This window comes from Anguilla anguilla, chromosome 17 (genome assembly GCF_013347855.1).
Source record: "Anguilla anguilla isolate fAngAng1 chromosome 17, fAngAng1.pri, whole genome shotgun sequence".
Classification (NCBI taxonomy): Eukaryota; Metazoa; Chordata; class Actinopteri; order Anguilliformes; family Anguillidae; genus Anguilla; species Anguilla anguilla.
In genome coordinates, this window is record NC_049217.1 from 4,162,748 (window position 1) to 4,268,212 (window position 105,465).

Below are 105,465 nucleotides of genomic sequence, written 5' to 3' on the forward strand. Positions count from 1 at the left end.
ATTAAGGACCTTTTTGAACGTTAAACAGCAGCATTTTAACTGTGGCAACAGTAGCAACAATGTGATTGGCCAATATTATCTTAGTGCATTTACTGCGCCGCTTCAGGAGGAAAAACTGGCCGCATCAGACGGTTTCACCCAAGCCAGTCTACCCGAGGGCACTGCTGACCTTATTTCTCCTGTTATCTTGAACCAGCACAGAGTCTTTTGTGCTGGTTCTAAACCGAAGACATTGCTATTATGCGCGAGATGTGTCCATCAGGTTTGGTATACACACTGAGTCAAGAGAACGTGTTTCAAGGATCTATACTCCAAGAAGCCCCAGAAGGTTCTCTTGATGTGTTGGTGATAGAACTACTGACAGGTTTTTAGATGTATCAGTTGTTAAGAACAAGTGTTGCTCCCAGATTGAATTTAGCATTTAAAACTATAGTTTTTCTATATGGGGCAATACAAACTGTAAATCTGCAATACCAGAACACTCAAACCATAAATGTAAATAATGTCTCAGTCTCCATACAGAATAACAAAATCCAAATGATTTGCTTTAACTTGTATAAACCAGACTATCCCCTTCCTTCTTTGAAAAAGTCCTATAAAGAAATGTATATATTTCTGGTTTGAAATTTGCGCATTCATTTTAGTCTTCCTAACAAATCACTATTGCATAAAGTTTAAAAACAGTTATATGAGAAACATTGAACGCAAGTTTAAAAAAAAGTCAACTTCAGATGGGAGGCTAACTACACAACAGGACTGATTTCAAATATAAAATGTCTCTCACTGTGATATATGTGGCTATCTGAAAGAACAATTATTGGAACTATTGTCCTCTTTGCTTTCTCCGTTGAGGGGCATCTGGAGTCAGTGAGAAATGTCAATGGGAGAGCGAACCCTCTAGGTCTGTCTGTAGCCTCACTCCAGAAGCTTCTCCACTCGCAGGGGAACCTCACCCAGCTTGGAGTTTGAAAGAAGAGGTTCAGGAGCCCCTGAAGCGAGGCTGTAGGCAGGCCCCGTCTCAAGCGAACAGAAGGCCATTTCACAAACACGCTCCTTAGCGACGGCCCTCGTACGACGCGTCTGAGAACATGCCAGTGTTGAGCGTGTAAACGACGGCTTGAATCATGACACACGTTGCCATGGCAAAATGGAGCCTGACATGTTTGTAAGCAAGGCGGGATTTATGGGAATGACCGCATGCTTGTCATTGGAATCGCGTGAGACAACCGGCGCAATCTCCGTCCATCACCCCTCCCCCCCCTCCCCCAAACCCCCCTCAAATCTGTCTCCTGTCCGTCTCACTCTCAGCATGTTTCTGCTGTTGGATTCCTCCTAAACTTTAATGCGGATTTTAATTCTTAACATGGCAAAATCAGTGTTAGCACTCCATGTTATTCACTGACCACTGTCTACAGGGAGACAAACGTAGGGAGGTTAGTACAGTGTGCAGAAAGACACACTGCGAGGTCGGCAAAGCGGTAATTTACTGATCCGTGCTACGGTCTCTTAACACTAACTGTCTTCCGCAATGGAAGAAGCTAATGTGCCCCCTGAACTCTGAATTTGTCCCAAACGCATTGCCACTGCACAGCAGTAACGTTGCAGCAAAAGAATTACAGCTCTAAAGCGAATGTGTGGTGTGGTTCTGGAGAAGTCACGCTCTGAATACCAGAAGCAAGTTCCCACGTGTGCTGCTTACATGTTTAAACTAGATATAAACAAACTGTTTTTTTTTTTAAACATGAGCTACGTACAGAAATTTGCTCTGGTTAAAAAATAAATGTATCATAAATGTATTTCCTTACCGGAGCTGGCAATGGGATCAGCCTTTGGGTTCTGCATGCTGTATTAGGAGATGAGGCAAACCATCATGTCTTGCCAGAGAACCAATGAAAGAGGAATTTTCATCTGTCCTGCTTGTTGAAGTCGAGTTATTTTCAACCAGACTTCTACAAATAATGGTGGTGTTGGGAAGCAATCCCAAAAGGATTCACAAATAGGCTAGGAAAACTGAACATAACTTCATGCTCCGTATATACATTCAGCAAAACAACATATCGTACATTTCTAGAGAAAGAATCACTGTACATAATACCTCAAACCCAACAGCGAAATACCTACAAATGATGCAAATAAAGCATTAGACAAAGCGGTTCAGCACCAAAAGTACTATACTCTGTTTGTCATTGTGTATGGGCATACTGCATCAAAATTTAATCAACTTCAATCTCATCCCCATCTGTTTAGAAGCAAAACACTGGCTTGCAGGTTCTGTAATTTGCATTGTTGAAATTACGTCATTTTACATTTCTGAGAAATTGCTATCTTCGTTGCGCATAGCCTTCTACGGCAAGTGTATAACACCAGGGTAACACAAAGCCATACATTTGTGCCACGTGACCCCGCATATCCCGTATAAAATATTTATTCTGTGAGCCTTCACGTTTTATGAATGCATAAAAAGGTCACAACACCCTTTTATCGCGTACCCTTTCTGAGGAAAACTGGAATTGGTTTCCGCCTGGTTGCCTCCGGTGAGATAGCATCACACTCAGACATGAGAAGTCCCACACAGCTGAGCTACACCGGCACATTTTTTAATTTGGTTTCTGTGGATTTCAATTAAATGTACATGCTGTTGTTTACCCAAATACCACTGAGAGACATGGGGTTGTGGAGTATGGAAGGAACAGAGCAGAACATGATCCAGAAGTATCTGGAGATAGCGACTGAAGAACGAGCCAACATGGAACAAAAATGGGAAGAGAAATCTTACACTGTCAGACTTGCTCTTGAAAGCAGAATCTTTTCGCTCGGTTCAAGTCAATGATCGTCAGCTCATTGCAGCTCGGAGTCTTCTGGGGGCTGATTAGACCCCACTCTCCCACTAATGTCCACTAATTTCCATCCAAAAAATCCAACAAAACTATTCACCCTAAGCATTGGAATGGTTCACTTAGGTACACCAAGTATTTTTCTTGCACATATTTTTCTTCTGTAGTTGCTTTCTTGAAGGACTTTATCCATAACAATAATCAGTAATGAACCATCTTGAGGTAAATTATGACTTCAAGGGAAAGTCAAATTTGGGTCTTCCCCAGAGCGAAAAATGGGTCCTTTTTAGAATGACTCATTATTTTTTCATTAGGCTACATGGTGCTGACTACAGATGAATAGCAGGTTAATTAGCACTTCACTGAAAAAGAGCTGAAATTCACTGACGTTATATTCATGATTATCCTCAAACATCTCTTGGCTTTATGCTGTAAGCTGGTGCCATGGTATATATGGCATACACTATTTCATGCCTTCCTCTGTAGTTTTCAACCCCCAGCTTCCAGTTCCAAATGATTCATGTGTGCTGCAGTGAGAAATGGATCCGGTTAACCACAGTGCTTTCTTATGAGCCAACAAACATTCCGGCAGTATCAACTGAGGAAGTCAATTTGGTAAGTGGTAAATGGACTGCATTTATATAGCGCTTTTATCCAAGGCTCTTTACAATTGATGCCTCTCATTCGCCAGAACAGTTAAGGATTAGGTGTCTTGCTCAAGGACACTTCGACACACCCAGGGCGGGGTTTGAACCGGCAACCCTCCGACTGCCAGACAATCGGTCTTACCTCCTGAGCTATGTCGCCCCGATTTGAGGCCGTAAACATACGGATTTAAGTATCATGCATGCACAGCGTGTATTTCAATGCGCCAGTGCCTTCATCCTTCCAGCTTTACACTGGTGGTTATATCATGGCGAGGTATTGTAACCAAGTGTAAAAAGAACCTTCTGATAAAAACAGAATTATCGGTCAGGGCTGGCAGTGTGACCGGTGTGTGTGCGGCTCATTTTAAACCAGAAGGCTGCAGGTTTTCATTCTGTCATACCCGTCACAAGAAGCGCTTCAATTGACTTATATCAGTAGCCAGCCGTATAAACATTTATATTTTGATCGTCTTAATGTCTTAGCCCACACAGCATAACCTTGATAAAAAAATATCCGTCGAGAAAACGCATACATTTTTAATTGGCCCCTCTGTAAAAGAAAATAATAGCCGTGTCTATTCTGTCGTCTTTAAACGGCATTCAATATCCATCCGGTGCTCCAGGATTGTGAGTCCTGCCTCTGTTCGGTTCGATACCTTAGCTCGCTCAATACATTGGCAATGGCACAAAGACCACACGCGGTGTAATTATCTTAATTCATGCAATGAGCTCACTTGTGAGCTTTATGAAATTCTTTGGAACGCATAAGTGCACTGAATTAGAGAAACAGAAAAAAAAAAAATATATATATATATATGTGTGTGTGTGTGTGTGTGTGTGTGTGTGTATATATATATATATATATATATATATATATATATATGTGTGTGTGTGTGTGTGTGTGTGTGTGTGTGTATATATATATATATATATATATAATACAGGGGAGGAAAATAAATATATGTAGATGTGAGTCCCTACATGGTAAAACCAAACTGGAGTATAATGATCTTCGACTACACTTTCCACAGTGGCTGTATTGATTATGCATGCGTCCGCATTTGGATGCAAATAATGTACCAAAGGCCAGTACTGTCACAGATAAACCATGGCTGCCAGGAAGAGAATACAGGACATAGTATGGATATAGTATGAGGGATAATTGATGCCCACCAGGACAATTATGCCGCATAATCGCGCGCAAAAGAGCGACAAATACATTGTACCAGTATAAGAAAGGCTTTTAAACGTAGGCTACCACTATGCGGTAAATGAAATGCACCAATAGTGTGGTGGGTCAACATATGTGAAATGACATAGCCTTTGTGACGGTTATGAGAATGTTTTCCATCGGGAGATGCTAGTCACCAATACACGCAAATGCAATTAATTTTTCTTTGGGTACGGAGGCTGGAGGCAGCTACAGGAGCTCTTATTTCGCGCGATCCTTGAAGCGGGACTGATCTATATTTATCCCCGCGTCCCCCAGGTTTCTAGTCGGCTCGGCGGCGGGTTTGCGACTCCGCATGCTGTCCGTTGCCAGCCTTTTTAACTCCGCATTAGCAATGCAATTTATCACGGCGGAACCTTGCCAGCGCGAGCGCGGGTGAATTCTCAATCAATAGTCAGAATGGATTGCGGCTTTCTGCTGCCATCATTAACTGAAGTGGAATCTGTGTCCACATTGCTTAAAGGTCTGGTGAACCTCCGAATAGCAATACCGAATTGCAATGATGGGTGAGGGATCGTTTCCGAAACCATTTAAAGGTCACCACCAATGCTCTTCGGAGGCTTAGCTGCTCGTAGTTACGGTGCACTATTCACCGGTGGTTGAAATTCATTTTGCATTCATTTGTTTGGTTGACATCAATAGGCAGGTCTTGAAAGGGATCCTGAAAACATTAATTAGTCAGGTGTACCATGCACAGACCTAGTCGATGGCCATTTCAAGGCTGGAGCAGCAAATCTTACCAGACATTTTCTCTTGCTTTTATTTTCTCTTGTTCTTCTCTTTATTTTCTCACCCTACAGTTGTATACAGTGGATTCAGATGTATTGTGTACAGTATACAGTGTATTAATCACCTGACAATGGTTTTAATATGAAAGTATTTTTTTAAAGTCAGTGGGATATTCTATCTGCATATGGAATACAATATCCTTTTTCCCATAATTATATGCTTGCACTTGCAAATATACCCTCACCACAATTTCAGGGCAGGCATTGTTCGGATATCCACGGGACCTTGTTCCCAGGTGGATACTGATCACCTCTCTCACTGGAAAATAACAGTTTAAGTATTCATACTTTAGAGCTCTGGGATGGAAATAAACCAGCAGCTTAAGATTTCATTTCAGAGCTCAAAGGACATTCGCATACATTAGTCCCGTGCTATTTAATTGCTACAGTTGTTATTACTGCCGCTGCTTTTGGGATTGCAGTTGCCAATGTCATTTGTGATGTTTTGGGGATTGTGGTTGTTGTTTTTCTGTTTGTATTGTGCTTTTTCGGTTGTTGGCATTTACTGATGTTTTTCTGGGACTCTGGCGGTTAATGCTGTTTCTGGTGTTGTTGGGGCTGCTGTTATCAGTATTGTTTCTGGTGTTGGAGGGTTTGCCAGTGTTATTTGTGACGTTGCCCTTGGGGGTGCGGTTGTTATTTCTCTGTTGTTGGGATAGCGGTTGTTGTTTTACTGTCATTGGGGTTGTGGCTGTCGATGTTGTGTCTGGGTTTGTGGTTGATGCCACTGCAGGATAGCCAGAAGCAATGAAGCAGACTAAGTTTTCATGCAATCCAAATAGCATTCTTTGTTTTTTTTCTCTTTATTTAGCTTTTCCATTTACTTGATTTTAATGTGTTTTCCAATAGCTTTTTTTTTCCTCAGAGGCACTCTGGTTGTTACAGTGCTGGTGAGTGGGAGAGAGAGCTGTCCAGAGCATTATCCATTCAGCACCATCCTAATCCAAACTGTGATGAAGCATTATTCTCCCAGTCAAATACATGGGCTAAAATTGGCCTTTCACAAAACAGAGATTAAATATGCATCTAAGACAGTTTCAACAGTCACAATAGAGATTTCTCTTAGTCTTGTGCAGAACAGTTTGGACAGTGCCTAAACTTAAAGTCTGTTGTTTGTTTACAAAATCACAGAGGCAGATTACACTTTAGTGATGCACGGTCATGTAAAGAATTGCTCAACTAATTAATGTGACACAAATTGGCAGCAAGATTTTAAGACAATGAGCTGTAGATTTATTTCAGTGTTTACAAAAAACTGTATGACACATTTGGGTACTTATGAGATGTTAACAACCAGTACCAAATCAATGGACATTAAATAATCCATCCATCCATCCATTATCTATGCCCGCTTATCCTGGGCAGGGTCGTGGGGGGTGCTGGAGCCTATCCCAGCATGCATTGGGCGAGAGGCAGGAATTCTATGCATCAAATAATGAGTCTATTTGAAGAAATCATTACAATATTTTGTGTGTACACTTCAAGTATTTATTTGTTTGTCTGAATGTTTTTAACAATTAGTTAACCAGATCGGTCAACTGGGAACTCCTTTCTGTTTTTCAGTAAATGAATTAATGTGGGCATATGGAATGCGAAGAACTGTGCAGCAGCCTACCAGATACAGAGCATAATTAGGTTGCTAGATGTAAAGAGACAGTTTTGTGGGAATTTGACCAGGACGCTGGAGTTAACATCCCTACTTCAATTGCCATGGGGATCTTTAATGATCACAGTGTGTCAGTATCTCGGATGAGTGCCTCATCATAATGAAGGTGCCTTCTACAGCACACTGCCCTCATCACAAATGCGGGTTAACTGGATTTCTATTTGGCCCAGAAGGAAGAATAACCGCACTGGCCAAACACCACCGTAGTTTTCACTATTCTATGGAAAATCGCTCGGAGACGAGTGTAGCGCTAGATGCAGCTCTGCAAGAGTGCCGGGTCTCAGTTCCTGCTGACTCACACACGCTGTACAGGGCATCCAAAAGGTGACCTATTGAGTTTGTGTCAGGTCAACTGAATGGCCACTCTATCACATGCACGTTGTGTCTCATCAGGAAAGTCCAGCGGGCGGATTCCGCGTGCGGCCGCGCACCTTCACGCATAAACGCGAGGGGTTACTTTGTGCAGAGGAAGCCGCGGTGTGAAGCAACGTCCGCGTTACATGCCACGGCCAACGAGGTGCTAACGAACCGAACGGCCCCATCCAATCCACACTGTATTGCAGGGCGTACCTTTGCAAATCCACATCCAGGCCGGTCCATTTACATTTACATTACAGGCATTTAGCAGACGCTCTTATTCAGAGCGACTTACACAACTTTTTTTACATAGCACTTTACATTGTATCCATTTATACAGCTGGATAGATACTGAAGCAATGCAGGTTAAGTACCTTGCTCAAGGGTACAACGGCAGTGTCCTTACCCGGGAATCGAACCTGTGACCTTTCGGTTACAAGCGCAGTTCCTTACCCACTGTGCTACACTCCGGTCCACCTGAACAAGCCAATACGGATTGCAGGATTTCAGAATGCATTGTCGCTGAACACAACAGTGCCTCAGTCCATGTTTGGCAAGTTAAAGCTGGAATGTCTTTGTGTCAGGGACTTTTAGTCAGGGCAGGCGCGGTAGTCACAAGGGGTAGCTACCTCCGTTGGTTCACCACGCTTCACTCATCTCATCAGTGCACAGAAAATATAAACACATGTAAAATCTGATGCAAATATATAGACCTTCTTTGCCTTTTTAGGGGTGTGTACCTCGTGCCTTCCAAACCACATACTCTTATTCATAGTGCTGGTATTTATATGGCCAAAAATATTTTGCAATTCAGAACATGACTGTGAAAAGAAATGCTAACGAACAATCGTGCACTATTTATTGATTTTGTTTTTGCTGGATTTTCACAAGATAAGCGGTGTCTACATTGTGTCCAATCAGATCTTACTGCACTACCTCGGTATCACTATGGTGACCTGGCTAGCTCAGGCTCTGATCCTCAATTCTGATCTAGCCGTGTCGCTGTCCAGGTAACCCAGCAACAGTTTGGGATGCAGGAATACGAGGATGCTGGAGATTCATCAGGCAGACACACAGGTTTTGTCCGGAGGCCATATGCATACGGCTGTTTGTGTCCATTTCATCAGTCACAAGGTCCTCCCATGTCAACGCAGGTGGATGCACCTTTTTATTGAGTTATATAGACCATGCACTTCCTTGTATTTTGTACCCATTTGCACGCATGCAAATCATTCTGCCGCATATGCTCTAGTAAATGTCAGATGTGCTGAAAAGAAAAAACAAAAGACACGTTTTGATGTAAGTTTGGTCGCTTGTGTAAGCTGTGGCAAAATGAATCCTGTGCGATTAAATAAAAAAATTTTTTTATTACTGTTGCAGTTGTGCAGCAATAAAGTGCAATCTGTCTTAGAGTGAAAGGTCGGAGGTTTTAGCGTTGTGGAGAACTGGGTAAAGCTACCAGTTGGGTATCAACTACAGCCACTTTTACAGAAACAGTTTTGAGCCCCAACACTATCTTTAGTTTTCCCAAAAGTTTTACCTGTCGCGTTGCTAAAGACATCATCCTTCATTTTAGAAAAGTGCTGACAAGCAAGACTCCTCAGGCATCTACTGCAAATAGCAGAATGTAGCTGCTCCTTGTTTTTGCTCGGCGAGATTTCGCCAGCTGAGGTTCTGGTAATGGTGTCAGAGTGTGCCCATCGTGCAGCTGGGTCGCTGTTTTTGCTCAGCTGGCCAGTGAAGGCGCTTTTGTGCAGTGAGACAGGAGAACCCCCATTTACCGAGTCCTTTTCTCATTTGGTGACGCCGAAGGCACCAGTACACTCGAAAAGAAATTAAACTTTTTTGTTTGAAATGACGCGTCCCGAACAAGAGGCGAACGAAAAGATGTGGTGTTTTGAGTTTGATTTGAGTTTGTACGGCACGGCGTGCACAAGACCCAAGTGTAAACTGTTTTCAAGCAGTTCAGAAACAGCCCAGCCATTCTGCTGCTGCTAGCCAAACATCAAGCATTGTAGGCATTTAGCAGATGCTCTTATCCAGAGAGACTAATACAACGTTTTTTTTTTTTTACATTGCATCCATCTACACCGCTGGATATACACTGAAGCAATGCAGGTTAAGTACCTTGCTCAAGGGTACAACAGCAGTGTCCTACCAGGGAATCAAACCAGTGACGTTGAGGTTACAAGACCAGCTCCTAACCCATCTTACTACACTGCCGCCCGAAACTAGACCTGTCTCAGTCTTGACCTTGTGAAGTCCACCATGACGCACCAGATAATGTAATTTATAACAGGATAATCTTTCCCCATTAGGTGTGAGAAATAAGACAGGATTTCAGGCAACCCTCAGGCCCACTCTGCCCTAGTGGACAGGGACTTTTGGGGTGCCTTTGTCATTAATTGTGTCTGTCACTGAGAACTGAGGCAAAAGAGAGAACCACATCCACACCTCAGGCAGCCGACATACAAGGGATCATGTCGATATGTGATCAATATTACTGTCTGCCTTACCTTGAGAAAGGGAGGAAGAACCAACCCCTTCCACCCACCCACCCACCCAGAGCCACATTATATAGCTAGCTCCTGTATACAACAAAAAGCAGAATAATCTTTAGATCTATGAGCCATCTAGGCCAGGGGTGGCCGACCCAGAGGCCGACCCTGGAGAGCCGCAGAGCCTGCTGGTTCTGTCGTTACTTTGCACTTAATTGATCAATTAAAGCAGTTGATTGCACAGTAAACTCACCTGAGTTGATACCTTGGGTCCAAGTCAGAGGTGGGCAACGAGGGCCGTATCCATTTCTGGTTTTCATGCCAACTTCTGCCCTTAATTACTCAATTAGCTCTTAATTTTTACGTCATCTGACATAATAAGCACATGAACGACAAAGACTGTTTTTGTGTCCCTGAATGAAACGTTCTACGAGTGAACCAGTTGTATACAGCCAATTGGCTCATTTAGCCAGGGTAATTGGTGGAAACAAAAACATGCATGCACACCGGCCCTCCAGGAACAAAATTGCCCGCCCTTGGTCTAAGTGGTTGATTTGTTTACAGTGAAACCAAAACCAGCGGACCTTGCAGTTACCCAAGAACATGCTAGGCCACTGCTGACCTAGGCCTAAAATGGAATTAGTAATGATGATCCCTTTGATCTGGACAAAAAAACCTCTCAATCGCTCTTTACTAGTGGTGGGTGAGTTTTTTGCTTTTGGTCTGTCGCCGGAACAACGGAACATCCCTACGGAATGACACCCTCCCTCCCTTGACAACGCTACAGCCAATTCACAAGCTGACCTGCAGATCCGTTGGCTACCAGATCATGGGCAATTTCATGTCCGTGAGGCTTGCCTGGCAGCCATAAAACAAAATCGCTCAGCTTCAAATTCTTTAAAGCTGAGCATTTCATCTATTTAAGTAAATAAATAATTCACCTGCCGTTCAGAACTGAAAACAGCCACCGCTGAGTCATCTCGCATACGATGGGTTTTATCATTAATAATAAACCTATGTGGTTTATTATGCTCAGTCGTAATTGTCTGTGGTTAAACCACCTTTCACAAACACCAAAGAAGTCTACCCACAGGGAAGCAGAGTGGGTTGTCCTTCATGTTCTTTTATGATATGTTCAGGTTTTAATATTTGATCACAATGATTATTTTTATAAGCACTGATGAATTGTTTACAACGATTATTCCAGCACTGTTTATTCATGTGAATTTACACGCAGTGGTGCTACAACACTGTGCTATAGATCTTCCTAACCACTCCTTTCTTCCACTAATTTTACCACCATATCTGTTTGTCTGTTGCCGAGTGGCGGCTGGTGAGCTGAAAATTGGTGGGGTAGACCTGATTATCGGTCTCGACCTGTTTTCATTTATTTTCCTTGATTAACAAGTGTGCCAGTGATCTGAATAATCAATCAGTGGGTAAAAGCACAGCCTCTTCACATCATGTTAGGGAGATTAAACAATAAATTAAATTTAGATCAATCAGTTTTAATCACCAAGTAGGCCTACATTTTACGAAAAAAGATACACCATTCTCTTAACTACTGCGTTAGCTTTCAGCACAACCAACAATAAAGGCTATTTTAACAAAACCCGTGCTTCAAGATTGTTTAAAAGACAAAATATGTGTATTGCACATCTCTGTGATGAATATTCAACTAGTGCGCGAAGAATTATGAACAAGGAATAGCCTACGTGTCCACGCTTTAAAATAATGTTTTAAAAAATACGTGCAATTTTGCGTTGCTAAAATAAGAAATTTATTACTCATCTAATAGCATAATTGAGGACAGATGGCTATAACTGACGGTACTGACTTGAGTATTTTGTGAATTAATCACTGTATTGCTAATCAAGGAAAATAACTGAAAACGAGCTGAGACCAATAATTTTTAAAGTTTAAAGGAAAGTTTTTCGCCCCCACCAATTTTCAGCTCACCAAAAACCATTGCTGTTGGCATTTGCTCAGAAAGCATCAAACTCCATGCCAAAGCCCACTGCTCTGTTACCTTAAAACTGACTTGAATTTAATACAGTGCTAGCTGTCCTGGTCCAGAAGGGACGCGGAGAGATAGTTTTTTTTTTAAATCACTGTAGTTTCTTAGGCCTGCATTAATGCACAGCAGTAAAAAGGGGTCTTAGGATTATTATCAGCCCCAGAGGAGTCCTAAGAGAGAAGATAAACCAAATATGATGAGATGATTGCGCCTCTCTCAGAAGTTACACCTCGTTCCTGAGAAAGAAAAGTCAATTTACTGCCCGAAAGCTCATTTCCTGATGAACAGGTCTGCGATGAATTAACACTCTCTTGAGGTCCATGAAGTGCTTAACAATAGTAGTAAAATCTAAACAGTTGGCAGCTTCTTGTATTTTTCATTACATTAGCTTCACCGCAGAAGATTTCCCATAATGACATGTCTTGCGCCTAATCTTCTTCTTGCAGTGAAGAGTGGGAAAAAAGTGTGATAGCTACCTTAGCACTTGGTTGTGGAGTGGAGGTACAAAGTGTATCCTCTCTCCTTCGCCCCCTCCCTGAACAGATATGTTCTGTCATATCTGTTTGCACTGAATTAACTGTATTGTATTGGATGTTTTGTCGTGTCTATGTTTGAATGTTAGAGGACCACAATGCAAATAAGCCTGCTGTCTTTCTTGTGTTTCTATCCTCGACCATTTTTAAAGGATTTCTGTCTGCTATGCAGACATATGCATTTTGTATGCAGTCTTAGGAAAACTTGCTATTAAATTGTCAAATAAATTCATTCATTCATTCATTCATCCTTTCTTATTTTCTTCCCTCGTCCGTCACTCGTTCCTTTGACTCCAGTCTCACCTCAGCTTTGACTCAAGGACCAAAACCTTCAAAGAAGCTGTTTTAAGGGAAAGGACTATTCAATCTAAGACTATACAAAACCACATGCCAAATTAATTCACAACCACATAACCACAATATGACCTCAGATTTTAACCGAGCTACATGAAAGGGGTGAAGGCACTTTGTTAGAATGGTTTTGTTTCTTGAATGACACTTTACTGTAGGATGACGTAAATTAATTCAGGAAGGTTCTTTCTTTCAGAGACAAAGAGGTTGCATTCTTTTCTGCTTCATAGCCTCAGTTTGAAGCTAAAACCCCACCATTCTTGTAAAAACAAGCCAAGAGGCTGTGGGTGTTTTTGAAGATAAATAATCTTTGTTTTTGTTTATCTGACATTGTCAATAAATGTGACATTCGCTACACAAATCTCTTTATGACTGTACTGTTCCTGTGCCTGTAACCTTATCTTTCATCCTTTTCCAGCCCACCCCCTCTTGCAATGGTTGGCCAGTGTGAAGGCAAATTAAACGTCACCAACAGATTCTTATCGCAAACGGGTAGCGGGTCCCAACAGCGCTGCACCCTCTGCCTCCCTTCGGGCCTAAACGGCCACACAAGCAGATCAAGACTCGTATGCTTTAACAACAGGAATACGTGATGTCGTATCTTCTGTATCCTGGCATAGGGCGTCTTAATGTCAAGACCTGTTAACGACAGTCAGTGGTCCATTACAGCTGAGCAGGAGAGAGAACGGAAACATTTCTGCATTTTTAAATGTACTGTTTATACTCTCCACGGTTGCTGGGGTACAAATTTGACATTCCGTAGGACGAGAGTGAAGAGCGTGCTTCAAAAATCACGTGGGCACACAATCTACGAAAACATCCCCCCTTCCGACATGTTAGGACTTAGCCTGGCTTGGAACTGATTCATACTGGAATGCTGTGGCACTTATCGTGGCACAGAAAATGAAATTGAAAACAGAGAATATGGGCACTTCAGGCGCCGAGCGCTCGGGCCAGCGCATCTGCAATGAAGCTGCGCGGTTCTGATTTAGCTGCACAAGCAGAGGACTCTGGGAAGGTCACACGCTGCATCGGAGGTGCAAAACTCATTGGGAGCAGAAGGTTGTCATCATTCACACTATGCAGGTCCCTGATGGGCTATGCTTCAATAGAGAGTGCAACCAAGACACCGCCCAGCCCTATTAATCCATTTTAATAGTTCAGAGCCTTAATTATGGAATTTCCACGCAGCTGCAATTCCAACAACCCATTTATTCCCGGTGATTCTGGCCACTAGCTTTTACAATAATTACATCGTTCTAAGGCCGCATTTAGATAACGTATTATTGTACCACAGTACATAGTCTAATGCTATGATTAGCTGAGGACCAATGTTGAGTTGGTCCTATGTAAATTTGTGTAACTGAGCATAACATAGTGCTCAGTTACAATTATATTCTAAATTTTGCCGTGTGTGCGTAAGGGGGAGGGGTTGGGGAGGGGGGTGAGTGCCAAGCACCTTGTGTTCGCTGAGTATGGAAACTGCAGAAAATAATTAAATTCAAAGGCTTTTTAATCATGGAAAAACGTAAAGCATAAATCATAAAGAAGATGAAATTTTGCAGCGAGGCATCAATTTGGGAACAAATTGCTTGAAGACAGGAGCACTTGTCCTGCGTTGAAGCCCTCTTTTTGAAGTTCACTGCCAGCCCAAGTTGCGAAAGCATTGTTCCATCTTAATTACAGTCTTCATTTTTAATGCTATCTGCTTTTAATAACTAATGAAATGCCCTACAGGCATTGACCTCTCCCTCACCCGCCCAGACCTTATCTCCGGCCAGTGCTTGCTTTTCATACATTGTAATGAGTCCATTACATCACCTCTGCCAACTTCTGCTTTTTTTCAGCTCATGACTGATGCAAAACACAAATGGGACTGACAGTCTAGACTTATATCCAAAGTCTTATATCCAAAACCGGACGCTGCCTACTACATTTTTTTCTTCAAGCTAATACTAAGAACCAGGGACAAGTACAGAATTTTCAAAGCAAAAATAATTTCCAAATGTATCATGCCTGAGAGAAGCCTGGAGGTTTTGGCTAATTAATGTGTTTTGAAGCATTTGAGCCAACAGTGTTGGTTTTGATAGACATGGTTCAGTGCCCACAAACCACACCATTATCCTGAAATACATTATTGCTGCACTACAAACCACTATCTCAGTCAAAGACTAAGATAGCTTACTAACACATCAGTTTGTTTGGATTTGTGTGCAGCTAGTTTATAAGTAGCAAAATAACCACCAAATTTGATCAAAATCATGAAGTAATCTTAAATCATACATGATAAAATGATTAAATTAATCATAGACCAATCCAGATAGATTATTACAACAAAGTAACAAATTACAACAAACTCTCCTTTAAGATGACATGGCAGTTTGGACTAAAACCATATTTTTTGTTCCAGTTGAAAAAAGGTACTGGCTTCCAGAATAACAACAGAAAATAGTTATCAATGCTAAAGGTAATGGATACATCATGAGATCAGTTTCACAAACAATGACATACCCAGAGGTAAAATATACCAGAAGCAGACAAAGAAAGAAAGAAAGAAAATAAAGAACTTGCTAGTACATTTTAAAACACTGGACCTTAGTCGCCATTAGCATGTCTGATATTAATCTCCTGCTGGGGATTGGAAATTATTGAGGAGGATGAAAGCGGCTTCTTGCTTCTCCATTCCCCAGAGTCATTAAAAATAAGCACATGTGCGGATTATTCAGAATAAGAGCGCGAGAAAGCTGTGAAAATGCTGATGTCATCACTAGATGATAAGTTTTGTGAAGTATGTAAATTTAACTTCAAGTTAAAGCAATTAGTTCTTGTCAGAGCATATTGAGAGATTAGGTGGGTGGATACAGCAAGCATCGGTTCAGCATGCACACTGTTCATTTATAATTCATTTATGCGTTTGTAATTAGTAAAGCAGTTGTGTAGAGGCGATCAATGCTGCATGAACACATTTGTCATTTATAAACCAATTGTGGTGAATAAGAAGGTACTGCATTAGCTACAAGTTGTTGCTCCATTAGCTTGCCTTCAAGACTCTCTTTAAAATATCAGTTATTAAAAGAATGAACAATTTGATTTAGCAAAACACAAGAGACATTGACTGTTACGGCCGGCTCAAAGGGCCGCAACTCATACTACAGGGCTTATATTGGGCCACACGCAGGTGGAGGCAATCAAGCAATTAAGCAATTAGGTATTACCTCCACCTGCACTACCCAGGCAAGCAGAGGCTGGGGACGTAACATTGACATTGATAATAATATTAGGAATTACTATTGCTGTTTCATAACTTTTTTTATTTAATCTTTACATATGATTGCAAAGCCCCATGTTCAGCAGCTAGTACTCCAATAAACAGATGGCACACTGTTACCTCATCCTTAAGTGTACCTGCTAATGTGCTAATTTGGTACTAGAGAAAGCACTCCCATTATATTGAGCGCAATTAAAAACAATTGTGCTGTTTAATTAAGCCTAAAAATATATTTATTTCGGTTGATACAGTATGTAGTACACAGGCATTTCTACAGTTCAGTTTTGGTTTAAAAAAATGGCCAAAAAAAAGAGCTCAATGCCTCAAGTTTTCAGCTGGCAGCTTCATTGAACAGTACTCGCCAAACATCAGTTTCATCTTCAACAGTGCAGGGATGAAGTTTCAAATAAAAAGCCACTTCTGAAACTGGCAAACACAAAGAAAAGGTTCAAATGAGCATTAGAACACAAAGACTGGACTGTAGATAATTGGAAAAGGGTATTATGAATGGCATCCTGGAGTCATCTATGGGGATGAAACTGATGTTTGGCGAGTACTATTCAATGAAGCGTCCAGCTGAGGACCTGTGAGGCGTCTGTTTCTCAAACTAGAGACTCCAATGCACTTGTCATCTTGTGCAGTTGTGCATCTGGGCCTCTCTTTCTGTCCAGGTTAGATCTAGTCTGCTCTCTTCTTTCAAAACAGTAATGCACACCTTTGTATGAAATCTTCAGTTTCTTGGAAATCTCATGCATGAAATAGTCTTCACCTCTCAAAACAACAATTGACTGACAAGTTTATAGAGAAAGCTATTTTTATACTTTTAAATCAAAATTGAACTTCAGTAGATACTGTGGCAACAGAAAGAAATATATTTTGTAGCTTAATTAAATAGCACAATTGTTTTCAGCTGCAGTTAATATAATGGGAGTGCTTTATCTAGTAGGCTACTATATTAGCACAAATACTTAAGGATGAGGTAACGCACTGTGCTCTGGAGCAATGGCTTCTGAAAATGGAGCTTTGCAATCAACAGTTATTTCAAATAGTAATTTGTAACATTGTCTTGGCTGCATTTTTGGATCGATTTAATGCTACCTTGGTGAATAAAAGTATCAATTTCTTTCGAAAACATAAAAAAATTCTCAGTGATGCCAAACTTTTTAATGGTAGTGTTTGTATGTCTGTATGTATGTATGTAAGCTATTTACAGTCTAGTGTATAAACAGACTCTGTCCATGAATTACATTCTGGGAGTATCAAAAAAAAAAAAAAAAAAAAAAATGAAAACATGAAATTATCTGCAAATCACAATTAGTTATCTTTACCATACACATGAAGGCCTATCTCAGGAAATCTTCGTTTGGCAACTTCTCGTTGATCATGTTCACAGACTGACGGTGATGATTCCCGCTCACAGTCAATGCCAACCAAATGTTTTGCACCTAAGTTCCTGTTATCCCACTGGAATGCATTTTATATATTTTACCATTTTATTTTGGAAAGGTATCTGCAAAACGTTTCTCTTCTCCCACAATGCACTCGTCTTATTTCCTCTCCCATGATTCAAAGCGGTCTGAATGGTCGAGCATTAGGCAAGATGGCGGACAGACCAGGTAAGGTTTTAAGCTAGTTGAGCATAGTGAATGGATTGAATAGGTTAAATGTGTCTTTTTATAGTAATTTTTTATTTGTTGTATACTACCAGTTACTCTTTCACTGACATTCGCCATTTAAGCTGGTTTTATTTTGTGCTTAGTTTAATGTAAATGATTGTTAGGAGGCCGCATCGGAGACCTTTCCTTGCGAGTCAGGTCAAGGACTTTGCTGTCATTGTCAGTCAACATAGCTATGTGTAGCTAACGTTAACAAATACAACTATAAACGATTCTGCTAAATATATTGGAAAAACTATTGACGCAGTCCTGTGATATGGTTGATTCCAACTGCGTACTGTTAAGCTGGCTAACTAATATTAGCCACTTTGCTTTATTAACAGCATAGCTAGCTTCCAACTTGGCTAGCTAATATTAACTACTTGGCTACTTCCTTGCGCCGTAAGTGTGCTACCTAACGCAAAAGTTTGCGATGTTATAATTATAGAAAAGCTTAACAGATGGCCAGTTTCCATTCCCTCAATGCACATGATATGCAGTAAGATCACTGGTCTTATTTGTCTGGTGGCTGTTGCGCTAGTTCCCTTTGCTCCACGCACTTGCTATGTAGCTGAAATGCACTCTAGCTAGTGTTTGTTTTGCAAGATGTTATTAATTCAACCCACCTCGTCGAGAGCTCGCTAGATGTCTTGGTAGTGAGCGAGATATTGGATACTATATGATGCTGGTACGGTGCATAACGGACACAAATCAGGTATCGGCACTGTTGACATTGGACAACCTTTGTGCAATAATTCTGCTATTGATCTGGTTGTGTTTTGATAGTCTCTAGTGATGATAGTCAGTTTGATAGTCTGTAATTACACGATTTCATTTTTGCGACTTAACGGTCATTTAGAAAGCATTTTGCAGCGCGTTGCAAAAAGTGCAAACCATATAGGGATCTAGTCTTCTTAAGGTTGGTTATCTAATATTTAATGAAGCTCGCTCCGCCCTCCGCTCTACAGCATGTCACATTCTTATCCTTTATCAACTTACCGTTTAACCATCCCAATGTATTGTGACTCAAACCTGTTTTGCAGTGCCCGTGACCGAGAAGAGGCTGCTTGATGTCAAGATGGGAGAGCTCCCATCCTGGGTCTTTTCAAGGGACTTCACGCCCAACGGAATCCTTTCCTCTATCCGCAGAGGTGAGCCTGGGAACTCTAATGCGAGCTTTAAACTAAAAGTTCAACTTGTTTTACGTTGTGGCTGTAGAGACATCTAAAACCCGTCAAAGCACCATAATCAAAGATTGTTCGTTGAATACCTACAGGGCACGACAGATATTACAATAAGTACATCAACGTGAAGAAGGGTGGAATCGGCGGCGTTGCCATGTTACTAGCTGGTTATGTAGCCTTGAGCTACCTCTGGGAGTACGACCACATAAGTGAGTGTTTGCCGTTTCACGGGTCTTCCTTTGCGTATTGATGCTCCACCATATGTTTGTAATACAGATGACATTAGATCAAAACAAAATTCTGCTTCCTCAAATTTTAGGACAAAGTGTGTTGTGTTTAGATCGAGACTTTAACTATATTGTTTGTTTTGTTTTTTTTAAGAGCATGACCGTTGGAGGAAGTACCATTGAACCCCACCCACTCTGCTGACAGTGACCTCAGGTTCTCTTGCCGCACCTGTATGCTTTCTGCTTTGTGTGAAGTATACCTGTGACCAATAAAATTTAATCACCCCAGTGACATGGTTATTTGGTTGTTTCCATTAGCAACAGTTTATCTTCTCTTAAATTGTAGGCTTTTTTTTCATGCTTTCACATGAATATGACTAATGGAGATTGTTAACAAATCAAGAGGCAGATGGGTTGTCAGTTACAAATCTGTCCACAATCAATTTAATGGAAAGACCTCAATATTAACAAGTGGGGGGGAAAGCTTAAACACCGTTTTGACCTGAGGTACCATGTTTGAAATGTTTGCACAAGAACCTTTGCGTGAGAGTTTTTAACTTTGGAATTGCTAAAAACAATTAAGTGGACATTGAAGCACACCACTAGAAGATAAATGGGCTGGCTACGTTAACTCTGCCTGTTAAATTAAGTCTTTACCCAGAGTAAAACGCATATGCATATTATGAACAGGTTTTTATTCGGCCAAGTGTACAATTCGCTCGGGCAATGCACACCAGTATGAAAATAAGCCCACCACACCATTAAAAAAAAACCTTTGCCCCAGTACACGACCATCTGCTTAAAAACATCCCCGTGTATTGTATGTCAGTTCCTCTTTATGGTCCAAAGTGAACGTGGCAATGGGGATGCACAGCATATTCACAAGAGGGGCTTTAACCAAGTCATGCAGTTTCAAAGCTCCACAGCTGCAGAAATAATTGGTTGGTGTCCAGTTGTACTGGGCAATTGTGCTAGAAATAGCAAGCCAAGTTGTATAGGTATGAGCACCATTGGCCACATTCTAGTAAAGACAGAATTAAAGAGGAAAGACTGCATGTGCTAATCGTATCAGGCACTCCTATAAACGCCAAAACAGTTGGTTGCTACTAATGAACTTTAACTAGTTCCATTTCATGAGTTATATTTTCCAGAAATCATGGCTGCCATGAACCAGTCAGATTGCAGTAATCTATATACACATTAAACAATGGCTACAGAAATTAAATTTGGCACGTTTCAGTAGTGAAAATTTTTAAGTACGTATCCATCTTTCATTTTATGTGATGAAAAAATTTCATAGCATGTTTACCTTCTTGACTCTGCTGTGTTGGACGTGTAGGTCCAAGTTGATGCGTAAAAATGAATGTGCAATTAAAAAGCAGGTGTTAAAATACCAACCCTAATTGGCGGTATGACTGCCTGGCTCCCATTAACCAATGGGATTATTGGTATTATCTTGAATTATTTTTTTAACCAGATAACATCTACAAAATCCTTTCAATTTTCCATCCCATTTTTGTAGTAAATATCTAAGCATGTACAAGAAATTTAACTACCGTCCAGTAAAGCAATTAAATTGCTAGTTTTTATTTTTGAAATTACAAGATACAAATTGACTGTAATAGTACTTCATTGCTGGAAAGCACTAGAGCTGCCAACAAAATGTGTCCTGTACTTGAAAACGTTGTCTTATGCAAGTTATAACCCTGCAATAGCGGAGAGACAAAGAACAGCCGGTAGCTTGAGATGACGATACAATTACTTCTTTCATCACAGACAAAAAAAAAATTACAATAAAAAAGATTCTGAAATGGTTCAGGGTTCCGGAACCCAAAATAGTTACAAATTCACTCATTGGCTGCGAGCGGTTTCTGTTCGCACCTTCGCCCAGGGGGCTGTTTCACCGTTCTGCAGCAACGAGAATCACCAAATCCTCGGACTTCCGCCGCCATTTCCGTTTTCAATGCTTACTGGACTGGGGGCCGGCGCACCCAGACGTTTCGCCAGTGCTGCTCATGGGGGTCCCGGTCCCCGGGTCGCTCGGGGGGGGAGGGGGGAGGGGGGGCGAAAGCTTGTCCGGTGAGCCGACGGGTGCTACTGCCCGCTCAGGAAAGCCAGGTGTCCCTTTGTACATTTGTTGGCGTAGTGTCCCTTCTCGCCACACTGAGGAGATCAAACAAACAGAAGGAGCGTCAGCGCTAAAAGCAGCAAGCGTAGCCTCGCAAAGGAACTTACGCAAAACGCCGGATTTCTGCCGTTACAATGCACCGAAGGTGATTAGTGAATATAAACTTTAATAATGAAAATGTAATGCTAAATATATAAGAAATCCAATTCAATCCTTTTCAAATTTTATATAGATGTTTTTTTTTTTTTTTAAAGGAAGGTATGATGCATAGATATACATTTTTTAAAAGAAGGATGGTATGATCCATTGATATACATATACATTTTTTAAAAGATGGATGGTATGATCCATAGATTTATACATTTTTTAAAAGACAGATGGATACTGATGCTGGATACCTTATAGCAGGTGACTTGGTCCAGTGGACGGGGCCCTCTGTTGCCCATGTTATTGTGGGAGTGCATTGCCCCGAAGGTATGCTGTGGCCTCTGGTGGTTGGAGTTCATGTTGGGGCTGGTTAGCTGGATGAGCGATAATGAAGACCTGTTCAAGGGCTGGATGTTCTGCAATGGAAAGAAAATTAAAAGGAAAAAATTGAGGATAAAGACTTTATAAGTAGAAACTTTCTTTTTTTTTAAACCGTTGTGCTGAATAGGTGCTCAACCCAAGATGATTTTATTTTTTGGCCATTAGACATTGCATTGTACACGAGAAGAACAGGACAGTTCCTCTTCATCCTGAGCCTGATGTGGCGGCTACATTCGTTATCATTGGCCGTAGTCAGTTTTCAAACAAGAAGACCTTTATTTAGACATGAATGCAATGTGTGATGTTAAGAGGCTGTTGGAGCAAGCCAACAGACACACAGGTGCCTGCACCAACTACGGGAAAAATCAAAAAACTTCAAGACACTGTACCTTTTGAGCCTGTGGCTGCTGCGGCAGAGGCGGTTGTTCTGTTGCACCCAGAGGAAGCTCAAAGCGTGGGCTAAAGGAATGACATCAATTTAACAATTTAACAGCCAATCCGTATTCCACTCTCTCAGAACACAGAGACACGTTCACATCTAGCTGTACCGGTAACCACAAATCAGAATCATCGTTTCGAAAATGCAGCAGTCCTGCACATCTTAACGCAAAAGGGGGAACGAGGGGAAAATGCGAGAAGGAAACGATCTGAACTCACTGCATGAATTTACAAGAGCGGCCTTCCGGACAGAAGCCGACCAGGTAGTTGACGCAGATGACCCTCCGCGTGTGCCTGTGCCGGCAGTCAGGACCTGAGGAAGAGGAGGAGCAAATGAGAACAGGACTCGTAACCAAGCAACCTCCAGGCAGCCGTCCTCGAAGGCAGGATGATGAACAAGCAGTCTGGAAGAATTTTCAGGGCACAGTTGGAGCAATTTAAAAAGGGACTCTCCACTTGGCAGGGGTTAACTAAAATACAGAGAATGGTAAATTAAGAATCTCGTAATTTCCTGTTTGTGATTTTGTTTTGAAATGCACCTGCCATTGATAAAAATTTTGAAGTGCATCTGTCCATATCATATAGTATGATAGGATTTGTACATCAATGTAGAAAGCTAACTTGTCTTGGACACGGTTTGTGTGTTTTGCCATGTTTTTTTTCTATAGGTATTGTTACAAACACATTTTGTAGAAAATTTTTACTTCATCATTTAACATCAAGCCTCTTTAATGTCAAGTTTGAAGGAAAATGAAGGAGACCAGGAAATGGTTTAAAAATCTAAAAGAGGAGTCATGCATATATATTGCTAAATTTATTACATAATAGCATGCAAATGTGCATAAGGGAGAATGAACATACATTTTTGTGTAGGCTAATACAATTCATTGTAGTTAAGAACTGTATATGCCCAGTTCTACGGTTAACTGTATAATTGTAGTACCTGTTGTTAATGGCACCCACAAGCAGATATTTGTGACAAAAAAGGTTGATCTCTTATTCATCATCAAATTTAGACAATATATTCATGACCCCATCTTTGAGATCATAAGACTGATCAAAAATATACCCTGACATACCTTGAGCTGTTTTTACTCAATATTTGTCTCTTTACAATACGTTTGGTTTTCACGATAACTTACCGTGTTTACAGAATCCTCTGTCATACCATGGACAATCTTTGATCTTCGACTCAGGGTCAATGTGTAAGAACGGGCATTCTTTGTTACTGCACTCTCCTACAAAGGAAGAACGAGTTGGAATTATGGTGGGAAGGCCAAAAATAAAACGGGCAGGAAAACTGCATTTGCTATTATCCGACAGAGTCAAGATTCAGATTTAGATTTAGATTCAACTTTATTGTCATTGCACAGAGTACACGTACTGAGACAACGAAATGCAGTTAGCATCTACCCAGAAGTGCAAGAGAAGCAGTAAAGTCCAGTAAGGTGTATGTACATAAGTGAATAAATATGAATACAATATTGATAAATATGAATACAATACAATGTGATATAAACAGTGTAGACAGTTATAAACAATATAGACAGTGGATCGGTATAAATATGATAAATATATTATTAGCAAGGTGCCACAGTGCAAGGTTCGTCAAGCTCACAGACCGAATTTGGAGTAGAAATAGCACTCGGGCATCTTGGTCATGTCGTACTCGTGCAGAAACTCGCACTGGTCCCCCTTCTTGCAGAGTCCCCTCAGCCAGTGTTTGCACACCACAGTTTTCTCTCCACTGATGTGACGGAAGGGACACATCCCTCCTTCAGAAAGCAATAAAAAGCAAATCGGGAAAAACAACCCGATTGTTATGCACTGGAGATTTTGTTACCGCTGTTAGTCTGTGCAATAGGGCCATCCTCTACAAAGTATATACTTTTAAGTCAGTAAAATTCCTTTATTGTATGGACTTCATAGTCCATACAATAGTGGAATAGGAAATGAATTAAAAAACATGAATTCGATATTTACCAAGCAGCATAAACTAATTTAATATTACAAATATTTTATTTTTATTTAAAAAAAAATTTCTAAATAATTTTAGTTTGTGTATGATTTTTCATACACAAACTAAAATTATAAAAATAAAAAAGCAAAGTTCTTGTTTCCAATACTGTCAAATTCAATACTGTAGTTCTGGCTGCATTGTTCAGTGAAAAATCGGTAAAATTATAATTAGGAATTAGGGATTTAGGGATCTTCAATCATATTCTTAAGATGTAACAGTCAATTAAGGGTGAATTATAAAAATAGTTTAAAAGCATGACGGTATAAAAGGTACACAAAAAATGTCCTTACTTACACACGTGGTCTTATACGTGGTTTAATATTTCAAATGCCACACAGATGACGAGATAGCTAGTAAATGCATCTCATTAACGCTCTTAAGAAGTAACTCTAACACGTACCTTTTAAACACGTACCTTTTAAACAGGTAGCTTTCAGAAAGAACTCACACACCGCCGCTCCTGATTCTGAAAAGCATTTAGGAATGTTAAAAAATATTCATATGGCGAAATTGACAGTAAGTGCAAGCAGCAATTGAAGCTGCATCTCAGATATGTGATTTTGTCTTCACTTCAACTTGCTACCAGGAGCGCTGCAGATAGGCTATTTTTAATCACCATCAACTACCATCTCAGCTAACGTGAACTTCAGGTTTGGCGAAGTTACGTAGCTTTGTAATATTACTGTCAAACACAATATAGGGCAGCCCAATTGCAAACCACCACCACAAACATTATGAAAGTTAGGTCGCCAACAACTGTTATACATCAACTGCCGCTAGCTGATACTGGCTGTATACTTGTTGCAGACTAGCTGGCTACATAGTTAGCAAAGTGAAAACTAGATAAAGGAGTCAGTGTTGATGCAAGGTAATGCTTGCGAATTTACTGAACTCGTTACCAACTTGTAAGCTGAGTCAATGTTATGTGCTGGCGCGTAGGGCTTGTTGAAATCATATTTTAAGCAGAATTAGCCAGCACTAATGCTTTTAGCTACGATATTTATAACGTCACTTACTGTCCATTCCAGGGAATGGCAGAGGCTGGGCTCCTAACTGCTGTTCCACAGCAATCTCCAGATCAAATTTTATATGATCCACTGAAGAGATCAATTCCTGCATTTTCGATCAGTGATGATAGCTAACCAATCAGACAGAAATCATAGGACATATGCGAACTGAAAGCTACGAGAATAGCCAAGACGAACGAGTTAGCACCAGTTAGCAAATTGTAGCTTGCTACTTTCCGCTCACTCTCGCTCAACACTTCCGATTCGAACTCTGGCCTCTGAACTTCCACTTTCTACGTAGACCGAAAAACACGCCCTCTGCCCAAAAGTTAATTGGCTTTTCCCCTGGCGATAAAGTACATTGCTCTGGCCATAAACATGACCAGATAATAACAATACATGAAAGTACGCCTCTGCCCCACACAACTTGATATATCTCGATGCTTGAAAGCAGAAATGTGAAGGTAGCAGCTAATATAAAAAAGAAAGTAACTTCCGGTAAGCGCGAGAGCTGAAATTTTCAAAATAAAAGTTTGATTTCACGCTTTCCTGTGATTATTTTTTCGTAGTATTGAACGCAAAAACACCATCCATTTACATTTTGTTTAAATTAAAATAATTTCGTAATTTGTAGCACACTGCTTGACTGTGTTCTATTGTATTTACACATGAATTATTTATCTGTCTATAAATATATTAAATCTCCACTCTGCAGTCAAAATTATGTTTTCTATTCTGCAATTGTATATGTACAATCAAATTATAATTCAAGTGTTAATTGAGTGTATAAATTATAAATAATAGTAAAGAGGTTTAGAATTACAGACACTGTGTTTGTTATGATTTATGTAAATCCATAGTAAACCAATGAATGCATTTTGGGGTAGAAATAGCACAGGTGGGTAACATAATGACACTGCAGCAACCCCTGTGGTTAATTCAAATATTGTTTACATCCGTCCCCCAAGAAGCCATTGCAAGGTGAAACAGTTTCTTGTTTTTGGTAGGAGCTGTAAAGAAGTAGCTGCCATGTGCCAAGTGGAGAGTGGCTAGTTTAGCTAGTTATTGCATCCACTGTGATAGCAACTGAACAAAATTTGCCAATATGTCAAAACAATTGTTTATTGACTTCTTGAACATTCTCAATGCAAACTGAATGTATTTGTAGCACTCCTTGCTATATTTTTTCCTTAGATTTAGATGGCATGCAGTCACAGCCAATATACTAGTAAAAACTGTCTCAGACATCCCCTTTTGGGCTCACACTGATAATACAAGAATATAAACTTGATTGTTTTGAGGAAGATACTGTCTCAGCATTATGGAAAAATAGATTTTTATGTTTTTGTAACCTCAGATGTGTGCCGCTGTCTTTTTTTGTGACCTCATATGCTTTACTATCGGAGTGCTCCAACTGTTCCCTGAAAACTTACCAACTAGCAGGCGGTGGTTCACAAATACCAGGGACAAGCAACAATAACTTTTAAAGAGAAACAAGCAACTTGCCAACATCCTACAGATTCAACACTAATATAAAAAAATATTAATTTAATTCAATTTAATTCTTGGAACCGATCCTCCCCGAAAAAGTACATTGGACTTTTTTTCGCCAGATCAATAGACCTCCAGACTTGTGGACTATCCCTCCCCTTTGAGATTGCTCCTGGCAGAGCTCAGTGTCTCAATATAGCTGTGAGTCATACCACACTGCACGGTTTATTGATTAATATCTTAATCCACCATCTTAAAAACATCATTTTTCCATCAAAGATACTGACCATTCTTTGATCAGATTCACTCTGTTACCTTTTGTATTTATTCAAAATAGATGGCTTATAAACCAGTACTGACAATTCTGCAGGACTGAGGACAGATGAAAGCACAGTTCATGAACATCCTGAACATATACACGTCCCATCTTGCAGTTACTAGAAATCATTTGGACCAGAAAAAGTTGTCCCAATGGGATTTAATGGAAGAGAAGGGTAATACAATTGTTTTTCATTAGTTGATAGTACCCTCTTTTGATGAAATACAGGTAAATAGCTACCCCCAGGCTAATACTGGAAGTCTGTATATGTCTAGGGAATAAATTGTGTGAGTCACTGTTTTCTCTTTGTCTCAACTTTTTATTTCTTTTTTTACTGGTGTGTATAACTGCTGGAATCCGTAACATAGTGATGCATCTTTTTCCCCAATATTAGCATACACATTTCTGACAGCTCTTATACTCTATACATCAGAGAACATATATATTTATATATATTTATAATTTAATTTAAAAAATTCTAATATTTCTGCCTTAAAAAAAAAAAAAAAAAGGTCTTGTTTAATTTATTAGATTGTTGCTGGGCTGATTCTTGGGATGGACTCTTGATTTTTCTAACGCTGTGTAATATGCATGCTTGCCACTGGGGGGCGGGCTTGGAATGTGTTATATCCTTTCACCAAACATTGCCATTATGAATAAATCCTTACATCCACTGGTGGGGCTGCAGTTGATTCATCACCACATTGAATATTCCTCCCCTCCCCCCTTAACCATAAGTATCATTTTATACATTACTCCTTCCTTAAAAGAACCTCAACCCTCAACCCATTACCCTAGTTCAATATCCTAATTACCCATAAAATCATAGCCTGTGCAGGAATAGAAACTTGATAAATTTCCAATTGGAAAAAAGAACTATGGTGAATGTCATGCTTGTGAATATAATTATGGTAAATATACAATAGAAACAGTTTAAATTGTGATAATCATGGTGAATATCCCATGTAGAAAAAGAACTATGGCACATATCCTGTTTGGGAAGAATAATTGCAATTATGTGTGGGGAAAGGATCATGGTAAGTTTGCTTTTACAGTTTGGAAATGTATGCAGTGTGGGGTGATAATGGTAAATATAATTATGGTAGATCAGGGTAAATCAGTAAATTTGGTAATCATGCAAATGTCCTGTAATTGAACAGAATTATGATATATATGCTGTTTCGGAAGAGGAGTCTTGGTAAATATGCTGTGTGGGATTTTAGTATGGTAAATATGATCTGTGGTAATGATACTGGCAAAGGGTAAATTTCACACAGACATTAGGAAATATTTTTCACACAGAGAGTGGTCACTGTATGGAATAGCTTGCCTGGACATGTAGTGGAGGCAGAAACACTGGGGGTATTCAAGGCCCGGCTTGATACAGTGTTAGATACTATCTAGCTTTTAGGTAAACTAAGCATTAAGTACAGTTTAGTGGTAGGTGAGATGAGCAGTGTTGGGCTGAATGGCCTGTTCTCGTTTTACGTTATGTTATGTTATGTTATATAATCAGGGTAAGCCATGGTAAATCATGGTAATAATGATAAATATCCAGTTTGGGAACAGAATCATGGTAAATATGCTTAGCGGAAATATGATGAATGCAAATCATAATAAAACATGGTAAGTGTGGAAATATTCCATATGCAAGTATACTCAGGGTAAATATCCAGTTTGAGAAGAGGTCCCCATCAACATATGCAGTGTGGGACAATAATAATGGAAAATATCATAGCATCATAGTAAATCAGGGTAAATATAAATTAAAGTCTGTGTGTAATATAACCATACCTTGTAGGATTAAAATAATGGTAAATATACTTTGAGTCAACAGAAACTCTGTTGCATCAAGATAGAACATGGTTATCAAAGTAAGTATTTCATGTAGGAATAGATTCATAGTAAATAAGATGATTTGGAATAAGGCTATTGAAATACACAGAGTGAGATTATAATCATGGCAGATACACTTAAAATGGAATCATGGTGAGTTATGATAAATCAGGGAAAATCATGACAATCGTGATAAGCATCCTGTTTGGGAACCGAATTGTGGTAAAATATGCAGTGTGGGAGGAGGGTACAGGGTGAATATGCAGTGTGGGAGGAGGGTACAGGGTGAATATGCAGTGTGGGAGGAGGGTACAGGGTGAATATGCAGTGTGGGAGGAGGGTACAGGGTGAATATGCAGTGTGGGAGGAGGGTACAGGGTGAATATACAGTGTGGGAGGAGGGTACAGGGTGAATATACAGTGTGATTAAAATCATGAAAAAATATACAGTTTGTGAAGAATGCTCGGTTGAAATATGCCGTTTGGAATGAAAATGATGGTTGATATCCTTTGTGGAAATATAATAATCATAAACCATGATAAATATCCCATTTGGGAACAGAATGTTGATACATATCCAGTGTGGGGAGGGGAGCCAAATGAAATAGTGTAGGACTACAATTTTGGCAACTAGGCAGCAAGACATATTTATTGGCGTCAATTGCACAGATAGAGCCTGGATGTATAGAACCACATCAGCTCAACTGCTTCCACATTTACCAGTAGAGGGTGATGGAGATCCTAGGTGTGAAAATAACCTCACAGATATTTTGAGGTTGACATTCAAACTCTCAGCATCCATGAAGAAGGGCACCTGGATTGATGGACAGGCAAATTCCTTAAGGAGGCTAATCAAGCCAGACAGAAAAAAGGAAGAAAGCAGGACGTTACTTCTTTATCCAAACCCACATTTTATTGAATGTCCTTGCTGTTACAGTTCTTCAGCTGGCTAGCTAATCCCCCAGGGTCAGACCAGACAATGTAGCAATCTCCATATCTATTCAGTGAGAACAGCAACGAGCATTTATCATAACACATGTTAAAAACGAAAGGGACTGAGTTGTCACCGTGTGGGATTCTAAACAATAGAATGACTTAGAAATCCACAAGCACTCATAAATTTTATTTCTATTTTACCTGCTATGGATGTAAACACCCTCAACTTAAAGCTGAAAGTCAGCTCAAGTTACTGTTTTATTTCAAATCCAATGTGCTCGAGTACCAAGCCAAATAATAAAAAATTAAAAAAAACGTCTGGCACTGTCCAAATACTTACACACTGCACTGTATGTACAGTGTGCACACTATCTCCATCAGCTTCATGAATGACAGTTTTCTCTCTGCCAAAATCCACCACCCATTTGATTTATTGTGTCTTCTATGCAATCTGAGATGTTGCACTGGCCCGAGACTCTTATTCACCTATAGAGGACAGAAACAAGATGGCGTCCTAAGATGGCAGTTTAGATATGATTTCCAAAATAAATCTTCACCTCACTCCCCCGAGTCCTCCTGCAAGCACATAGCCCCGGTTAGCAGCAGCTGCCTTCGTTGTTGTCAGGTTATATTTCATAGGTTATAAGGGTGCTGCGATGGAAACTTACTGTGAGGTGCTGACTGTTGCCTTGGAGCCAGACACGTGTTCTGCTAACACAGACAAGCACCTACTGGGTTTGCAAATGCATTTGCACAGGTAAGTACATACAGAGTCTAATAAATCCAGTTAAAAGAATTATCCTAAAATGTGGTCAGAAATAATTAATTCTTTCATAAAAAGTTAAGTTCAATACCAAGTACTCCCAGTCCTACACATGCACATTGCTGGTTTACATTCTGTAGGTTTACATTCTCTAGAACTGAACAGGTAGCAGCAAAATTGAATCTCTCCATCAGAGAGATGAGCCCATAGATGCGGAAATGAAGGACTACGTATACTATATTCCTTTAGGCAATGGTCCACGGAGTTCCATTCACGTCTATCTCTTGGCATGTCAGCCTTTTTGTATCTAGTTCTGTCTCTTGGGAGAATTATTCATTGCCATTGTTAATTGACAGATGCCTTTATCCAGCACAACTTACATTGGGAAAATTTTGCATTTACACAAAAACGTCCTGTACAAGTGAACCAATTCAAATGACATTTGTCCGTGTATCCAATTTTGGCGCATGGGCGCGTGTTTTTGCGCATGTGTGCGTCTGGTGCGCCAACAGGGTTTTGAAGTCAACTGCTGATTACAACTTCTTAACTGCCACCTCTTATGGATTAACACGAAGCAATCACAGTAAAATGAGCCCGGAATGTTCGGAGTATTTTACCGTCATTGGATTTTTATAGCCAAGCTGTCTAACCATCTCTGACTTAATTACATTAGTGCGTGCATATTATTTACAGCTTATATCCTTCTCAGGAGATTTTGGAACTAGGCCCTGTCAACATTGCTGCATTAACAGGCTGATTAGCATGCTGTGCACAGAATTTCAATGAGCAACAAGTCCCGCGGAAACCTGGGAAAATCAAAGTAGCGACATAATCAGATCGTAGCCTACCTGTGTGGATATCTTTATTGTTGTGTTATTGGCCTCTCAACTTCCTGAAGTGTCGAGCTGACAGCACGTCCTACTGTTATACAACGTTAAAAACAAGTATCAGGTGCATTGCGGTGAGTGTTTATAGCCAAAGGCTAATTTTCCAACACATGTTCCCAGGTGTGCTAAGAAAACACACGCGAATCCACTTTAAAAATAAAAATATGAACTAATAAGACAGTGTGTGTCTGGGCAGTAGTGAAACAGCTGTGTACATGCGCAGCATTTGTCGTGCGCTAATTCTCCGTTCTTCCCTGCTGAGCAGGCTACCAGAAGTTCTCTCACCTTCGGGTCTTTACGCTGACAGCCGCTGGATTCCCATTACTGCCCAGGAGACTTCGAGCTCTTAATGTCCTTTGTCAACTCCTCATTAGCCTTATTAAACAATCAATCATACAGAATGAGCCTTTCCATAGACGCGCGCTCTCCCCTCCAGCGCTTGAAGCTTGAGTGTAAATGTTATGATTAGTAATTACTGATCATCGCACCTTTGCTAGCTCAAGAGTACTCTTCATGTGATCCCTCTTCCGTCTCTCCTAACCCCTCTTCTCCCTTGGCAAAAGTGTGGACCGTGAGCATTCGTGTTCGGCAAGGCCTCTCATTAATTTAACTAGTTGATAGCCTATTAAACACTTTCACTTTGCTATTCAGCTAACAGCACGCCCTTGCTTTGTCCTTTCCGCAGAAGCCCCCAGCCTTGCATCAGCTGGGCCTTAAACCTTAGCAATGTTCAACCAAATTTAATCAGAATTTATTCATAAAAGACTTCTTTTTTTTTTTTTACAGAGACTGGTACCAAGATCCTTTACAAGAAAATATGAAAACTGCAAAACAGGAAAATGAGAAAAGATAGGAAGTACCAGGCCTGAGCCACCAAAAAGCTAGCATGTGGGGGTTTAACAATGATCCACCAGTCAGTATAAACCCTGTGAGAAACCCAGCAAACAGGGAGCCTGTTCTGCCATGGCTGGGCAGGTGTTAGGCTGCATTCAGACCAGATCAGGCAATGCGGGAAAAACGGCAGTCCTCCCATTCATTTGAATGGGGGTAGTGTGTTTAGGCTGCGGCAGTAGGGACTGCATGGGGTGCAGAAAAAACTGCAACGGCTGTGCGGGAAGAAGTAGAACCAGAATCAACTTCTGATGTCACGCTGCGGTGGGCAATCATGTAAGCGGAAGGCGCCCACGGGAAGAAGAGCCTTGTTTAAATTACCATGTAGCATTCCACTGTTTACCGAGCAACTGTGAAGATATGGAAGAGAGACTGAAATATAGCTGAAACCGGGTGCTATCCAGGCGGAGTTCATGGACCAAACGATGATACTCTCCCAGTTAGGCATGTCAGAAGAGCAGGGCGATGCATCTTCACCACCATGTTCCATTATGACATGACATAACTGTTATGACTCTCAAGGTGTCTAGGGGTAGGAGGGAGTACGTAACATATTTAGTGAAATAAAGTGACCGGGTGAAAAGGTGTTGAGCACGTTTAGTGGAAATAATCAGGTCAGACAAGGTTGCAGGTGCTATTAAACGTGTTATATTATAAGAGTGCAAGTGAAGTGCTATTTACATTCGTACACATTTTTACACAAAACAAAGACACAACTAGGTCACAAGGCCAAGAGACAGATGTAGCCAAAGAAATGAAATAAACAAAACCAAACAGAGCTAGAACAAAAGATAATCTGCCTAACTAACAAAGAACAACAAAAGACTGCCTATCTAACTACTCTTACAAAAAAGATACACGGTTGGCAACCACCCCTTTTCTAATGTGTCTGTACAAGTTTCCTCCTGCGTGTAGCACCGGTGTATAGAGGCCTCTGTCTTACCTGCTGCAGGGCCTGAACCACACACAGACAACCACACATACACACAAGCAAGGGAACATTTACACACACACAAGTCTCTAAATCTCTACATGGGCATACACAAACACACAGCGAAAACGAACAGCGATCAATGACAGAGAGACAACGAGTGGCAGCAGCCACACAGCTTTTATCTTCCAGAGGAGGGATGTGATTGGTGGAGGCGGGACCAGAATAACGATGATTGACAGTGGGGACAGCGAATGGGATGATGAATGGCCCTCCTGCAACATTAGAGGGAGAAACACACAGCGACATGGAACGTAACAATAACATAATTGTGGCGTGGGCAGGAACCAAGAGAGTGTTTGGACTGGAATGGTCTGTTAAATCAGGCTGAGAGAGAGGGCCAGACACCCCCAGGAAGGAGAACATAAGTAGAGATGGAAGTATGGAAATAGTATGTTAATCACGGCACACATATAGGCCTAAGCATAATATGGAAAGGCCCCAGTGTGCTATGAGAAGATGAGATGAAAGAGGTGTACGCAACCATGAGGGGTCCTGGACTGATAGCACCAGTACAGCACAGAACAGCCAATCAGAGCATTCACATGGAGTGGCAGCACTGGCTGCTCAGCTCACCTGGCAGATCTGTGGTCCTGATCCACTGCCCCTGCACTAACCTATAGGATTAACTGAAGATGTAAGTGCTGGACCTGCTTTTGTATGTAAATGTGCTGGGTCTGTAGTCTGAACATGTATAAGGAGATAAGAGTAAGAGTGGACCTCTGTAGGAGGTTATTCACAGAACTTTCAGATAACCAGCACCTTGTGAATGGAGCAATAATTGTGGAGAGTAAAGCAGTTTACAAAGATATTCTGGAGAGTGACCATTTAAACCCTTTAATGCAAAACAACATTTAGCTCATTTAACACATCAAGGCCTAACTGATTAATTCACTCTGTGTGGCTGGCCATGATAATCACTGTGCAGAGATATCAGCTGCGAAAGGTGCAAATTTTTGTAGAGGCATATGTCATAATGACGTACAGCTCTACCCTTCCTCATTTTGAAGAACTACGGTGGGCAAGTAATATGAATTTGGAGATACCTCTGACATAGGTGCAGGGGGTGATGACTGAACTCACGTCAAGGAGAGATTTGGGGCAGTTTGCTGTTTCAGCTGTACAGTATTAGCTTGTGAGTTAGCTAGCGTAGTGGACTTGCCCTTATGTGCTCTCTGTGGCCATTTAACAACAAGGATCTTCTGTCCTTGTCCGAGGTGGGGAACACAGACGGTGTCCAAAGTACAGATACGGGAGCGGTGAAATCACAGATCACTGGAAAATTTGTACTATTGTTAATCACATTGCTAGCTAGCGAGCTTCCTCATTTTCCTCAAACACGGTCAAGCTGGCTAACATTAGCTTACTGCTGTTTTGTTACTGCTGCAATCTGTCATGCTAGGTAATCATATGAAAATAGCATGTCATTGCTATGTTCCAGCATCATATCACTACCACTGCTCCATCTACCATACGCACATTATATTGCCACAAGTAGACTACTGTCAACAAATACATAATATACTGTATTTATTACTGGCAGTAATGTGTTACAGGTAAAGTGCATGTTTGAGTCTTTTGCAGTGGGTTAATTATGCAAATCAATGGAGCTGAAGTCATGAAGTATTAACATTAATTACATTTGATAAATACTTAAAAATCTCACCCAAAGACATGCAACATGCAAGGGAAATTTAGTTCTGCAAAGGACAGCATGATCCAGCGATTTCAGCAAATAAAATGTTCATTCAACTGCACTGACAATAAACATTGAGCTATTTAGCTGGGCTTGGTTGTGATGGCTAAAGTTACACAAGCTTCAGAAGCAGGTGTTCTAAAAAGGACAACACAGAGACTTGAAAAGTGTTCACCGAACACATTTATGTCCATGCTTGCAGAGGAATGACAGTGTGAATGGAGGTAACTGACCCAAACCTTGTAAACAGTAATTACACGTGAAGTGGCTAAAAACCCAACATTGAAAACATTTCTTTTTGAAGTGGCAGTAGTAATGGCAATACTGCAAATTGATTTCTTAAACCAACACAGGGTACTTCTCTCTTTATTCCACTAAAAGTCAAATCAAAATCAAGCAGGTTGTTTCGCTGTTGATGCATCCTTTAGAAAAGCAACAAATTACGGAAAAGAACAGCAGACAAGTGCGATATTTTAGTCAGATAACTTATCGAAATGCGTGGACGTGGAGAACACCCTTATCAGCTCTCGTGCGAGGGAGTGTCAACAAATGTCAGCCATACATTTCTCCTTGCCTGGCTTAAAGCCTTTGTCTCCTCTCCCATAGTTCTCTCTCACCAGTGGTATTCTATTGAAACTACAGGTAGAGAGCTTAGGGAGAACTCATTGTAATCAGGGAGACTGCTTCTATTCTACAAGTTAAAAGTTAATTCTACTGTGGTAATTAATTCCCCTTTAAGGTACGAGAAGAAGTAGTCAATTCTCAAAAATGTGGTCAATCAATGAAGAGATGTGAGCACTGGACTGGTATGTTCGCCTTTCTTAGTCCTTGAAAGTACCTTAGAAGTTGCATTCTGTTACATTTAGAAACTTTTTTCAAGGACGATTTATTGAACCAGCTCGCAAAACATTGCAGTAGTCCATGTGAAAGGCTATAAATACATGAACCATTTCTTCATCATCATGTAGGAACAATATCTTCCTCACTTTAGATATATTACTAAGGTGAAGTAAGGACATTACTGCAGTATTATTAATGTGAGCCTGAAAGTAGGGATATGAATAGTCACATTAACGTTTTTAACAACCCAATGTGCTATGGCAGTGAAGCCATCTAAATTTAAAGCAAAATATGAGAACTCATGTTTCAGCGACCTTGGGCCTACTGCCAATATCTATTTTAACCAAATTCAATAGGCCTATATGAGCATTGTGGGTCATCAATGTCTTTATATCCTTAAAACAGGCTTCTTGTTTGGAAAGCTGGACATATTTACATGGTTTAACTGCTATATAAAGTTGTGTGTCATCTTTGAAACGGTGGTAGTTAACCATAGAATTTCACCAGCAGTGAGCTTGGTATAGATGTAATCTGTAATCTAATTTATTCTGTATTTGTGCTCTTCTTGGTTAGTACTGCATTATTATCATGCATTGATGCTTTTGTGAGGATCTCACTGATCTAGGAATGTTGTAGACCAGGTTTTGTACTATTACTCAAATAATTGAAGTGAATGCACGTATTTTCTCCAATATTTTGAGTTACTCCGGATAAGAGACTGCTAAATGAACATCAGTAATGCTTTTCTAAAAAAAGTTTCTCTGAAAATCGTCTGTGAATGGATGAGTCCCACAGCCTTGGATGGAATCTGAACTGTGCCCGCGCCGACTGTGGCTGGTTGCTCCATAGGGCAACATGCAATCAGCCATTGCTTCACCCGGGGTATATGGGAGTGTTCTGTCAGTTTCCACGTTTCATCGCTAGTGAAGACTCATCTCTTCAGACTATACCTGGACTAACTACCACCACTCTGTATATTTCACTCTAAATCCCCCCCCCCCCCCCCCCCCCACCTTCATGACACTCGTTACATGTTCCCCCATCCCAGCACTTTTTGGTAATTTGTATTTGTCCTAATACTGTAGCTTGTTCTTCTGCCTAGTTGGCTTTGCAGGAGGTTAGGTCAGAATAGTGTTCACTGTGTGAACTAAACTGTGTTCTTGGCTAGAAATAGCTGTACAAAAAAGGTATTGTATCTTATTGAACCTGTGTTTTGTAGTTGTCCATGATCATGAAATGCACTTTTTGTACGTCGCTTTGGATAAAAGCGTCTGCCAAATAAATGTAATCTAATGTAATGTGGTGCCCCCAGCTGGTCAATCGGGTGCCCGTGGACCGCATGTTAAAGCCGCATATGAAAGGTCCTCCTCCGACTCCACCCTGTGCAAGCTTAGCTGTTGTCTGCTGTGTGAAAAGAAGCAGCTGTTGACACCACGGGTTTCGAAGGAGAACTGCGACAGTCCACCCGGTCCCGAAGAAGAAGTGGGGTTTACATATGACTGTCACTGCGGCTGCAGATAATTGCCCATTCCAATTTAGGCAGGGAACTGCATATACTCAGCCCCGCATTGGGTGCCAAATTATTATTTTTTAATCTGTGAGGTGATGTAGAATGTTACACTTGGTTTAATTTGTTGCTTGGAACGATGCAGTGTGGTGGATAGATTGACTCCCCTGAAATCCCCTGACACCCCCCCAAGGCTGCCTCAATCTGGGAAGATTTCAACTTCATGAAGCCTTTGTGTCTCACTGTATTTGTAGCTATAAAATCCAGACCATGGTTGAGTTTCCGCTGAATAAACCACAGGTAAATCTCTGTCAGACTGTCTGTCATTCTCCTGTCCTCCAGCCGCTGGTGCATCCTTACACATACACCGACTGGTTTTCTAACTTAATACTCCATTCTGGTCGGTTGAAATCTATATGTTTTCAACCGACTGCATCGAGTCTTAAAATATGCTCAACGCTGTGTATGTTGTTTGTTTTTCTGCTGGAGCATGATACTTAGATGCTGATACATTTCAGAATCAAGTCAGCAACGGTAAAATATGAATTTCGGAGATATGCGATATGAACTTCAGAGTTGTGACTGGTCAACCCAATAGGTAGGAAACTGTAAGTGGCTTAAACAATTATGCATAATTATCATGCAATTATGCAACAGTGTTTGATAGGAAAATAACTGTTCACAATAGAAGTCAAGGACAACAGGTCATTTAACAGGTTTATCACTGGGAAAAAATACACAAATGTCCTATTCAGTCCAAAATTACTCATTTGATTATATATTCATTTAAATGACAATTTGTAGCAAGAAAATAAGAGTAATCAAGTAAAAAAGGAGGCTGCATAAATTTAGAAACTACAGTATGTTCTCTGTCTCAGACTCTCCTGTGAAGATGTTCATGCTTTCTCAGCTTATTTTTCCAATTCAGTTTGGAAAGTATTTACCCTGCATCATCATACATCCTACATCAAGAATTAAAAAAAAATTGTTCAATTTCTCATTCAGTTTTGCAATTTAGAAGCTGAGTCTACATCACTTAAATGCTCTTGCACATTATTAAGGTCAATTTATCTTCAAGTTCAAAGTCCACCAGTTGGAAGAGGCAGCCTTTATTGACTAAAATACTTGGAGTGATTGCTCTGTGATGACTTTCCCACAGGCTGTAGCCATGTGTTAAGCCTCTGCATAAAATTTATCTTCCCTTTGCTAGCATGTGATACGTGCAGAACTCCCAAGAAGATGATGGCGGTTCTCCTCCTAATCCTCGCTGCTAATTCCACAAATTTGCCCTGCAGGACCTCAATTCTACCTTTACCAACATCATTGGCTCCAGCATGGACCCAGGCCAATCTATCCAACCACACCCTGTCCACATCTGAGACTCCTTGTCTTTTGAACACACTGTACTGTCCGCAGCTATACCTCTAATAATAGAGTCCTCTTCTGTCACTAAGTCCCTTTTCGTGGAGGATGTGGCCTCCTCGTTTACCCTGGGAATCATCAATCCTCCCACTCTCAGTGTCATAGGCCAACTCCAATCCCTGCGAAGGCTGGTATTGGCCGGACGGCACAACCTCTGGAGATTCAGCCCCTGTTTGGTATGCAGACCCTTTTCTCTGGCACATGACCTACTGTCACCCCGCTCTCCTCACCTGCTCTGCAGGCTCCCTCCTCCCTTCCTTCTGCATGCGCACTGCCTCTCTAAAGAGACGTGCTAATCAGCTCCTGAAGCTCTACCTATCCAGAACTGTAGAGTCCAGCGCGTTTATCGTCGAGATCAGGAATCGTGAGACACTTAATGAGACAAACTCATCCCAAACACTTTCATCCAGAAATTCATTCTGCAACTTGTGCTACCTTAGCCTTATTTTTTATCTGTGATATATTGTTACCTCACCCTGTTTACTTTACTGCTGAGGCAGAGAAAACAAGCCTATTGTGCAAACTGCACCAACATGGCTCCAAACAGCCAGAGAGAAAAACGAGGAAGCCCTGCATATTACTAATTAGTTGTTCTGCTAGTAGTAAAATACATGCAGCACCCAAAATGAAATTAGATTGCACTGATGTTCACTTAAGGGCAGTAAAGCTCACGAGGAAGCATCTTACAAAACCGCAAAAACTCTTTTCAGCTAAGCCAGCATGCCAAATGTACTAGATTAATTGGCAAGGTAGCAGACTAGCTAAAAAAGCTAAAAGCTCCACTGTCCACAAACAACAACAGCTGCTTTAACTCTAAGAGCAAATCAAGCTTTGCTTCTTATACAGGTATGTCTCAGCTAAAATATCAGAACTAATATTAATTTAGCATAAGAAACACACAGCACCCAGATGAAGTCTGGCTTACAAATAGTAACAGCAAACATCTGGGTGAAGCAATCAGTCAAGTCACAGTGATGATTTTACATTTTTAAAATTTGAAATCTGACAATGCTTTTTAGTCTTTTTGTCATGATTTCTATGCAGAGGGTGTGGACAGCTACATTAGAGAAGTATACTGTATGTGCAGCAACTGTAGGAGTACAACTGCAGAGAATCATGAGCAGGTGTGGGTACTACTGCAGTAAATCATGTGCAGGTGGGGTACTACTACAGATAAATCATGATTTCAAATTAGAGAGAACAATTGAGAAATAAACAACAAAAAAACAAAAAAGATAAGCAAAAATAAAAAAAATTGAAAAAAAGAAAAATAATTGATATGTACTGTATGCAGTGGTGCTGGAAGTTGGAAAATTAATTACATTTCATTTTTACTACTGTTAATCACTGAGTATTTTCATTTCCCAGAAGAGTTTATGGATGATTCATCAAATTCTTGTTTATTTTAGACAATTGCATCCTCCATTGCACACCAATTACACACCTCATTACACACTTATTGCACCAATATTATACATCCTATTATACCCCATTACACTGTCTAGTACATGTCTATTTCACTCCTATTTCAATCCTATTACACCCCAATTACACACACCCCATATTATTCACTCTATTACACCCATATTATACATCCTATTATACCCCATTACACCGTCTAATACATGTTTATTTCACTCCTATTACACTCCGATTACACCCCTATTACACACATATTATACACTATATTACACCCCTATTACAACACATATTATACACTATATTACACCCCTATTACAGCCATACTATACATCCTATTATACCCCATTACACCGTCTATTACGTCTATTACACTCCTATTACACCCCGATTACACCCATATTATACACTCTATTACACGTTTATTGCACACATATTATGCACCCTATTATACCCCATTACATCCCCTGTTACATCCCCAATTACACCCTCTCCATAATACCCCTTCAGTAATTCCCCTGCCATCTCCTAATGCCCCATGAAGGCTTTCAAGAGGCCTGCAACTACGCACACACATGCATATTCAACTATACACAGATATGTGTTTTTGTGTGTGAGTGTGTTTATATGTGTGTGCCTCTGTGTGTGTTTATATGTGTGTGTGTGTGTGTGGGGCGTGTGTGTGCATGAGTGTGCGTGTGTCTGTGTGTGTGAGTGTGTGTGTATGTGTGAGTGAGTATGTTCATGTGTGTGTATGTGTGTGTGCCAGAGAAAGACACAGAAAGATTAACATCATTTCCAGCTGGGAGCCAGCATGGAAGCTGCAGTCTGGCATTTCTCAGCCCCTTTCTCAAACCACGCTCCCCATCCATCCCCGTGCCTGAGAGGAGAGCTGCAGCCTGCGGGGCCACGCCCCCTCCGCCTCCCATTGGCCCAGACGCGCCGCCTCCCTCCCCTCCCCTGCCTCATTGGCATTCAGGCAGCGCAGCGTGTGTGGAGGGCAGAGGAGAGCGCGAGTGCTTCAGCGGCTGCCTGCCTGCCTGCCTGCCTCTCCCGCACTGCCACCGCTACTGTCGCTGCCACCGCTACTGTCGCTAACGTCGCTACTATCGCTAACGTCGCTACTGTCGCTAACAAAGCTACTGTCGCTAACGCCGCGCTGCTGCTCGTCTGCAGGTCCCCCGCGCCGTGAGGGAGAGAATGAGGGGGCTCCTCTGACCCGCCAGCCAGCCCGCCATCGGCACTCGCCTGGGACCCAGCTGCCAGGGAGCCTCCTGGGGATTTTTTTTTGGCCGCGCGCCCCCTGGCTGACCCTCCCCCCTCCCCCCCCCCGCCGCCGTGGTCCCTCTGAAATCCCTGGCCGGTATATGGATAGGAGCTCTTTGTTTCAGCTCATACAGGAGCAGGTAAGGGGCGGCTGTTTGTTTCTATGGTTACCGTCTTCGTAGCGTCTCTCTCTCTCTCTCTCTCGCTTTCTTTCTGGAGTTAATTCCGGGGCGTGCGAGACCGCCGCGGCTTGGGGGGGCCGGGGGGGTGGGGGGTGGGGGGGGGGGGGGCTCGGTGAACTCCGCTCCAGCCAAAGTTGGAGACGGAGCGCTGGGGGGTGAAATAGCACGTCGCCGTGGTTACCCCGTACGCTCACCCTGCGCCTCCCCGGCCACGCGTCGGACCTCCTGTTCGGCTGCTGACGATGCCCAGGGAGCGGTCGCCGGAGCTGGCTGATCAGCTGGACAGACGGCCCATTGGTCACCCCAGGACGCTGCGCTGCTAGCTCCGTCTGTGGACCAGTAGTTTTAAACGTCCCCTTGTTGGTGTTTTAACACTTCGGATTCGGTCATTACTGTCTGTTGCTTTCTTTGGCTCCGTGTCTATTGCATTCGCTGCCGCAGGGCCGATCTGAAGAGTGTGTTTGCCCGGCCCCTACGCTGGTCTGTGATTACAGGCTCCTGGCCATCCTTCAGCGGCGCGCAGCTCTTTAGCCGCGCGCGGGTTTTCGGACAGCCGCGGCGGTTACTCACCGAAGCCTGTGCTGAGGGGCTGAGGATTAACCGCGCTCGCGGGACGCCTGAATATTCAGCGCCTCCTGTAGGTTTCCTGTGTGCGGCTGGGACGCCTGAATATTCAGCGCCTCCCGTAGGTTTCCTGTGTGCGGTTCGGGCGCCGTTACTCAGCTGGCTCAGAGCTGCCTGTGGTTAGACTGTCCCTGACCCTGAAGTCACCCTACCCCCCCCCCCCCCCCCCCCCACCCCCCTTTCCAGGTCATTCCAAATGCTACCCATTGTCTGCCTTCATGAGGCTCATTATTATAAAGAGACAGAGGGGGTAATGGCCTTGTGATATACAGTGCTGGAGCCCTGTGTGTGTGTGTGGGGGGGGGGGGGGGGGGGGGTGGTTACTCTGCCAGTTCATGATTATGCTTCCTTACAAATATCAGAAAGAGCTCTAATTCGTTGAGGCAAAATCTTGCTTTGTCGTTCTTTAACCTATGTGGGGGAAAAAATGTGCGAATATGTATGTGTGCATAGAGAGATGTGGGTATCAAGAGAGGCGTAAGTGTGTATAGAGAGCCAAAGGAGTGTATGAATGCACAGAGAGACATAGAGAGAGATGTGACAGTACATAGAGAGGTGGAGAAACGTGTTTTAGCTGCAGAATGCATACATTTGTTTTTCGGATCTTACCAGTCTGCTAAACGAAAACCTGTCATGAGGGGCAAAACAGCTCTAGAACAATGATTAGCCAATTGATGGGCAGATGGGACTACCTCTCTATAGACAGGAAAGAATTGATTACCTGCTATGACTCAAGAGTCATACAGGAGCCATTATTGAAATACTGTCAAGAAACGAACTGAATTATGAGCAAAAGTTATTTTATGTACGTTTTATTGTGGAGAAAAACTATTCATTCCTAGATGTGACTTCTTTTACAGAAATTATTTATTTTTTGAGCAGCTAGGTAAGCCAACTCACACCTACTGTACAGCCAGTCTGCTAGATGTCAGTACTGAAATGTGATTCCTGAAAAGAACATGTTACAGTTTTTTATGGAATGTTTACACGCGTTTCCTGAATTAATGTTCCCAAAACTATAAACACGAAACTCAAAAGAATCAAACATTTTGGCAAAATTTATCAAGCCTGATGAACTGTAGATTGAACATTTCTCAAGCCAGGATGAAACATAGCATTCAAAATTATGTTATCTATCCTCAGAACTAGACCTTTCAACCGAAACGACACAAACGTGATGAAATGAATAGGTTCCAGTGAGGGCCAGTTACACACTGGTGTGATAAATGAAAAGCACCGCTATGAAACGCTTTACCTACTGTGAGCTTAACTAATGCATTTTCAGTGTTAACATTGTTACTGTATGCACTTGGGCATAAACAATGTACTCAGATACAGTACTAACAAAAATATGTTTTTCTCCAAATTACAGTTTTGCACTGTACATTTCAGTTGATTGAGTGGTGAAAAACAGTGCAAGAGGGCACAGTAGACCTGCACAGGAAGACCGTTTATGTGAAAAACAAAAAAATGAGAAAACTATGTCTTTTTCCTTATCTCAGTCAGGCCAGAGACTTTTGTCCACGTCACCAGCCCTCTGTCTTCTCTGTGTTCTCCCTGGCAAAGGCGGACGCATACGCGCGGATGACGTACCAACCCCCGAAAAGGCTCGGCTGGTCTACGCCCCCCATTGCTGCCTGGCGACGGGGGGGTGCGAGCTCAGGCTGCGAACCTTCCACCACCATGCCGCAAAAAACCCCTCAGTATGACTGAGAAAAGGGGTGTGGGGGGTGGAAGAGACAGCACAGAGGGCTGCTGTTGAACCATTTGCAGACCAAGCTAACGCTGCCCTAAATGCTAGCGCTCGTGGACTGCTCTGGGCCCTCTGGCTCCCTCTGCTCCTGGCCCTCTGGCTCCCTCTGCTCTGGGCCCTCTGGCTCCCTCTGCTCTGGGCCCTCCGGCTCCCTCTGCTCTGGTAGGATGAGAGCGTTGTGGAGCGTCTGGAGGAACATGAGCGGTAGGGCTGAGCCGCACTGGCATTTCCCCTCTGTGGGCCGGGGCTATCCATGATGGCACAGTGACCAGCAAGCTCCGATATGCTACCTTTTATCTGCGCTAATGCGCTAATTACTATCTAGGCAAGCATTGTCTGCTCCTGTGAGGACTGAGCATGAGCAATTGCTCAATGAAGTTCAGCTTGTAGAATTGCAGTGCATTCCATATCAATGCAGTGCTTTTATTTATAAAAATCCAGCTGATATAAACGAGGAGAATTGTGTTTAGTGTTTTGTGAAGGGGTAATTTGGGACTGAAATTTCGGTGGAAACAGTGTGCTTATAGTTTTGCGGAATGTGTACTTGTCGTTAACGCAGAGGCTTTGAGCTTTGATCATTGTGTCCACAGTACTATTTTTTGAATATGAACAGTTGAAAAGAACTTTAACTTCATGCTAGATATTGCTGACATGTCCGCCCTGCCTCACAGTGCACTGATGGAGAAGGGGTACTTGAGGCACTGTCTTTATACGGAAGAAAAGGTTGGGCTCAGTTCTGTTTCAACTGGGTCAGTTTAGGAAATGTATTTTTCAACGAGATTCATTTTTCAATGTTCTGCTAAACTGCCTAAATTTAAATAGGATCAGACAGAACCCTGGGTGTAGGCAAGTTTTTTTTCCAACTGGGGTGGAATGCTGATGGGCGATTTCGTCCAGATATTTGGCTGACCTGCGCAAATCGTCAAGCTTTGAGAAAAAAGGCCATTTTTAGACAAAGCTGAGAGCTCTATAGGGGCCTCTTCACCAAAGATGGCAGTTGTGCAAAAATATTCTACAGAAATCAAGTTCACTCTGTGATGTGGGCATATACTGTATCTGTGCTTTCTTTTGATGACTAGGTATTTTTGGGGACTTGGGTTCCTCGATTAATTTGCACGTTGGATGCTGTCTTGAAAAGTTTGCACATAGCCATCACCTTCAGAAACGGAAGTCTCCAATCATACGCATTTCTGGTAAAACTGCAGATTAAGAATATCCCCTGATTTCACATGCATATTCCAGGCCTCTTTAAGTACCCAGGACCGTGGGAGGGGTGTGTTTGGAGACCGAAGGATCTGGGAAGGACCCTTAGTAGTATAATGATGAGAATGTTCCTTTAAAAGATGCTGCTACAGTGCAAAGCCTTTGGGTTAGGTTCCTAATGGATTAGGGTTAAGGTATCTTATCGTGAAGAATAAGATTTATTGTTAGGGTTATGTTGCTTGTCAAAAAGGTCTCTGATTTCATCCTGCATAACACTGTAAAAGCACCTTCTTTTTCTTTGAAATCCCTTCCCGTCCTCTGTACTTCGTACCGTTTCTGTTTTGCAGGGTTGGCATGGTAACATTTCCAACTTGTCACCTGTTCATTAGAGCACCTGTTCACCAGTGAGCTTTAGTTTACATGGATGTCGAATCGCCTCTCACGTATCGTCTTGAAAAATGTTTTGTGCAGCAGGAAGATCTTTGGGAGCCCAGTTCTTGCACCCCTGTGTCAATGTCTCCGTAACTGATCTAATATTGAAAAGCTGGCAGCAACACAAAGAAATATCTAATAAAATAAAATAAAATAATGACCAGACAGAGAGAGAGACAGAGAGAGAGAGACAGAGAGCGAGAGAGAGAGAGAGAGAGAGAGAGAGAGAGAGAGAGAGTTAGCTCCATGGGCTGGTTTATTAACCTTTGTGAGAGTCGGTGCTAGCACATTAATCTTTGTGTGCAGGAGGGCACGGTGTTGAGCTCAGTCACGGTGTTAAGCTCAGCCTATTTCTGGTACGTTGCTGAGCACTCACACGCGGAGCCTTTTCACTAACGCACACGTCGGGGCGCCGCGACATTTGTGCTGCATCGCCACGGCTCACTCCGCACTCTGCTGCAACGGCTCAGCTTAGCGTACTCCGCGACACTGCGCAGTTGTTATTAATGGCTACAAATTCTGCGTGGGAAGGGGACCATCTGTACGCATTAAACTGTTGTGGTGGAGTCCATCTGCAGTTTTGTGCTCCTCCAGACACAGAGCGATAAAATAATTTACTGGGCTTCCATTAGCGATAAAGCTTAACTATTTGTGGCTAGCTGCTGAAACTGGAATTCATTTGAAAGTCATCAAGGATGAGTTTGATTGGTGTGAGCTATGATATGGCCACACCCTCTCTGGACCTCCAGAGTTCACCTGCTTTGCATGTCCTGCTTTAGTGTTCCCCTATTGGCCCATTGACCTTTACTGTCCTGTGGATGCAGGGGTAAAGCCAGGGAAGGCTGCATATGCACAAGGATACAAAATGAAGGCAAAACAGTAAGACGTGTGGCGCAGCCTGGAGGGTGGCCAGCTCTCAAGTCATTTACAAATCCTTCCTTGTACTTGGTCTGCTGCCATGGCACTGTGGTGTGATCCCTTCTCTCTCCCTCATGTGCTTCAGCTGTGCCTCTCCCACCTCTCTGTCCAACCTACCTCAGCTGTGCCTCTCCCACCTCTCTGTCCAACCTACCTCAGCTGTGCCTCTCCCACCTCTCTGTCCAACCTACCTCAGCTGTGCCTCTCCCACCTGTTTGTCCAATCTGCCTCAGCCGTGCCTCTCCCACCTCTCTGTCCAATCTGCCTCAGCTGTGCCTCTCCCACCTCTCTGTCCAACCTGCCTCAGCTGTGCCTCTCCCACTTCTCTCTCCAATCTGCTTCAGCTGTGCCTCTAATCTCTCTCTCTCCAATCTGCTTCAGCTGTGCCTCTAATCTCTCTCTCTCCAATCTGCTTCAGCTGTGCCTCTAAACACTCTCTCTTCTGTCTGCTTCAGCTGTGTCTCTCACCTCTCTCACTTCTCTGCCTTAGAATACACCTTCTGGTATACAGTCAGAGCATACCTCCTTGTACAGGATGAGAGAATAGCGCTATGCATATTGTTCCAATATGATGTATTTCAGTACTCCTTATAGTAACTATTTTTATTTGTATATTTTGAAATGTCCTACAGGAAATTGTTTGTAAAAAAACATAGTGTATCTCCCTCATACAGAATGTACATCTCTGACACTCAGCATCTGACTCACACTTAGTGCTTCTGACTCACATACACACTATCTCCCCAGCATGACCTCCCTGCAGCTCCATAGTAAAGCTTTACTCTATCATTCATCCTTTATCAATGTCTGCAGGGAGCAGTGTGCCTCAGTGCTTTTTTTTTTTAATTGACAGCTATGTAATTATTGAATTGAAAAGATCTGACTTTTCTTGGGTTCAGAATTCATAGCATAGTATATACATATAGAATGTTTAGAAATGTCTGTGGAATGTTTTCATTTCCCATTGATTATTTCTCAATTTACAGTGTTGCAACCTCAAAGATTTTTAAATGGGATATTACAATATCAAAATGAAATCTTTTAAATGACTTGGTTAATAGGTATTCACCCCATTTGTATTTACAACCTAAATTGGGGGCAGGTGTATTTATTCCACATTAAATAGCGAGGTCCACCTGTGTTGATTTGCACAACTGCAAGATAAACATTGCCAACATTGTAAGGTCTCACAGCTGAAGATGCCAATCAGATTAGTCATGCTGTCACAAAGACCGAAGAACTGTCCATGGAATGTCAATGTTGAAGTGATGTTATTGGGAAGCAGAAAGCGTGAGAAGGCTATAAAAAGATTGGCAAAGCTTTGAACGTTCCTATGAGCACTGTTAAATTATTGGTGAAGGTGAGGGTAAAATTCTAGGGTGTAACAGGACAAAATGTGAAGTAGTCAAAGGGGGCGAGTGCTTTCTGAAGGCACTGTACAGCTTGGACTGCATTGGATGGACTGCGTTAATGTAGCGCTTTTATCCAAAGCGCTTTACAATTGATGCCTCTCATTCACCCATTCACACACACGCTCACACACACACACCAACGGTGAAAGGCAACCATGCGAGGTACCAATCAGCTCGTTGGGAGCAATTAGGGGTTAGGTGTCTTGCTCAGGGACACTTCGACACGCCCAGGGCGGGGGATCCAACCGGCAACCCTCCGACTGTGTAGCCCCAGCTATGTAGCTATGTAGCTATGAGCTATGAGCTATGAGCTATGAGCTATGAGCTATGTAGCTTGGCTTCTACATTCAGAGCCCGACACAGCCTATCGGTCTCTGCTTGCTGTGGGTCTCTTGGTCCTTCCCCAAGTAAAGGACTAAGTCTGGCGCCCGTTCGCTGACGCCCTCTAAACGGTCTGTCTGTTCCCATCCGAGCATCCAGCGGCTCAATTAGCCGGCCGGCACCTACAAGCAGATCCCGCCCACGCTCGCTGTCGACCGCCGGGGCGTCGGACGGCTCGCGCCTCCCCGATCCTCCGCCGCGGTGCGAAAGGGAGCGCGTGTCGCGGGCCAGTGAACCGGCGCGGACGGGCGGAACGTGGATTAGGCGGAAGCAGATCAAAGCGCGGGGAGAAGCTTCTCCTCGTTCTCGTGGGGAGCAGCTTCCGGTGGTTTCCGCGCGAGGCCAGGCTGTGGCTCCGGCGAGCTTCTCCGGCCCGCGCGGCGCCGGGGGAGAGGGCCGGAGCGTCGGCACGGGGCGGTGCGCGCGAGGGCGGCCGTGAGAGACCTTCGTCGTCGCTCTCCAGGGACCCTCTCTATCTCTCTCTGTCTCTATCTCTCTCTCTCTCTCTCTCTTTCTCAATTTTCAATTTCAATTCAATTTAAGTTGCTTTATTGGCATGAAATACAGACATACTTATTGCCAAAGCATACATATATAAAATGTAAAATAATAATAATATTAAAATAATAATGGTAAATGTAACAATATATACAAATAACAGCATTGACAGCAACAGAAGTAAATCAATAGATATGTACAATGTTTATATGGGGTGGGTGATCACTTTCTCTCTGTCTCTCTCTTTCTCTCTTACTCTGTCTCTCTCTCTCTCTTGTTCTCTCTCTCTCTCACACCCCCTTTCTTTCTCTCTCTCTCTCCCCCTCTCTCTCTCTGTCTCTCTTTCATTGCTCTCTCTCTCTCTCTTTGTTTTCTCTCTCACCCCCTTTTTTCTCTCTCTCTCTGTCTCTCTCTTCCCCCCCTCTCTCTCTCTCTCTCTCTCTCTCTCTATCCCTCAACCTCACTTCTTCATTTCCGCCCCTCAGTCGTTCAGTGTTAATGTCTTTGGCAGCTCCGCGTAGAGGAGGTGGAGTTTGGCGCTTTTGATTTCGTGTGCGTTTCGGCATCGTTTGACAGAACTTGAAGCCGGTGTGCAATGGAGAATGAGATAATGAACCCACTCGGTTGTCACTTGCGAGGGTCATCGTTTGCCTGTGGATTGATGCGCTGTTCTTTGATAGGTGCACGTCACACTGATGCAGTCAAGGTCAGGGCTTGAATGACTGCTGTACATCTTTGCGCCGTACATATTTACAACATTACATTACAGGCATTTAGCAGACACCCTCATCCAGACTTACACAACTTTGACATTGCATCCATTTATACAGCTGGATATACAGTATAACGCAGCATTGCAGGTTGAGTACCTTGTAACATTTTATGGTGCATCAGCCTGTTACAGCTACAGGTTTTGTAATCCATAGAATAGCAGTATTTGTAGAAATACCTGCTGGAATTAAGTGTATGCAAAAAAATTGTGATTACATTTTATACCAATGCTGCCAGTGCATTATGAATCAGAGTGGCAGCGAATATATATCATTATAATTACATGATAATTAATACTATTTGAGCTTGTTTTGCAGGCATTGCCATTTATAAGGTTTTTATTCAGAAACTCATTACTCTTTACGGTAACAAGTTGCATTTAAATACGGTAGCTCTGGCTTATGAACCTGACGCTAAATCACGGGTTTAATGCAGGTTGTTCTCCACTGGGCTCCGGCTGCAGCTCCGTGCCTTGGCTTCACGCACCTGTACAAACGCGCTGTGCAGTCAGCGCGGCGTTAAAAAAACGGGAATGTCAAATTCCTTTGGGTCAGACCATTCGCAGAAATAAATAAATAAATAAATAAATAAATAAATAAATAAGTGATTATTTCCTGGGCCTAATTGCAATCGCTTCATCGGCGTAATTGCTTCATTTCGTGCGCTCTCTTTATCTCTGTTTTTCGTCCGTTTATTTTGGAGAAGAGGCTCTTGATGATGATTACGCCCATTATTCTCCACATAAAGCGACGTTCGCTTTTTGTCTCGCCGGAGTCGGTAATAAGGAGCGGCAGGACTCCCGGCCGTGACGGGACTGTTGATCGATGCGTAGCGCAGACTCTTCGGCGGCTGCTCGTCCAGCGCTGGCGGTCTTTATCGCAGGGCACCTGCCTACTCCACTGAGCGACTGAACCAGCCGTCGTTCCTACGCCTGATATCAGCTACAGCGTTGACAATCCTCACCAAGCGCTGTCGCTATGCCTGATATCAGCTACGGTGTTGACAATCCTCACCAAGCGCTGTCGCTATGCCTGATATCAGCTACGGTGTTGACAATCCTCACCAAGCGCTGTCGCTATGCCTGATATCAGCTACAGCGTTGACAATCCTCACCAAGCGCTGTCGCTATGCCTGATATCAGTTACAGCGTTGACAATCGTCACCAAGCACTGTCGCTATGCCTGATATCAGCTACAGCGTTGACAATCCTCACCAAGCGCTGTCGCTATGCCTGATATCAGCTACAGCGTCGACAATCCTCACCAAGCGCTGTCGCTACGCCTGATATCAGTTACAGCGTTGACAATCGTCACCAAGCGCTGTCGCTATGCCTGATATCAGTTACAGCATTGACAATCGTCACCAAGCGCTGTTGCTACGCCTGATATCAGCTACAGCTTGACAATCCTCACCCACCGCTGTCGCTATGCCTGATATCAGTTACAGCGTTGACAATCCTCACCAAGCACTGTCGCTATGCCTGATATCAGTTACAGCGTTGACAATCCTCACCAAGCGCTGTCGCTATGCCTGATATCAGCTACAGAGTTGACAATCCTCACCAAGCGCTGTCGCTATGCCTGATATCAGTTACAGCGTTGACAATCGTCACCAAGCGCTGTCGCTATGCCTGATATCAGCTACAGCGTTGACAATCCTCACCAAGCGCTGTCGCTATGCCTGATATCAGTTACAGCGTTGACAATCGTCACCAAGCACTGTCGCTATGCCTGATATCAGCTACAGCGTTGACAATCCTCACCAAGCGCTGTCGCTATGCCTGATATCAGTTACAGCGTTGACAATCGTCACCAAGCACTGTCGCTATGCCTGATATCAGCTACAGCGTTGACAATCGTCACCAAGCGCTGTCGCTATGCCTGATATCAGCTACAGCGTTGACAATCCTCACCAAGCGCTGTCGCTATGCCTGATATCAGTTACAGCGTTGACAATCGTCACCAAGCACTGTCGCTATGCCTGATATCAGCTACAGCGTTGACAATCCTCACCAAGCGCTGTCGCTATGCCTGATATCAGTTACAGCGTTGACAATCGTCACCAAGCGCTGTCGCTATGCCTGATATCAGTTACAGCGTTGACAATCGTCACCAAGCGCTGTCGCTATGCCTGATATCAGTTACAGCGTTGACAATCGTCACCAAGCGCTGTCGCTATGCCTGATAACCGTTAAGTGGCTCTGCTTTTGCAGTTGACGTTGTGTTGAGCCGACCCACTGCCACCTCATGACCTTTGACCTGGTCGTTTGTATTCCAGGGAGGGAGTCAGTGGACATTTTCCCTCAGGACACTGTGCCGCCTGCCAGCTGCTTGGTGCACATGCGGAATGTAGAGATGGTCATAGTTCTGTAGAGGACAGAGACACTGCTAAGATTGTCATAGTTCTGGAGAGGATAGAAACACAGCTAAGATTGTCATAGTTCTGGAGAGGATAGAAACACAGCTAAGATTGTCATAGTTCTGGAGAGGATAGAAACACAGCTAAGATTGTCATAGTTCTGGAGAGGATAGAGACACAGCTAAGATTGTCATAGTTCTGGAGAGGATAGAAACACAGCTAAGATTGTCATAGTTCTGGAGAGGATAGAAACACAGCTAAGATTGTCATAGTTCTGGAGAGAATAGAAACACAGCTAAGATTGTCATAGTTCTGTAGAGGATAGAAACACAGCTAAGATTGTCAAAGTTCTGGAGAGGATAGAAACACAGCTAAGATTGTCATAGTTCTGGAGAGGATAGAAACAAAGCTAAGATGCTCATATTACTGCTGTGGGTGACAGAGATCACAGCTAAGGAGCTGGCCACTACTGTTACTGTATTCCAGTAGATACATGGATTAAGAAATAAGCAGACAGATAAATAAATAATGAGGAGACCTGGGGAGTCCGAGAAGAAGATTAAACTAGCATTAAGACGCCGCTTGTTCTCAATTAAACAGATTTAAATGCATCTGTCCAGGGCCAGAGAAAAAGCAGAGCAGCTTTACTGCTAACCAGAGCCATGCTGTCCCACAGAGACAAAATAAGTATTGTCTGTTACAGAACCTGTGTTTAGTAGTTGTCTATGACCATGAAATGCACTTTTTGTACGTCGCTTTGGATAAAAGCGTCTGCCAAATAAATGTAATGTAATGTAATGTAATGAGACTGATCTCTCTCTGTCTCTCTCTCATTCTCTCTCTCTCTCCCCCCTCTCTTTCTCTCCCTCTCTCCCCCTCTCTTTCTCTCCCTCTCTCAGTCTCTTTCTCTCTCTCCAACTTGTGCCTAATATGCATTCAGTTAATTCAATATATAGCATTGTTCAAGGTTTTTCTAAAGTCAAGGTTAAGAATAAAACATTGATCAAATAGAACTTAATCATCTCCGTTTCCCCGTGCACCATCTCTGTGCGCCTGTGCTCCGCCCCCTGTTGCCTGTGGTGCTGCGCTGAGGCTGCTGTGTTGCTGTGCTTTTTTGGCAGCTGGACCCAGAGAACACCGGTTTCATTCCAGTGGAGAACTTCGCCAGCCTGGTGGAGCACCATGAGCTGCGGCTGGACCCCTCCAAGCTGGAGATGCTGTTCGCGCTGGTCCACAGCAACGAGGAGGGGCAGGTGTGCTACCGCGAGCTCATCGAGCTGGTGAGTTCCTGCAGCGGGGCTGGGCGGGGCTGGGCGGGGCTGGGTGGGGCAGGGCAGGGCAGAGTGGATGGGTGGGTCCAGTGCCATTTATGTCCCATGAATGCTAAATGTTTTTATTTGCATTCATTTTATCGGTATTTCTTCCAATACTTACATTCAACACATTATTAAGATGTCTATTGCATGTAGCCACTATAAGGTTTATCAAAACTCAGTGATAACCACCAGGGATTGTTTGACATTACGTTTGTGACAACTGAAGTGTTTCACGTGATGTTGGCAGTCCTTGTTTGTAATGATAACTGGTTTCTAAAACTGTTTGGGCAACATTCTTGTCTTGACATGGTCTCACAACAAAAAAGGAAACTAACCAGAATGTTCTTCAACATCTTGAAATATTTAGTTTCAGCTTACAAGTTTAAAAAAAAAAAATGGAAACACCACTGAGATCGGGGGTATAATCGCTGAACATCTTCACCTGGTGGACATGCTCTCAAATCGAAGACATGCCTTTGAAGTATAGCAGTAAAAAAAAATGGAAAAATGTCCTGAGTGAACTTCTCATTCTGGAGTGAAACTCTCTGAAGTGCTGTAGCTTTTGAATGCGTATCCCTATCTCTGATTGGGAGGGGGAGTGGCAGGGGCCCTTGATCACAAAGAGCTGCATCTGTAATGAAGGTATTATGAAAGAGTGAGAGAAAGCCATTGATTTTTTTTATGATTGGCTCATTTTTCACAACAGAGTTCCAATTTGCAAAACTTCATGCAAAATGCTACACTGCTCATTTCGAGCTCAAAATCCAATATTGAACGCAAAATGAAAATAACTTTGTGAAATAAGACAGATACATCATGCAGAAGTACACTATACACAGCACTGCGGCAGTTATTTTTCACATTGAAATGAAATAATTTAAAATAAAATAACCATCATCATATTATGTGGTCCTACACAAAATCATTCAAACCAAAACACAGAATTTAAGGTACCAACTGTCATATTTAGATGATCCAAATTTCGATGAACTTTTATGTGTTAGTCGGAAAGAATGGAAAGAATCTTTGGAAAACTCCTGTTCAACCCAGACATGGTATTGTGGCCAATGGTGTATTTTCCCCTTAGAATTCACCAGAAACGTTCATTTCACGGCTGTTCTTAAAATATATATATTTTGCCGGCTCCACAGTGTCACAAACTGCACCTTTTATGCGGTGGTGACTGTCAGTTGTGGCGCAAAGCATTTTCACTTAAGCAAAGTAACTGAGAGAGATTAAACAATTACAATCACATTAGGTGACATACGATTGTGCTATCAAGCATTTGAAAATTGTTGTAATACGTGGTGGGAAAGTGACTTTTGCATTTTGCATTAACACGTTTATTACCTTCAAGTAATTCCGCACGTCAGTTTTTAACATGAAGAGTTTTACACATAGGAGCTTCGTTGACTTCCGGGTCAGTCGAGGACCAAGGAGACGACGACGGATAAAATAAGCGATTGGAGTGAGCCCCAAGACTTAGCAACAAAGGAAGGAACAGGGACAACGTAAATAGACTGACAAATGAGAAACAGGTGACGACAATAATTACATCAGTGATTTCGTAATCAGTTCAAGACACATCTTTTGCTGCCCCCTGGTGGTAAGCAGGGGCCACGACCCTGTTAGCATTTTAAAATATTATTTAAACATTATAAACAGCCAAAGCTGAATATTTATTGGGTCAGTTTTTTGGTTGAAAGCTGTGTTCAAGCTAACAGCAGCAGCGCCGCAGCTATGGTTAAAAAATTTGAGCTCGCGGTTAGAAGTCCGAGACATTAGGCCTCGTTGCCACCTACTGTGCATAATGCAATTGGCTTTGTCATTGTGCTGCGACAGGCTGTATGAAAAGGCCAGGCTGATGGCTTCATCCTTGTGCCGGTGGAAGCTCTGGAGCGGCACTCTGTTGCTGGTGTTGCGGCCATTAGCCGGCTAGCGTTCGCTACTGCACCCCAGTCAGAGGAAACTCCCTCAGCATCCGGATCAGGAGGGAGACCTCCAAGCCCATGAGAGTGTGTTCATCATACAGGGGATTGCTTTTTCCCCAGCGTTTATGCAGAGGATTGTATATAACAGAACCTTTACATCACTATGTTTTGACATGTTTTTTTGTGATTGGTTTCTTCTCCAGTGTAGGTAGATTTTTTTAAAATATAGGAATAAGAAATTATAACCGAAGTTATGACTCCTCTCTTGACGGTGACATTTGCCATAAACTGTGTAGAATTCAGTTTGGCTGTATACTTCAGATCCGGCCAGCATTGCATTATGAAATCTATCTAAGAAGATTTTGAAACCCTCGTTGTAAGGGATCTGTAAGTTCTGCTACGGAGGCTCTGTGTACGCTGGGCTCTGCAGCTGTGGGAGCAGATAGAGGTTCTGCCCTCGATGGGATGCACTCTTTGAATCCCTCTGATAACACCACACCGTATCCATGAACCCACCCGGAGCCTAGTACTATAGCCCAGTGCAGTCGAAGAGCTAATATGAGTGTGTGTGTGAGTGTGTGTGGGTGTGGGTGTGTGTGTGTGAGTATGTGTGCGTGCATGTGTGTGTGTGAATATATGTGTGTGTGTGTGTGTGAGTATATATGTGTGTGTGTGTGTGTTTGTGCACGCATGTGTGTGTGTGAGCGTACGTGTGTGTGTGTGTTTGTTTGTGTGTGCGCCTGTGTGTCAAAGTCTACAGGGTAATGATGCACACCGTAGGTTTAACTGAGCTGTTAGCCTGCAGCGTCAGTAAAGGGATTCGACAGATTCTACTTTGTTCCTCAAGCTTGATCTCAGCCAGAGAGTTCTGCCAGCCTTGCCTTCTGGTGTGAATAATAAACGTCAACCAGATTCATGCTCCGCGGTCTCCGCATCGCCACTGAAGTGTACACAGTAATGTTTAATAACAGCAACACAACAGGATAAAACGAACTGTATTTGTGTTGAGATCAAAGTAGTTTCTGACAGCTACCAGGCAGGCTGGGCTGTGTGTGGTTTTTGAGGACACACGCACACTGCAAGCTTGGGTCGTTCCATTGTAAATTACTGAAACCTGAGAGTGAACTAGCCATACTCTTCGAAAAAGCACGTGTTTCATTTCATGGAGTAACTTGAATGAATCATGCCAAAGACGTCAATTATTTAGAGCTCGAGTGGAACTCGAAGAAGCTCGGCGGAGCTAGAAACAATGGGCCAAACCGATAAAGAAAAATAGTGAGTAAAGGCTAAATTTGGTTTGTGCCTTGAAATTGGCAACGGTGCGACTTTCCTTTTGAAGCGCATAACCTCTGCTAGCACCCCTTCCAGGAGCTCCATTCTGCCCAGTCAGCTGTGGACAGGAGAGGTCTGGGCGCTATAAACCTTTGTCCTCAGATCTGGCTCATGATCAATACAATTTTTCTTCCTTTAGAAACAGATTTTGTTCATCAACTTGCCAACCAATGTGCAAAGAAAGAAATATGCTTACATTTAATTCTAGGTTCAGATTCAGGACCTGATTATTGAATCCAGGCCAGCGTCTTCACTGTTGGGGGGGGCGGGGGCGGAAGGGGGGGGGGGGGGGGGCACATGCAAGACAGCCACTGACCTCCTTCCAGGGGCAGGGCTCCCGACGTTGTCACTGTGGCAGTTAGCGCAGATAAAATCAATATTGCACTGCACCACAGGGGTTGGACGAGGCTTGTAATTATGCGTTATTATAATATTAATGAAATAAAGGATAATTTATCTGTGTGACAGGCACATTCTGTCCTGGACCGGATCCCCAGTTCTTCACCCTCAGTACTGGATAATAGCCTGCAGTTGTTCCTTAAATAATATTTATTATGAAGGTAGTAATGCATCATCAAAATCCTAACTGTTTAACAAGATTTAAAAACAAATCTATTGGCAACATGAGAAGTAAAAATCCAATTCTTTTTTTACAATGTTTATTCAGCAGATGTCTTTTAAGAACTTGCTAATGAATTGCCTTGTTATAAACAGAATCTCTGAATGATCATTCCTCTATTAATGGCCTACCTGTGGTGATGTTTTAAACTTCTATTTGTGAGGCTTCCAACAGGAAGTACTATACATGGCTAATGAAGCAGTAATGGTTAATTACTGTAGTTTTGGGAGACTGGACTATTCCATGAAGAATGTTCATGCTGGGAGATGTGTGGTGTCCCTCCCACAGTGATTCAGTGTGAAGCAGTGTGAAGCAATGTGACGCAGTGTGAAGCAGTGTGAAGCAGTGTGACACAGTGTGAAGCAATGTGAAGCAATGTGATGCAGTGTGAAGCAGTGTGAAGCAGTGTGAAGCAATGTGACGCAGTGTGAAGCAGTGTGACACAGTGTGACGCAGTGTGAAGCAGTGTGAAGCAGTGTGACACAGTGTGAAGCAGTGTGAAGCAGTGTGACACAGTGTGAAGCAGTGTGAAGCAGTGTGAAGCAGTGTGAAGCAGTGTGACACAGTGTGAAGCAGTGTGAAGCAGTGTGAAGCAATGTGAAGCAGTGTGAAGCAGTGTGACACAGTGTGAAGCAGTGTGATGCAGTGTGAAGCAGTGTGAAGCAATGTGACGCAGTGTGAAGCAGTGTGAAGCAATGTGACACAGTGTGCAGCAGTGTGACACAGTGTGAAGCAGTGTGAAGCAGTGTGATGCAGTGTGAAGCAATGTGAAGCAATGTGACGCAGTGTGAAGCAGTGTGAAGCAGTGTGAAGCAGTGTTTACTGAAGCTTCTTCTTCCTCCAGGCTGCTCACTCTCCTGCCTGGGTGTTGCACTGCAGGCCCAAATGAAGGGAAGAGAAGGCTTATGTGTGACTGTTTTACACAGAACAGCTGCTAATATAGCCGACACAAACCCTGCGGCTACACTTAGAAAACACTAGGAAGGATTCCAACACATTTCCCTATTGGCTGAGAAGGCTATGCCATCTACACTAATCTAACCATATGGCCGTGTTTCTCCCTTCCTATTAAAGGAGGGAGTAAATTAATTAAAAGGCCCTGTGCTTCTAATGGATCACACGGCACTGGTCAGACTGCTCAGCAAGGGTGTAGTCTTAAGTGCTGATGTGCCTGTGCGGGGATCTAGGGTTTGCCTTTCTTCTAGCTGTGGGTTCGGGCTCCCCAGTGCAGGCGGGATCTATATTATGTTCCTCTTCTCATTGGATCCCTGAGCTGTCAGTCATGAGAAGGCCAACCACAGCCGGTCCTAGGATTTGGGTGATACTTAGTAAAAATGAATGGGCCTATGCAATAAAAAGAGGAACATGCTGTGTTCCAAACAAAGACCCAAGAAGCCAGGTGAGGTGAGTTAACTGGGTAATTAGCTGCTTTAATTGATCAAGTAAGTGTTGAGTAACAACAAAAACCAGGAGACCCTGAGACTTTCTAGGACATGGACTGGCTTGGATATAGTGTTTATGCTAGTGGCTGGTTCTACGGCCTAAAGCCAGCCCCCCCCCCCCCCCCCCCCACAGCCCCCAACATACATACACACACACACACACAGGGCACACTGCCCACAACAGTTCCAGCCATAGGCTTCCTCTCTACGTGAATAAAGGACCAGAGAAGATGGCCTCCATTTGAACCTGAGCGTATTTGTGCAGTTGCTTGGTTTTTTGGTTGGTTGCCAGCGCACAAACGAGCCAGGACGGTCAGCGCAAAGTTTCCCGGATCCGTTACTGGTAAATGGCATGAAGGCACACACAGCTGGTTGGCAGGGAGTAGAGAACCATCCCGTTACAAACTGCCCTGTCATTTTGGCCACGTTTCTCAGAGCTGTTGGTTCTGCGGGTAATTCCTTTTGTCTCCTCCAGCTGTGGGTCTGCACTATCGTTTGACGCACATTTCCTCAGTTGGGCATTTCTCCTGGAAATATCACGCGGGCTGACAGTTCCTTGTTGGCTTTTTTAAATTGGCTTGGTTGTCACTGGGCAATAGCGAATTTCCCTCTCTTTGGGAGACGGCGGTGTTGTTTTATAGTCCTCCTCAGACTCAGCGAGTGCTGAGTCGGTTTGAATGCCATGTCTGTCGTTATAAGTATTATAAGTAAGACTCCAGTAAGCCACTTGTGTTGTCAAGCCTTTTAAAATATTTTCTTCCCGTCGCATCCAGCCTTGTCTCTTACGCAAGACACAGATAATTATGCGGAATAGATCCACCTTCCAATCACAGCTAACAACAGTATCTTTATTACCTTGGCCTTTTTTTGTGTGTGTGGCATACGTCTGTTCTCCGGAGCCAGGAGCTGCATTCGGCTTTTCTTTCTCTTTCTCTCCTCCTCCTCCTAACGCGTGAGTAATTGCCCTCCCCGGACGTAATTCTCATGCTAAAATATGCGGGTCCTCAGCAGCCGGTCGCCGCGGCGCCCGCGAGCCTCATCACCGCCTCGCGGCGGAGCTGCGAGCCGGAGCCCGGGTTATCGCCGCTCAGCAGGCTCGGAGCCGTCATTGTTCGGCGCGACGCCGAACTCGCCCGCCGACGCGCTCCTCCGCGCGTCTCTCCACGCTCTCTGTTAATAAACGCGGCTCGAGCCGCGAGCCGCCGTAAGCGTCGAGGAGGAGAGACGCCACGCCAAATTCGTCAGGAGAAGCAGACAATAGCCAGGTGGCGTCGTGTGACAGCGCTGTGTCGGACTGGACTCGGCTGGTGTCGTGACAGGTAGCGCAGTGGCTAAAAACGCATCAAAAGTCGGCAGCTGCAGGTTAATTTGAGGCTGCTTCCTTTTGTCCTCTACCAATATGTTGTTATCATACTGTAGCCAACGAAAGCTATATTATACTAGACTACGCACACCAGGACTAGAAAGACCGCTTTTTGAAATGCTGTGGGTAAGCAGTCTGCTTAGAAATTTTGGCAAAAAACGCCACATTAATTCAGTACAACTAAATTTTATTTGTATAGAGCTTTTTACAGAGACACTGTTGCAAGGACACTTTACAGAGGAAACAGAAAGGAAAATTTCTAAACCCCCAAAACTGAGGTAAGAAAAAAACTCTACAGTTGGAAGAAAAGCACTCAAACGGTGCAAGAAAAAACCACCCAGTGGGAAGAAATCTTGGGAGGAACCCAACTGAAGAGGGAAACCCCTCCTCCAGTGGCCAGCCCGGTTTAATACTAAAGACAGAATGAGTGGTAACAGAATGTAATGAGAGATCTATCAGAAATCAGAAAAGGTTGGGCATCTTACAGTGCTAGGTATTAAACCAGCTGGTGAAACAGACAGTCCAAGTGAAGAAGTGTATATTAATATGCAGTTCAGAGGGGCCATCCAGGCCTCCAGGTTATGTCATGGCGTGGGCTTCAATCAGGAGAGAGCTGGAGAGGTCGGTGAATTCAGGGAGGGGGAATGGCCCCAGGGAAGAAAATAGAAAAAGAGAAGGTTGGGCAGCATATAATTATGAGATTAGCTGTTGCATATGTATAGACCTAAGCGTGCATAATATGAAAAAGCCACAGGGTGCTATGCAATGGGTGTACACAGCCGTGAGAGCGATCCTGGACTGACAGCGCCCCAAACAAGGCACAGAACAGCAAATATGAGCATTCACAAGCTGGTGACAGGCACCAGCGCAGTCAGCTCAGCTCAGATAGTAGCTCCGCGAAACCTTGATTTACCATTCCCAGACATCCTAAAGGAAACGATCGACTAAAGTGGTACGTTTTGAGCCTCCACTTCAAGACAGAGAACTGAAGCCCGAACATACAAAGGGAGATTATTCTTAAAGGCAGGAGCTCTGTAAGAGAGGTCTTTACCTCCCGTTGTCATTTTAGATATACTTGGAATTTTCAAATAGCCAGCACCTTTCGAGTGAAGCAGTCTTGAAGGAGACTCAAGGATAAGTTGCTCTCTATGATATTCTGAAGCCAAACCATTTAAAGCTTTATACGTCAGGACTAGAAGCTTATTGTCAACCCTACGCTTAACAGGCAACCACTGAAGAGATGAGCGCGCCAGACTTATACGCTCACATTTCTTGTGTGTACCCTAGCAGCCTCATTCTGCATAATTCGGATGTTTCAAGGCTGAATTGCAGTGCAGCCAGACAATAAAGCACAGCAGTACTCCAACCTGGAGGTTACAAAGGCATGAACCATTTTTTCATCATCCTGCAGGGACAATATCTTCCTAAATGTTGATATGTTCCTCAGGTGAAAAAAGGCTACTTTTGTGATATTTATTACTGTGGGCCTGAAAGGGGAAATCTGAATCAATATGAGCGACTTATGAGTGAAAAATATTGTACAGGAAAGACAGGGACTCTGCACCAGGTGGAGATTGGTTCTGAGAAGCAGTGTTACTGCACCAGATGGAGATTGGTTCTGAGAATCAAAGTTGATGCACCAGATGGAGATTGTTTCTTAGAATCAAAATTGATGAACCAGGAGGAGATTGATTCTGAGAAGTAGTGTTGATGCACCAGGTGAAGATTGGTTCTGAGAGTCAGTGTCGATGCGCCAGGTGGAGTTTGGTTCTGAAGTGACAAATGCACTGGCTGGGAATGCAGTTTAAAGAACATCAGAACACGCTTGCTGACGAGAATCGTTATCAGCACTCTTCACCCTCCGCTAACCTCTTGGAGGGAGAGCAGGTAGCACACGTCACCTCAGCTCCTCTCCAGAAATTCACCCCAGGCTTGGTGGGATTGGCGTGGTCGAGGCAATATCAACATCTCACAGCTTAAATTCAACACCAGCAACATTGTTGATAAAAGTAGCAGTTTTTTAGCATCGAGGCCAAAGCGCACCCAGTAAATCTGCAGGATCGGGCCCTGTGGGAAAACTGCAAGCCTCTGAGGACGGAAAGATTACAATGCATAATTTATTAGCTTAGCAGATGCTATTATGCTGTGTAGTTTACAGTGCATATAGCTCACGGTTGTACAGCTACGCGTTTGCTGATGTAACTAATGCCAAACTTCGTGCTCAAGGCTGCAGCTGTATTTTCCCACCTGGGAAATGGTGTTCCAGCCCAGATCCTTAGCCTGAACCCGAGCCAGAAAATAGCTGGCATCGTGCAAGATTGTATTTCTCCACCTGAGATTTTGATCAACTGTCTAGTACCTGATACTTCCCTGTTGTCAAATTTGGCAAAAACAACTTGACTAACCTCATGAATTGCCCCTTGGGAAGAGTCAGTGGAGCAGGTTTGGAAAGAGAATGGAGCTGTGATACCCCAGGGGATTCTGGGAAATGCTCAGTGCATTTTTCAGCTACTCAAACTGAAGACAAAGTACATTGTGGGTACATTTAAACTGGGCCTGTATTTGGCAGTGTGGTCCAGTGTTATTACATCCATCCCAGAGATTGCCAGTAACAGCCATTTTATCATGACACCATAAAAAGTCCAGGGTTCAGTTCAGCAAGTGAGGATTAAGGAAGACTTGTTGGCGAACAGCCAGGGGTATTTAGGATAAGGTCAAAGCGGGTCACTTGTTTCTCAAGGGGTGTTCCTCTTCTTGAATGATTTACTCTAACTGGGCTGAAATCATAAAAAGCTATAAAATTTTGTAGGAAATATTGATACTCTGCAAGCGATGAAATTGAAACGTGACGGTTGGCGAATCTAAGACATGCTAAACGTGCTGAAACGTATTTAATCCTAATGCTCTTATAATTCGATGAAACACAGGAGCACCAAGAGCTGTATTGATCTCTCTCTGCATTCTGCAGCCCCCCCCCCACCCCCCTACTCACACGACTCTGCAGTAATTACACCCTCATTCCTGTCCGTGCTGTTTGGTGCAGTGGGGCATTAAAATGCAGATCTTACTCCCCAGATATTCATTCAGCCATGTTCAAGACAGAGAGTGCAATTTCCTCCATAGGACATTTTGTCAATATAATAGCTTTATTGTGTTTGCTTTTTGTTTTGTTTCGTTTTCTTCTTAGAAAATTAGCTCGGTATGAGGAGCTGATGTATTTCTTTCGGGGCGAAATAAAACACGGACGATAGAACACTGCTTTTATTTTCCCCAGTGGAGATTGGCAGAGGCATGTAGATTCATTCGAACAGGGTTTCCGTGGTTCTTGTAATTAAAATAGATAAGGAATAAGAGAGAAAACAGATCTCATTTGAAAGGTAGGACAGCTTTAGTGGAAAAAGCCATTAGTGCTGCGTAGGACTTGCCTCACAGAATTGAGATTTCTGGCGAGAAGTGTACAATATCAGTGATATTTAAAAAATCTTTTTCATTACAAAGACACACCTGCGTGTTATGTAATTCTGAATCTGTGGTGCTGAGAATCTTTTAGTGATTATTATTAATAATAAACAGTACTTAATAACAAGCATTCTCCTTTAGCATTGACTACGTCTTTAAAAACAGTGCTATCCACATGTTTTATAACACCTTTCTACTTCTCAAACCCCCCAAAACAAAGCCTTTTTAAGAGGTTGTGCACACAAATGACCAATAAATAGTGGCTCACTTTCAATTCAAATAAAATAAACACCCATAAAATGGCCATTATCCCTTGACTGCTTTTTTTTTCCTTTTCATTTCTGTTTTTATTACTCTCTGGCCAAGCCAAAAACAAAACTCAGGCCACCCCCTCAAATAAAAAATTAAGAAAATGCTTTATTGGCATTGAATAATATTACTACTATCTATGCATCAGCTTATTCGGTTAGGGTCAGAGGGGGGCTGGAGCCAATCACAGAATGCACAGAATACATCCTGGCCAATTTGCCAATCCATCGCAGAGCCCACAAACCATTCACTCACACATTCATATCTTCTTAGTGTCCAATTTTTAGTGTCCAATTTGCTTACTGCATGTCTTTGGCAACCAGAATACCCAGTACCCATGTGGACATGAAGAGAACATGCAAAGGCCACGCAGAAAGGCCCTTAGTTGGGATTCAAACTCAGTAGCTTCTTGCTGTGCTATTCATGGCACAACAGTGGCACTACTACTACTACCACTACAACAATAATATACTACTACAGTAATGTACAACTGCTAATTGTACTACTGCTAGAACTACAACAATAATATACTACTACAAATACTGCAGTAATGTACTACTACTATTACTACTACTATTAGCACTACAATCACTACAACAATATTATTCTACTACTAATACTACAGTAATGTACTAGTACTATAATAATAATAATAATAATAATAATAATAATAATAGACAATTCCTGCAGATATTGTGAAGTGTGGTTGCCGCCAATGCAAAGTTGACTTTGTGCTGAACAGAGTGAACAGTGTCTGTAGTATGAGCAGAAACAGAGTATTGTGTATGTGCTATAATATCACGACAACAAGGCAATTTGCGACACATAGGTGGTTGATATGGAGATCTAGGCAGTTGCTAGGGTGTTGCTAGGAGGTAGCTAAGGTGTTGTATGCGGTTGCTAGGGTGTTCTAGGAGGCTAGGGTTACGGTTACAGCTAGGGTTAGGGTTTGGGTTATGGCTAGGGATAGGGATAGGTTTACAGCTAGGGTTAAGGTTAGGTTTACAGATACCATTAGGGTTAGGGTTAGAGTTAGGGTTACAGCTAGGGTTAGCGTTACAGCTAGAGTTAGGGTTAGGGTTACTGTTAGGATTAGGGTTAGGCTTAGGGTTAGAGCTAGGGTTAGGGTTAGGGATACAGGTAGGGTTAGGGTTAAGCTTAGAGTTACAGTTAGGGTTAGGGTTACAGCTAGGATTAGGGTTACAGCGAGGGTTAGGGTTAGGGTAACAGATAGGGTTAGGGTTACATCTAGGGTTTGGGATAAGGTTAGGGTTACAGCCAGGTTTAGGGTTAGAGTTATGGCTAGATTTTGGGTTAGGGTTAGTGTTAGCGTTACAGCTAGAGTAAGGGTAAGGGTTACAGCTAGGGTTAGGGTTAGGGTTAGTTAGGGTTACAGCTAGGTTTAGGGTTAGGTTTACAGCTAGGGTTAGGGTTACAACTAGGGTTAAGGTGAACGTTATAGCTTGGGTTAGGGTTAGTGTTACAGCTAGGTTAGGGTTAGGGTTAGGGTTAAAGCTAGGGTTAGGGTTAGGGTTCTGGCTAGGATTAGGGTTAGGGTTAGGGTTAGGGTTACAGCTAGGGTTAAGTTTAGGGTTGCAGCTAGGGTTAGGGTTAGGGTTATAGCTAGGGTTAGGGTTAGGGTTACAGCTAGGGTTAGGGTTGGGGTTTACAGCTAGGGTTAGGTTTAGGGTTACAGCTAGGTTAGGGTTTGGGTTACAGCTGGGGTTAGGGTTGGGGTTATAGCTAGTGTTCGGGTTAGGGTTACAGCTAGCGTTAGGGTTAGGGTTGCCAAAGGCAATCACACTAATTAATGATGATAATAATAATATAATAATATAAATAGTAGTAATATTATTAATAATAATAATAATAATAAGACTATTGCTCTCTCTCCTCAGATGAGCAGTAAGCGCTCCAGCAGTTTTCGGCGGGCCATAGCCAGTGGGCGGCGTTCGCTGCACAGGGACATTCTGCTGGACGAAGCCGGCCTGGGCGTGTACAAGCGCTTCGTGCGCTACGTGGCCTATGAGATCTTACCCTGCGAGTCCCACCGCCGCTGGTACTTCCACCAGAACCACCTGTGCCCGCCGCCCGTCTTCATGGCCGTGATTACTGTCATTCAGGTAAACCTCTCTTCATTACCGCCAACACCGTCATTCAGGTAAACCTCTCTTCATTACCGCCAACACCGTCATTCAGGTAAACCTCTCTTCATTACCGCCAACACCGTCATTCAGGTAAACCTCTCTTCATTACCGCCAACACCGTCATTCAGGTAAACCTCTCTTCATTACCGCCAACACCGTCATTCAGGCGAGGGAATCAACAGCGGCTGTAAGTAAAACATCTATTATTAGAAATCCTAATGAGAACAGTTTTTTTTTTTTTAAACTGACAATTATGTAACCATGGCAGCTTTAAATCTGTTGGTCATTGGTTCCTCTTCGTCGTTCGCTTTGATTTTCGTGTGGGGAGGGGTGTCAGCGTCTTAATCCGACCGGACAGAAGTCCTTCTGCTTTCTGTGCACGCTCGCCGATCCCCACCCACTGAGGCGGGAGACTTATATGAAATCAATGTTTCAGAAAAGGGGAGCACGGTACGAATAACCCCGGAGCGCTCGCGCTGCATTAAAAATAACTTCGGCAGAACAATCCCTCCGGCTCCACTAATTACCAGACTCCGGCGAGGCTCCCCGAGCGATTACGGAGGGAAATTGAGTGAAGTCGAAGATAATGGCGGCGACTTTGGCCAACGAAAGCTGTCTGGGAGGGAGGATGACCCTAACCCGGATGGGCGTGGACCCGCGTGGGGGGCGGGGGGGGGGGGGCGGCCCTTTGCTAAAATACCGCAAACGCCTTCAGTGTTCTGTGATAAGGACGGCACCCGCTCGGCCTTCGTGTTGTTGACTCAGAGGAAAACGCGCGCTTGTCTTCTTCCTCAAATTTATGTGAAACGCGGGAGAAGGGTGCTGATTGCTGAACTTGTAAAGAGACTGCTGAGCTGTCGTTGTGAAGGGAAAAAAAAAACCAATGCACGCATTTATTTGTAAGTCAAACCGAAAGACAAACTTGGACTGACTCCAGGCCCACCGTATAGTCGTACCCCTTGTACAGCGCAATAGTCGTACTCCTCGTACAGCGCAATAGTCGTACTCCTCGTACAGCGCAATAGTCGTACCCCTCGTACAGCACTACAGTCGTACCCCTCGTACAGCACTATAGTCGTACCCCTCGTACAGCACTATAGTCGTACCCCTCGTACAGCACTATAGTCGTACCCCTCGTACAGCGCTATAGTCGTACCCCTCGTACAGCGCTATAGTCGTACCCCTCGTACAGCACAATAGTCGTACCCCTCGTACAGCACTATAGTCGTACCCCTCGTACAGCACTACAGTCGTACCCCTCGTACAGCGCTATAGTCGTACCCCTCGTACAGCACAATAGTCGTACCCCTCGTACAGCACTATAGTCGTACCCCTCGTACAGTGCAATAGTCGTACAGCACTATAGTCGTACCCCTCGTACAGCACTATAGTCGTACCCCTCGTACAGCACTACAGTCGTACCCCTCGTACAGTGCAATAGTCGTACCCCTCGTACAGCGCTATAGTCGTACCCCTCGTACAGCGCAATAGTCGTACCCCTCGTACAGCGCTAAAGTCGTACAGCGCTATAGTCGTACCCCTCGTACAGCGCTATAGTCGTACCCCTCGTACAGCACTATAGTCGTACCCCTCGTACAGCACTACAGTCGTACCCCTCGTACAGCACTATAGTCGTACCCCTCGTACAGCACTATAGTCGTACCCCTCGTACAGCACTATAGTCGTACCCCTCGTACAGCACTATAGTCGTACCCCTCGTACAGCACTACAGTCGTACCCCTCGTACAGTGCAATAGTCGTACCCCTCGTACAGCGCTATAGTCGTACCCCTCGTACAGCGCAATAGTCGTACCCCTCGTACAGCGCTATAGTCGTACAGCGCTATAGTCGTACCCCTCGTACAGCGCAATAGTCGTACCCCTCGTACAGCACTATAGTCGTACCCCTCGTACAGCGCAATAGTCGTACCCCTCGTACAGCACTATAGTCGTACCCCTCGTACAGCACTATAGTCGTACCCCTCGTACAGCACTATAGTCGTACCCCTCGTACAGCACTACAGTCGTACCCCTCGTACAGTGCAATAGTCGTACCCCTCGTACAGCACTATAGTCGTACAGCACTACAGTCGTACCCCTCGTACAGCGCTATAGTCGTACCCCTCGTACAGCGCAATAGTCGTACCCCTCGTACAGCACTATAGTCGTACCCCTCGTACAGTGCAATAGTCGTACCCCTCGTACAGCGCAATAGTCGTACCCCTCGTACAGCACTATAGTCGTACCCCTCGTACAGCACTACAGTCGTACCCTTCGTACAGTGCAATAGTCGTACCCCTCGTACAGCACTATAGTCGTACAGCACTACAGTCGTACCCCTCGTACAGCGCTATAGTCGTACCCCTCGTACAGTGCAATAGTCGTACCCCTCGTACAGCGCTATAGTCGTACCCCTCGTACAGCACTATAGTCGTACCCCTCGTACAGCACTACAGTCGTACCCCTCGTACAGTGCAATAGTCGTACCCCTCGTACAGCACTATAGTCGTACAGCACTACAGTCGTACCCCTCGTACAGCGCTATAGTCGTACCCCTCGTACAGTGCAATAGTCGTACCCCTCGTACAGCACTATAGTCGTACCCCTCGTACAGTGCAATAGTCGTACCCCTCGTACAGCGCAATAGTCGTACCCCTCGTACAGCGCAATAGTCGTACCCCTCGTACAGCGCTATAGTCGTACAGCGCTATAGTCGTACCCCTCGTACAGCGCAATAGTCGTACCCCTCGTACAGCGCAATAGTCGTACCCCTCGTACAGTGCAATAGTCGTACCCCTCGTACAGCGCAATAGTCGTACCCCTCGTACAGCGCAATAGTCGTACCCCTCGTACAGCGCAATAGTCGTACCCCTCGTACAGTGCAATAGTCGTACCCCTCGTACAGCGCAATAGTCGTACCCCTCGTACAGCGCAATAGTCGTACCCCTCGTACAGCGCTATAGTCGTACCCCTCGTACAGCGCTATAGTCGTACCCCTCATACAGCGCTATAGTCGTACCCCTCGTACAGCGCAATAGTCGTACCCCTCGTACAGCACTATAGTCGTACAGCGCTATAGTCGTACCCCTCGTACAGCGCTATAGTCGTACAGCGCTATAGTCGTACCCCTCGTACAGCGCTATAGTCGTACCCCTCGTACAGCGCAATAGTCGTACTCCTCGTACAGCGCAATAGTCGTACCCCTCGTACAGCGCACGGTTCTGTGGTCACGGTCCCGTTTTTGACCCTGCGTCTCTTCCCTCCAGATCATCGTGTTCCTCTGCTATGGCGTCATGCTGAACAAGTGGGTGCTGCAGACCTACCAGCCGGAGTTCATGAAGAGCCCCCTTGTGTATCACCCTGGCCATCGCGCCCAGGTGTGGCGCTTCTTCAGCTACATGTTCATGCATGTCGGGTAAGAGACCACGCCCTCAGAGAAGGCCACGCCCTCAGAGAAAGCCACGCCCTCAAACTTGACCACACCCTCAAACTCACTCTGCATGATGTTTGCAAGATTATAACAAGCATTTGTAAGCTTATAATCTTATTTGTACAGGGAGTATTTCCTTAGCTAGTCTAATAAATTCAGGCTTACTTGAAGAATAGTCAGTAACATTCTTGTTTCATGACAAGTAAAGTTAATATGATCAGCTGACTGAAGCCACTTGTTCACTTGAGCAAACATGCATATTGCTTCTTTAAATCTGTGCAAGATAATCATTGATTGGTGAAATATAACAGAAAAGCTGCCCTCAAGTCAGCAAAATACTTAATTGAAGTTTGAGAAAACTATGAGGGCTACCTGGCAGGATGAAGAAGACTTATAATGTGAAACTATATAATAGTATAATAAACTATATGAATCAATAATAATTGTGTATCATAATGAGCATATATGTCCTATTAACTACTTCTACAATTGCAGGGATTTACACTTATTGGGCCTCATTCACAAAAATGTTCTTAAATTATTCTTACTTTAGTTCTTAAAAATGTTCCTATGAAAACCAATATGAGATTCATGACACATGTGCAGACCTTTGTTTTTGTGCATATTCCAGGTATATGAGACGATGAATGCTGGCTGTTTGTTAATTTTATGCGGAATCCTGTTCATAGGATTAGAATAAGGAAACAGCCATGAACAAATATAGATTTAAAAAAATGATGAATGCAGACATGTTCTCGGAAACGTTCTTATACGCAGTTTACGATCAAATGAGATCGTATACATGTGTCGTGAATGAGGTTCATTGCTAGTCTATTCCATCTAAATGTGGACAGGAATCAGGATAACACAGTTAAATTATATTTATAAAACTGTGCAGTCACAGTGAAAGTCCTCTGTTGAGGATATGTTTCTACTGTAAATTACTTTTAAATGGATTTATACACACGTTTATAGGATTATTCCATCCCAGGAATTCACATATCCACTTACATTCATTTAGAAAGCATTAACTTTGAATACTACTTAAATCCTCTCTACCCTATAGCCACAGTGCCAGTGACAATGCAGTTTCTATCAAAGTGGCATCGATTTTATAAGAATCGAGATGTGATTTTCTTAGTCAGGGTGGCTCCATTTTTAACTGTCTGCCACAAAGACTTGGAGTTGGAGGCTGTTATATTACAGATATAAGATCCCAGATGTGTTACCACAAAAACAAACATGACTACTCGTAAGATCTGTTTCAGCTGGAGAGCCAGCGTTGTTCTGCAACATTTATCATAGTCAACAGCCCAAATCATTAATCACGCCCAAACTCTTCAATCTTGCATTGTGAAACACACCCTGGTTTAAATGCACAAATTGTATGACATCACACAATCCATCTTTTTGTTTTAAGTAATTAATTAAAACACATACACAATTTACACATAGAGCACTTTCATTTTAAAGCTGACTGAAGGAACTCGTACAGTAGATTGTTGGCAGATGCAAGACGGAACTCAATAGTACTGAAGAACTTTAATGCCATGCTTATAAAACCAGATCTAACGTGAGCCAAATAATGTATAAATGCACAGTTAATGCTGTCCCTGCTACAAATATTTCCCGTGCAGGTGTAAATGAGATGAATGCTGTTCAGTGGCCTGAGACGTTTGTTTTTAGTGCCCCCTGCAGGTTTGGATGACTTGAGTGTTTTCCAGTGGCCTGAGACGTTTGTTTTTAGCTCCCCCTGCAGGTTTGGATGACTTGATTGTTTTCCAGTGGCCTGAGACGTTTGTTTTTAGCGCCCCCTGCAGGTTTGGATGACTTGAGTGTTGTCCAGTAGCCTGAGACGTTCATTTTTAGCGCCCCCTGCAGGCGTGGATGACTTGCATGTTGTTGAGTGGCCTGAGCTGTTCGCTTTTAGCGCCGCCTGCAGGTGTGGATGACTTTGAGTGTTGTTGATTGGCCTGAGATTTGTTTGTTTGTGCTCCTCCCGCCGCAGGCTGGAGCAGCTGGGCTTCAATGCGCTGCTGCAGCTGATGATCGGGGTCCCCCTGGAGATGGTGCACGGGATCCTGCGCATCAGCCTGCTCTACATGGCCGGGGTGGTGGCAGGTGAGTCCCGCCCCCGGGCCGCCTGGGGAACATTTAACCTCACACACACCCCTCTGGAGCTTCTCCTGGTCCTGTGGCCGAGGGGTCCTGCTGTGCTTCATGCGGGTTTGGAGGGAGGCGATGGGGGTTGTGGGTTAGCAATGAAAGCCATTTGTGAATGGGCCAAAATACACATAGATGTACCGTACATAGAATTAAAAATACTGTCGGAAAAACTGGAGGTTACCGTGGCTCAGAGGTATAAACCATGCAAAACGGAGGCAGGCATGCCACATTGCGTATGAAATGCACACGAGCAAATACACATTTCAAATGTGTGTGCGTGTGAAACACTGCCCATTCCAGGGCTCAATGTACTGATCTTTTTTTGGGTGAAATCCACATCTGGCTCACTGTCAAATACAACCCTGTTGGCCCCTACTCAATCCACTGGGTGTAGCAGCTGCATTTACTCAATGAAGGATGTGTGAGACCAATTTTTTGGATACATTTTTTGGATACATTTTTCAAGTTTTTTAGACATTTAAATTTCAGATAATTTTTTGATTAAAAAAAATATTTAGATATTTACATTTGACGTTCCTGATGACCTGGCAACTTTGCATTGGCTGGGATAATAACATTTGGCTTATAAGAGTACTGCAGGTGGGCCAGCAAATCTGTCCCAGAAAGGAGACAGAAACTTTATTTAATAATAGTTTGAATTCATTAGGGAAAGTGAGCCTATGGCAACTTGAGAGTTAACCTATAGCAGCCATTGAAAAGCAAGCAGGTCATAAGAAGTCTCTGTAAATACATAAAATGGGCTTCACTGGCACTGTCTGGCCCAAACAAAAACACACTGTAAAGCTGAAATGGTACTTCAAAAAATCCCAAGAACTATAACTTTTAACAACAAAATCAGCCTTCTGCTTTCCATATCAACACGCCCTGTGGTTAGGGATTTTTTTAGGAAATCATTTTCTATAAGCCACTTTTTTCAGTTGTTTTTTGTTTTGTTTGGCTGGCTCAAATCATCCATCCAAAGGAAAGCAAACGTCCTTACTTACACACAGTATGGAAGTGATTTAACATTACATGCTATCCTCATACTTATTTTTGATTTATATATTCCGTGATGCAATTAATAAATAAATAAAACGCTCGTTGAGAGTGATGGAGCAACAGATTTTAAGTCTGTGTGTTTACGGATCTATAGTTCATACCCGCTCATCCTGATCATGATCACAGGGGGTGCTGTCCCAGCGTGCATTGGGTGAGAGGCAGGAATACACCCTGTCCAGGTCACCAATCTATCACAGGACACACCACTGACTCACACACTCATACCTAGGGGCAATTTAGAGTCTCCAATTAGCCTTGCTGCATGTCTTTGGACTGGAGAAAACCGGATTACCCAGAGGAACACAGGGAGAGCATGCAAACTCCACACAGAAGGCCAGGATTCAAGCCGTCTTGATGTGAGGTGGCAATGCATCCCACTGCACCCCGCGCCCACAGTACATCTTTCAAAAACTTTTTATTTCCCCAGTGTGTTCTGTTCTGATTTCTTTTCTTTTTGCATGTTTCTCTGTTTGTTTAAAGGAAGGGTAAAGTCAGAACCTAGATCAGCGCTCCATATGTGCTTAGTGGCCGTGATATGCTTGATATGTTAAATATATTTAAGCTTGTGCCCTCTCGGTGCATAAGAAGCGCACAAGTTGAGGACTGCAGTGTTTAAACTGAGATGCAGACATTCAACCTGGGAAGGTGCTGAATGAAATCGGGACTGTGCAGCAGCCTGGAGAAGCTCAGTATGACAGCATTCGGGGAATGGGTTTATTTAAATCGGAGCTCTTTGTGTGGATCATCCTCCCTGTCATTATTACGGGGCCATTATGAAATGTGACAGAAGTGTCACTCACTGAGACCACGATTAGGACAAACCTACTCACAGTGAAGTTAAACTACATCCTTTACCCTGACATTATCGCAAAGATAAATGTCACTGGCACTAGATACATGAGTGATTTTTGTGGCGATCATTTGACTTTTCTTTTGAAGCTGAATAACCTCTTGATACCGTTAAACCCGTCTTTAAAGAGGACTAGTTAAACGGGCGGCATGACATCAGCACCTGCAAATAACTGTGTCCTCCGAGAGTTTTACTCCTCTTGAACTGCTGTTCTGTCGGAGCCAAGGCTAACGGCGTTAATGGAACTGCCAGTGTGAGGAGAGAAAGAGAGATGATGAGGAGAGATAGAGCACTCTCTTCCCCTCGTGGAAATACCAGCTACCAGCCTAAGATGGATTCCAGCTGGAACCGGCTTCTGCTCTAGCTGCGTACCATCTGGAATTTGGTGAAGGCCGGTTTTCGGTACCAAGCTGGCCCGCCAGCTGGGCATGGCCTTGCCAGCACGTTTGCTCTCTTGACCATCTTGTTTGCCAGCTTGACCATCTCCAAACCATGTTTGAAAACCATCTGGACCAGCTTAAAGCCAGCCTTGAACCAAGCTGGAATTTCCACCAGGATTCATTACATTACATTACAGGCATTTAGCAGACTCTCTTATCCAGAGCGACTCGCCCAACTTTTTACATAGCATTTACATTATATCTATTTATACAGCTGGATATATACTGAAGCAATGCAGGTGAAGTACCTTGCTCAAGGGTACAACGACAGTGTCCTACCCGGGAATCGAACCTGTGACCTTTAGGTTACAAGCCCAGTTCCTTACCCACTGCTACACTCCCGGTCCAGCTCTCCTGTCTGTTCTACGTAGAAGATGGACGAGTGCTGTTCAGAGGAAGTTCTGAGCTCCTGCATACTCGAATGCTTTCTGAGACCAGTCTGCTGGCTCCTGCATACTCGAATGCTTTCTGAGACCAGTCTGCTGGCTCCTGCATACTCGAGTGCTTTCTGAGACCAGTCTGCTGGCTCCTGCATACTCGAATGCTTTCTGAGACCAGTCTGCTGGCTCCTGCATACTCGAATGCTTTCTGAGACCAGTCTGCTGGCTCCTGCATACTCGAGTGCTTTCTGAGACCAGTCTGCTGGCTACGGGCCTCCTCCGTGCTCCAGTAGCAGGTTATTCATCTTCCTCATCCTCACTTGCGTATGCAGTGGCAGTGACTCAAATCTTGCCTGGGGCATTGATTGCACTACCATGTGAATGCGCTGGAGGTAAGAGTCAAGTAAATCACCCTCTTCTGCTCCCAGTTTCAGGCATGTTGGTGGGGGAGAGGGAGAGCTGCAGAGAGGTATAGGCTGCACGGTGGCCGTAGCCTTGCGTAATTAAGACAGATTTCACAGCAGTGTCACGTGAGCCTCTGGGAAGGCCCGTGGAGTTAATGAGTCGTGATCACGAGCTTTGCCAGAGCTGGTGCCAGGAAAAGGCCCACCTGCCCTGGGAAGGAGTTTCCCACCCCCACCTGGCCCAAACAGACACGGGACACTCGCAACATTCAGGGAGCCCCTCTTTACGAAGTCAGGAGTGATACAAATGGGGGTGCCCGTCTTGGACCCTGCCCGGTCCGTGCGATGAAAGCGTCATTGCGGCAGAACACTCAACGCCTCTTTGAATTCTGTTGGGGGATCTGCAGTGAGACAGTGCAGTAGTATCAATCAGGGACGCACCCAATGGCTGTGCTGTTAATACGTACGCACTCAGTGCTGTGCACTATTAATGTGCAAAAACCAATGCCCTGTGCTGTTAATAATTACAGACAAATGCCCCATGCTGTTAATGCATACTCACCCAATATCTTGTCCTATTAATATACTATGTACACACCCAGTGCCGTGATCTATCACTATATACACACTCAATATACACTGCGCTATTAATAAATGCACGTCTAATGTCTTGCTCTATTAATAAATACACTCAATGCTGTGCAATATTAATAAATGTACACCTAATGTCTTGGCTGTTATCATACACACACCCAATGCCCTGTGCTATCAATATATACACGCACGATGCCCTGCTCTATTAATGAATGCACGCTCAATGGCGTACGCTATTAATAAATGCGCGCCTAATGTCTTGGCAGCTATTATACACACACGCAAAGCCCTGTGCTATTAATATTTACACACCCACTGCCTGCACTGTTTAAGTAAACACAACCAGTGCCCGGTACTGTTAACAGAGAAGTCCCTGATGTGTTTCAATGTCTCTCAGTGTCAGAGTGGAACTTCACTATGAATTAGCTCAGCACTTGCGTACGGTGCGATCTGCTTTTGTATTCAGGTGAAAAGCTGGTCTTTTTATAGCACGCGACGATTGCAAGGGTGAGACTGTATGCAAACAGAAGGGTTTATCGCCCCCGAATCAAAACATTAGTCAAAGGGACGTGGCTTCCCTTTCACCGCGAAAGACCGTTTCTCTCAGCAACGGTACAGTCACTCAATCTGCACGCATTACCGTTGTGGGGGTAGTGCCATGAGCTCACACATTATAATAAACCGTTATGGAAATAGTTTCATAGAGCATTGAGGAATGGTTATATTTTCAGATTCTGTAATAAATTGCCAGTGCATTTATGAATTTAACTAGCCAGGGTTTTTTTCTCTCATCTTCTGAAGGCTTCCAGGTTCACTACCACCGTTTTTGGTTTTTTTTATGGTACCCATTAGCTCCATTTGCCTTGCAAGCTGGCAAACATACTGTATCGTCTGAGAAGTATAATTCTGTGCGAAATGGAATCACTTTTAATGTAGAGGGACGGTATAAGGCCTGGGCGTCCACAAAGGTACTGTAGGGGGTGCGCAATTATACTCTCAGCATACCCCCGACCACCTATGGTTCACGTACTCTGTAAAAACTTTATACCTATTCTTTAAATATATCCCTTTAAACTCTTGACCTTGTGATGGGGGTCCCCAGGAGGCCTTCAAGCCGGGTTTGGGGGTCCCTGGTGTGAAGTGTCAGCTCCGGGTAATGAAACCTGAGCCGGAGTCTGTAGACCTTCAGCTCTGTTTGGATGGCTGTAATATTCACACAATCCTCCTGTGGCCCAAACCTGCACATATTCATAATAAAGTGATGGAGAGGATCCAGGATTCTTTCGCAGAGCTATTCTGGGACTTCCAGTTTTATTATCATTTTTCGGGAACGTTCTGCCTGAATCGTGAACTCGATTAAGTTTAATAGGTTCTTACCGCAAAATCACCTGCACCAATCCGAGCACCTTGTCCCAAGATGACCGAAAGAAACAAAAAGAAAATTAACACCGCACCCACCCGCTCACCCACCCACCCACACGCTCAGACTGCCAAACTGCACCTGTCAAATTTGCACAAAAAAAAAGGAAATCAAGAAGGAAGCGGAATTATATTCTTGAGAGGAGCTCGTCGGAGTGATTGAAATTCCACGCAGTCAAACTGCTCCCGCAGCCTCCACAGTTTAACCGAGCGATGGTGGGAGGCAGTCTCTGGGGACTCAGGATCAGGAAGCACAAGACACCGTCATATGAGGGGTTATTTTTAGAGCGCCCCCTTTTAAAACACTCGGTGGGTGTTTTCCCCTCGAGGCATTTACATTTATACAAACTGCATTTTTTTTTTTACTGCTTGAACAATATTTTGAAAAAAAATTTTCTATTTTTTTTTTAAGTTGTTCTGAAATATTCCTGCCCGTTTTTGCAGTAGGTGAAGCTGAGGTGTAGCACGGCGCATTTCTCACTCGCAGTCATTAATCTTTCTGAAGTCGCTCCCGGGTTCCAATCCACAGAAACCCTCCCTTACTCCACATACTTACGAAATACATCCCCTCTGGCCTCGCGCACGCTTACGCTATATTTATCAATAAATCAATCCGTCGATTAATCAGTTCGCGCTTACGTACAAGTCGTCCAACTGAGATTCACTGCCGGCCTGGGGACTGTGGTAATTCTCGAATCTAAGTTTGTGGAATAACGTGACTGAAGCAGCGGATAGATTTGCTTTGCAGGGGCTTGCTGTTGAATGAGTGGTTTCACTCTCCTGCTAAAGCATTTCAGTGCTTGGGAGCAGGGCCCGATTCTAGGCATGGGCGACAAGCGCGGGCACCAAGGGCGCCATCTGTTTGGGGGGGGGGGGGGGTTGGGGGGGCGAACAAAGGGAAAAAAATTTATTCGCGCCTTGCGTCCATGATAGTCGGCAGCCGGCCACCCACCTATCCCAGTACGCACTCCCATATGACAAGCTCAAAAAGATTAACCAACCTTCGGGGGGGGGGGGGGGGGGAAATAATTCTGCGAATTGTGATTGTCAGTTCTCTCCCTGGCTATTCGCTGATACTGCTGAAAGTGATGTAATTGTATTGAATGTAAAACAGTAGGGTACGATGCCATTGAATGCATGCGGGGGAAGCATATTTAAGTCAGCCTGTTGTAGACTGTGGGTGTTAGCTGGCTAACACTGCTAATTTAGCTTTTTTGTAGCACTGCTTCATTGTTTGGCGGATAGTACCATTATTTTTGTCTTTTCTTTTTTTTTTTATTTAATCATATTTATTGTTTCACTGTGAATATCCGTCATGTGCACTCTCCTGTATAATAAACATTTTTTGGGGATGGGGGGGGCGGAGTATGGGCTGGATCCAGTTTCCTGTGCCAGCCTACCACCTCTCTTTTGATTGTGAATCCCGTTGCCATAAATCACAATTTCCTATGCTTTGGAGCACTGGGTGCTGCATTTGGACCAGCTTAAAGGTGGACAAAATATGATTTTGACACAATTTCATCAAATATAATTAGATTAAGTGCTGCACTTGCCTCACCTTGAAGCTGGAAAGCATGCCACAAATTAGCATGTGCATAATTTTGAAATAATGTGTTCACTTGGCAGTATTTCTGAGATGGAAGAATATTTTAACATATTCATGGGACAGATTTGGGTCAAGCTTTTCTCCTCCTGCAGAGAGGTGTGTTTTTCAAGACTGAGCATAAATAATTAACCAGTGGTTTTTAGGAGCATGGCACTGATATCATCTATAGGCCATGCCCTTCTCAGTCACCAGACCTGAACCCAGTCAGGCTCTGGTGGAATATTCTACACTAACACGCAAGGCGACTTTTCCAACGGAAGAATGGCATCCGTAATATTCCTCCTGCAGAATTCCAGACTCCGGTAGACTATGCCATGGAACGTACAGGACATGACAGCCGTAGGTGGCAGCCCAACACTCTATTACGTGATCTTATTCAATGTCTGTACATATGTGCACCCAACCTGTGGACCCATGCTTACCTGTGCCTCTTCACCCTTCTACCAGACTCTCTGGCTCCTCCCCTTTCCTCCTGTACTTCCTGTTCTGCACGCGCATCTCCCAAACCTGTGCACCCATGCTTACCTGTGCACTCTCCACCCTTCTGCCAGACTCTCTGGCTCCTCCCTTTTCCTCCCGTACTTCCTGTTCTGCACGCGCATCTCCCAAACCTGTGCACCCATGCTTACCTGTGCACTCTCCACCCTTCTGCCAGACTCTCTGGCTCCTCCCCTTTCCTCCCGTACTTCCTGTTCTGCACGCGCATCTCCCAAACCTGTGCACCCATGCTTACCTGTGCACTCTCCACCCTTCTGCCAGACTCTCTGGCTCCTCCCTTTTCCTCCCGTACTTCCTGTTCTGCACGCGCATCTCCCAAACCTGTGCACCCATGCTTACCTGTGCACTCTCCACCCTTCTGCCAGACTCTCTGGCTCCTCCCTTTTCCTCCCGTACTTCCTGTTCTGCACGCGCATCTCCCAAACCTGTGCACACATGCTTACCTGTCCACTCTCCACCCTTCTGCCAGACTCTCTGGCTCCTCCCCTTTCCTCCCGTACGTCCTGTTCTGCACGCGCATCTCCCGCCCCCCTCTCCCATCCTTCCCCTCGCCAAAGCCTTCGCAGGCCTGTGGAGCGGCCCTTTTATTTCACAGCTGGGGCGAAGAGCCGCGGCGGCTACAGAAAATCGATAACGCCGCGGTGCGGGGAGAGAGTTACCGGTCCTGCAAGGGACAGGCCCAGCTCACCGCCCCAGAAGGAGAACCCTCCGTGAATCATTGTAAGAGGCCGAAGTATCGAATTCTGCGGAATAAGGAGAGACCGAAAACAAGAGAGGGGTTGTCAGCGGTGTTCAATATGTTGAATGGATTATATTCATGCTCGGTTCAGTTATAAATAAATAAAAGAAGCAACGAATGTTTCCTAGCAGCACGTGGATATTTTATCAGCGAATACCATGGGAATACACGTTTCCATCCGAATTATGCATTCGTACATGAATCTTTTTGGGGCTAATGTTTGTGCTTTGTTTCGGACTTCAGTATCTGATAGTGAGCGCAGTTATGACTGAAAGGGCTCTGAGACACAGGACAATGTGGTGAATATGGGCTGGAATTTAATCTTCTAACCAGTGACATGTGTCCAGTGGAGTGCACCAGAATTCCTGAAGTTTGGCTCCACTTAAACCCAGGAGACTGCCATGGATGGGACTCCAAACTGGAGTGTGGGGGTGGGATATGTCTGAGCCAGAACCACCCCCCACCCCCCCAAACCAGGCCTGCCAATCACAGCCCTTCTCATCAGGGTTGGATAGGGGAGAGTAAATAGAGGAATCTATCATAACAAGCCTCTAGATCAGGGCCCCCCTCAAACCCTCGCACAGTGCTCTAATCTAACTGTGCCTGGATAGCACAGAGCTCTAATCTAACTGTGCCTAGATAGCACAGAGCTCTAATCTAACTGTGCCTGGATAGCACAGAGCTCGAATCTAACTGTGCCTGGATAGCACAGAGCTCTAACCTAACTGTGCCTGAATAGCACAGAGCTCTAATCTAACTGTGCCTGAATAGCACAGAGCTATAATCTAACTGTGCCTGGAAAGCACAGAGCTCAAATCTAACTGTGCCTGGAAAGCACAGAGCTCGAATCTAACTGTGCCTGGATAGCACAGAGCTCTAATCTAACTGTGCCTGGATAGCACAGAGCTCTAATCTAACTGTGCCTGGAAAGCACAGAGCTCGAATCTAACTGTGCCTGGATAGCACAGAGCTCGAATCTAACTGTGCCTGGATAGCACAGAGCTCTAATCTAACTGTGCCTGGATAGCACAGAGCTCTAATCTAACTGTGCCTGGAAAGCACAGAGCTCGAATCTAACTGTGCCTGGATAGCACAGAGCTCAAATCTAACTGTGCCTGGATAGCACAGAGCTCTAATCTAACTGTGCCTGGATAGCACAGAGCTCTAATCTAACTGTGCCTGGAAAGCACAGAGCTCGAATCTAACTGTGCCTGGATAGCACAGAGCTCTAATCTAACTGTGCCTGGAGAGCACATAGCTCTGATATTTCTCCGGATTGCACAGAGCTCTAAGGAGTGTAGATTGAGGAGAGTATGTATAGTGAGAGAATCTGCTCATTACATTACACTTCCTCTTCGGGAGTCTGCACAACAGCATGCCTGTGCACTTGTGTGAGTGCTTTCGAAAATTGCTGTGGTTGCTTGTGAGGAGACGTTTGATGGAATCGCAATTATGAAATCGGCATTTCTCTCTTTATCTCTCTCTCTCTCTCTCTCACACACACACACACACAGATAAGCACACAATTTACCTCAGATTAGCTGCCCGCCTCTTTCTTCCTCCCTGCAATTATATCTGATCTCACCACTATTTAAATTCTGCACAGCAGCAGAGAATCAACAGCAAGCTTTCCCCAGGCAGGCCGCCGTCAGTGGAGACTGCAGTGGAGTAGGTGAACTCAGGTCTCCCCAGCAAACATCAGAGCGCTGGTGAAGACGGAATTATTCACTAGCGTGATTCAAGCGGATCCCATTCTGTTTGTGCCGGGCTGGGTTCAGTACTAGGGTCTGTACTGAGGTCTGTGCCGGGGTCTATGCTCGAGTCTGCTGCAGTGGGGTCCGTGCCGGGGTCTGTACTAGGGTCAGTACTATGGTCTGTGCTTGGGTCTGCTTTGGTGGGGTCTGTGCTGGGGTCTGTACTGCGGTCTGTGCTGGAGTCTCTGCTGGAGTCTGTGTAGGAGTCTGCATTGGGGTCTGTATTGGGTTCTGTACTGCAATGTGTACTGTGGTCCATGCTGGGGACTGTACTGTGGTCTGTACTGTGGTCTGTGCTGGGGTCTGTGCTGGGGTCTGTACTGCGGTCTGTACTGCGGTCTGTACTGCGGTCTGTGCTGGGGTCTGTACTGCGGTCTGTACTGTGGTCTCTGCTGGGGTCTGTGCTGGAGTCTGTACTGCGGTTAGTACTGTGGTCTGTGTAGGGGTCTGCATTGGGGGCTGTACCGGGGTCTGTTGGCTATGCAGAAAGAAGCTTATTGATTTTTTTCCTATCACTGCATTGCACCCAGGAAACATAAATATTATCACATTTCCTCTCAGTTGGGAAGCAGGGCATTATTTTATGAAGACAGTCCCTGCCAGGAGCAAGGTTGGGCAGAAGATTTAGGCGTCCGCGTGAGCAGATCACCGCTGTGGTGTTCTGCGGCCCCCTCTTCAAACGGTGACAAGTATGACAATGAACTGCTTTTCAGTCACAAGCTGATCCCACAGCCACCTGTGATGGACAGAGATGTTTATAGTCCATAGAAGCGATTATATCACATGGTAGTAATATAATGTGATAATTTCATGGTAATAACAGAAGGTGCAGCAGGTACGTGGGGTGTCAGGGTCGTACATTTCCTGCCTCGGCAGCTCCCCCTGCTGGTGGAGACGGTAGTTAACCAAACAGCCTGGGAGGAAGGTCCTGCGCACAGGAGTTGCCTGTTGCTCCGGATCTCCTCGCTCCCCAAACAGGGAGATCTCATTACCTTCCCACCATCTGTCCGTTCTCCTCCGCTCCACCTCTCTCCGGAACGCGCCGGTCACACGGCGCCTGCCAAGGCGACGGAAACAGGTGACGTGGGATTCGCAACTCCCCGTGCAACAGCCTGTAAAACCTGTCGCTGGTAATTTCCAGTTTGGTTGAGCAGGGAATGCTCAACTGTTGGTCTATATCTCCTCGATTCAATTACGGTATTTGCCATTAAAGCACAAGAAATTGCGTGAAATCTATTACTGAGATTTAAATTGGAATCACCCCCCGCCATTCTGAAAGAGAAGGTTGGTATACCTGTCTGTGGATGGCATATAGTTTAGCCTGCTGTGTTTTCTTAGTGGTCAGTGTCCATGACAACAGGCTTGAAAAAAACTAGAGGTAGATATTTAGCAAAATGACCAATGCCGTCTTATTTCAATGCTCATTGGCATGTGCTCTTACAGAGTTTCCCTATGCTCACATTTAGCTTCAAATGTGTTTTAATTATTTTGCTTAAAGGAACCAAAATGAATAAAATGGTACCTAAATTGCTGAACACTTAGCTCATGATTAAGCATTTGTTTTCCAACTATTGCTGTTGCAGAGTGTTTACATTCATATTGAGCAATTCACACGGCTAATGTTTTTTTAAACACTGAACACTTGTGTGAAGATGCACAAATTTTCATATTAGGGTTTTCAAGGAATTATTTCATTGAAAATAAACCTTCTCCCTTCTCTCCTGCGGTGCTATGGGAGGTGTTTAATATTAACAACTAGTTGACATAGCGCCCTCTCGATAGTATTCGGCGAATGAAGCCTCTTTTTTAAAATCTCTGCATCAGCATTTAGCCCATTAATTCAATTAAAATATAACCGAGCTGCAAGGACCCCTTTCTCATTCCTTGGGTCACAGGAAGGTCTGAATTCATCCTCCTGCCAACGGGTCGAAAGAGATATATGAGGCACTGATTGCACCGGGCTATCTGAGGGAAATAAATTGTATTGGGAGAAAAATCAAAGGGAGTTCATTGCTGCTCTAAATCTCCACAGATACCGCGCACAGATGGAACTGGAGGGGAATTTCTCCTTAAAGTCCCAACCAGCTGCAACCAGATTGCTTCGGTGGCTGCTGGTATGCTGGGCGTGTGTGATTGTGTGCGGGCAGGCCAGGACTGAAATGAGCTTTATAACCTTTGCTGTAGGCAATGTGGCAGATGCATGCACTGTGACCTCTGACCCTTTGCCATTGGATGCTTTTTTTGCGGGGGTGGGGGTGGGGGATCTGGGCCATGAAGCAATAAAATGTAATAAATAATAAGGGTTCCCCATACTTCTCCATGGAGGCCGTAGTAGTCCTCCACGCAGCCTAGAATGGCTACTGAGGGTGATGTCACGCCGACTCACTGTTCTTTCTGTTTCGGGATGAAGGGGAACTTTGGCCAGGGATGTTCTGATAGGCTGAACTGAGATTTCATTGCAGGTTGTCCACCAATCCTGTTCTTGAAAACACCATAGGATTTGGGCACAAATGGGGTGGGCATGAACTTTTGAATGTAGGGTTTAATATTAGAACTTGGCATTCGCCATCTTGGCAGGATGTTGACTGCATTGTGCCCATGAAATTAGCAGTCATAAGACTGAAAACCATAGACAGGAAACCATGGTAACACATAGCTGTCAAGGTAATCATGATAAATATCCTATGTGGGAAGAAGAATAATGGTGAATGTGCAGTGTGGAATCATATTCAACGCAACTACATTTTGTGAAATTTGAATTATGATAAACTACGGTGAAACATGATAAATAATAGTAAATATCCTTTGTGAGCAAATATTCATGGTAAATAGGCTGTGGAATCATAATTAGTGGGAATTTTTTTTTTTTTTAAGTTGAATCATGGTATAATAATGTAAATGTCCTGCCTGGTATTGGACCTTTGGTATATAAACAACAACTTTCTTTCAAACCACATTACTAATTTAACAAAAAAAGCTTGAACCTAAACTTGGCTTCCTTTATAGGACTAAGTCTTCCCTTTTTATGGATAGCAGAAAAAGATTGTGCAGGCTACAATACTGCCAGTTTGTGACTATGGAGATGTCCTATATATGCACACCACAATCTCTGTTTTAAAACCACTGGATGTAATTTATGATACATGGTGCACTTTATGTTCAATCAAGGCTAACGTGTAAATATCCTGTCTGGAATTGGATCCACGGTACACATCCTCCTTTGGAAGAAGAATCTTGCCACATATGCTGCATGGGATTATTATCAGTATAATTTGGCTTGTGGAACTAAAATTTGGGGAAAATTTGGATTTTATACATTCCTTGTATGTGTGGTAAATATCCTCTATGGGAATATAATAAAGGTATGTGCTGTGTCTTGTTCTGGAAAAACATCATTCCCTTCAAATACAATAATCATTTAATTCAAAAGTTTCGGAAGAAGAATCATTTAATTCGAACCTTGTTCTGTCTGAACTCTAGCTCTTACGGGCCCCCTGTTTAGTGCCACTAACTCCTATCCAGCCAAAGCCTCTGTACAAAGATAAAAGCTTTGTAGGGGGAGCTCATCCCCGTAAAGAAGCACTGTGTCCACAACAAGAACATAAGATGTGCTGCCAAAATAACTGCGACAACACTGCAGCTACAGGAGAGGCCTACAAATACAACCGGCCATTAGTATTAAGTGAAAAAGGGAAAAAAACTCAGAAATTAATATGTATAAAAAAACATTCTCTGCTGATATTCTCGGCCGTCACGCACTGGCCAGTTTAATCTGCGAGGACAAACTACTGGAACGCCGTTTTTAAAAACAGTCAGATAAAGCACATTTTTTCCCGCAGCAAGCCAGCCCGAGAGACTGCTGACAAAAGCACATAACTGTGCAAGAAAAGCAGTTTTTCTGTATCATTCCGTGAAATTACATTACGTTTGCCGGACAGAGCTTTCTGAAGTCGGTGTTCTGTCGCCCAGACGCTCTAAACCGTTCGCGGCTTACGATGGCGAAAGATGCATGAGACAAGGTGGGGGAAAGCTGGGACCACAATGAAAGATCTGGAGAATTTCAAGTGAAAGGAGATTAAATAATTTGAAATTTGAGAATTTCATTATTAGCCTTCTACTTGCCAGGATTCCAGAAAATCATAGTTTCCAAACCATTTTTGTATTGTGGAAAAAAAACGTATTTGTATTTGTCATGCGATTTGTATTCTTCAAATATTAGAACATATTGTACTGAAGGTACTTCCTCAAACAGTAATATGCATTCCCCATAAGTTTTATATGACAAATACATTTGAAATATATTTCATTTATGTTTTTCTGCATTCTCTACAATTGTATGTGCTGCTCTGCCCAAGAATCAGCCTGATGTCTGTTAGGTCAGGTTTTTCTCAGAAAGACTTGGCATGAATGCATGTTTGTGCGCATGCATGTACCAGAGCTCATACTGTCACGGTTGAGGAGGGTGGGACGCAATTGCGGCCCGAGGGGATCTAAAAGTTAACCCTGAGGGGTAACCACAAAATCGCCGAGCGATAGAAAGGGAAGGGGAAAAACCAAATAATAAAGAGCCAAGTAATCGCTCCCTCCACTCACTGAAACTTCTGTCAGCGGGCTCAGAAAACTAAAAGAAATGAAACACTGCCGCAGCGTAGCTACCCAGAAAGAAAACCCCCACTAGAAAAACAGAGTGGAGTAACTTACAAAAGAAAATGGACACTCGCAGCCTGGCGGGTATAAAACAAAAGGAAAACTAAAGAGACGAGGGCAAAACGTCCTCCACAGCGCAAAGAGATAAACTAAGAAACTAAATGGTGATCAAATCTGGCAGATAGGATCAACATGGTAACTTCTGCCGATTCTCACACCCCTACACACCAAGAGTCTGACAAACAATGAGTCTGCGCTGAACCCCAGAAATCAGGGGCTAGATATAGGCCTCCCACACCTGACCCTCATCAGGGACAATTAGCTCAGAGCAAATGCCTGTGAGGTGCCATCACCTCACCATAGCACTCACACACCTGCCCCTCGTCAGGGTCAATTAACCCGCAGAAATCAGAGTGAGAGTTGCCACCACCTCACACATACATGTACAGGTATATGGAACACAAGCTATGTCTAGCCACAGCTTAATGAGGAATCAGTGGCTAACTGAAATAGCATTAACTAAATAAGGTACTTCTCTATGCTGTCTGGGCGGGTTGCTTCGCGTCTTGTGAAATGATGTGGGATTGTGAGAGCAGGGCATTTTCTTTATCCTGCCCTCCTTATTGGCTGCAGTATGGCAGGTCGTATGTAGCAACTGTGTGGCTAACGGGCTTCATTCGTCTTGACTCGACTTAAAGATTCACAGCTTCACTCAGCTCTATGCTTCATGCGAGACCCTTAGAGAAATTTGCATCTTTTTTTTTATTATTAGACATATTCTGAATTTTTATTACCCATAGCTCACCGCAAGTAGAATTTTAAGAATCCAATTTATTCCACTGAATTATATCAGCTACTTCTATAAAAAGACTGAGAAATTATTGTATATATAAGGTCTGATGGATTGAGGACTGTTAAAGGTTATACGGTTTAAGGTCATCTCAAAAAAACTGATGCAAAAGGTTAATGAAAACTTCCTGAGAAATAATACCTTGCTTCTAGGGATTTTTTGCACCTAATTTGTTGAACGCTCAACATCTTGCTTTCAGCTGACGAAAGGTTTTTCTTATTATTCAAAAATAAGTAAATGATCGTATAACTCATACCTGGCATGTTGCAGGGCTATGAGTTATACATTTAAACTGTGCAGCAATTATACTAGGATCCCAAAACCCATGATGATTGAAGTGCTAAACGTAACAAAAAAACGAATCTATGCTTAACAAATTTGGTGGGATTACTATGTGGATGATCAGTGTTTGTAATGGATATAACATTGAAAGCTATTGTCTAATGTTTTTGTTTTTGTTGTTGATCATAATACATTTTACGGTAGAAAGAGTGGCCCATTTCACACAATAGATTCTATGGATTTCATAGTGGTTAATAGTGTGATTCTGTGCCCTTCCTCAATGGAAGCTGGCGGCAGGGGGCCGGGGGGGGCTTAAGAATAATTAACACTAAGAGATTTATAGTGCACCCCCATGACAAGCTCGGTAGGAAACAGGCAGTAGGAAGCACCAAAGGGTATTACTGGAATACTATGGAATATCTGCCAATGTCATGTAAATAGAGTGTTCATGTCATGTTTTATGTACCTCATTAACTGTGGCCCCACCCCCTTTTTTCAACGAAGGATCAATTGCTAATTACTACTCACGCTCAATCTATCATAGTGTGAGAAGTAGGACTCATCCCATGCCTTACAGACACTAGGGCTGTGCTCACTATAACAATGTGGCAATATGTTTTAACTTACCACGTCCACGTATTGACACATGATTGCTATATCAATACATTTATAATTTCTTAAACTCATTTCCATAAACCATCTGTATTTGTGTTACAAGTGCCGTTTTAAGTTCACTTCAAGTGAACTTTAGTGGCTTTAGTATATTATTTTGGCTGGCATTGTATTTCTTAAAGTTTGTCGTTTTTTTATGTTTATAACAAATAACCTCAATGATATATTACAAGGTTTTAATTTTTTTCCCATTCATATTCCCTCATGTATTGGGACATGTATTTTTTTTTGTGACCCATGCATTGGGATATGTACTGCATTGTGACCCCTGTATCTAGGTATTTAGTGTCACCAGTCAACTGAAAATACCCAGTCCTAAAAGGTATCCTGGGCCTGTCAGTGTCCAGTGTCTGCATCTGCTCCACAAACTGAGCCCCTGAGTCGATACCAAAAATCACCATACCACCCGAAATAGGAAGAACCTCATACAAGGACAATGACAGCCATCATGATAACACACTTGTGGAGTGGCCATTTCTAGAATGGCACTTATTCAGTAAGCTGCGATTTAATCCTGCGTTTGTTGACAGAATAAGGGCTTATTGTAGGCCCCCACCAGTTACTGCTGAAACGGCTTCTTCAGGCCACAGGTTGCCTGGAGGAACCCCAGCAACCCTGGGGAGATGTCCAGAAGGCCAGCCGCCAACGCACAAGCCCTTTCCCCTCAAACCCAGGTCCAGTCAGCCGGAGAGGAACTCAAGCATCGTTTGTAGCTTTCAGTCTACCTGTGGCTGGTGTGTCCTTCCTCTCTGATGCTGTCGCTGTCTGTGTGATTTTTTTTCTCCTCCGTGAGCCTGAGAAAAGCTTCTTTTTTTTCTTCCTCGTCTCAGCCCAACAGTCCCCCCCTCTCCTCCCCTCCCCTCCCCTCCCCTCGCCTCCCGCTCTTCCACGTTCCCGGGTCAGTGTCGTCATGGAAACAGTTTGGCGGAGAGGGTTTAGCGGTTTTCATTAAGCAAATATACAAGCGCAGACACGCGGGCCTTCAAACGATGCATTCTCTGCTGCAGGCACCTCGTGGCACATTAAATACAACTGCGTTTCCACCTGAATATCTCTCTCTCTCTCTCTCTCTCTCGCTCTCTCTCTCTCTCTCTCTCTCTCTCCCCCCCCACCCCCACCCCCACCATACATTATTTAACAAGCAGAAATGCAATCCCCCCGTATATTACCTTTGAAAATCAGGCCCTCAGAAGGAGCGCTTATAAAGACATATAAAACGGGGCCTTTTTTCGTCCCCGGAGAGGCCCGCCAGAATTAAATTGCTGAATAAATTCTCGCCTCTTCTGCCAAACGGGTATGCGCATTTTCGCCAGACCTGGGTAAAACAACCAATGACAGAGAGAGATCTGTGCTTGCGCTGTCCTAACAGACCTGGGGAAAACCAACCAATGAGAGAGAGAGATCTGTGCTTGCGCTGTCCTAACAGACCTGGGTAAACCAACCAATGCTAAGAGAGAGAGATCTGTGCTTGCGCTGTCCTAACAGACCAGGGTAAGACCACTCTGCTCCAGAGAAACACCAGCGCTAAGAAAGAGAGATTTGTGCTTGCACTAACTCAAAATACCAGGGGGATGTTTTTTTACGAAACAGGGTTACCGAGAACTGCACTGAATAAAACCTGGAATAGCTCTTTTTATACTTCAAGCCATGTTCCAGATTTGGAGGGTTCTGGGTTTTACTCAGCGCAGCTATCCAGGTAACTTGGTAATCCTGCTTTGTGAAACAGGGGCCAGGATATGACCACTCCATTCCAGAGAAACACCAGTGCTAAAACAGGTAGATTCACTCCTATCAGGTCTAGCGCCCTCTGCCTGCCTTTTCGCCATTCTGCAGCATGCGTTACATTTCACCATTTACAAGAAGCTCTTACCCAGAGCAACTTAGATTACATTTTCTTTTTTTTTTTTACATAAATCTTTAGTCACTTCCATTTATAGAGCCTGATCTTTTACTGAAGTAAATCAGGTCAGGCACCTACCCACAGCCTTTGAGTTATAAGTCCATTTTTCTAATCATTTATGCTGTACTGCCACCCAGCACGACAGGAAATCCTGCAGCCAGAGCCACACGTCCTCTGTCCCAAACGCACTGGGCAATGAGCGGCAGAGCTCCTGCCAGCTTTCATCAGTCCGCACAAACAGCCAATAGGAAAGCTTTTCTAGATACTTCCAAATACTTTTTTAATCCTACTTTTAACTGTGGACCCTGTTCTTCTCTTTTCATTCTGGCTGAGTGTTTAGACTATTGTGTTTGAGAGATCAGGGTGTGAAAAAAGCATGTGGAAGTTTGGTTGAGAGTCTAAAGGTCCAGGGCCTGGGGTAAAACCCGGAACCTTCCCAAAATTTGGAACATGGACTGAAGTAAAAGAGCTGTTGCGGGTTTTACTCAGCACAGTTATTCAGCTAACTCAGTAATCCTGTTTGGTGAAACAGGGCCCAGGTCACTGTCTGTGTGCCACTTTAATCACTGAAGTGTTTGTGGTGGCTGGAGGAGGATCTGCAGAGGACACGTATCCCAGCAGGCAGCAGGTCTCGTTAGGCAAGTGCCCTTCAGAGCTGGCCTGAGCTCTGTGTTGCTCTTGTTGCCAGCACTACAGTGGTATGGTTTCCAGGGTCATTATGACTTCCTGAGGCTGATCCCTATTTGAGGCAGAGGGGAAGAGCATGCACAAGCTCTCTAGTCCCAGAGTCAACAAATGGCTTCAAAATTAATGCGATCAACAAAGACACCAACGGACCTTGTAAATATATTTTGAGGATAAGACAGAGATTAAGAACTCCACTCATCTCATTTGCCTGTTAAATTAATTCTGGCGCAGGACTCTCGAGTCCAGCTAAAGACCGTAGTCTACATGCTGAACGCTGATAAATTGAGATCGTAATGCAGTTTCGACTGCATCATAAGAGTAGGTGGCCAGTGTACCCCCCCCCCCCATCTCAGACTATGGAATCTCACCTTGAGAGCTAGGAAATTTTCCCCTTTTCGCTCTAGAAAGTCACTCAGAATTGCTGGACACAGGGAGGTTAGCAATTCCAGTTAGCCACATTTTTATTTGGCTACAGAGCAAGAGAGCTCAAAAAAAAGAAAATCTTCACCTTTCCCCCTCAGAGGTTCTGAGCACTCACTAATATATCAAAGATGAAAAACCAAAGACATTAAAACTTTTCAGCTCAGTTGTAGTTTGTCTTGCCTCAGTCTCCGCTTTCTTCACTGTGTAAGTGAGCACACCTTTAAGCCCTGGGCTGATTCGCCAACGCATCTCAGGTGTGTGCCCACTCAACGAGTAGGCGTGGCTCCAGCCAGCCACACAATCAGAGCAGCTTACTTGCTTCCTATTGAGTATACTTATATGCAACTTGTGCACTCAATAGTTATATTTGAATGCCACTGATCTGCAGTGTTGTTCAGTGATTGTAATTTCCTATGGAAATGAAGAGCACCTGTAGTCTGAGCAAATGTAATTCCACAACTGAAGACTCTTGAAAAGCAACATCCTTAAATGTTAGAAAATGCCTTAAAGACCCTGTCAAGTTAACACACAGCAGTCAAATCTGCAAGGGGAGTGACATAACAGATTGTTTTCCTCTTTTTTCATGGTAGTCATGAACTCTGCTGTCATGAACGGGCGTCTGAGAATCCTGCTGTGTTTTATTGTCATTTCATTGTCATTTATATAAAGGCCTAAAATCACATATTCCCAGAATGAGGCGATCTTAATCACTGTCTTGTTTTATGGGAATAAAAATGCATGGATCTTCTTGTCAAGCAAACACGTTCTGTTTGGAGTATTGTGATTTATTGTGGCTTATAAAATTTTATGCTCCATTGTCTGTTTGTTATGCATAACATATTACCTCAGCAGACAGGTTTCATTTGTCAGAAAATCCATTCATGCCATTGAATATCTGTTGGGGACAGTCAGATTTAAATGGATTCGAATCTCCAGGCTTTCAGTCATACCCCACTAGGAATCTGAACCTTTTGGTTATAGGTTTGGCTTTGTGCTACCGCCGCTCTTCACTGTCACTGAGAGTTGCTTCTCTGCCGTAGCCGTCAGCTCTACTTCCCACAAGACACCGGCGTAGCTACGGAAACAATGATGAGGACAGGCGGTCGTACGGAAGGTGTCAGCGCCAGCTAAGTTAAATTAATGATGTTGCTGGCAGGAGGTCTTTGTGCGCTACACTCAGGTGCTAGTCCTAATCTCTCACTGAGGAGGAACTAAAGACGCTTCCCGTGTTCATCATTGTTGATTCTGGCTGCGTACTGCTGGGACAGTTTTAACTGTAATTTGTGTTATACATACTGGCGTCCAGGCAGAAATTTCACCTCCTTAAATAGATGTTAGTGTTGGGCGTAGTGTGCTTAATGACCTCACCTGCTTCACCGGCTCTTTCTCTCTTCCAATTTTTTCCCTCTACCTCTCTCTCTCTCTCTCTATCTCTGTATCCCTTTCTCCAGGGTCACTGACGGTGTCCATCACAGACATGAGGGCTCCTGTGGTAGGAGGATCCGGGGGGGTCTACGCTCTGTGCTCAGCACATCTGGCAAATGTTGTCATGGTAACTGGCACCGTCATGGCATCCGTTGTTATCGTTATCAGTATTAATGAGGAGGAAATGTCATGCTGTGTGTGAGGCTGCTCTTCAGTGCCAGGCTGTGTGTGAGGCTGCTCCTCAGTACCAGGCTGTGTCTGAGGCTACTGCTCTGTACCAGACTGCTGCTACTCATGTGTCTAAGCGGAGATGTCTGAAATGGTCTATGTTAAATATGATGCTTGTCCACTGAGCAATTCTCACTGCTTACATGAAAGCTGTGTGTGAGCTCACAGTTTTTACTGAAGGGAACAGCATCAATTGCAGTTGTCCTCAGGCTTGAATTAAATTTAACATTCTAACCTATGGTTGGCTCAGCTAAGATCCATTGCTTTAATCATTGCAACATATGCTTAAGTGATGATACTGTGTCATCCAATACTTTAGCATAATTCAAAATTAATCAGTGTAAACGCTACTATTGTTAATTTTAGGATAAAAATGATACATGACAAAAGGTTTTCAGTGTAAATATGTAGAAGGGACTGTTTTGCATTCAACTTGCTGAACATGACCTCCCCTCAGAAACATGTGTGATTGGCCAAGATCTTAACAGGGACACTGCTCTTTAGAAAGGACCAAACACTGCTTAAACACTACTTCCTTCTGAGCAGCAGGTGGCCCCACTGAACCAGGACCCAGGTGCATTTGCACCCATGTGTGTGTGTGTACTGTACTGTGTTTACGAGCCCTGTGTGTGTGTGCCTGTGTATGTGTGTTTGTGTGTGTGTGTGTGTCTGTACACCTGTGCATGTGTGTGTGTGTGTGAGTATGTATGTGTGTTTGCATACCATGTGTGTATGTGCGTTTGATTGTGTGTGTGTGTGTCTGTGTCTGGGTCTGTGTGCCTGTATCTGTGTCTGTGTGTTTGTGTGTGTGTGTCTGTCTGTCTGTGTCTGTGTGCAGGAAATTTTGTGTTCAGAGACTTTGTGGCTCAGTGTGGCCTGAAAGCCTCTCACCTGACATTAGCATTTCCCAGCATTCCTTAATTGGCTGGCCCACCCAACCTCTCGTCTTCGTAGACACCTCTCCTGGCAACACTGCTGCAGTTGTGCTGGTGTATAAAACAGAGGGTCAGAAGAAAAAGAATTGTGTGCTATTAATAAAAACTGGGTGCTGAATCCCACAAAAACTATAAATGTTTCCTGTCTGGAATTTCAGGCTGATTTTTATTGTGAAGAGTACTACCTTCCTCCGATGCACCATTGTAACCCCACCCCACCCTCACCCCCCTTTCCACGATCTCCTCGAAAAAGAAAAAAGGGGGAGCAAATAAATACTATTTTGTTTAGGGGCCCCATGGGCTCAGGGGCACCCCTGGGTGTGCACAGCCCACAGGAATAATGAAAACTGGATCATTACTGCCTTTTTATACTGACAATGTATGCGTCATTGATGAGGACGTTTGTGTTGCAGAACTGGGCGGGGATGCGATGTCCATACAAGCTGCTTCGAATGATCCTGGCCCTGGTGTGCAGTAAGTATCTGTATTACTGTGGTTATAATACACTTAATACCCCACTGAGATACAGATCTACAACAATTTCATTTCATAAAAAACATTACAGGTTTAGCTGTAGGGGACACCATTTTCAAAAGTTCTCTACATTACGAATCCCTTTGATAGTAGCGCTCAGAATCTGACTTCAATTAATTACAAAATTTGAAATATAACAAAGTGAAATGTGGTAAGCTGGTATCCAAATGTCTGCATTTTTTCAGAAGTTATTTGTTCATTTCTCTGGTGTGGTGCTGCAGCGAAGCTGTACTGTCTCTCTGGCGAGACACCGGGGCCCTTTGGTTAATGTGGAGAGAGCCCTCAGCGGTGTTACTGAGCTCAGCAGTGTTCTTGAGTGTGGTTGTGGTCTGTACTGAGTGTGGCTGTGTTCTGTACTGAGCGTGGTTGTGGTCTGTACTGAGTGTGGCTGTGTTCTGTACTGAGCATGACTGTGTGCTGTACTGAGTGTGGTTGTGGTCTGTACTGAGCATGACTGTGTGCTGTACTGAGTGAGTCTGCTCTGTACTGTGCTAGCTGTGTTCTGTACTGAGCATGACTATGTGCTGTACTGAATGTGACTGTTCTGTACTGAGCTAGCTGTGTTGTGTACTGAGCTAGCTGTGTTCTGTACTGAGTGTGGCTGTGTTCTGTGCAGAGCATGACTGTGGCGTGTACTGAGTGTGACTGCTCTGTACTGAGCTAGCTTGTGTTCTGTGCTGAGCTAGCTGTGTTCTGTACTGTGCTAGCTGTGTTCTGTGATGAGCTAGCTGTGTTCTATATTGAGTGTGTCTGCTCTGTACTGTGCTGTGTTCTGTACTGAGCATGACTGTGTTCTGTACTGAGTGTGACTGTTGTGTGTACTGAGTGTTCTGTATTGAGCATGACTGTGTTCTGTACTGAGTGTGACTGTGGTGTATACTGAGTGTTCTGTACTGAGCATGACTGTGTTCTGTACTGAGTGTGACTGTGGTGTGTACTGAGTGTGACTGTGGTGTGTACTGAGTGTTCTGTACTGAGTGTGACTGTGTTCTGTACTGAGTGTGACTGTAGTGTGTACTGAGTGCGACATAGGGCGACATAGCTCAGGAGGTAAGACCGATTGTCTGGCAGTCGGAGGGTTGCCGGTTCAAACCCCGTCCTGGGCGTGTCGAAGTGTCCTTGAGCAAGCCACCTAACCCCTAACTGCTCTGGCGAATGAGAGGCATCAATTGTAAAGCGCTTTGGATAAAAGCGCTATATAAATGCAGTCCATTTACCATTTACCATGAGTGTTCTGTACTGAGTGTGACTGTGGTGTGTATTGAGTGTGACTGTGGTGTGTACTGAGTGTTCTGTACTGAGTGTGACTGTGGTTTGTACTGAGTGTTCTGTACTGAGTGTGCCTGTTCTGCTCTGTGCTGAACACAGCCGTATCCTCTCCCCTGCAGTGAGCTCAGAGGTTGGCCGGGCTGTGTGGCTGCGGTTCTCCCCGCCCCTGCCCTCCTCGGGGCCCCAGCCCAGCTTCATGGCCCACCTGTCGGGGGCGGTGGTGGGCATCAGCATGGGCCTGCTCATCCTGCGCAACTACGAGGAGAACCTGCAGGGCCAGTGCTCCTGGTGGGTCATCATCTTCGCCTTCGTCACCTTCCTCCTCTTCGCCATCTTCTGGAACATCTTCGCCTATGAGCTGCTGGGCGTGCAGATCCCGCCCGCTCCCTGAGAAAGGGGCCGGCCCCGCCCCCTTCCTTTACCCATAATTCCATCTTCAGATTAACCCTTTCACTCCGGAAAACAGTCCTCTCACTCAAGGATCCAATCTTCAGGATACAACCGCTCTGCATCTAAAGAGGTTCTACTCACGTGTGTTTTCATACTCCACATGAAGGGATTTGGCCCCAAATCAGTCATCACATGACCCTTCGGTATCCAAGGCGACCAAGAGATTTTGGAGGGCAAAACAATCTGCATAATGTTAGCCTGATGAGAGGAATAGATATGTATGCAGGAATTACATTAAGCATGTGAACGGGAAAGGGAACACAGTGTAGATTAGATGTGTGGTACAGCTATGACGGTGAGTTTCACTAATCTGTGCCCTGTACCATCTGCCCTCCAATATCCCACAATGCATTAGCAGACTATGAACCGCTGAAGTTTGCATATGCCACTCTGACATTGCTCCTGTTAAAAAAAAAAGACTCAAAGTTCAAGCAAGGCAACCCTGACTGCCCTGTCTCTGGACTGTCTTGAACCCTCAGTCATCTGGTTCTAAGAGATGCTGATTCCTGTAACGGAATGTACTTGAAATGGTGCATCTTTTTTTATGTTGTGCTTATTCATTTGTGAGCAGATGTACCACGTGTCCTTTATTTATCCGTGGTTATTTATTTGTTGTTTCGTGGCAGGAAAATGCTAGAAATTGTGAATTATTAATTTATTTTGAAGTTATTCATTTTGCGTCTGATCTTCTGAAAATGTGAAATGAAACGAAATCCATTGTATATAGAAAGAAAATGAGACAAAAGCTTGCATGGCCAACTGACTGTCCTTTTGATCTTTTTTAAACACTTTTCTTTGTTAGAGACTGAATAGTAAAATCATCATGGTCAGATCTAAGAACTATTGTGCGCTCAAGAGAAAAATGGAAAAAAGTGGCAGTAAAAAAAAAAAGAGAGAGAATAGCTTAACGGGGAAATGAAATGCCAAAGTCGAAATGAAGTCTAAACGGGGAATAGGTGTCAGAAGTCGGGGAGGGGAACGGGCCAGGATTTTATTCAAACGAAATTCTGGGCTGTCTCGTTCTTTAAAGAATGCCTCTGATTGTTTGGGTTCTCTCGTTAGCCACTTCTTCTCTGTTGAATATTTATGCCCGTGAGAGCAGACGATATTAACAACGCTGAGTGCTGTCTCCACCCAGGGATTCCAAAGGCTTTAATCAAGAGTGAGGAACCTGCAAACTGCGGCTTCATATTAGGAATTGCACATATACTGGATAACTTCCACCTGCATTGTATGATAACTTGTCCCATTCTTTGCCTAAACAATCAGAAAGGATGTTCGTGTCAACTAATCACTTTGTGAATGTGCTTGGTTATTGAAATTTTGATTCATTGGTGACGAGGAAGTGTTCAGTACTAAGGTGGTTGAATGGGCTTAGGGATAGTGTCTAAAGAAAGACTTGTTTGTGGTTCAAATGAATAATCTGGGTTGTTAGATTCTCAATATCTACCTTGTCTGTGCAACGGGTGTGCTGCGCAGGAGAGCAGCTTACGATGCTAGTCGTGATTAGCGAAAACTGACCAATCAGGGCCTGAGTGGGTGTCTTATAGTTCCTGCCCAAACCGAGGTCATCCAGAACTGACCAATCAGGGCCCAAGTGGGTGTTTTACAGGCCTGCCCATACTGGGGCCAGCCAGGACTGACCAATCAGTGGCCAAGTGGGTGTTTTACAGGCCTGCCCATACTGGGGCCAGCCAGGGACTAACCAATCAGAGGCTGAGAAGCATTGGGCTCTATGTTGGCTGTGATGTGCTGCAGCAGGGAAAGATCTGTGGTACAATGAAGAACATGATCCCCTATGATAGCACACGCTTGTAATATCCTGTCTGTGGTATTCAGTACCAATGTAAACCTGCCAGTGCCATCTGGCCTAACTTCATCTACGCCGTCATAAAAAAATAACAAAGAGAAACGACATGTGTAAGATTCAATGGCCTTGCCCAATGGTGCGGTTCCTCAGAACCAATGCTCATGGGACAAAGGTACAAACGACCAGACACCCGGAATGTATTTGCGTCCAGCGTCCTTAGCTGGCATGGGTTTTTCTTTTGCTGCAATGAAGCATGTCCCGCGCAGCTCGGGGTGGGGGGTGGGGGGGGCTGCATGCAGGCTGGTTGCCCCAGGCAACAGAAGCGCAGCCTGAATTTCCTCTAGTCTGGGGCCAGCACAGCACTGCTGCATGAACCTGCAAAATCGCTGCAGTTAAAGAACCCAAAAGAATGGGTGTTAAAGGGGAATTGCACTTTATAACACTTATTATAACTGCTTCTCATGACTGATATTGTCCTTCTAATGAATGTGTCACCATTCATTTTTCGATGAGTTATTTCATTATGTTAATATTTTACGCTGTTTTATTGTTTTCCTTTACAAAGGCAGGAAGTAGACCCAGGTAGTTTAGTGTCGAACTCGAGGATGCATATCATTGTGCGACTTCTGATGTGGACGTACCCGAGACAATAACATTAGTTTGGTTGTAGAAATAGTGTTGTATTACTACTAGCTAGCGAAACCGAAAATGTCTGAGGACGAAATAAATGGATGGTGGCAACCCTATAACAACAGCCAGCAAGCTGTCTAACTGTCACCGTAGACATCCTACGTATCACAGACAGACGCGATAGCGTTAGCCAGCCCGCTTAGTACTTACCAACGATAGGAAAACGGTGGGTACAACTCCAGGCTTCAGACGGTCGCCTTGGTAGTCAGTGGCTTCAAGTGGTCGCTGCATTAAGTAGGCAGTATACTTCGTAAGAAGTAGAACTTTTTGAGCAAAACGAAGCAATGAGAACAACTGAAGAACAAAAAGACGCAGTGTTGTGTGTTCGTACGGTGCAGTGTGCGACGGCTTCCAGGCTTCAGACAGTCGCCTTGGTAGTCGGTGGCTTCAAGTGGTCGCTGCATTAGTCCTCGTTTGCGAACTTCTTCGGCTGTTATGTTGGGGTGTCTGATTACACCCAGCCATGTCTGGCACAAAGTTGCATCACGTGAAAAACTATGAAAGGCAAGTTTAATGGGGGCATTATAACAACCGGGTACAATGCACCTCATTATTACACCGATATCGCATCAAACAAAAGAACATTAGTTTGTTCGATTTCAATGCTAAGTTCATGGAATGTTTTGCTTCGCTTCTTCTCGATTTTGCTGCAAAGCAAAATTGAAGAATAAGAAAAAAACGGAAACCGTACTACTATGTGGACTTGCACTAAAAAAAAAAGTCTTTCTTTCTAACATTAGAAATTTAAAATGAAAGAAATAATCGAAAAATGAAGGGCGACACATTCATTAGAAGGACAATATCAGTCATGAGAAGCAGAAGTGTTATAAAGTGCAATTCCCCTTTAAGTAGAATGCTGCAATGGCAAAGTGCGGTACGGTACATACTGTACATACGAATAGAACAGCCTGTCTTCATTAAACTCTCCAGCTGGCTTTAACTGATTACTTACATACATTTTAGCAACTCACAGAGGGGAATAGAGGTAGTGCAATTATATTATTATATATTTTTGTAAAGTCTCCTGTACATGTACGTGTTCATCAGACTTTTTTTATTTGCCGGTGTGCATTCATGGAGATCTACAATAATGGTATTAGCCTGTGGGGTGAAGCGCAGGAGGACTGCTTTGCGTCGACTTCATTACCGTGCGAATCCAACGTTAGCGTGGAATACGTGAGCTGAGCCCCACACACACTACTTAGAGCCGCCCCCAGGATTACATTCTGTGACCCGCCCCCCACGTCTGTGGGTAAACTAAGCTGCTATATCATAGCCGTCCTCTGGGCTGGAGGACCACAGGCCGGGCTCCCAGCCGAGTCGAGGCCAACGCCGGCGCTGACGGCTAAGGCCGGCTTCCTTGTTTGAAGTGGGGAACCTGCAAACAGACGAAGGCCCCCGATCTACGCGTGTGCACACAAAGCCCCCTCGGCCCGCCGCTGGGACCGGGCCGCTGTTTACTGAGTGGATTACAGCAGGAGGGGCTCAGCTGGAACGCACAAGAGGGATTACAGGCATTCACCACACAGTCCCTTTCACACGGTTTTCCCTCAATTTTCAATTGTGCGATTCAAATTCTGTGGTAGACACACACACACACACACACACACACACACATGCACACACACATACACACACGTACACACACACACACACTCACACACAAACACAAAGATGTAAAAACATTCTCAGTAGTGTTGGACATCAAGAATACATAACAGAAATCACATGCGGTCTATTCTCAATTACCAACCCTTGTAATTGACTTTAATTCTACCGCAGTCACTGGGCAGAAAAGCTCTTTATTGGTTGGTGTCGTTCTTTCGATGAGGCCTTTCGTCTCCTCTGAAAAGTGTTGCTCATTTATCTTGAGCCCTCGTGCAGTCTCGCTCCCGTCTAAGAAAGCAGTCTGCGCTGTGGACAGTCTGTTTCCCTGCTGAATGTAGACCTGATATCTGAACTCCCTCCTAGTTGCAGCTTGATGAAGCCTAAGGTAGCCTAGCAGATAAAAGGCCTCTCACTAGCCTCTCAGGCTAACAGCCTTGTTTACATCTCCAGGCTAACGCTAAGCTACTGAGACACTTCAGGGAGAATTTATCGGAGTATATTAGAAAATGGCCACAAAACATTCTTGTAGCTGTACGACTGTTAGAGAGAGGAAGGAAATTACTTAAGGCGACTGTCAGTTGTACTGACATTATGAGTAAGCTAAAGTGCACAGTTTATTTTGGAGGATAATGGTGTGGGGTGGGAATGGTTGGCTGAGGAGCTGCAGGTTACACTTATATTGTCTTGAAGTGCATTCCTGCTGTGCTACTAAGAACACAGGCAAGGGGGCGGGGGGTTCAAATCCATCTGAATCTGGTTTCCGTTTACATTACGATATCATTCCTTGAATAATGTATTTTTCTTAAGTTCTTAAGAAACTGAGACAAATATGTAATGTATATATGTAAATATAAATAATTTATAAAAAATTATACAGTCCTGATTTCATGTTGTATTGTACTCTTTAAATTAAATGTCCCATTTGAACTATTTTATATTGTGTAAAGCTTTCTTTTCTTTTGTACCGTTCATTATATTCATCTAGGAATGACATGAATAAAAAATAAAAAAGAAAGGTGGCAAATGTTTTCTTGGGGTGCAAATCTGGACACGTTTTTGCTCTTAATCCGGACCGTGAACAGCCACTGTAAGGAAAAACTATTTTTGGTTACAGTACATTAAATTTCATTGGATAGTGTTGAAGCTTTTGTACAAAGGGCATTGTTGCCTTTTAGAATGCAGGGATTGTACTTAGCGTTCAGAATCAGCACTGAGACACACACACTATGCTTCAAGCTCATTTGGTCCAGTGTATTAAAGTTGGACTGAATACCTTACAGCTAACATATACATAGCTGTAGGATGTTAGTTACTTAAAAGAAAATTCTCAACTAATTTCAAAACACTCAGCCCATATATGCCAAATATGCAATTCTAATTCTTCCTGGAGAAGGAAAGTAACAGTAATTAAGAGTTAGAGTTTGTTAGGGAGCCACGTATATTCGGATTTTTATGATTTTTATTTAACGAATCGACAAAGATTACCAAAAACATATTCGTAGGGGATGATACTGAGCACTAATAATTAGGTCACTTTCAGGAAGGAATGAAGTCCTTTGGCAAGACTGTGGCGCAGCGCGCAGAGCAGCCGGCTCTCAGCCCACACACAGGCCCCCGCAGAGCGCTCGAGGGTTCGAGTCCCTGCTGTGGCACTCTCTGTGCTGTGACTGCGCCCCTGTCTGTTACCCACTCTGCTTTCCCCTCGTCTGAGTGAAGTGGAAAGCATGCTGAAGGGCGCACCGTCTGTTCTCCTTAAAAAAACAAGATTTGCAAAGATATTGTTCAGTTCCATCTTCATAAGACTCAGTAATATTTCAATGGAATCTGTTTACATGGTTAAAAGTTCCCCCATGCTGTAACAGTATGAATGCCCAGTGAAGCCAACTGGGTGTAATGATAAGAGCTTTGGAATAAATCTCTGAAAATCAAATGTTAGTTCACTTTTCCCTTTAAATCGCACAAATCCGTGGATCTTCATGTTTGATTCAATATTTTACTGATATTGCTTGTGCAGTTATTTGTATTTTTATGGTGAACACAATCAAGCTGTATTCCATAAGCTAGAAAGTAAAGTGTCACCAACACCATATAGAAGCATCACATTAAATCAACAACTTCCCTGCTGAGCAAGATGACAGCGATGCATCCAAAATGCTACCGTACCTGGTTGGAATAGTTACTCAGCTCATAAATTCACAAGCTACATAACCAATGGCGCATGTTAGATTTACGTCTAACAAAACTCTTAATTAAAGAGCTTATTTTTGTGACTAATGTATTAAAAGTTTCTGAAAGAGAAGAATGAATTAATAAAAACCTCTCAGTATCTGCGCTTCCAGCTGGAAAGGTCAGTCCTTGACTACACCCCACAGTGACATCACATCCTGTTGGAAATTCCAACCTGCTGATATTCTCAGAACTACAGAAACTCCTGCAGAGTGGATATTGATAATCTTATCTGTAGGAAAGGCAAATCAATGGGAAGTCCCAATCAGCAATGGAGCGCGCACACATGCACGCACGCACACACATCCACATCCATAGACCGATATTCACACACATAAACACCAAAATATCAGCATACGTAGATACGGCACCCTCTGAAATTATTGGTAATCCAAAAAATAAAATAAGCAGGACAAAACAGATAATCAGACATATTTGTATGCTCAAAAATATTATTTTAAAAAAATATTCATTGTCTTCAATAACGTTTTATGAGATCTATGAACATAATTGGCAGGGTTCTTTGATCTTTCCACCTTACACGATTATTCAATCACATTGTTTGAAAGACAGGAAAGAGTCCATGATGTCTCTCTGGAGGGTCTACTGAACAAACACACGTTTGCATTATTGTACACATTGCAGACTGCCCAATATTGTGTTTGTACGTGTTCATTTGCATGCTATTTAATCCCCTGTCCCTAAATCAATCCAGAAACTGCTTTAATACATCAGTGTTGTTCTAAAAAAAAAATGATGGCATTCAAATTAGAACTGCATCAGGAAAGCCGAACCGTACCTAGAGCCCTCTGGTGGCTAAAATAGTTCACTGTCATCATAAAACGATTACGGAAATAATGGACGGACATTTGAACAGTCGATATCGTTCAGCTAAATAAAAATTATTTTCATTTGAGGTAAACCTCACAGCCGGTGTAAATTTCGGAAATCAAACAAGTAGTGGTAACAGTAGTCATTCACTCTTATAGTACTCAATACGGCAGACAAATCAGAAGTTTTGCGAGTTCGTGCCCAGGTGTAAAAACACTTTATGGAAATAAACAGATCACAATGGAACGACCGCGCCTGTGATTTTAATGCTGAATGAAATACTATCTGTGTGATTTACATCACAGCAAATACGTCCATCAAAATGGGACGGAGAGGAGGGAGGGGGTGTCCATGTGCTACAATTCAGTCTTTAAAAAATACCTCAATGATTTTATTTTTACCCTTCAGCTGATTTTATCTCTCAATTCAAAAATGTTTTAAATTTCATGCTGCTCATTTCTTAAGTAGTGAATATGAAGCAGTTCCGTGTTTGTAGAAAAAAAAAAAAAGTTTCACACCAATAACCCTTACTGTACTGTAACAGTGTTGCATCCTTTGTAATTTATTTAGTTTTAGTTCAAATGCACACATTGATGCCGACAAAGATTTTGCCTTTCAATACTGATGGGAGGACATGTTGAGGTTGAGATTAAAATGCACTGTGTTCTAAAAACAAGTATCATATCTGTTTAGAACTATAGTATTATTCCTTAGAATCATCCAAAGAAGCCTTGACTGCTTCATGGAAGCCAACATTCACATTTACATTACATTACAGTCGCTTGGCAGACGTGCTTATCCAGAGTGACGTACAGAAGTAGAGAACATCAGCGTAATTCTCAGGGAATGCAAAAATGCTGAGTCATCAAGAAGCACAAAACCCAGATAACCTATCATTACACAGCTGTAAATATAACATTATTCAGAAGAAAACCCAAAGTAAGGAAGAGATAAGGAAACGTTATCCAAAGGGGGTTAGGGGGCAGCCACGGAGCAATCTGAAGAGGTGATTGGAATCAGCGTTGGAATATGGACAGGGTTTCTGCTGTTCTGCAGCAGGAAGCTCATTCCACTATTGAAGAGGGGGGGGGGGGGGGGGGGGGGGGGGGGGGGGGGGGGATCAGGAGACCTGGAAGTGCAGGGGTGTGGGGGCCAAGTCCGGTTGGTGCATATGGGCCGATGATCTTTTAAAGATATAACAAAGGGTTCATTTTAGCATCCTGATGGTTTAGCGCCAAGGTTTTAAATTTGATGTGACTCAACAGAGATGGCCCCGGAGGAGATGAGATGGGGAGTGACCTGTCAAAGACTGAGGAGGATGAGAATCAAACAAGCAGCATACTGGGTGAGCTGCAGAGGTGTACTGGCAGAGGCAGGGAGGCCAGCCAAGAGGCAGGTGCAGTAGGCCAGGCAGGAGATGAGCCGGGCCTGGACTAAGAGCAGGGTTCAGTATGAGAGGAAGGGGCGGATTCTCCAAATCTGCACACCAGACAAATTTGTGATAGATGAAGAGGGTGCCATCTCAGATGAAGGATAGGTCCAGCAGGGCGGGGGGGGGGCTTAGCTGGAAAGTAGGGAACCTGAGTTTTAGCCAATTTGAGCTTAAGTCAATGATCTGTCATCTAGCACGATTTGTCTTGTGAAAGTCTGGAGTTTTTATCTAGCGCTGCAAATTCATCTTTAAAAGACTTTCGGAGTAAGTTTGAAGATAAAACTATTCTTGTGGGAGCAAAACCCACAGCTAACTTCAGATTGAAGATACTCTCGGCATGGCCACACTCTCAGATAGAGTTGATTTGATTTTCATTATGTGCCAATGGCATTATAAAGCAGGCAAGTTTTCTCACTGTAGATATTGGACATGTAGCATCATCAGGTCATACATGTAACACAAAAAAATTGAAAAGCATTTAAAAATAGTACATTTATCATAGCTGATGATTTCACAGTGATGGACATAAGGGGGGGAAAATTATGAGGAATTTCAAGATTTAGATTTTCAAGGGGAATGTTATTTTGGTTATGGTTTTTCCTATGGCTATTAAAATATAGAGGAACACAAATAAAACAAACACCCAACTTTCCCTCAGGGCATGTTTAGCCCTGTTTATGCCGATTCTTCTTTGTAGAAGCCCTCATTCTATGGTCGGCCAGCCTGCGTGCTGTTGCTTCATGCTTCAGTGGCAGTTTAGTGAACAGCGTTGGCTGGGCGGTGGCGTGCGGATGGATTTGCTGCTGGGGTGCGAGGAGGGGCCGTAAAATCTGTGGCTCACTCTCGCTCACCGCTAGGCTGATCGAGGACAGTCATTCACGTTGCCTTGGCGCTGAGTTATGATGCTGCGAACGCATCGTCGCTCATCGGTCCGTGACTTACGGCATCGAGGCCCGCGGGCACACTGCCCGTGCCCGTATTCACAGGTCCCCCGGCAGGCGGGCGTCGCATCGGAATCGCCTTTAACACGGGATCTGAACTCCTGTTCGGCACAGAGAGTCTGCAATCCTCGGTCTGCTGACATGCTACATTACATTACATTACAGGCATTTAGCAGACGCTCTTATCCAGAGCGAC

At 43.7% G+C, this 105,465-nt stretch overlaps 3 protein-coding genes and 1 long non-coding RNA gene across 5 annotated transcripts; 2 read left to right on the forward strand and 2 right to left on the reverse strand.

Annotated features, from left to right (window-relative positions):
• Positions 1 to 17,690: 17,690 nt before the first annotated feature.
• On the forward strand, positions 17,691 to 19,548 carry LOC118217342 (ATP synthase subunit f, mitochondrial-like). Its single transcript, XM_035399258.1, has 4 exons — positions 17,691 to 17,806; positions 18,889 to 18,996; positions 19,122 to 19,238; positions 19,411 to 19,548. Exons 1-4 carry the CDS (start codon positions 17,752 to 17,754, stop codon positions 19,437 to 19,439), a joined length of 309 nt encoding a protein of 102 aa, XP_035255149.1. The 5' UTR covers positions 17,691 to 17,751; the 3' UTR covers positions 19,440 to 19,548.
• Positions 19,549 to 19,934: 386 nt separating this feature from the next.
• Positions 19,935 to 25,771, reverse strand: cpsf4 (cleavage and polyadenylation specific factor 4). 2 transcript variants are annotated; one of them, XM_035399256.1, is made up of 8 exons: positions 25,387 to 25,771; positions 24,771 to 24,836; positions 23,973 to 24,125; positions 23,493 to 23,588; positions 22,570 to 22,663; positions 22,302 to 22,371; positions 21,783 to 21,947; positions 19,935 to 21,419 (listed from the first exon to the last, which is right to left on the reverse strand). In XM_035399256.1, exons 1-8 carry the CDS (start codon positions 25,487 to 25,489, stop codon positions 21,351 to 21,353), a joined length of 816 nt encoding a protein of 271 aa, XP_035255147.1. In that variant the 5' UTR covers positions 25,490 to 25,771; the 3' UTR covers positions 19,935 to 21,350. The 2 variants fall into 2 exon arrangements, with proteins under 2 accessions (XP_035255147.1, XP_035255148.1); XM_035399257.1 differs by having other exon boundaries at positions 24,786 to 24,836; positions 25,387 to 25,766.
• Positions 25,772 to 29,092: 3,321 nt separating this feature from the next.
• Positions 29,093 to 32,057, reverse strand: LOC118217292. The gene is made up of 5 exons (XR_004763159.1): positions 31,895 to 32,057; positions 31,571 to 31,643; positions 30,628 to 30,690; positions 30,300 to 30,535; positions 29,093 to 29,871 (listed from the first exon to the last, which is right to left on the reverse strand). It is a non-coding gene; the product is annotated as an uncharacterized LOC118217292 (long non-coding RNA).
• Positions 32,058 to 41,364: 9,307 nt separating this feature from the next.
• Positions 41,365 to 96,687, forward strand: LOC118216198 (rhomboid-related protein 1-like). The gene is made up of 8 exons (XM_035397272.1): positions 41,365 to 41,781; positions 53,295 to 53,453; positions 65,843 to 66,067; positions 69,357 to 69,505; positions 71,529 to 71,641; positions 92,342 to 92,442; positions 93,892 to 93,952; positions 95,401 to 96,687. The coding sequence occupies exons 1-8, from the start codon at positions 41,743 to 41,745 to the stop codon at positions 95,670 to 95,672; spliced, it is 1,119 nt and encodes a 372-aa protein (XP_035253163.1). The 5' UTR covers positions 41,365 to 41,742; the 3' UTR covers positions 95,673 to 96,687.
• The last annotated feature ends 8,778 nt before the right edge of the window (positions 96,688 to 105,465 follow it).

Excerpts from the sequence above, each read along its gene's own strand:
- LOC118217342 (XM_035399258.1), top strand. The coding sequence starts at position 17,752 with ATGATTCAAAGCGGTCTGAATGGTCGAGCATTAGGCAAGATGGCGGAC. Across the intron at positions 18,997-19,121 it reads CCTTTCCTCTATCCGCAGAG|GGCACGACAGATATTACAAT; the intron begins GTGAGCCTGGGA and ends GAATACCTACAG. Across the intron at positions 19,239-19,410 it reads CTGGGAGTACGACCACATAA|AGCATGACCGTTGGAGGAAG; the intron begins GTGAGTGTTTGC and ends GTTTTTTTTAAG.
- cpsf4 (XM_035399256.1), bottom strand. The coding sequence starts at position 25,489 with ATGCAGGAATTGATCTCTTCAGTGGATCATATAAAATTTGATCTGGAG. Across the intron at positions 24,126-24,770 it reads AAAAGGTACGTGTTTAAAAG|GAGGGATGTGTCCCTTCCGT; the intron begins GTACGTGTTAGA and ends TGCTTTCTGAAG. Across the intron at positions 22,372-22,569 it reads CGCTCTTGTAAATTCATGCA|CCCACGCTTTGAGCTTCCTC; the intron begins GTGAGTTCAGAT and ends TCATTCCTTTAG.
- LOC118216198 (XM_035397272.1), top strand. The coding sequence starts at position 41,743 with ATGGATAGGAGCTCTTTGTTTCAGCTCATACAGGAGCAG. Across the intron at positions 69,506-71,528 it reads TACATGTTCATGCATGTCGG|GCTGGAGCAGCTGGGCTTCA; the intron begins GTAAGAGACCAC and ends CTCCCGCCGCAG. Across the intron at positions 93,953-95,400 it reads GATCCTGGCCCTGGTGTGCA|TGAGCTCAGAGGTTGGCCGG; the intron begins GTAAGTATCTGT and ends TCTCCCCTGCAG.